We start from the raw sequence: 134,279 nt of genomic DNA, 5'->3' as shown, positions 1-134,279 counted from the left end.
CTCATTACACATACATATAGGATCTTGGGGGTGGGCACGCTACACGGATTCCAATCACCATCAGGGTGTACACCTCACCCCTGGCGTCGCTGCCCACCTCTCAATTTTAAATACACGTAGACATTGAGGGCTAGCAGGAGGGGCTATACGCTTACCTGCTGCTCTGGCAGGTAGCTCCATGCCCTCCTGGGTTTTAAATGCACCTTAGAACACACATACATCAACACTACATATGAGCGGGTGGAGGGAGGTTTGGAGTCTTCCTACACCCCCGTTCTCTCTGGCCTGCTGGGGCGGGGGCTTGGAGGAGGAGTTGGCCGTCCGACTGGGGTCTGGAATGTGGGGCCTCCCTGCTGCTGCGGAGTCGGGCGGTCTGCTTCTCCCCACCGCAGGGAAAAGGGTAACACCACCTGGGTCTGGGCGCAGTTTCCCCTCCAGGGCAAGGGTACCTAGACCCGGGGCTTAGAGTACGCTTGGGAGTGTGATTGTGTGTACAGTATCTATTTATGTCTGTCTCCACGTTGGGTGAGTGTTGAGTAATTGTATATGAGAGCATGAGGGTGGGAATGGATGTTTGTATCTGTGTGTGCCTGTTTGTCTGTGTCTATATGTCAGGTTGGGTATCAGACCCCACCTCTCTGGGGACATCTCAGGCCCTCCAAGGTTTGAGGCCCATCTCCCCACCACTCCCCTGCCGGTGGCAGACGCCCTCAGACATCGGTGCATTGGTGGCTCTTTGTGTCCGGGGTGGGCGCCGGGTACCCACCGGCTCACTCCTTGGCGGCTGCTTATCGGGGCCTGGAGCCTGGGGCTCGCTCAGGCCACCGGGATGGGGTGCCCTCGGCCTCTCGGCCCGGGGCTCGGTCACTCAGGCACAGCTGGCTGCCGGCGGAGCTCACGGGCACGTCACTGCAACCCCCTGGCTTCTGCTCGCGGCTGCTGAGTGACCCCTCATCTGGGACTCTCCTCAGCTCTTTCTGGGATAGTGGCGCGGCTGCCCCTCTGTTGGTCTTCCTTGGTCTCTTGTGTTCTGGGGACCTCTGGATGTCTGGAGTTTCGATCTCCTCCATACCTGCTTCACGCCCTGGAGGACGGGGCAGTGGCCCCCACACCCTCTAGCAGATCATTACATGAAGGAACCTTTTTAAAACAACAAGCGTTCATGCTCACAGGTGTACACACGGGTGATCACACACACAAACTACACCCTTTTGGCTCCTACCTCAAAGTACACTGTGTGCTGTCGATCTCACGTGCTGCACCATAATGTTTAATATTTAGTATTTACTGTCATATTCCCATATATCATTGTGATCTTGTTTATTACTCTCGTTTTCTTCTGCTTGCTCTCTTTTTCTTTCTCAACAGGTGATCCAGGTGATCGATATATGTATTTTTTGTCTGCTTATTCTGTTGGTTTTGTTTTTTGCCTTTTTCCCCGTCCCTCTTCTCAGGTTTTTTTCTTTCCCCTTTCTTTCTGCCCTTTCTTTCCACCAGTCAAGTCTGTCCCGTATTCAGCAAGTGAAAATAAAATAAATATATATAAGTGTATTCTGCTATGTTATAATATTTGTGCTAAACCAGAGTATTTGTGCTGAAACATAGTATTTCTGCCAAATGATAGTATTTCTGCCAAATTATAGTATTTGTGCTAAAACATAGTTTTAATTTAAAATTACAATATTCATAGTTCATCACAGTGTCTCTGGTAAATCACAGTATTTCTGCTATGTTGTATTATTTTTCTAAATCATAGTGTTTCTGTAATGTTTAAGTATTTTTGGCTAAATATATTCTTTCTGTTATCTTATACTATTTCTCCTAAATTCTTGTATTTTTGAGAAGTTATCATGTTTCTGGTAAGTTACAATATTTCTGCTAAGTTCTGCTATGCTATTGTATTTCTGCCAAGTATTATGTTTCCTCTGAGATATTGCAGTTCTGCTAAGTTATTACATTTTAGCAAAGTTCCTTTGCTTCTGCAAACTTTTTTACAATTTCTGCAACTTTTCAGCTTTTTCAGCTATTTTTGCAGACAGCTTCAGCATTACAGCATCCACACTGCTGCATTTTCGCAGGAAATCCACACTAAAGTTCCTTTTCTAGTTATTCTAGTTGCCACTTTTTATACTGTTTTTTTTGGCACTTAACTACTTTAACAATTTTCAGCCGATTTTCACCGTTCAAATTTTAAACTATTCTGCTATTTCTGCTAATGATGGCTATGACTTTTGGTATTTTATGCTATTATACTTTTTAAAATATTAAGCTTTTTCCTTTAATTTGTCCCATTGAAATGAATGGGAAACTTCCACAATTCTGCTAAAACTTGCTTATTTTTGAAACTTAACTACATTCTCATACTTTCGCCTAGAACAACCATTCAAATTTTAAAATGTTCACAAATTATTGGGCTATTCATGAATGATTCAGCTTTTTTCATATCTGTTACCGTTTTCATCTTATCCCTCTTTAAGTTTTGAGTTTCATTTTGTGATTTTTCACAAAATACATGCGTTGTTATGGTTGCTATGCACTTGGCTTCCAGTGTGCCACTGTAGGTTTCGCAGTCTTCTCTTCATGTCCGAACAACTTCTTGCTACTTGCTCAATTTTCACTCAACTTCCACAAATTATACATCAAAACGTAGGTATTTTTGCTGGCTTTCAGAAAATGTCACCATCATTGTTGTGAGATTTATAGAATTTTGGCAAATCTCCTCAGACCAACACAAAGTCGGAAAACTCTCCATAGAAAGTCAATGGAGAGTTTGTTCAAAATCATCGCTTGATTTCTGTAATGACAGGCATATTCGAATCGTCATATCTCCTTAACGAAGCGAAGTTAAAACATGAGGCTTGTCCCCGTATATCTTCAGACACTCCTGACGCTCACAATTCAAGAATTTTTTTCTCACCTATTACCGTTCTGAAATGAGTTAGACTTGTTTGAGGGTAGGAAATTCGTCCTTCGCTCAGATTTCTTCAGATTTCAAACTCTGAAATGAACAACTTTTTTCTCTCGTCATATCTTTTTTTTGGATTTCCACAGAGACCTGAAAATTTCCATGACTGTTCACCAAAGCCTGCTGTCTCTTACGGTGAAAGAATGATATCGATACTCCAAATAGATTTAGAGTTAGAAAGCGTTGTTTGAGGGCAAGTCAAGGCAGTTTTCGCTTGCCTCTACTCAGTTATGGTGCATTACAAGTCAAATATCTTCAATAATTCATATTTTAATGATAAATTGTCAACACTTGAAGATTCCCCCATCTCTTCTGAACAAAACGGTGTAAGAATGACCGTTCTAGCCCCTACGGTTAGGAAATTATGGCCATTTGTTTGAGAGGAATCCTCACTATGAGAAATAGACTGCAAAAATCCTGCCTCTCTCTGTTCTGAGTGTGTAAAAACGGCTGCACCTGTTTTGGCGGGAAAAAGTACACAGCCTCTCTGATTGGTGGATTCAAATTTAGCAGCTCCCAGGCTGCTTGAATGACCTAGAAACTTGCTCCTCTCTCCCTGTGTGTGTGTGTGTGTGTGTGTGTGTGTGTGTGTGTGTGTGTGTGTGTGACAGAGAGAGAGAAAGAGAGGGCGAGACAGAGTTTTTATGGGAGCATCTTATTGTATGATTTAAATTCAATATATTTAGACTGGTTGACTGAATTTGATCCTGTGTGTGTCTCTCTGTGCATGTGTGTTTCCATATGTGTCCATATTTGTGATTGTGTGACTGTTACACTTTTTTTCTGAGTTTTTTTTTCATTTAACAAGTACATTTGAAGGACCCTTAGCATGTTCAGCATTTTTTCAGCTGTCCATTTTGCTTTTCCAATTTTTCTGTTTAAGTTATTACTATTGTGCTGAATCATACTATTTCTGCTATTTTATAAGATTTGTGCTAAATATAGTATTTCTGCCCAATATAGTATTTCTGATTAATTATAGTTTTTCTACCAAATCATATTACAGTATTTTTGCTTTTTATAGGATTTTTATAGGATATTTATATTGCTTAATATAGTATTTCTGCTTTTTATAGGATTTGTGCTTAATATAGTATTTCTGCTTTTATAGGATTTGTGCTTAATATAGTATTTCTGCTAAATGTAGTATTTATGCTTAATCACACTATTACTATATATTTCTGCCAGCTCCCCAGCCAATCATATCTGAGGTCTGCCGTTTCTTCTCTCGTCATATCTCAGCGACGGATGTACAAAGAGCAATGAAAATCGCAGTCAAAGTACACCAAAGTCCGCTGATTCACCCAGTACAAGAATTATGCTTCTAGTCCACCTAGTTTTTGAGTTACACGACGTTTTGTAACTCCAAAAAAACGGCGCTCTTTGCCTCTCACTGCGATCTAATTCTGACTGCTCATCACCCTGTTTCCCAAGAGCCCACTGTCTTTCCCAGTGGCGCAGCTGGTAATGACACAGGTCTGCAACACAAAGGTCGGGGTTCAACTCCACCTTGGACAATATGTTTTTGCCCTACAAATTAATACACTATCACAGACCACTAATTCATATTCATCATTTATTACAATTCTGCAAACTTTTACCAGCTTTTCTAATATGGACCTCAGATTCTTCTTAACACTCCATGGCACAAATACTCTTCCCTTTAGGCTCTGTGTGAATGTGTGTGTATCAATATTTCTCCCATTTTAAAGTATTACTCCTCCATAATTGGATTTCTCTTAAATCAAAGTACTTTTACTACATCTTAGTACTTCTGCTCAATCATAGTATTTCTGCTCAATCATAGTATTTTTGCCAAATCATGGTTTTTGTGCCAAATCATCAGAATCGTGTTTATTGGCCAAGTATATGTGCAGACAAATACAAGGAATTTCGTTCGGTAGATGGTGGCTCTCGAGCACAGCAATGTAAATCTCACACACACACACACACACACACGCACCACACACACACGTATCTATATATACATTACACATGCATACACATACATACACAAAGCTGTGTAAACCAACTATAAATAACTAATCTAAACGTATATACATAAAATACAGAAATGAAATGAGGTGGAATGAATACTACAGAATGTACATAAGGTGCAGTTGCAGTCTGGCAGTGGGGAGCAGTGTGACAGTTCAACTGTTTAGAAGGAGATGGCGAGGGAAAGAAACTGTTCCTGTGTCGGGTGGTCCTGGTCTGCAGGCTTCTGTACCGTCTGCCAGAGGGCAGCAGATCAAAAAGTCTGTGTCCAGGGTGTGAGGGGTCTGTGATGATTTTCCTGCCCGTTTCCTGGTTCTTGAGAGGTACAGATCCTGGATGGAGGGCAGGGGCCGCCGATGATCCTTTCTGCTGCCCGTACAGTCCGCTGCAGTCTGCACCTGTCCTGTTTAGTGGCTGCACCATACCAGACTGTGATGGAGGAGCACAGGACAGACTCAATGACTGCAGTGTAGAACTGGATCAGCAGCTCCTGTGGAAGACTGTACTTCCCCAGTTGTCTCAGGAAGTACATCCTCTGCTGGGTCTTTTTGAGGATGGAGGTGATGTTGGTCTCCCACTTCAGGTCCTGGGAGATGGTGGTACCCAGCAACTTGAAGATCTCCACAGTCGACACAGGGCTGTCTGATATGATGAGGGTGGCAGAGTTGAGGATGTCTCCTGAAGTCCACTGTCATCTCTACAGTTTTAAGAGTGTTCAGCTCCAGATTGTGCTGACTGCACCAGAGTACCAGCCGCTCAACTCATCATAACATTTGTGTTATGTTATAGTATTACTACTAAGTGGAGGAATTTCTAAAATGTTACAGTATATGTGCTGATTACAGTATTTCTATATAATAGAATTTTGGCAAATCTCCTCACACCAACACAAAGTCTGAAAACTGCATAGAAAGTCAATGGAGAGCTTGTTCAAAATCACCGCTGATTTCTCTAATGAGAGGCATTTTCAAATCGTCATATCTCCTTAACGCAGCAAAGTTAAGACATGAGGCTTGTGCCAATATATCTTCAGACACTCCTGACGCTCACAATTCAAGAATTTCTTTCTCACCTATTACCATTTGGCCATGAATTGGGTTTGTTTGAGGGTAGGAAATTCATCCCTCGCTCAGATTTCTTCAGATTTCAAACTCTGGAAATGAGGCACTTTTTCTCTCGTCATATCTTTTGATGGATTTCCACACAGACCTGAAAATTTCCATGATTGTTCACCAAAGCCTGCTGTCTCTTACGGTGAAAGAATGATATCGATACTCCAAATAGATTTAGAGTTAGAAAGCATTGTTTGAGGGCATGTCAAGGCAGTTTTCGCTTTGCCTCTACTCAGTTATGGTACATTAGAAGTCAAATATCTTCAATAATTCATATTGTAATGATAAATTGTCAATACGTTAAGATCCCCCATCTCTTCTGAACAAAACGGTGTAAGAATGACTGTTCTAGCCCCTACGGTTAGGAAATTATAGCCATTTGTTTGAGGGGAATCCTCACTATGAAAAATAGACAGCACAAATCCTGTCTCTGTGCTGCATGTGTAAAAAAACAGCTGCACCTGTTTTGGCGGGAAAAAGTATACAGCCTCTCTGATTGGTGGATTCAAATTCAGCAGCTCCCAGGCTATTTGGCTGCTGCTGCTGCTGTGTGTGTGTGTGTGTGTGTGTGTGTGTGTGTGTGTGTGTGTGTGACAGAGAGAGAGAAAGAGAGGGAGAGAGCGTTTTTATGGGAGCATCTTATTGTATGATTTAAATTCAATATATTTAGACTGGTTGACTGAATTTGATCCTGTGTCTCTCTGTGCATGTGTGTTTCCATATGTGTCCATATTTTTGATTGTGTGACTGTTATACTTTTTTTTTTGCTGATTTTTTTTTCATTCAACAATTACATTTGAGGGAGCCTTAGAATGTTCAGCATTTTTCAGCTGTTCATTTTGCTTTTCCAATTTTTCTATTTCAGTTATTACTATTGTGCTAAGTCATAGCATTTCTGCTGCTTTTCAGTATTTGTGCTAAATACAGCATTTGTGCTAAATCATACTATTTCAGCCATTTTATAGTATTTGTGCTAAAACATAATATTTCTACTAAACGCAGTATTTCTGGGTAATCATAGTATTTCTATGTATTCCTGCCAGCTCCTCAGGGAGCCAATCCTCTGTGAGTACTGTAATTTTCAAATTGACATATCAAGTCATGCATGACTTCCCAACCAGCCCATCACATCTGACGGCTGAGACATTCAAATTTCCATATTGGGGCTTTCATGGGTTGTAAGTCAACCACTCATCCATGTCATGTATCTCTACAAATTCATATTTTTACTTTAAACACACAACACTTGACAATCCCCCATCTCTTCTGAACAAAACAGTGTAAGAATGACCGTTCTAGACCCTACGGTTAGGAAATTATAGCCATTTGTTTGAGAGGAGTCCTCACTATGAAAAATAGACTGAACAAATCCTGTCTCTGTGCTGCGTGTGTAAAAACAGGTGCACCTGTTTTGGCGGGAAAAAGTACATAGCCTTTCTGATTGGTGGATTAAAATTAAGCAGCTCCAGGCTTTTTGACCTACCTAGAAACATACAGGAAACACTGTATGTACAGCCCCTATTTGTTCACTTGCTTCTGCTGCTGCTGCTGTGTGTGTGTGTGTGTGTGTGTGTGTGTGTGTGTGTGTGTGTGTGTGTGTGTGTGTGAGTGAGAGAGAGAGAGAGAGAGAGAGCGTTTTATGGGTGTATCTTATTGTGTGCCTACTGGTGGTGGTCAGAGGGCCGGTGGCGCCAGTGTCCAGCAGCCTCACCTCTGTCAGTGCGCCCCAGGGTGGCTGTGGCTACAACGTAGTTTGCCATCACCAGTGTGTGAATGGGTGAATGACTGGATATGTAAAGCACTTTGGGGTCCTTAGGGACCATAAAAGCGCTATATAAATACAGGCCATTTACCATGTCCATATTTGTAATTGTGCAAGTTATTACTATTATGCTAAATTATAGTATTTCTGCTACTTTTCGGTATTTGTGCTAAATACAGTATTTCTGCTAAATCTTAGTATTATTGCTTAATTATATTATTTGAGCAAAATCATAGTATTTGAGCATATTCTTTCTATTTGTGCCATAGCATAGTATATTTGCTGAATTACAGCATTTCTGCTATGTTGTAGTATTTGTCCTAAATCACAGTATTTGTGCAATGTTTAGGTATTTTTGTTTAAATAAAGTATCTATGTAATCTGGTACCATGGTTGCTAAAATCCTATATTTCTGAAAAGTTATCTTGTTTCTGCTAAGTTACAATATTTATTCTAATTTCTGCTGCTAAGTTCTGCTATGTTATTGTATTTCTGCCAAGTATTATGTTTTCTTTACATTATTGCAGTTCTGCTAAGTAATTACATTTTTGCTAAGTTCTTATGCTTCTGCAAAGTTATTACAATTTTTGCAAAGGTTTTACAATTTCTGCAACTTTTCAGCTTTTTCAGCTAGTTTCAGCTGACAGCTTCAGCTTTATAGCATCCACACTGCATTTTCGCAGGAAATGCAAATTTTTCTAGTTCTTTATACTTTATTATTGTGTGGATGCTTTAAGCATCCACACTATTGAGTTCCTGTTTCTCTTTATTCTTTATACTTTATTATTCTAGTTGCCACTTTTTTTGCACGTTTTTGGCACTTAACTACTTTAACAATTTTCAGCCGATTTTCACCGTTCAAATTTTAAACTATTCTGCTATTTCTGCTAATGATGGCTATGACTTTTGGTATTTTATGCTATTATACTTTTTAAAATATTAAGCTTTTTTCCTTTAATTTGTCCCATTGAAATGAATGGGAAACTTCCACAATTCTGCTAAAACTTGCTTATTTTTGAAACTTAACTACATTCTCATACTTTCGCCTAGAACAACCATTCAAATTTTAAAATGTTCACAAATTATTGGGCTATTCATGAATGATTCAGCTTTTTCATATCTGTTACCGTTTTCATCTTATCCTCTTTAAGTTTTGAGTTTCATTTTGTGATTTTTCACAAAATATACATGCGTTGTTATGGTTGCTATGCACTTGGCTTCCAGTGTGCCACTGTAGGTTTCGCAGTCTTCTCTTCATGTCCGAACAACTTCTTGCTACTTGCTCAATTTTCACTCAACTTCCACAAATTATACATCAAAACGTAGGTATTTTTGCTGGCTTTCAGAAAATGTCACCATCATTGTTGTGAGATTTATAGAATTTTGGCAAATCTCCTCAGACCAACACAAAGTCGGAAAACTCTCCATAGAAAGTCAATGGAGAGTTTGTTCAAAATCATCGCTTGATTTCTGTAATGACAGGCATATTCGAATCGTCATATCTCCTTAACGAAGCGAAGTTAAAACATGAGGCTTGTCCCGTATATCTTCAGACACTCCTGACGCTCACAATTCAAGAATTTTTTCTCACCTATTACCGTTCTGAAATGAGTTAGACTTGTTTGAGGGTAGGAAATTCGTCCTTCGCTCAGATTTCTTCAGATTTCAAACTCTGAAATGAACACTTTTTTTTCTCTCGTCATATCTTTTTTTGGATTTCCACAGAGACCTGAAAATTTCCATGACTGTTCACCAAAGCCTGCTGTCTCTTACGGTGAAAGAATGATATCGATACTCCAAATAGATTTAGAGTTAGAAAGCGTTGTTTGAGGGCAAGTCAAGGCAGTTTTCGCTTGCCTCTACTCAGTTATGGTGCATTACAAGTCAAATATCTTCAATAATTCATATTTTAATGATAAATTGTCAACACTTGAAGATTCCCCATCTCTTCTGAACAAAACGGTGTAAGAATGACCGTTCTAGCCCCTACGGTTAGGAAATTATGGCCATTTGTTTGAGAGGAATCCTCACTATGAGAAATAGACTGCAAAAATCCTGCCTCTCTCTGTTCTGAGTGTGTGTAAAAACGGCTGCACCTGTTTTGGCGGGAAAAAGTACACAGCCTCTCTGATTGGTGGATTCAAATTTAGCAGCTCCCAGGCTGCTTGAATGACCTAGAAACTTGCTCTCTCTCTGTGTGTGTGTGTGTGTGTGTGTGTGTGTGTGTGTGTGTGTGTGTGTGTGTGTGTGTGAGAGAGAGAGAGAAAGAGAGGGCGAGACAGAGTTTTTATGGGAGCATCTTATTGTATGATTTAAATTCAATATATTTAGACTGGTTGACTGAATTTGATCCTGTGTGTGTCTCTCTGTGCATGTGTGTTTCCATATGTGTCCATATTTGTGATTGTGTGACTGTTACACTTTTTCTGAGTTTTTTTTCATTTAACAAGTACATTTGAAGGACCCTTAGCATGTTCAGCATTTTTCAGCTGTCCATTTTGCTTTTCCAATTTTTCTGTTTAAGTTATTACTATTGTGCTGAATCATACTATTTCTGCTATTTTATAAGATTTGTGCTAAATATAGTATTTCTGCCCAATATAGTATTTCTGATTAATTATAGTTTTCTACCAAATCATATTACAGTATTTTTGCTTTTTATAGATTTTTATAGGATATTTATATTGCTTAATATAGTATTTCTGCTTTTATAGGATTTGTGCTTAATATAGTATTTCTGCTTTTTATAGGATTTGTGCTTAATATAGTATTTCTGCTAAATGTAGTATTTATGCTTAATCACACTATTACTATATATTTCTGCCAGCTCCCAGCCAATCATATCTGAGGTCTGCCGTTTCTTCTCTCGTCATATCTCAGCGACGGATGTACAAAGAGCAATGAAAATCGCAGTCAAAGTACACCAAAGTCCGCTGATTCACCCAGTACAAGAATTATGCTTCTAGTCCACCTAGTTTTTGAGTTACACGACGTTTTGTAACTCCAAAAAACGGCGCTCTTTGCCTCTCACTGCGATCTAATTCTGACTGCTCATCACCCTGTTTCCCAAGAGCCCACTGTCTTTCCCAGTGGCGCAGCTGGAAATGACACAGGTCTGCAACACAAAGGTCGGGGTTCAACTCCACCTTGGACAATATGTTTTTGCCCTACAAATTAATACACTATCACAGACCACTAATTCATATTCATCATTTATTACAATTCTGCAAACTTTTACCAGCTTTTCTAATATGGACCTCAGATTCTTCTTAACACTCCATGGCACAAATACTCTTCCCTTTAGGCTCTGTGAATATGTGTGTGTATCAATATTTCTCCCATTTTAAAGTATTACTCCTCCATAATTGATTTCTCTTAAATCAAAGTACTTTTACTACATCTTAGTACTTCTGCTCAATCATAGTATTTCTGCTCAATCATAGTATTTTTGCCAAATCATGGTTTTTGTGCCAAATCATCAGAATCGTGTTTATTGGCCAAGTATATGTGCAGACAAATACAAGGAATTTCGTTCCGGTAGATGGTGGCTCTCGAGCACAGCAATGTAACACACACAATCACACACACACACACACACACACACACACACCACACACACACGTATCTATATATACATTACACATGCATACACATACATACACAAAGCTGTGTAAACCAACTATAAATAACTAATCTAAACGTATATACATAAAATACAGAAATGAAATGAGGTGGAATGAATACTACAGAATGTACATAAGGTGCAGTTGCAGTCTGGCAGTGGGGAGCAGTGTGACAGTTCAACTGTTTAGAAGGGAGATGGCGAGGGAAAGAAACTGTTCCTGTGTCGGGTGGTCCTGGTCTGCAGGCTTCTGTACCGTCTGCCAGAGGGCAGCAGATCAAAAAGTCTGTGTCCAGGGTGTGAGGGGTCTGTGATGATTTTCCTGCCCGTTTCCTGGTTCTTGAGAGGTACAGATCCTGGATGGAGGGCAGGGGGGCGACGATGATCCTTTCTGCTGCCCAGTACAGTCCGCTGCAGTCTGCACCTGTCCTGTTTAGTGGCTGCACCATACCAGACTGTGATGGAGGAGCACAGGACAGACTCAATGACTGCAGTGTAGAACTGGATCAGCAGCTCCTGTGGAAGACTGTACTTCCCCAGTTGTCTCAGGAAGTACATCCTCTGCTGGGTCTTTTGAGGATGGAGGTGATGTTGGTCTCCCACTTCAGGTCCTGGGAGATGGTGGTACCCAGCAACTTGAAGATCTCCACAGTCGACACAGGGCTGTCTGATATGATGAGGGGTGGCAGAGTTGAGGATGTCTCCTGAAGTCCACTGTCATCTCTACAGTTTTAAGAGTGTTCAGCTCCAGATTGTGCTGACTGCACCAGAGTACCAGCCGCTCAACTCATCATAACATTTGTGTTATGTTATAGTATTACTACTAAGTGGAGGAATTTCTAAAATGTTACAGTATATGTGCTGATTACAGTATTTCTATATAATAGAATTTTGGCAAATCTCCTCACACCAACACAAAGTCTGAAAACTGCATAGAAAGTCAATGGAGAGCTTGTTCAAAATCACCGCTGGATTTCTCTAATGAGAGGCATTTTCAAATCGTCATATCTCAACGCAGCAAAGTTAAGACATGAGGCTTGTGCCAATATATCTTCAGACACTCCTGACGCTCACAATTCAAAATTTCTTTCTCACCTATTACCATTTGGCCATGAATTGGGTTTGTTTGAGGGTAGGAAATTCATCCCTCGCTCAGATTTCTTCAGATTTCAAACTCTGGAAATGAGGCACTTTTTTCTCTCGTCATATCTTTTGATGGATTTCCACACAGACCTGAAAATTTCCATGATTGTTCACCAAAGCCTGCTGTCTCTTACGGTGAAAGAATGATATCGATACTCCAAATAGATTTAGAGTTAGAAAGCATTGTTTGAGGGCATGTCAAGGCAGTTTTCGCTTTGCCTCTACTCAGTTATGGTACATTAGAAGTCAAATATCTTCAATAATTCATATTGTAATGATAAATTGTCAATACGTTAAGATCCCCCATCTCTTCTGAACAAAACGGTGTAAGAATGACTGTTCTAGCCCCTACGGTTAGGAAATTATAGCCATTTGTTTGAGGGGAATCCTCACTATGAAAAATAGACAGCACAAATCCTGTCTCTGTGCTGCATGTGTGTAAAAACAGCTGCACCTGTTTTAGGGGAAAAAGTACACAGCCTCTCTGATTGGTGGATTCAAATTCAGCAGCTCCCAGGCTATTTGGCTGCTGCTGCTGCTGTGTGTGTGTGTGTGTGTGTGTGTGTGTGTGTGTGTGTGTGTGTGTGAGAGAGAGAGAAAGAGAGAGGCGAGAGAGCGTTTTATGGGAGCATCTTATTGTATGATTTAAATTCAATATATTTAGACTGGTTGACTGAATTTGATCCTGTGTCTCTCTGTGCATGTGTGTTTCCATATGTGTCCATATTTTTGATTGTGTGACTGTTATACTTTTTTTTTTTGCTGATTTTTTTTTCATTCAACAATTACATTTGAGGGAGCCTTAGAATGTTCAGCATTTTTCAGCTGTTCATTTTGCTTTTTCCAATTTTTCTATTTCAGTTATTACTATTGTGCTAAGTCATAGCATTTCTGCTGCTTTTCAGTATTTGTGCTAAATACAGCATTTGTGCTAAATCATACTATTTCAGCCATTTTATAGTATTTGTGCTAAAACATAATATTTCTACTAAACGCAGTATTTCTGGGTAATCATAGTATTTCTATGTATTCCTGCCAGCTCCTCAGGGAGCCAATCCTCTGTGAGTACTGTAATTTTCAAATTGACATATCAAGTCATGCATGACTTCCCAACCAGCCCATCACATCTGACGGCTGAGACATTCAAATTTCCATATTGGGGCTTTCATGGGTTGTAAGTCAACCACTCATCCATGTCATGTATCTCTACAAATTCATATTTTTACTTTAAACACACAACACTTGACAATCCCCCATCTCTTCTGAACAAAACAGTGTAAGAATGACCGTTCTAGACCCTACGGTTAGGAAATTATAGCCATTTGTTTGAGAGGAGTCCTCACTATGAAAAATAGACTGAACAAATCCTGTCTCTGTGTGCGTGTGTAAAAACAGGTGCACCTGTTTTGGCGGGAAAAAAGTACATAGCCTTTCTGATTGGTGGATTAAAATTAAGCAGCTCCAGGCTTTTTGACCTACCTAGAAACATACAGGAAACACTGTATGTACAGCCCCTATTTGTTCACTTGCTTCTGCTGCTGCTGCTGTGTGTGTGTGTGTGTGTGTGTGTGTGTGTGTGTGTGTGTGTGTGTGTGTGTGTGAGAGAGAGAGAGAGAGAGAGAGAGAGAGAGAGCGTTTTATGGGTGTATCTTATTGTGTGCCTACTGGTGGTGGTCAGAGGGCCGGTGGCGCCAGTGTCCAGCAGCCTCACCTCTGTCAGTGCGCGCCCAGGGTGGCTGTGGCTACAACGTAGTTTGCCATCACCAGTGTGTGAATGGGTGAATGACTGGATATGTAAAGCACTTTGGGGTCCTTAGGGACCATAAAAGCGCTATATATAAATACAGGCCATTTACCATGTCCATATTTGTAATTGTGCAAGTTATTACTATTATGCTAAATTATAGTATTTCTGCTACTTTTCGGTATTTGTGCTAAATACAGTATTTCTGCTAAATCTTAGTATTATTGCTTAATTATATTATTTGAGCAAAATCATAGTATTTGAGCATATTCTTTCTATTTGTGCCATAGCATAGTATATTTGCTGAATTACAGCATTTCTGCTATGTTGTAGTATTTGTCCTAAATCACAGTATTTGTGCAATGTTTAGGTATTTTGTTTAAATAAAGTATCTATGTAATCTGGTACCATGGTTGCTAAAATCCTATATTTCTGAAAAGTTATCTTGTTTCTGCTAAGTTACAATATTTATTCTAATTTCTGCTGCTAAGTTCTGCTATGTTATTGTATTTCTGCCAAGTATTATGTTTTCTTTACATTATTGCAGTTCTGCTAAGTAATTACATTTTGCTAAGTTCTTATGCTTCTGCAAAGTTATTACAATTTTTTGCAAAGGTTTTACAATTTCTGCAACTTTTCAGCTTTTTCAGCTAGTTTCAGCTGACAGCTTCAGCTTTATAGCATCCACACTGCATTTTCGCAGGAAATGCAAATTTTTCTAGTTCTAGTTGCCACTTTTTGCACTTTTGCACTTTTTGGCACTTTTCTACTTCCACAATTTTCAGCCGATTTTCACCGTTCAAATTTTAAACTATTCTGCTATTTCTGCTAATGATGGCTATGACTTTTGGTATTTTTAACTGTTATACTTTTTAAAATATTCTACTTTTTTCCTTTAATTTGTCCCATTGAAATGAATGGGAAACTTCTGCAATTCTGCTAAATTTTGCTTGTTTTTGAAACTTAACTACTTTTTCCTACTTTCACGTAGAACAACCATTCAAACTTTAAAATGTTCTCAAATTATTGGGCTATTCAGGAATAAATCAGATTTTTCAAATCTTTTACCGTTTTATTTTTATGCCTCTTAAAGTTTTGAGTTGGAAAATTGTGATTTTTCACAAAATACATGCGTTGTTATGGTTGCTATGCACTTGGCTTCCAGTGTGCCACTGTAGGTTTCGCAGTCTTCTCTTCATGACCGAACAACTTCTTGCTACTTGCTCAATTTTCACTCAACTTCCACAAATTATACATCAAAACGTAGGTATTTTTGCTGGCTTTCGAAAATGTCACCATCATTGTTGTGAGACTTATAGAATTTTGGCAAATCTCCTCAGAGCAACACAAAGTCTGAAAACTCTCCATAGAAAGTCAATGGAGAGTTTGTTCAAAATCACCGCTTGATTTCTGTAATGAGAGGCATATTCGAATCGTCATATCTCCTTAACGAAGCGAAGTTAAAACATGAGGCTTGTCCCAGTATATCTTCAGACACTCCTGACGCTCACAATTCAAGAATTTTTTTTCTCACCTATTACCGTTCTGAGATGAGTTACACTTGTTTGAGCGTAGGAAATTGGTCCTTCGCTCAGATTTCTTCAGATTTCAAACTCTGGAAATGAACCACTTTTTTCTCTCGTCATAACTTTTTGTTGGATTTCCACAGAGACCTGAAAATTTCCATGATTGTTCACCAAAGCCTGCTGTCTCTTACGGTGAAAGAATGATATCAATACTCCAAATAGATTTAGAGTTAGAAAGCGTTGTTTGAGGGCAAGTCAAGGCAGTTTTTGCTTTGCTCTACTCAGTTATGGTGCATTAGAAGTCAAATATCTTTAATAATTCATATTTTAATGATACATTGTCAACACTTTAAGATTCCCCATCTCTTCTGAACAAAACGGTGTAAGAATGACCGTTCTAGCCCCTATAGTTAGGAAATTATGGTCATTTGTTTGAGGGGAGTCGTCATTATGAGAAATAGACTGCAAAATCCTGTGTCTCTCTGTGCTGCATGCACCTGTTTTGGCGGGAAAAAGTGCACAGCCTCTCTGATTGGTGGATTTAAATTCAGCAGCTCCCAGGCTGCTTGACTGAGCTAGAAACTTACTTCTCTCTCCTGTGTGTGTGTGTGTGTGTGTGTGTGTGTGTGTGTGTGTGTGTGTGTGTGTGACAGAGAGAGAGAGAGAGAGAGGCGAGACAGAGTTTTTATGGGAGCATCTTATTGTATGATTTAAATTCAATATATTTAGACTGGTTGACTGAATTTGATCCTGTGTGTGTCTCTCTGTGCATGTGTGTTTCCATATGTTTCCATATTTCTGATTGTGTGACTGTTACACTTTTTTGCTCAGTTTTTTTTTTCATTTAACAAGTACATTTGAAGGACCCTTAGCATGTTCAGCATTTTTCAGCTGTCCATTTTGCTTTTCCAGTTTTTCTGTTTAAGTTATTACTATTGTGCTGAATCATACTATTTCTGCTATTTTATAAGATTTGTGCTAAATATAGTATTTCTACCCAGTATAGTATTTCTGATTAATTATAGTTTTTCTACCAAATCATATTACAGTATTTTTGCTTTTTATACCATTTTTATAGGATTTTTATATTGCTTAATATAGTATTTCTGCTTTTTATAGGATTTGTGCTTAATATAGTATTTCTGCTTTTATAGGATTTGTGCTTAATACAGTATTTCTGCTAAATGTAGTATTTATGCTTAATCACACTATTACTATATATTTCTGCCAGCTTCCCAGCCAGCCAATCATATCTGAGGTCTGCAGTTTCTTCTCTCGTCATATCTCAGCGACGGATGTACAAAGAGTAATGAAAATCGCAGTCAAAGTACACCAAAGTCCGCTGATTCACCCAGTACAAGAATTATGCTCCTAGTCCACCTAGTTTTGGAGTTACACGATGTTTTGTAACTCCAAAAAATGGCGCTCTTTGCCTCACACCGCGATCTAATTCTGACTGCTCATCACCCTGTTTCCCAAGGGCTCACTGTCTTTCCCAGTGGCGCAGCTGGTAATGACACAGGTCTGCAACCCAAAAGTCGTGGGTTCAACTCCACCTTGGTTAACATGTTTTTTGCCCTACAAATTAATACACTATCACAGACCACTAATTCATATTCATCATTTATTACAATTCTCAAAACTTTTTACCAGCTTTTCTAATATGGACCTCACATTCTTCTTAACACTCCATGGCACAAATACTCTTCCCTTTAGGCTCTGTGAATGTGTGTGTATCAATATTTCTCCCATTTTAAAGTATTACTCCTCCATAATTGATTTCTCTTAAATCAAAGTACTTTTACTACATCTTAGTACTTCTGCTCAATCATAGTATTTCTGCTAAATCATGGTTTTTGTGCCCAGTCATCAGAATCATGTTTATTGGCCAAGTATATGTGCATACAAATACAAGGAATTTGGTTCCGTAGATGGTGGCTCTCGAGCACAGCAATGTAAATCTCACACACACACACACACACACACACACACACACACACACACACACACACACACACACACACACCCACACACACACGTATCTATATATACATTGCACATGCATACACATACATACACAAAGCTGTGTAAACCAACTATAAATAACTAATCTAAACGTATATACATAAAATACAGAAATGAAATGAGGTGGAATGAATACTACAGAATGTACATAAGGTGCAGTTGCAGTCTGGCAGTGGGAGGAGTGTGACAGTTCAACTGTTTAGAAGGGAGATGGCGAGGGAAAGAAACTGTTCCTGTGTCGGGTGGTCCTGGTCTGCAGGCTTCTGTACCGTCTGCCAGAGGGCAGCAGATCAAAAGTCTGTGTCCAGGGTGTGAGGGGTCTGTGATGATTTTCCTGCCCGTTTCCTGGTTCTTGAGAGGTACAGATCCTGGATGGAGGGCAGGGGGCGCCGATGATCCTTTCTGCTGCCCGTACAGTCCGCTGCAGTCTGCACCTGTCCTGTTTAGTGGCTGCACCATACCAGACTGTGATGGAGGAGCACAGGACAGACTCAATGACTGCAGTGTAGAGCTGGATCAGCAGCTCCTGTGGAAGACTGTACTTCCCCAGTTGTCTCAGGAAGTACATCCTCTGCTGGGTCTTTTGAGGATGGAGTTGATGTTGGTCTCCCACTTCAGGTCCTGGGAGATGGTGGTACCCAGCAACTTGAAGATCTCCACAGTCGACACAGGGCTGTCTGATATGATGAGGGGGGCAGAGTTGAGGGATGTCTCCTGAAGTCCACTGTCATCTCTACAGTTTTAAGAGTGTTCAGCTCCAGATTGTGCTGACTGCACCAGAGTACCAGCCGCTCAACTCATCATAACATTTGTGTTATGTTATAGTATTACTACTAAGTGGAGAAATTTCTAAAATGTTACAGTATATGTGCTGATTACAGTTTCTGTATAATAGAATTTTGGCAAATCTCCTCACACCAACACAAAGTCTGAAAACTGCATAGAAAGTCAATGGAGAGCTTGTTCAAAATCTCCACTGGATTTCTCTAATGAGAGGCATTTTCAAATCGTCATATCTCAACGCAGCAAATTTAAGACATGAGGCTTGTGCCAATATATCTTCAGACACTCCTGATGCTCACAATTCAAGAATTTCTTTCTCACCTATTACCATTTGGCCATGAATTGGGTTTGTTTGAGGGTAGGAAATTCATCTCTCGCTCAGATTTCTTCAGATTTCAAACTCTGAAATGAACCACTTTTTCTCTCGTCATATCTTTTGATGGATTTCCACAGAGACCTGAAAATTTCCATGACTGTTCACCAAATCCTGCTGTCTCTTACGGTGAAAGAATGATATCGATACTCCAAATAGATTTAGAGTTAGAAAGCATTGTTTGAGGGCAAGTCAAGGCAGTTTTCGCTTTGCCTCTACTCAGTTATGGTGCATTAGAAGTCAAATATCTTCAATAATTCAGATTTTAATGATAAAATGTCAACACTTTAAGATCCCCCATCTCTTCTGAACAAAACGGTGTAAGAATGACTGTTCTAGCCCCTACGGTTAGGAAATTATAGCCATTTGTTTGAGGGGAATCCTCACTATGAAAAATAGACAGCACAAATCCTGTCTCTGTGCTGCGTGTGTGTGTAAAAACAGGTGCACCTGTTTTGGCGGGAAAAAGTATACAGCCTCTCTGATTGGTGGATTCAAATTCAGCAGCTCCCAGGCTATTTGGCTGCTGCTGCTGCTAGTGTGTGTGTTTGTGTGTGTGTGTGTGTGTGTGAGAGAGAGAGAGAAAGAGAAAGAGAGGAGAGAGGCGTTTTTATGGGAGCATCTTATTGTATGATTTAAATTCAATATATTTAGACTGGTTGACTGAATTTGATGCTGTGTCTCTCTGTGCTTGTGTGTTTCCATATGTGTCCATATTTTTGATTGTGTGACTGTTATACTTTTTTTTGCTGATTTTTTTTTTCATTCAAAAATTACATTTGAGGGAGCCTTAGAATGTTCAGCATTTTTCAGCTGTTCATTTTGCTTTTCCAATTTTTCTATTTCAGTTATTACTATTGTGCTAAGTCATAGCATTTCTGCTGTGTGTGTGTGTGTGTGACAGAGAGAGAGAAAGAGAGGCGAGACAGAGTTTTTATGGGAGCATCTTATTGTATGATTTAAATTCAATATATTTAGACTGGGTTGACTGAATTTGATCCTGTGTGTGTCTCTCTGTGCATGTGTGTTTCCATATGTTTCCATATTTGTGATTGTGTGACTGTTATACTTTTTTTGCTGAGTTTTTTTTTCATTTAACAAGTACATTTGAAGGACCCTTAGCATGTTCAGCATTTTTTCAGCTGTCCATTTTGCTTTTCCAATTTTTCTGTTTAAGTTATTACTATTGTGCTGAATCATACTATTTCTGCTATTTTATAAGATTTGTGCTAAATATAGTATTTCTGCCCAATATAGTATTTCTGATTAATTATAGTTTTTCTACCAAATCATATTGCAGTATTTTTGCTTTTTATAGGATTTTTATAGGATATTTATATTGCTTAATATAGTATTTCTGCTTTTTATAGGATTTGTGCTTAATATAGTATTTCTGCTTTTATAGGATTTGTGCTTAATATAGTATTTCTGCTAAATGTAGTATTTATGCTTAATCACACTATTACTATATATTTCTGCCCTCCCCAGCCAATCATATCTGAGGTCTGCCGTTTCTTCTCTCGTCATATCTCAGCAACGGATGTACAAAGAGCAATGAAAATCGCAGTCAAAGTACACCAAAGTCCGCTGATTCACCCAGTACAAGAATTATGCTTCTAGTCCACCTAGTTTTTGAGTTACACGACGTTTTGTAACTCCAAAAAACGGCGCTCTTTGCCTCTCACTGCGATCTAATTCTGACTGCTCATCACCCTGTTTCCCAAGAGCCCCCTGTCTTTCCCAGTGGCGCAGCTGGTAATGACACAGGTCTGCAACCCAAAGGTTGTGGGTTCAACTCCACCTTGGACAATATTTTTTTTGCCCTACAAATTAATACACTATCACAGACCACTAATTCATATTCATCATTTATTACAATTCTGAAAACTTTTTACCAGCTTTTCTAATATGGACCTCAGATTCTTCTTAACACTCCATGGCACAAATACTCTTCCCTTTAGGCTCTGTGAATGTGTGTGTGATCAATATTTCTCCCATTTTAAAGTATTACTCCTCCATAATTGGATTTCTCTTAAATCAAAGTACTTTTACTACATCTTAGTACTTCTGCTCAATCATAGTATTTCTGCTAAATCATAGTATTTTTGCCAAATCATGGTTTTTGTGCCAAATCATCAGAATCGTGTTTATTGGCCAAGTATATGTGCAGACAAATACAAGGAATTTGGTTCCGGTAGATGGTGGCTCTCGAGCACAGCAATGTAAATCTCACACACACACACACACACACACACACACACACACACACACACACACACGTATCTATATATACATTACACATGCATACACATACATACACAAAGCTGTGTAAACCAACTATAAATAACTAATCTAAACGTATATACATAAAATACAATGTTCAGCATTTTTTCAGCTGTTCATTTTGCTTTTCCAATTTTTCTATTTCAGTTATTACTATTGTGCTAAGTCATAGCATTTCTGCTGCTTTTCAGTATTTGTGCTAAATACAGCGTTTGTGCTAAATCATACTATTTCAGCCATTTTATAGTATTTGTGTTAAAACATAATATTTCTACTAAACGCAGTATTTCTGGGTAATCATAGTATTTCTATGTATTCCTGCCAGCTCCTCAGGGAGCCAATCCTCTGTGAGTACTGTAATTTTCAAATTGACATATCAAGTCATGCATGACTTCCCAACCAGCCCATCACATCTGACGGCTGAGACATTCAAATTTCCATATTGGGGCTTTCATGGGTTGTAAGTCAACCACTCATCCATGTCATGTATCTCTACAAATTCATATTTTTACTTTAAACACACAACACTTGACAATCCCCCCATCTCTTCTGAACAAAACAGTGTAAGAATGACCGTTCTAGACCCTACGGTTAGGAAATTATAGCCATTTGTTTGAGAGGAGTCCTCACTATGAAAAATAGACTGCACAAATCCTGTCTCTGTGCTGCGTGTGTAAAAACAGGTGCACCTGTTTTGGCGGGAAAAGTACATAGCCTTTCTGATTGGTGGATTAAAATTAAGCAGCTCCAGGCTTTTTGACCTACCTAGAAACATACAGGAAACACTGTATGTACAGCCCCTATTTGTTCACTTGCTGCTGCTGCTGCTGCTGTGTGTGTGTGTGTGTGTGTGTGTGTGTGTGTGTGTGTGTGTGTGTGTGTGAGAGAGAGAGAGAGAGAGAGAGAGCCTTTTTATGGGTGTATCTTATTGTTTGACTACTGGTGGTGGTCAGAGGGCCCGGTGGCGCCAGTGTCCAGCAGCCTCACCTCTGTCAGTGCGCCCCAGGGTGGCTGTGGCTACAACGTAGTTTGCCATCACCAGTGTGTGAATGGGTGAATGACTGGATATGTAAAGCGCTTTGGGGTCCTTAGGGACCATAAAAGCGCTATATAAATACAGGCCATTTACCATGTCCATATTTGTAATTGTGCAAGTTATTACTATTATGCTAAATTATAGTATTTCTGCTACTTTTCGGTATTTGTGCTAAATACAGTATTTCTGCTAAATCTTAGTGTTATTGCTTAATTATATTATTTGAGCAAAATCATAGTATTTGAGCATATTCTTTCTATTTGTGCCATAGCATAGTATATTTGCTGAATTACAGCATTTCTGCTATGTTGTAGTATTTGTCCTAAATCACAGTATTTGTGCAATGTTTAGGTATTTTTGTTTAAATAAAGTATCTATGTAATCTTGTACCATGGTTGCTAAAATCCTGTATTTCTGAAAAGTTATCTTGTTTCTGCTAAGTTACAATATTTATTTTAATTTCTGCTGCTAAGTTCTGCTATGTTATTGTATTTCTGCCAAGTATTATGTTTTCTTTACGTTATTGCAGTTCTGCTAAGTAATTACATTTTTGCTAAGTTCTTATGCTTCTGCAAAGTTATTACAATTTTTTGCAAAGGTTTTACAATTTCTGCAACTTTTCAGCTTTTTCAGCTAGTTTCAGCTGACAGCTTCAGCTTTATAGCATCCACACTGCATTTTCGCAGGAAATGCAAATTTTTCTAGTTACAAGAAGTGTTTGTGAACTAAAAATCAAGAATGTGGGATGCTGTTTGTCCGTGATTTGGAGAGCCCAGCGCTGCTCCCGACGCAGGGAAACTAATTTTGCAGGGGAGACCTACCTTGGCACTTGTGCAGGTGAAGCCAAAGGGAAGATATGCTTCACCATATTTTCCTGTCTTTGGTTTGGAAACATATTTGGCGATGCTTCATCTCCTGCTTTGCGTTTGTGTGGGAGCCCCGTCAAAAACCTGTCCACAGTGTCCAAGCGCTCTTTTTTTTTTTAATTTTCATACCGCGCCCCCCCTAGGGGGCGGGCCCCACACTTTGGGAACCTCTGGGTTAATGTGCTATTAGGTGCTCATGTTTGCTCTAATTAACCCAACCACCGCTTCACTGCAAGTCAAATAATCTAGTATGATGTGCAAAATGTATTTGATACCACTATAATTATTACACATTATAAAGAATTATCAGGTATATTACAAAGGTTATTCTGCTTTCTTTTCAAAGTCACTGTTTTCTTTTTTTCTTTTGGTAAAAATAAAAAAAAGAACATGTTCAAACTCTGAGGGCCTTTTACAAAGCCAGATCTGCATGCAGTGCCCGAACTAGGATGTTTTGAGAAGCATCATTGCTTTTCCACATACATTTTTACTTTAAACCAGCACAGACATCAGCTTTATTGGAGAACAATAATAAATAAAAAAAAGGCAGCCAACATGCCAAGAAGAGCTTTGAATATCCTTCACTAAGCCTGGAGAAGTATTCGTAAAGACTGCTTACAGAAAGCTGCCTCAGCGAGTTCAGGCTGTCGGAGAATGAATGTCGTCACACCAGATATCGACTTTCAAGCTCGTGAGAACAGTTTTTGCCTCATATACTGTGTCTCTATGCATGACTGCATCCGTGCCCCATTTTCCTAGCAAAACATTGAACAAATTGATGGTGGCTCAAGAATTTTGCACAGTCCTGTACATACATCTTTTATTTACAGTCTATGATTGGTGCATATAAGCAGTTAAATCCATAATGAAAACAGGAGCACAGGCAGTGTAGTTCTTGGTCCAACTGAAGTTTATTCTGAACACTGAAAGACAACAACGTACATCATCTTCTACAGTGATAATTAACAGCAGGCTGCCTTTATCGCTCATATATTAACTCTCAGATAACAGCAGTATTATACACAACCTGGAAGGTAGACAGTAAGGTTCGAACTGGATTGGGTTAGTTTCAGTACAGTGAGGAGAGGAGGCGGCTTGGGGGGTACTGAGCAGTACAGTACAGAGGGGTGTAAGACAGCTTTATCATCATTCATCATCATCATCATCAGCTTCATTCTGGGGAAACAAACATTCGTTCACACCTTCCTCCATAGTCAAGCTGCTGAAGCTGGCCGAGCCTCGCCAACTTCTGATTGGACAGTGGCTGGTCACTAAGGTAACTGTTGTCTTAGTGGTAATTTAGAACATTACTGTAACTTGGCACTAAATTAAAACACCTAACTAGATTTACTAACCGGCCGAGTGGCTCGCTAACTAACTTATCTACAATCTTACTAAGCAACCTAGCTAGGCGATGTTTCCCGCCTTGTCGGCGAACGCAGCCGCCGTTTTGAATAATCAGCTTGAGGAAACTTTAGGAGGAAGATCAGAGAAGTATTCATTTTCAAAGTGTGCTTGAAATTGAAACATTGGGACACTTTTTGAAAGAAGAAATAGTTTTTGGAAATAATAAGTTCATTTCCCCTCAGAGAGTCCACAAATTACAGCTTCACAGTTATTGCCATTACTTTAAATATAACGTTCTTATGCTGAACAAAAATGGTAGCAGTCAGTGCAGACCAATCCTCTCTTTTTACATTCTCTTTATTTAGGAAGAAAATCCAACGACTGCATCTGAAAAACACTCGTAACTTTCTTTAATTTGCTGGGATGCAAGTGGATCCATCTTTGGGCTTAAGTACAGTTTGCTTATCTTCATTAAATTGTCTTTAAAATGATAAGACTTTAATAAAAACACATCATTTGAGTGCCTCTTTTTATTAGACTTCCTGCTCTGATTACCCAAAACAGCTGCTGGGTGAAATTCAGTAGATTCGTGTCCTGTTCTGCTCCAAAATCTGCTTTTCAAAGTGCTGGGAGTGCCGACGCACAGTACCGTTGTTTCTACTCTGAGCTTTTCATAGGGTTAAACTGTGAAAATGGTCAAAATGCTATTCCTATAAAATACATCTGTGCCCTACAGAGCCTGCTTGAGGGCCCCAGTCCAGCGGCGGGCCCTCGAAATCCCTCAGGGTTTACCCTCCCTGCATAGTGACGGCCACTGTGACAGCTCAACACAGCAGCAACGTAACATCAGAGTTCAGATGTGTGACAGAAATCGTCTAAATCTGCGACCCCCCCACATATACATAAAAAAAACAAACAACCTGAACAGTTAAGACATTCTTCTTTACAGTACCTCAGTTTAAATCAGCTTTCACTCCTGTTCCCTGTCTTATTATCAGCATTATTACCACAGACACATGTGAAGGGGACATCTTGTCTGTAATGTATTTACACCAGTCATATATCAGGGTCTCTATATCTTCAGCTTATTTAGCATCGTTAGGATTTCTCATTAAACCTGTACATATTTAGCACTTTCTGAGATAACGTGGCGAGCGTTCAGTGAGCGTCCAAACTGAGCGAAATTATAAAAAATGTCCCTTCACATGAGCTGAAAGCCCAAAGAGTTGATCATAAGACTCTGAGAGACTCTGTGTAAAAAATGCATGGAGACTGAACCGTGCTTTAGTTAGCCTGTCTATCTTAAAACTTGTACCGTCATTCGCATCGGCCGTCTGCCTCACACACACACACACACACACACACACACACACACACACACTCTCACAGACACACAAACACACTCTCTCACATAAAGGTCTGGGTTTAGTTGGACAAAGAAGGAGGGCTGGGATTGTCGCTGGAGTGTTTGTGAGACTGTCTGGATGAAGCAGAGGGAGAGGAGACAGTAAAGACCTGACTGATCTTCTCCAAGACTCGACTAAATACTGACGTGAACTGGTCCTGAAGGAGGGAGGGAGCACAAGCAGACTGGACTGGACTGGACCAGGTCTCGGATTTTCACTTCTCAGTGGTACCAACACGACAGAGAATTATTTGCAGACTAGAAAATCCGTTGAGCTGCTTCTTTAAATGTCAGATCACAGGATAGACCTGCTGAACTGGTCCAATCTCTAACCACGGAAGCACCAGCCAAATTTAAGACGTGAACGTGTATGTGACATTTAAAAAATCCACACAAATTTAGATTTAGATGAATGAAATCTATAAATCTCAGAAAAACAATATGTATTCTGATGTTAAGCTCTTTTTTAACCCTCTCCACTGAAATTAATAAACCAGAAATGATAAGAATCTCATACCAACTTTTTATAATCCTACTCCACTTCATCTCTATTTTTATATCAGTGTGTCCATCATACTGTATATTATTATTGGCTAAAAAATGCATTAATATTTGTATTATTCACATATATTAATGCAATCTCAGTCAGATGAATGGGCATAATGTTCATCTCGACTGAGGGGGGAAATTCTTCTAAAAACCCTCTCTGTAATCTACCACCAAGCCCACTAGAGCTGATCCAGACTATGAGCAGAACATGGGATCATGTGTCTGCTCTCTCTGTTTATTATGGAGGCCTCAGACTCACAGATGTTCTGACCGACACAGAAACGCTGTGGAGAATCTCCTTGCCACACTCACGGTGTGTAAGCAGGTCGATAGGAGGCACAGACTGGAGGTGGTGATGTGTTTTTCAAGAGGTGTGCTCAGTCAAATTTCAAAGAAATGTGAAATTTGATGGATTTAAATAGAGAAAACCACACAGGATCGCCATGGTGACCCTAACTGCTGCTTATCTGACAGCTGCTTTTAATGTTTAAGAGCTGAAATGGAGTTACACACATTTTCAGCCACTTTGGCTTTTGTGAGTATGTGAAGGTCCTTCCTCCAGCTGGTAATTCATTAAGTTATTCCTTTCTGTTTTAAACTTGATGAAGTTTAGTAATGGCATCATTTTACCCTTAGCTAACTCATCCTTTCTCTCTGGGTATAAAAGCCCAGATGTACACGCTGAGAAATAAAGATTTGAGACCAGTCCAGTTCTCCAGTCCAGTCCAAACCATCATCTCCTACAGGTCCTTTTTGGGCCAGTCCAGTCCGCCGTGGCCCCGTCCAGGTTTCACGGTTCTTCAAACAGCTGAAGGTCGAGCCTAACGACGATCTCTCCCGTGGGAACCTCGTGGAGCAGCAGCCTCTTTGTGATTGGTCCTTTAGAGCCCTGGTCCTTCTTTATTTCTGCTAACCGGATTTCTGTCCTGCCCAAGAAGTCTGGAGGCAAAGAGGATGATAAACAGACAGAAAACAAAACCACTTATACTTCCTGAAAAGGACAGGGAACGTGAAATGAAGGGATTTAAATGAGCGTGCGACTGTCACTGACCATCAGGCGAGAACTGGTCTCGTTCAAACACAGTGATACAGAGGACGTCCTGTTCCAGGTCCTTAATAAAAAACTGACAGTTGGAATTCCACTTTGGATTCAAAGTATCCTGAAAAAGAGAGAAAACAGCAAAATGATGGTGTAAAATATAAACTGTAGTAGATATATTTGTGTCCCTGCAGCTGCAAGCGTGAACCAGCACTGCAGTGGTGTACTGTAGCTGTGACTGAGCTGTCAATCATTATGAATTAATAGGTTTTATTGTGAAAAACCTAAATTGGCAGAAAATACTGGGGCGACCATGGCTCAGGGGACTGGGAAGCTCATCTGTAACCGGAAGGTTGCCGGTTCGATCCCCCTGCTCTCTCTGTCCTGGTTGTTGTGTCCTTGGGTAAGACACTTTACCCTACCGCCTACTGGTGTTGGCCAGAGGGGCCGATGGTGCGATATGGCAGCCTCGCTTCTGTCAGTCTGCCCCAGGGCAGCTGTGGCTACAACTGTAGCTGCCTCCACCAGTGTGTGAATATGAGAATGAATGAATAGTGGAATTGTAAAGCGCTTTGGGTGCCTAGAAAAGCGCTGTATAAATGCAGTCCGTTATTATTATTATTGACATTACAGTCAATGAATCTGAAATATGACATAATAATGAACGCCTGTCTGTAGACCTGTAATGTTTTACCTGTAATGTTTTTGTGATATGGCACTGGGAGCCCATGGTCACCTCGCAGTACGGGTTACTTTTTCCTGGAAGAACAGAAATTATGTATAACCAATAACTGAAAATCAACATTTTTCCTTTTCCAAATTTAGTTAAAAGGAGTTCATACGTACCGTGGGAGCGACAGGGTTTGAGCTCAATTCCCTCCACAATGTTGACCATCAGTCTCCCGATACCTGTAGCCCTCTGAGAACGTACTGAGGCACAGAGACACCGAGGAGTAAGAGGACATTTCTGATCATCATCAATCTGAGGATGTTTATTTCAGTGGGACAGGTACCTAGATACGCTTTCTCCCGCTTCTTCTTCTCCGTCTCTATGAAGAGCTCTGAAGCTGCCTTGATTTTCTGAACCCACGCCGTCCTGAATAAACACACACACACACGCGTTTGGAGACCAGCAATGATACACACAGCTGAAGACACTGCTAATTTGTGAGAAAGTCATGTTATTTCTCACAGACCTAAAACTTAAAGTGAATCCACTGATCCTAAATTAAGAGTGACTTTCAGGTTTGAGAGTATGACTGCAGGCATTTCCTTTTCGCTCAGTCTGGACCGTGAAGCGTCTCACCTTTCGTTGATGCTCTCGGCTCGGAGCGTGTAAACTCGGTCTATGTGGGAGATGTGGAACAGAGGCTCGTCTCCCGACGGGTCTGTCGGCAGCTTCACCAAAACCTCATTTAGGAAGATTGGCTGAGAGTGAACACAAACCTTAGTTAGGACATGTTTATCCAGTTCACACTACATAATCCAGGGCAGGTTTAACAGCGAGTCTCTCTGGAGAAAGAGAGTGTGTCGTCTTACCGTCTTGTACATGCGGTACTGCAGGTGTGTCTTTGCAGAGAAGACTTTGTCAGAGCCTGACGAGCCCAGAGGTTTGGTCACCTGTGAGGGTCATTTTTAAATTGAGTAGAAAGATGCTATGTCAGTACCAGCCCAGCCACATTCAGACGTGTACAACATAAAAGATGGATTTAAAGCAAGAAACTAAACATGTAAAATGTAGAGAGGTGCAGGACTCACCTGTGTGAGCAGCAGGAAGTCGTTGAACAGGAAGCCGTAGAGTTCTTTGCTGCTTTTGGCTTTGAACAGCTTCCCGCTGTGGAGGAACTTCCTGGGACCCAGACAGTTGGTGACTGAGTTAAACACCAGTTGCTGAGGGATACACAGGCAGATATTACTGCTATTATTTCCTAATTAACCCACTTTCAAGTAAAGATGCAACACTTAAACTGTGGGCCTTCTGACGGGCTTGGAAAGATGCAGGATGTTTATCATCCTTCAGAGGACTGAGCTGTGATTTTAGCGTTAATAGAAAACATTTTATGAATATAAAAGTTAAACAGGAGTTTATCAAACTGTCGTCTGCTAATCTAATACAAATAAATTTACGTTGCCTTTTTTTCAGAGGGCATCAGGAGGATAAGATGTACCTCTGACAGGCCCTCACACTGAACGTGAGCCTGAATCCACTCCAAGCGATCTGAGTTCTCCTTCTCCCTGACGCCCTCGTTCACCTGAAAAACCCAACAAAAACACATCGAGTGAAGTTCCATCCAGCTCTAAGATCAGAGCCAACGTTTACCTGAGCCGGAGAAAGACAGTCTGAGTCTGAGCTGTCCTAAACTGGTGAGAATAAACCTCACAGGAGTATTAATGGCTTTCCTCTCACACCATACTTAATGAAAATTCAGGAATAAACAACATTTGAAACCAGGGTAAGAAGTTATTTTTGGCCTTGTTGGGAAAACCTCTGGACCTCTCTAGGCTCTGTTTCTTTTTCTGTCCAGCCTTTGGCTTCAGCAAAGCTAAAAAAAAATGGTTTCAAACCCGGAGAGACGGGTTTAAGCCCTGCATGAAGCCAAACATGAAGCCAAACATATAAAGGCTGAAAAAAACAAACAAACAAACAAACAATATGAATGAAAAAAAACACACAATTTCAACTTGCCCCCATGCACTTTGAGAGCCTCAAACTCTGATAGTAGTTAAAGTATCAATATAAGATTTTGCATGCTTCATGCATGAGACTAATTATTACACCAAAAAAAAGAGATTATAAATTATTCTAATCTGTGGGATGTCACCAATACTCGTGCATGCAGGCATCTGCTTTTATGTTACCTACTGAACTATAACACAGGTGTGAAGCCTTATTTTTAGACTAACACATTTGAGGCTTTCACTGCAGTGCGGACGTCTTCACCTGCGAGCACAGCTCCTCTGCTTTCTCCAGAGCTGCTTTCAGGTGGCTGTGATCTGGATGAGACTCTGGAGTATTTTCTAAAATCTAAAAACAAAAAACAGATCATCTAGAAAGCAAAACACTGAGAAAACACATTGAATATGAGGGAGTGTGTGGGTGTGTGTGGATACTGTGCGTACGTTTTTGATAATGAGAGGGTAGCGCGTGACTCTCTGCATAGGCTTGAGCAGGAAGCTGGACAGAGGCATTCCCTTACACCGGGGATCCATGGCTAACCTCTGACACACAGAGAGTGAGGGAGTTTATTCTGCAATTATTCATCCACATTTTCACTTCCCCACATTTATAGTGTCCATTAAAATTACCCGCACAACAATCGGACAAAAAAAGAAAACAGGAAGCCCAAAGGTATGTTTGAGCCGCCAGTTTCCAGACTGAGGGAAGCGTGTGTGTGGACCATGACAGGACCGTGCATGAGTAAATAAAACCCCACGATAAAAACCATCCAGGTGATTTCCTCTGGGACGAGGGGCTAAAACCTTGCCCACAGTTCACTCTACAACGCTGTACCTTGAGGAAGTCTTTGATCTCGGGGTTGTCGTCGGTTTTCTGTTGGATGAGCGTGGCTCCGTTCAGCTGACACGAACAAAACCTGAACACGAGAGCACATAAAGAGTCATAAAAGGCACGAAACCAAGGGAATGATGCCCCTGCAGGCCGATTCAGGACAGAGGGATGGCAGACAGCACCTGATGTACGGCTGCATGTGAGGAAGCTGGTTGGTCAGGATGTCACCAATCATCTTCACAGGCATCCGATCGCCCGACATCTTCTTCCTCACTCTCAGAGCCCTGCAGAGAAAAAGTTTCACTGTCACAGATAACGTTTATGTAAACTACAAAACACACTGCAGCGACTGTCTGACAGGAGGAAATAGAACCAGGCGAGCTTTGCAAGTCAAACATGCACCAGATGCAAATGTCCCTGTGTCGAGTAAAAGTGCATGCGCAGTGTGTGTGTGTGCGCAGTGTGTGTGTGTGTTTCTCGGTGTGTTTACTTCAGCAATTTGATGTTGCACATGATGAGCTCCTTCCAGTTCACGAAGATCATGGCCACCTCCTTCTCTGTCAGCAGCTCGCACTCCAGCAGAGGTTTGTGGAAAATCTGCACACACACACACACACACACACACACACACACACACACACACACACACGCACACACAAAAGTGATTTTACCGAAGGAATCGATCATTCCTGCTCATACTCGAATGTTCACATCAAATAAAATATTAAAGACAAAAAATCTCAGATATAAAATTTTCAGTGATGAAACTCTGAGGAAACAGAGAAGCTGTAATGCGCACAGAATAACTCAGATAAACTCTCAAACTTTTTATGATCTGTTTTATAAATGATCTTTCTCATTAAATGAGGAAAAAATTGTGTTAAACCTCAAAGGAGTTTTTTTTAAACCCATGCCTTTAATTTGGGTTTATGTCTTCAGCTTTGGCTCGGACGATCAAGGGTTTTTTTTATTTCTTTTTTTTTTATTACTGGTCCTGTCTACTTCCTATTAAACGAGTTTGTATTTGGCTCATGGGCAAAAAATGAGTGATCGATGAAAGATAAAAAGTCAAAACGATAAAATAAAACTAGGCTTTCTGGAGAAATCACAGCGAGATTGTTGTTACTGCTGGATGTTAAGCTAAAAACCTTTTTAGTATTTTTATCTCTCTTTAAACCCACAGTCTGAGTGTTCTGTGTTTGCCTTTCTGTCACTTTAACTTTGTTTTTAGAGGTGTTCAAATAAAGCTTTTGATTAGATATGTAACAAACCTACAGCTTCAATCTGTTCTCCTCCATTTAATTCAGTATTTAGTTGTTGTTAATTTACTTTTGTTGACTTTTTTGTTGTTGTTTGTCAAAAATTGCAGATATCCCTTAAATAAAAGTCATTGTTATTACTGAGAAAAGCCAGAGAATTATATCCTGAGCACATGCTGTATCACATAAAATCACTCCTTTGTGCAGGCCTCCTAATGCTGGGTTTTCTATGTTCCAGCTGTGTGCCACGTCTCTCTGATATGTGCATCCTTCCGCCCATGCTCCTCTCATGTCCAGATACATTTTACAAACTGAGACATGCTTGGAAATTGATACCCAGATAAAGTCGGAGGATGGAGGATGGAGGAGACCCCGTGTGTTTACCTCTGTGACGAGCTGCAGGTCGTTGACGTAGTTCTCCTCGGTGACGATCAGCTCGTGGATGTACCCCTGCCTCTTCCTCTCCATGGGGCTCAGCATGTCCAGCAGATGCAGGTCAGCGCACCCTGAAAAACGCAGCGTCACACACACACAAACACACACACACCAGCAGTCAGTCAAACATCCTCAAATGTGGAAAGAGCAAACATAGAAAGCCTGTCGAGCTGCAACAGCACATACATACCTGAGATCAACTCAAAGGCATTTGCAGTAACAGACCTGGGGGAGTATTTCTTTTGAATGTCAGTGTGTGTAACCATGGGCTGCTTTTTGAGACCATTTATGTTACTGATGGTAATTTGACAGCACTCATTTCTAATCTTAGAGTTTTGAGATAGTTTTCACTAAGCAACGTTAAACGACAGTGTTGTTGTTTTTTTTAAACTATGTAGTCCAAATTTGTGCTTTTTCCACTGTTGGCCACTAGAGGGCAAACAAACTACACAAGAAGCCAGGAGACAGCCTTATAAATCTGATTAGCTGCAGAGTTGGTGATGATTGGTGATGAGCACCCACATGCTGTTTAAATCTTTTGTTTGCACGAGGCAGCCAATCAAAAACAAAGCTCAAACTGTTGGTTTTAAGACAGAGAATGAAGGGACAGCAGAGAGGATAACATAACTAATCACATAAGGGCTTTTATTTTGAAAATCTCAAACTTTGAGGGTTAAAATTTACACTTTTTAATGATTTGTTTTTTGGCTGAATGTTTAAAATTGAAGGTGGGTGTAGCTCGGGAGGCAGAACAGTTCATCTGCTAATCTGATCGGTCCCTAGCTGCTCCAGTCAGCATGCCAAAGTGTCCTTGGGGCAAGATACTGAACCCCATGTTACTCTCCGATGGACCCATCAGAGTATGAATATGTGTGAATGCTAGACAGAAAGCTTGTATGGATGGGTGAGCGAGGCACTTTTGAGTGCTTGAGTAGAAAAGCGCTCAATAACAATGAGTCCGTTACATTTAAATATGTTCAGCTTTAAAGGATCAGGTCTGATAATGTAAGCCAGGGGTGTCCAACTCCAGGCCTCAAGGTCCTGCAGGTTTTAGATATCACCCTGGGTTAACACACCTGAATCAAATGATTAGTTCATTACCAGGCCTCTGGAGAACTTCAAGACATGTTGGGGAGGTAATGTAGCCATTTAAATCAGATGTATGAAGGACACATCTAAAACCTGCAGGACACCGGCCCTTGAGGCCTGGAGTTGGACACCCCTTGATCTAAGCTCAACTCTTGAATGTGTGTGATGTCATAAAGAGGGGATACCCTATTATGGTCATCTTGGGGACATGGCTGGAGTTTGAGCACAGAAGCCCCGCCCATCTGCTTTTCAAACCATATTTTCGAGGGGCAGCCAATCAGAAGAAATGGAGTTAAAATTCAGCTTTTGTTGTTTTGGTTAATGCACGGTGAAAATTGTGGATTTTTGAGGTTCTGGAGTGAGCAATAGCAGAAAATGCTTAAAGTGAAATGGATGAATTATGGGCTCCACCAAAGCCCAGTGGAAGATAAATTAGCATTATTCTGGAGTGTAAATCATGCATCATGGGGTTGGAAACAAAGCCAAGGGAATGAAATGAAATATTTGTATTATTAAAAGACAGGTCTTACTCGCTGTGTGTGTGTTTGTGTGTGTGAGAGAGAATGAGTAACAAGGCCAGTCGCTGCAGTCTGTCTCAGAGCGTTTAATCATCAGGAGCAGTCAGATTCACCACCAAAATAAAATCCTGGGTATTTCTCTTTATCAGCTCTGTGCTAGCATTCTGTACATTTCATTCACCAGCACCACCTTCTTCTGCTTCTCCTTTTTTAATACTTTATGAATTTGTTTGTTCATTCGTGCTTTATTTTCACTCACGCATTCACTCATTAACACCGACACAGAGTGCAGTCTGGTTACATTTGGCTTGGCTGTTAATTCACTCATTCATTTATTCACTCATTCATCAGATTACTATTTATATTTATACGAAGCATCACCATTACCATTCATCAGATTATGTAAAGAGCATACACAGATTTATCTCTTTGAACACGGACCAGATCAGAGCCACGCTTCAGTGTCTTTGAGCTTCAGCGCAAACTAACCCGCAGCGCTGCAAAGTCGCCAAACGATTTAAACTTAATGCTGACAAGGACAGAGTGACAACGGGCAGACGTGGAGCGCGGTTCTGGTCCGGACGGGTTTTTGATCTCATGTAAAACTGAGTGAGAGAAGTCTCGACCATCGGTTACCAAACTTCCCCTCGGACACCTTAACCAAGCAGCTGTTATTAAAAAAAAAAAAAAGCTCCCAAAAAGAAACCCGATTTGTAAAAACACCAATGGTCTGGACTCATGAACCAATCAGAGAGCTTTAGCTCCAATACTGACACACTGAGGAGCCAATGGGATCCAAGCAGGGTAATTATAACAATAACAATAATTATAATGACTGTATTGCTTATTGTATAAAAAGTTGCGTAGTTCAATGATCATTTCTTTCATTATTTGTTTCTGAGGGTAAACATTAAAATCCCAATACTGTCATCAACAAACAGAAATAAAAATCTAATATGGCAACCCCTATTATCTTAATACTAGTCTGTTGCTATGCCAACAAACAGAGGGGGGAAGGCAGGGTGAGGCCGGAGGTCTCTGCGTTCGTTTCTGTAATGTCCTCTGACGATGCCAACTTGGTAAAATGACACGAAGAGAACGATGCTTTCAGGAGGTAATTATTGAGATAACGACGTTTAGCGGAACAACCGTGGCTCGTGTGTGATGCCCAGGAAAAAACACGGCGGGCTGTGGAAAATAAAGCCACAGGAAGGCAGCTTCGTCTGCTCCGATGCACAGGAGCAGACGATTTTCTTTTTAATGCTCGGTGAAAATGTCGCAAGTCTGCGGAGCCCCTGAAGCCACTGAGGAGACAAAATCTTGTCCGCACAAGTTTTTACGCTGCGTGATTTCAATGTGATCAAACCAAAACCTGATTATCAGAGAGGTGTGAGTGAAGCTGCACACTCGAGACACACAAGTGAATTTATAGCAAATGATCCACACGCGATAAATAACACATAACGAAAAGATTTCACACAACATTTGAATAACGCGTTCACACGGGATGAGGATAAAACGTGTGCACAAAAATGCACAACAATTAAATGAGTTGTGTGGAGAAAGTTTAAATAACTTGCGCGCACAAGATTCTCCCATAGCGATGATGTTTACTGTTGTTGGTATATTTCAATAAAAACCGAGTTTGCTGAGGTTACTCCTTGTAGGCTTTCAAAGAGTTAAGAGCTGAAGTGCAAAGTAATTCATTGTGCAAGATAAATATTGTGTTCACAAAAGATTCCCATAAGCACGAGGTAAAGTATTTAAACGCTGTGAGGCTCCAGGAGCTCCGTACACTTCACTTTCTCTTCCTTAACTGTTATTTATTTTTGTAATGATGGTGCAAAACTTTAAAATCAGCTCTTTTTCACATAAAGTATGGTTGACATTAAGCTAACAGACTTTGGTGCAATGCAGTGGGAAAAATATGCTTCCATAAATTTAAAATAATGCTAATTTGTGACATTAAACATCAGCTAAACGACTGTTAGAGGAATATTTGTAGTTTTCTGACTGAGAAAATGAGATGATATCTGTAAATATGAGGCCACTCGAAACGATCACACCAGATTTTGGCGGTTTAATCTGGAGTTTCACACACAAGGTTACGAGATTATTTCTGCGCGGAGCTGAATTTCAAACTGCTCTTTTAACTGGAATGACTGAAAGATGCGAGCCTTTTTTTTTTAAGCTAAAAGCCCCGCCCCTCTGTGTGTCATATCAGTTTTCCTCATTTTCCTCATATATATGACATCCCATCATCATCATCGTAGCAACAGACAAAACAGTAAACATGTAAACAAAAATAACGGAACAAACATTTAAAGTTAATACATATTCATATGTTAAACTACGACGGATAAAAACGTGTGTGTGTCTGTGTGTGTGTCTGTGTGTGTTAGATAAGCAGCACGGCTTTTTTTTTTTATTTCCAGCTGCTCGCTTCCTTTTATGCCTCCTTCCCTACACAGGGTGAAAGGAGGGAAAACTAGTAGAAGGAAGCAGCAGCGAGGATTGAAACTTGGCCTGTAACTGCTGCTGGGACGCATCTCAATACTGCCTCGCTTCCTCTCCTCTCCTGTCTCCTTTAGAGCAGGGGAAGGGAAGGAAGGAGGCAAGGAGACGAGGAAACAGGAAGCTGGAAGGCGTCTTTGGCTTTGAGGAGAGAAGAGTTAAAGACTCTGACATTGAGACTTGTCCTCCAGCAGATAGTGGGTCTTTCTGTGAAGCTGTGGGAGGGGGAGGGGTTAGTGAGGGAGGTGGAGACAGCGTTTCTGACTAACAGGCTTTGGAACCAATGGGAGCGAGGTTAAAAAATAATTTAGAAAGAGGAATGAGGAGGGAGGATGAGCTGAGCGACTGATTCTAATGAGAGTCTCCCATAAAGCCACAAAACGACCCACTATCCACTTTACCACGCTAGCACGGGGCCGAGAATGTGTGTGTGTGTGTGTGTGTGTGTGTGTGTGTGCACGTGTGTGTGTGTGTTTACAGTCACTGTGATCCAGTCAAAAACATGTTCATCAGTCCAATCTTGGATAAAAGGAGATCAATAGTCTCCTCCTTTCTCCCTTCCCTCCTTATCTAAGCATCTCGGATAAAACAGGAAGAGAAGAAGAAGAAGGAGCAGAGGAAGAAGAGTTTAAGAGGAGGAGAGGAGTCCTGACTACTGATCTCCCTCCTGCTGAACAGTGCTGTGTGCAGCCAGAGCCTCAGATAAACAGAGTTTGGCCAAGTCCAGTCAGAGATCTCGCCAGCAGAGGGCGCTTTAACGTTACAGTCTGTTTGTCTGTCTGTCTGTCTCTCTCTCTCTCTGGCTTCTACTGGTGGAGAGTCGCCATTTCCGGGTCATGTGACCTCTTGCTGCTGTCCCATTGGTTGAGTGGCCTAGTGGGCGTGGCCTAGTGGGTCTCTTTGAGGGCTTTGAGGAGAGGGGGGTTCTGGGTAATGATATGATCCTAGAGAGAGGACGACAACAACAAACATCAACAAAAACAACTAAACAAAACAACAACAACAACAACAGCAACAACAACCAGTCGGGCCGCTAGGTGGGTGGAGCGTGCAGCAAGGCGGAGAGTGTGGAGGCGTGGTCTAACCCAGCATAGAAACAGAGGAGCTACAGCGGGCAGCGAGGCGAGTCGGCAGGAGATCGTTTGGTTTGTGTAACGTTTTAAAAATCAGCCATAATCACCGCTACTGCAATCATTTAGAAATACTGTCATCACTGTATTTATTATTATTATTGTTATTATTTATTTTCAAATAGAAGAAACAACCAGAAAATTCACAGATTTCTATTAAAATCTGGACACAGACTCTTTGTTTGTGTTATATGTGGACCTGTCACACTTACATGTGTAGTAATCAGTAACCAGAAGCTTAACTGATGAACCTTTTCTCTCTATAAAATTCACATTTATAGAGATCAGATTTTAAAAAATTAAATTATTTTATTTTTGCTCTTCAACACCGACCACAGGAATCAGTAACGGTTTTTACTGTTTTCATTTGAAGCCACAATAAATTAAAACTTTGGATTTCTAAACATGAAATTCTGAATTTTGAGTACTGAGGTTGTGTTACGGTTCGAAGCTGTAACTGATCCAAATACTCACTCAGGAAAAGGAAACATGATTTTATAAACTTGTTCTTATTAACTTCTAGTTAATATATAGATATATGCAGCTCATCCAAAAAGTCCAATCGTTCTGTTGCCCCCATGTGGCTTCACTGTAGTTGGCAGAGCAGCCTCTCACCCTCTGTAATATATAAGGTGTGGCTCAAACACACAGACGAGTTTTTCCCTAACAGAAACACCCGGGGTGGGTGGGTGGGGGGGGGGACTTGAGAAGATGAGACAAAAAAAGATTTACATTAAACTCAGATTTTAAAAATCAATCCAACAGTAAGAAATATTCTTCTCCTACTCTTGTTGTCATTTGATATGTGCAACACACACGTGCACAGGTACATGATACAGGTGTTGGTTGTTTATAGATGATGGAAGTGAAACGACTGTGAAACGGACTTTGTTATGAATCTCATAATAATAAGAACTTAATGGATCAACAAGGAAAACAGATAAAAATCACTTTAATTGTTGACGTATCGCGGTTCACTTTGACCATCATCGATCCCTGCCACTATTATGAATACTGGGATAGAGCTGGGCTAAAATTTGATGAGTATTTGATGGTTTTCATATATATTTTTTACCATTAGCAAAGTGACTTTTCATTGCTTTACATCAGCTCTGCTCTACTCAAGTTCAACAGGTTCAGTCTGCTCAGTTGGCTTGATCCAAGGATCAAAATTAAGGAGAAATGCTGCCTTGGTTTTTTTTTAATCTATGTGGCTTAACCTAAACTTCTGTCCACCACTAGTCCACGGGCCTCACTTTGAGAACCCTGCCTGTCCACTGACACAGCCTGTTCCCGTTTACTGCTAATGTCTTTCTGCTCCGCTCTAGAAACTCTAAGTCTATGGTGGATCATGCTGAAGGGACACATGCAGGGAAGAAGGGACACTTGCACACTAATGCATGCAAACACACACACACACACACACACACACACACACGCATGCACATACGAACACACGCACACACACGCACACACACACACACACACACACACCACCCAGAGGTGGTGTATGACTGGGAGGTTATCAAAGAGGCCCAAAGGAGTGTCAAGGTGAAAGGTGAGAGGTCAAATCAGCCCGGGGAGATCAATCAAAGACTGAGAGAGGGACAGCATCTCCACACCTGGCTCTGGGCTGTGTGTGTGTGTAGAGAGTGTGTGTGTGGGAAAGTTCGTTTCAGTGTGTTACACTACTTTGTATTCACATTGGGAGTCAGTTAGTACGTCTGTATATGTTCCACGCAGGAAGTGTGTGTGTGTGTGTTTGTGGTACTCACACTGCGTGCTCGGGTCAGTATCTGTGGTGAGTTTGACGTAGTTGCTAGGAAACAGACCCTCCCTCCCATTGAGCTCTCCTTTCCACCAATCACAGTCGTCTTTGTTGAGCACTGTGATCACCTGACCCTTCTGGAAGGCCAGCTCGTCGTCGTTCTGCGCCACGTAGTCGTACATGCCGATCACCTGACACAGAGCTTCAGGACCAGAGACGGGGAACAGGGACAGATTATTAGTGTCCGGGTCTCTCTGGATTCTTCACGTTCTGACACTCAGTAATTATTAATGGCATCAAATCTGCTTAACCGTGTCTCTTTAAGTCCATTTGGTTGCACACAAAAGCAGCTCAATGTGCCAATCACAAGATTGGCTGCATCCAAAATACAAACTACCCGACAATATCAATTATTTTACTCTACATGGGGTCAAAAACAAAAACCCTGGTGTATTAGACTTCAAACTAGGCACTAGTACCATGAACCCTTCAGGAAACTGAGGTCTGGGGTCCCATAGACTTGTATACCAGCTGAATCCTTTTACAGCCACAGGAGTTGCCCCCCTGGACTGAAGGGCCTCTGTAGATGTTGTAGTAAAGTGTGTGGATTTTTCTGTGTGTTTTTTGTGTGTGGATGTACCTGTGCTGGCAGGGGCCAGTTTAGGAGGGGTGGGCTCTGTGGGCGTCGTCTTGCTGGTGCTGGGACTCAGCAACTTCACATAATTGGCTGGAAACCAACCAATCTGGCGCTTTTTCCCTCGAGCCTGGACCAATAAAATCAAAGGATGCCATCAGTCACAAACCAATATGTAAAACAAATTATGTACATAATGACAAAACACAGCATTTAGCTTTGTTCTGTAAATAAAATGATACCGATTAAAAAAAAAATATTCCTCAGAGTTATCTGATGAATATGTGTGTCTCTTTTAATCCCTGTCAGAGTTTTCCATCGTATCTATCCTTCTCTACCTCATTACACTGTGTCAGGCAGAGATTAAGTGACGGTTGTGTCTTGTGTACCTGGAGCTCGCCCTCCCACCAGCCCCCCGGGTTCTTCTTCCTGATGAGGATGAGCTGTCCTGGGGCTAAAGTCAGCTGCTCTGCTCCTGTAGCATTGTAGGGGGCGATCACCTGAGCGATCTCTGAACGGGAACAGGAAGAAGATGATGAGTGTTTTTATTTTTTTCTTCTTTTAGTCTCTGACACCTGGTCTATGTGAGTTTTATTTTGAAGGTTTAAATCAGACAAGTTTTCTTCCACATGGCTTTAACTTTAACTGGCACAACAAGGACAAAGATGAGTGAATTAAGATATTAACTGGTCAGTTTGACACTTTTATTAAGCAAAATCAGGTCGGTATTCTGAGGAAAACAGGAAAAGTGCAGTTTGGTAACACTATAGGCCTACCTGGTTTCTTCCCAAGGCTGCCCGTCTTCCCTGCTGTTCCCAGTGACTGTGGGCAAAGATTCAGAGTCACAGTGATTAGAAATATTTACCTGAAGATCTTCTATTCTTCCCCTAATTTGTTCAAAATGAGCTCTCACCTCTGATGTGGAGTCCCGTGGTTTGACGTAGTTGGATGGAAAGACTCCAGTCTTTCCTCCAACCATCCCCGTCCACCAATCGCCTTCTTTCCTCGTCACCACGACGATGTCACCTTGCTGGAAACTCAGGTCCCCCTGTTCGTTGCTCTCGTAGGTGTACATGGCCACGTATTCTGTATGAAAGCAGACAGAGTGAGTGACGAGAAGCTCGCTGACGTTTCAGCAAACCCCTCCACATTTGCATTTGTTACCTTCACCCGACTCTGAAGGCTTTGTTGGGGACGGGGAGGGGCGTTTTCCATTGGGTGGGCTTTCTGATGCTCCTGTTTCACTGGAAGAGACAAAGGGATAAGAAAAAAAATCATTAAATACATGAAATACTTCTTATTTTTTTTATGTGAGCAAAGTCAGTGGGTCCCCCTTGTACTTTGGGTATCGTGTCCACTTTAAGCGCCCAGTGTCACAACATAACAGCTTGTTTAAAGCTGTGCTTTGTGTCAGGAAAATCTGAGAATCCCACTGCAAATTGTGGAAAACTCAAAGCTTTTTGACATACTTAGTGTTTTTGCTGCGTGCTGCTGCTGCTGCTGCTGGAGCACCAGGGGGGGCTGTCGTGGTGGCGGAGATGAGCTTCACGTAACTTTTGGGGAACCAGCCTCTTTGTCCGGTCTGCAGTTCACCCAACCACCACATGTCCTGCTGCTCCAACACTGTTATTATCTGCATCAAATAAAAACTTCAGTTATTAAATTAAAACGCAACACAAAGAGAAAGAAATTAGTAATCAGGAGATCTCTACCTCGTTTTTGTTGAAGTTTAGGTGGTTCTCCTTCTTTGCTCTCCAGGGATACAAGGCCTGAGCCTGAAGACCCTCGACCTTCTCTCCCTGAGAGACACAGGGAATCACCGCCGTTACTCGCAGCACAAAGAGATGCAAAACCAGAGAAATATTGTTTCTCTTGTTACCTGTCCTAGTACGGGAGAAGGAGAGGAACCCGTCGTCATGGTGGCGGGAGTGAAGGCAGAGCGTTGCCGCAGCTGTGCCGAGGGAACGCTCAGAGATGGATTCTGACTGGCCGAAGAGGTCGGCCACGCGTCCCAGCCCTCGCTGTCTGATTGGCTGGTTGTGTTTGAGGGCCAGCTGGAAATATTGCAGGCATGTATATTAATATGATGTGACTGACGTGTCTGTGTGTCAGTAACGGACAAACAAATCGTCAAATTTCAGCGAATCGGACTTTAATAGCACTTACGTTGTGCTGAAGTCCGCCCAGTTGCTGTTAGAAGAGGACGTGGTGGAGGAGGCGGTGTGTCCAGGGGCGGGAGGGGGCGTAGTCATCGGCTGCTGGGTTGAGGAGGTTGTGGCTGAGGCTGTGGAGCGCAGCGTGATTGGCGCTTCGCTGTCAGGTATACGCTCTGCATAATTGGCAGGAAACCAACCGGTCCGCCCTCTGAGCTCACCCCCCAGCCAACCGGGCTCACCTGTTTGCGACTCATCGACCTATCAGAGCACAGGGACAGGATTAGAATAGCTCTCATGGCATGCAAGGGATAGAGATGCATGTGTCATGTTCATGGTGGGAGTGGCGCAAACAATAACAACGGTGGAAACAGCAGCAGCTGATCAGATCCTGATTAGTGGACAAATGATGCAAAAAACAACACAATGCACAAAAAGTCCCACGACTCTGCCCGAAAATAACACCCGATTTAAATTTGGCCTCTAAGCACGCTGCATCCTTGTGCAGCTCTGACATTAGGAATATCCTCAAACAGAGCAGTGCACCATGGGCAGGCATGTATTTCAACATACAGACGGACAGAACAGGTTTACTGCTACGGTGGCCTTGAGGTGGATTTTTAACACCTCAGAGGCATCAGGTAAACCATAACTGAAAACCACAATTAACTACATGTGTAAATTTTAGGATATTTGCCATAAATATAAGAAACAAAAACCACAGAGCCGTTAAAAAAGTATTAGATAGAGATGAAAAATTGAATCCATCCAGGTTTAAACAGCTAAACTAAATCTTTTTTTAACTAAACGAGGACTTCTGGGCCACACCAGCACAGTCTTTGCTCACTCACAGTCTTACATCTCAGATTCGGCTCCTTCTACCAGAATATATTAAATTTGCTGCTGTACTGAAACACGTGAGGATGCAGTTGGTAGAAACAAGCTTCTAGTGACCAATCTAAAGGTAGGAGGAGTGCTAGAAGCTTTACAGAGATGCACAAGGAAACAAAGTCAAATGGCAGATTGGGCAAAAATAAAACAGGTATGAGGTTTTTTAAATGCACTTTATAAATCTGAAACCTCCATTTTAAACAGTAACCCCCCTGTTCCTCATGATCCCAACCCCAATCTGTCGGAAACGACACTGCAATAAGTAACATCTCACTAAAATATGGCTACAAGCTAAAAAGTATATTTCCTCTATTTTCCTTTCTTAAAATGGTGACAGGGAAGTGGGACGGAATAATGTGATATGTTTACATGAAAAATGGAAAACTGCAAGCTGGGATATTTTATTTGTTTAGTTTATTTATGTGGGAATTAAAATAGCCTCTGTGCTGTAGTCACCAGTCTTTGGCTGATAGTTAAGCACACTCACAGGTTTCCACACTAACTAAAAAGAGCACATTACAGATCTGACTGCAATAACTTAAACAAACAAAAACTAAACAAACAAAAACCACAAACATTCATCCACTGAAAATGAATGAACATGGAGGCGACATGAGATGAAAGCGCTTCTGGCTTGTGATTGGTGGAGGCACATCACTGGGCGGGTGGAGGGGGCAAGAACTTACCCATTCCCCCTTCACCTTCAGTTTGCACAGCAGAGGAGAGAGGAAAACGTTAATACACACACCGCACAGCCACACACACACCCTTCAGAAAGAATAAAACACAAACAAATACAACACAGGCAATAAGACATGTGTATGGACGTCCTGTACATGACCATCACTGACTGTAGTGAGCTTAGCTGAATTCAGCTGAGAGAGCAGATTTTTCTGCAAACTACATACCATAATAACATCTCCAGGAGTGATACTGATCTCATCGTGGCTACGAGCATCAAACGGATACAGAGCCCTGTAGTACACCACCTTCACCGGCTGCTGCTGCTGGTCGAAGGCGCTGGCTGAAGCCTTCTGGTCAAATAAACTGGGACCTGGAGCTTTTTCCACTGTAACTAAGCAGAAAAATAAAACTATTAGTAAGAGAGAATAGATCACTGCTGAGCAAAGGAAGAGAATGCAGGCTTTATAGTGAAGCACTTCCTGCTAGACAAGAATTAGGTCTTTAGCACTAAATTCAGAGTTCATGTGTGTTTATGTGCACTCGTTTCGCTCCTGCAAATATAGACGAAGCTTTTCTGCTTTTTAAAAACACCAACCAGAGCGCACAGGTTTTCCAATGACTAATTCGGTTGGTTTTTTTTAATGTTACGGTGTCAATGGGCTAAAAAGAAATTAGCCGTCACGGAGCCAAGTTGCCAGAAGTGGCAAAAGCCGCAGTTCCTCTAGCTGCCACTTGAGGCTGACTCCAAAATTGAGTCTCTTCTCATACAGTGTATGAGAAGACATACAGGTGGATACCGACACAGGTGGCTACCTGCTGGGTGTCATCTCAGTTAACTCAAGTAGAGGAACTGAACCTCCACACTGTGAGTTTGGTGTTTGTGTCATTTTGGAACATTTGACAGTTATGGGACCTGCTGAGGTCTGAGCTCCAGTTTGAAGTCAGTGAAATAGTGACATTTTATTTGCATGTTTCTCAGCATTATTTAGCAGACATCTGTCATCCTCCTACATGAACACAAAAAAGGATTTCACAAAAGCAACACGCCGGTGACCAAAACACTAAATGCACGTGTTAACACACCTGCTGACGCCCAGGGGTCGGCCGGCTGGCTGAAAAGCTTGTTTAGCTTGTCCTGCATTTCCTTCTTGCCTCTTCCCTCGTCCTCCTTCTCTTCTGTCGATCCTGCTCCCTTCCTGACCTCTTGCTCCTCCTCCATCCCTCTCCTTTTCCTCTCCTCCTCTTCCTGCGTCACTCTGTTTAGCCATGCATGGGATGCCGGAACGGAGGCGGGGCTTGGAGCTTGTGGAGCAGAGCTTCCTGCTTCCTCCTTCCAGGCGACACCTTCCTCTGATGACAACCTGTGAAATAAGATCATTAAAACAAGTGTTAAACTCTGATTTTGGAGCAAGCTCAGCGAAACTTTCCAGCAGTTTTTAAACTGGATTTGAGAAGCAATTCCATAAATACAATTTTAACCACTCAAATTAAAGATAACTTGCATAATGCTTCAAAATAACCACAGAAAAAAATGGCACAGATGGCTGCTGAGTGACTGACTTTAGCATTTTCTGGTACTGCATCACCTCCACTTGACTCTTACCTGCCCTCCTGCAGCTCAGCGGACTTCCTCTCGCTCGGGGTGTGTATGTGAGACTGTGTGTGTGTCTGTGTGTGTGTGTCTCCCTCCAGTTCCTTCTGTTTCTGTCTCTGCTGCCGGCTGTGGATCTCCCTCAGCTCCTGCAAAGCATCACGGGATACAGGAAGGAACAAGCGATGAGGAGGAAGTGGGGTCACAGGGCTGGTTGCTAAGGGCGTCCAACGACAACAAACAAGAACACCAACACCGGCAGTAGCAGCACGTTTGTATTAGTCAGGTGAGCGAGGCAAGCTCCGCCCCTTTACTTTGGTAGTCTTATTAGTTTATTCTAAAACTGACGAGGCAGGACGCTAAACTGAAGCCTTCTGTTTGGGAAGTCTCGTTACTTTTAACCAGTCACTGCACTCGAACTAGAACATCACATGTCACAGAGAACCTGAAGACACTGACGTCAGCGCTTACGGCTTGCTTTCTGAGCTGACGTGCAGTGGAAGGCACAGATCATCCAACTCTTCATGAAAGGCTTTTTGTGGAGCGATGGCGGCTGCTGCTTTTGATCATGACCTTAAACAGATTTCATCCAAAGTTTAGGATGTGATGGATTATCTTTATATCTACACCTGGCAGCATCTCTCCTCAAGACTCAGTGTAAGTCACTCAGAACAGCCAAGTGACAGAAAGGTTAACGAGGAAATGGTTACCATGACGTCACCTATCGATTAGTGACACATCGATCACCAATCGTCACACTTTGGATAATCCTCATTCCACTGAAAAAGTAATAAATGGAATTAATGTTTTATTCAGTAAGCCTGCAGGTGAGTGCCTGAGTCTAGAAACTCCCAAGAAAGTGTTTACAGAGGAAAGTCAGGGCAGAGCAGATTTTTCCCTGACCTCTATAAGAGAGAATTATTTCTGTTTACACAGCAACCACCCCCCGCAAATTCAATTAGAATCTGAAAGGCTCAGCTGATTGGAAACAAAAGGCTCCCTCTGTATGATCTGTATATATAGAGATAGAGTGAGACATCATAAAAGTGTCCTCAGTTTGTGTTCATGAGGGTTCTTCTTTCTCGTGGAGTTTCCTTTTACTCAGTTCAAGCTATTTTTGAACTTCCTCTGTGAATTTATCAGGATGTTCTGACGCTGCAGACTTAACGCAAATAAGTGATTGTGTGAAATAGGCTCAATGTATTTCATCGCAACTAAAAATGCACTCACTTTATACCACTGTGTAACAGTTATTACACAACAAGGAAGTGAGGCAAGGAACATTTTTCTTATAAAATCCTGTTTTATTGATACTGCTCAAGTGACATGATTTTATCTCTGCTGCTTCTCTGATTTTCCTGGAACAAGCCTTTGAATGCACGTAGTGTTTATCACCTATGAGTGTGATGCTGATGTTGTGAAGAGAGTGTGGAGTGTGAAAGAGAAGCTGTCGATTTAATGATCACAGCTGAAATGATAAGACTGCCAATACAAGTGGTAGAAATTACTTGAATGCTTTCTGGATGCTTCTTAAGTTCAGGTGTTTCACGTCCCCACCTCTCTTCTTAAAGGACCACGAAGTATCCAAGAATAGTGTCTCCACTCTGCCCCAGAATCAGATAGGCCGTAGAAAGTAAATGGTGGTGGTGTAGGGGACCAGCTGCCTGCACTCAAGTCCCTGCAACTTGTGTTTCTGTCTGAGTATGATTAAAAAACAAACTTTTCTATATGTTATCAGTAAGTGGGAAGGGATGTGACTTGGAAAGGTTTCTTTTTGGCACAGACCCGGCCCGTAATAGAGGGCTTCGGTCATGGCGGTGGGGCGGAGCTTGCACGGCGCACAGTATGTTCATGGGATGGGTTAGAGGTTAAAAAAAAAAAATGTATGGGAGGGAGGGGGATTGAAGGGAAGTGAAGGGATGCAACTGTGGAAGGGGGAGGGGCAGTTCTGTGTAGTCATGACAACCAGCTGTGCCATTAGAACACACTCTGTTACTATAACAACAACACAAGGCAGCTGTCGTGTTTCAGCCAAACAACCGATGTGAGGAAACCTCCAGAAATGAGCAATCGAGAGACACAACGAGTTGAACAACAGACCTCCACATCACCTCAAACAGGAAGTGGAGGATACATGAGACAACAGAGACCACACACACACACACATACACACACAAAAACACACACGTTTGTCCAGATCAGGTCTAGTTTATTGCCACATTAGACTGGTTAACTTCTAGTACCTTCTACGTGTCTGGCTGAAACATAATTTGGTAGCACGCAGGCTTTAGGATTACAGTATAGCATCTGTAATCTAGTAAATCCCAGCATAGCAACAGCATAAAGTCACCTAACGTAATATACCTGCTGTAGTGTTAAGGGACATTTCACCATAACTTATCATCATGGATACACACATTTCACCCGGTGTGTAGCACTCTCTAGTTGTCTATATTGTCTTGGTGTGAATTGCATAGTTACAGTCATTATCTACGCATTAATCTACTGCTGTTTATTTTCTGTTTTGTTTTTTATATTATTATAATTAGGAAGTTATATCAAAAAAACTACTTAGTGAGAGCAAGGACATCCAGATTCAAAGACCCACGACAGGCATGACACAGCGATGTGTGCCTGTGTGAGGACTGTCCCTCCTGTAGGTTAGCTAATTGAGGCAATCTAAATAGTTTACTGCTGACTGCATCCATCAAGCAGGTGTATATAAGAAATTCTGGGAACCCTGTATGTCAGGGCTGGGGGGCCTCCAGGCCTCGAGGGCCGGCGTCCTGTATCAAGATGTGTCCTTGATCCAACACAGCTGATTTAAATGGCTAAATTACTTGAAGTTCTCCAGAGGCCTGGTAATGAACTAATCCTTTGATTCAGGTGTGCTGACCCAGGGTGATATCTAAACCTGCCCTTGAGGCCTGGAGTTCCCCATCCCTGCTGTATGTAAATAGTGGCCATGGTGATGTCTGGCTTATCTTAAAGCTAGCTTAGTACAGAGGAGGGCAGTGGCATTCATGTTTACGTCATGTTCCTAAATGAGGAGCTCACAATAAAGTTGGTAAACTTCGTTTTTGCTTAACTAATTGTGATCTGTAGACGAGTGATGCACTGCTTCTGAGAGGGTTGTTTCTTTCTTTGCCTTTCAAAAGCTGATTTTCATTTAGTTTCATTTTATTAAAGAGTCATCAATCATCTCTAAAAACGGCGCAACTCAGACCAACTTTGATTCTGGACTGAACTGTTCCTTTAACTACAGCAGCATAGCTAGCCAGCTGGATCAGTAGTGAGCCAACACCAGCCTAACAGAACAGAGATCAGGGGCAAAGATAGAGAGGATGACAAATTTAGGGTGAAGAGAAGAAGAGACAGAAAGGAAGAACAGTCATGAGGAAAAGAAGGAAGAAGAAGAAGAGCAAAGAATGGCGACAGGAGGAGGGGCGTGATGGGAGGCTGGTTTGTTTCATGGACCTTTATAACGTGGTCTAGCCGAGTCAGACACACTCTGACAGCTGACACACACTCCTGCAGCTGCCCCTGCTCCTGGTGCTGAAACACACACGCATATATGTATACACACGCACACAGTTCAAAACACAGACACACACAATATTTGTCAGTAGATTTCTTTGTTGGTTTTTTTCTGTACACACCAAATCATTTTTGTTGGGGTTAGTTAGTCCATGTAACCTCATGCTCTTGTCACATGACCAGTTATATTTCAATATTAGGTGGATCGGTCTGATTCTTCTTAGACACTAAATGAAAAGCAGGCTTGCACAATATGGCCTTGACTCATGAAGGGAGGCTCTCATGAGTCACTGCAATGACTAATGTGCTGTTAGTTTCATCAGAGGTAAAACGCTGGCTGCCTCTAATTGTCACCTTGCTTTGGATCATAAGTAAGAGTCTGGAACCTAAAAATGCTTTGTAAGTTTTACTAAGTAAGCTTGCTTAAACCGGCTTTACCCATTTTTTTTCCTGCTTCGCCTTTAAAACAAACGTATGTTCGATAAATATGTTTTTTACTGCAGGCCTGATCATTTAATCAGAAACAGATGAACAAAAAAATGAACATTATTCTCATGTATATCCAGATTACTCATCATGTGAATAATCTTTAGAGATGTCAAAAAATCCTGCATTTAAAAAAGTCTTAAAATGAATTAAAGCTATCAGTAGGATGTTAATGTCACCTTCGAGTCGGCATTAACAGCAGCATCAGCAAACATTCGTGTTGAAGTTTCCATCTCCGAGTCAGAATTGTTACAACTTTATTAAAGCCTTTGTCAGTCATGTCCTGCATCTACAGAGCCAGGATCAGTAGTGAGTGGTGCACTCCTCCTTGTTAGAGGCGCTGCTGACTTTGACGTGTGAGATTAGCAATAAACAGCACACAGACTACATCGGTGCGTCACAGCTTGACAATTACAAGACCTCGACTGGCCGCGGTACATCTCTCTGGCTGGCAGGGACAGCACAGTGCAGTACAAGCGATGCACTGAAATGTTACCACAAATCAGACCAGAAGTCTGGTTTGTTGGTGTTAAGGACAGCAAAGCCTTCTAAAGTGACTAAAACACTTCAAGCCGACAGGTTAGTATTCTCACAAGAGGGTGTACAGTGTTTTAGTTCAAATCATTCCTCTGATAATCTGCCAAATCAGGTCCAATCAAAATGCAGAACCCACTCCTTCCAGATTTTGCCATTAAAGGCTTAATGTTAATTGCAGAATTTGATATTGTTTTATATTAGAGTATGTGCCAGCTGCAGTACCACCCCAGTCCAGCAGTGGCAGTGTGCTCTACCTGTCTCCCTCTCTGTTCCTCCTGAAGCTGGCGTCGCAGGGCATCTATCCTGGCACAGTGGTTGGCATAGAACTCACACAGAGACTGGCATGGGAAAGGGAGCAAAAGGCCAGTATAGGAAATAAAATAAAAGAGTAGAAAATATAGAAGGAAGGGTTTATTATGTGGAATAAACAAAGAGTGAAACAGGGAGAAAATGAATGCAAGAAATACAGGTGGAAGAAACGGGAACAAAATATAGACGAGGACAGCCAATAGAAGCAGAAAAGGCAGAAGGTGCATTGTCCCGGATGAGGCACAGCAGAGTGACAAGAGAAGATTTCAGGGAGAGGAAGTGGCGTAGAAAGGAAGGTGGAGGGAAGGATAGTCAAATATCGATTATGTCTCAGTGGTCTCTGCCTCTGTTTGCAAAGAATAACACCACTCAGAGACGGCTGCGTGTTCCTCTGCAGAGAAAGGGTTACATACGCCGCTTATACGTTTGCTCCTATGCTGCTAGGCTTTACCCAAACACTGCATCGTGGCTTTTACACTGAATCCAACTGAGAGTCAACTTTATTAGATTAGCTGCAAGAAAATCAGTTTACTGTGGTCTGTTTTGTCTCTGCTTTCCTCCCTTTCTTCTCATTCTCCTCCTTGTTTAAGCAGACTGTTTCTCCCCTCTCTGACCTGTCACGCTGTCCGGGGTAAATCCAGAGGAAATAAATGCGAAATGGGGACAAAAGGTGCTCTGGGACACGTAAACAGACTGCTGTGATCCAATTCCGGAGGAATAAAATCTTCGTCTCTCTGTAGTAAACTGTGTGAAAGCTACGCGAAGCAGCTGGACTCAGTGTTCCTGTGTACACTCTCCAAAAACACGCCAAACAGCGTTAACACTGAAAACAACAGCAACATGAACACAAACAGAGCAGCAGTCAGGTATAAATATAACATCAGTAAACATGGAAACTGTGACAAACCATTAAAGGTGTGAGACTGTGGTTATGGATGAACAGGACGTGATTCAGGGATTCAGTTAGAAAAACAGCTACTGTGTTAGAAATTACTTTGTTTGCGTTTATCTGGACAGAAAACATGCAACTACTTCATTTCTATGTTACGTGGAAATAAAATATGCTTCTCAGCACCAAAATTAGATGTTTTATTTACTCTTATTACTTTTATTTTTATAATCAACAGATTTAATAATGTTAGGTCTATTTAAATAGACTGTTTTAACATAGATATATATATAAGGTGAACTGGAAAAAGCAAGTTAATATCCTCACACTCGTGTGAAAACACCGATGGAGCGCAGCTTCCAGACAAAAATGAATAAGAACAACAAGACAAATATCACAGCGTGCATCAAACGTCTCATTGTAACATAGTATTAGATTCATATCTGTTATTTTTATGCTTCTTTTTATGTTAAAGTCTTTAATTTATTAGGCAAACCACATAATACTGTGACCTGGCATTTCCTGGCTGGGTTTTTCCTGTGGGGTAATGACACGTGTGAGCACAACTGGTCTGCAAACGCATTTCCTTTTAGTATATTTTATGCTAGAATAAGTGAATCATGATATTAAAAAATGGTTAAAATATGTTTTACGCCGTCTCTTTTGGTGATGCCAACACATACACAGGAAAAACCCTGCCCAGTGTGTTCATGGCTTTCCTGTCCTGCATCATGTTGTTGGTCATTTGTCTCTTTACCTTCAGCTGAGTGTTGAAAGCATCTATTTCTAGCAGTTTGGCCCTCGTCTCTTTCTCCACAGCATCAAGCTGCTCTCTGAGCTGCTGTCTGCTCATCTCTTTCTGCTCGACAGCCTTCTGCAGGGACGACAGACTATCACCTAAGTACACACACAGACAGCATGAGACAGCAGCAAGTTAATAAATCAAAGAAGTTTCCAAGCTAGGCATTAATTGGCAGAACAGACAGTTAACAAGGTAAAATGCATGCATTCCTAATCCCTTTTTTTTAAATTGTAATATCTGAAGCAAAATATTTACTTTGAACGTTTTTATCAGTTTGTGCGAAAACAGGAGAAACAAAATATGGCATGAAATTCAACCCTCACGTGATGATGACAAGCACAGGCAGTCAGCCACAGATGCATCACAACCAAGGTTAAAACAGTTTCTTAAAACTAAACTAAAAACTAATTGCTAAAAAACAGTTTAGTTAACTAAACTTAAGATAAAAGCGCCACCCCTCAGCCTCCAAGTAGACCCACCAATGGTATCAGTTTCAAAATCCTACGTCGCGTCGTTATCGCATTGACAAACTACAATATTCCATAAGCCTTTTACGGCTGAGGGATAAAAACGCAACTGAAGCAAGAAAATTCCCTCTGGAAACTGAAACTAAACTGAATTCAAAAGTGGAAAAAAAATGAAATTAAAAATCGCAGCAACGACATTTAAGCTGAATGATAATGTTTGCATGTGAGCGAGAGCTGAGTGTCTGTGGTACTCACGGTGCAGACTGTTCTGCTGAACCTGTTTCAGCTGCTCGTTCAGACTCTGCTTATCAGGAATGAGCCTGCCCAACCACTGCTGGGAGTCCTGCACGCAGCCAGAAAGAACAGCAGAAACGGTTAACACGTACACAGTAATGAGTCGTCAGTCGGGTCACAACTGTATTCATTTATACATTAGCTGCTGGTTTTTCTTTGCTTGGCACACCTGCAGCTGCTGTTGTAAAAGCGTGATTTCAGCGATGCGCGTCTCTCGGGTCTGGTTGGTCTGCTCCACCTCTTTCCTCTGATTCGACAGACGAAACCGAACATCCTTCAGTTTACCCTCCAACTGGCTCTTCTTGTCATTCTGGAGGAATCACGCAGACAGAATAGATCACATTTAACACCTAAAAACTGTGAAATACAAACTCGAGTCATGACGTCACGTTGATGGGAGATAAAAATCTTTAATTTAGTTTTTTCTCTTGTAGAAAAAGAAAAAAAGTCTGGATTAGCTGCTCTATCGTGGACTAATCTATGTGGATTCATGTTTGACCCCACGTTTCAGCCACTTTTCACAGAGTCATTTTTGTCTTCTATTCATTTTACTTGCTGAGTTTGATTCTTTATCAGAAGAGACCCTTTAGCCTCGTGAAAAACACCCCTCCACTTCCCCAAATATCTTCTCAGGGCAGAGGAATGAGGACTGACACTTAACCTAAATGCTATAGCTCTATTAGCAGTGATCAGTTTGATTTAATGAAAACATCAGTTCATAAATGCTGAACAGTTTCCATCTTTTTCTTCCAAATTAGAACACTGAAAGGAAAAAAGTAGAATCACAACTTTCTATTGTCACATTATCATTTCATATTATCCAACAGCTGTCTGACCTACTGACACTAACAGTCTGACAAAGAGGCAGGAAAGTGATCAACAAGCAGCAGTCTGATGGTTTTGTGCAATGACGATTCTGAGAGTCAGTTACTTTAAGGGAAAAAAAGCCAACACTTGAATACAACATCTGTTTCACATCACACGTGAAAGTGGCCTGCAGCTGTGACCTTTTATAGCTTGTAGCTGTTCTGTTCCTCCGATCACGCACAGCTGAAACCCGATGAACAGAGGTCAGCAAACTCTGCACCCACTTTTAACTTATTCTTTAGTTTTTTTAAAAAAATAATTATTCAGATTTTTCTTTTCTTTTCTTACTTATTCTGGGTTAGCACTGTCACTCACAGGAAGACAGTTCCTGGTTTGACCAGCTGTGGTTTTTCTACGAGGAACTTCCATTTTCTTATTAGATGCTTATCAGGGTCATCAGTGATTCTTAATTAGTGTGAATGTGAGTGTGAATGGTTGTCTGACTCTCTCTCTCAGCTCTGTGATGGACTGACCAACCCCTCCTCTCTACCAGGATAGGCTCCACCCCCCTTGAGCTGGAAAAATAGACGTACGGATGTTTTTATTCCTCCTCTACCATTTTTCATAGATGCATTTACCTATTGTTGGTTTTGTGAATTAAAGAATTTTGTAACTATGCTTTGAAAAGAACAATATAAATAAAGTTTATTGGTAGCAGTATTAGTATTAGTAGCACAGTTACAGAAAGCTGGCTGCTTGAAGCCTGCTTTGATTGGATTCTTTTGTGATCCCGATCCTTCAAATCTCACAAGACTCCAGCTGCTTATCAAAGAAAAGTCCACAGTGTATGTTACCAATCTCACGTCTTTTGTGTGTATAAAACTAGGTTATTGTATTTTTGATTACCAGAGCCTCCAGCTCAAACTCCAGCGTCTTCTTCCTGGCTTTGAGCAGAACTATACTCTCCTGCTCTCGGTTTCTCTGAGTCAGAAGCTCCTGTCGCCGCTGACGCTCCCACTCCAGCTGACGCTGGCGCTCTAACTCTCTCTTAGCAGCCTGCCACACAGACACAGAAAGTTCTGTTTACGCTCAGGACGCAGTTTTATAAAGAAACTGCACAAGAACACAAAAGACTGGAGATTAAATATTATATGCATATAGTACATCATTCACTTGATTACACATGACTAGTTATCCTGTGCAGAGGTGTGGATCAGGCTCTTTACTGTAAGTGATTTAAAGGGGGTGGTGTGCGCTTGTCTGCAGCACTAATTACAAGTTTGCAGCAGTTACGCTTCAGCCCAGCTTTGGCTCTTTAATTAAAATGCAGATGTTCCCTCTGTCTCTCTATCATACCTCTCTCCTCTCTATCTCTTTGCGCCTCTCTTCTTCTCTCTGCCTCTCCAGCTCTCTCTGCTTCTCCAACTGTTTTTCTAGTTCCTGTTGCCGTCTCCTCTCTTGCTCCAGACGCTCACGCTCCTGAAGCACAAACGTAGAGAAATGAGCTGGCAGAACAAACAAACCGGTATGTCATGTGTCACACCGATGCGTTTCCATATCCTCCGAGTTTCAAGAGTTGAATTAAATAATTAACTGACGCAGGAGATTGTAGCCAGCATTGTGAAAGCGCTGTTTATTTTACGGCCTCATAAAGAAGCCATAAACCATGAGCAAATCAAATGTGGAGTGCACAGTGAAAAGAGCAAACCTTTCTCTCCTGCTCCTCCCTCTCCAGGGCAGCCAGCCTCTCCTGCTCTTTCCTCTGCTGCTCCTGCAGGGCCTGACGTCTTTTCTCCAACTCCAGATTCCCTCGCTCAAAGTTTTCCCTCTTCTTATCCTCAAATGTCACTGCAGGGAGACAAAGAGGACATTTATAAAGTGGGCTATGATAGATGGTTTGTAAATTATTTAATTGAAACTGCGAGAACCATTTTAGATGTGAGGAAGAAGCTTGAAAACAGAGCCGACTATACAAGCATGGTTAGAGCCCTGCTATGGAAGCGGCTGATTGCCACAAAAGGTCAAAAAGAAAAACAAAGGGACGTTTATGTAAATGCTTTTGAATTTAAACACAGATGCTGCATAATATTAGTTTATTACAAAATTACTGAAGGTTGCAGAAGCCAAAATAAGTCAATGATGTCCAAACTTCAGTAGCAGCTCGGGGTGAATCTAATTCCACTTTGATCAGTAATAAAACAGCGTGTACGCGCTGGTTAGGACGAATCACCTGGTAATTTCTTCTCTTGGCTGCTCTCCGTTTCCTCCTCCGTCTCCTCCTGGACGCTTTTCTGGTCCGACTGAACGCTGTCGCTGCGCACACGCCTGTCACACACAGGGACGAACAACGACCAATCAGATCTTTAAACCTTTATCATTTAAAATAAGCAATGCCGCACAAAACAATAATCAAGTATTGCATCTTTGCATTTAGCATGTAACAAGTGGTCAGCTGTAGGGGCACTGAAGGAAAAGAACAATTAAAGATCGAGGGGTAAATGTCAGAAACAAAGAAAAAATGTTTTAATTAAAGTCATAAATTTCAGAGTAATAAAAACCAAACCTGCAAGACATTTTTTTCCAGTGCAGGGTTTGCAACACTTCACTTTTTAAGGCTAAATCAGAATAAAACTCACATATTTGATCACCTGAGATCATTAACTCCAAAGAAACCTTTTTGAAAATGAGAGCAGAGTTAATACTGACTGTCTATTTTTACTATTATGTGGTTATTATATCATTGTAAGGTCCCTGCACACAGACTCCGCTGCACACAGAAACCAGTGTTGTTAGTTCAGGTCAAAGGAAAACTCATCGTCTGCCTTAATGACATGACCGGAGAGAGGTGGTGCTGGTGTTCTAATGTTTCTTATGAGCTCATATGTGTGTAACAGTCTCATCAAGAAGTAATTCTTAAATACCAGTGCAGATTAGTATGACCATATTTAACCTCTGTGCTCAGTTTTAGCTTCTTTTTTCTTTTTTAAATGTTTGGAGGTTGTTTTTTTGTTCTTGTTTAAGTGACCAGCACATTGTCAGTAACATCCTCGTGTTTAGTTCAGCATTTACCTGAATGATGGTGGGAGGTAATCTGGAGGTAACACAGGGGGCAGCGGTAACCCTGACATAGCCATATCTATGAGGTGCATAGCCAAGATAAACTCCTCAGCTGTCAGCTTTCCATCCTGGTCAATATCTGAAAGACTCCTGAGGGGAAACAACATGAAAGGAGAAAGTCAGATTTAAAGGAATGCTGTTTTCTGTTTTGATATGGAGGGTTAAATTCCAGTGTACGCACCATATCGTGGCAAGCTGGGTCTGAGGAAGACTGGACTGCATCAGGATTGTGCGAGCCTGGGGACCTGAAACACAGACGCACATCAAATGTAGAGAAAGACACACACATTTACATGCAAACATGACAGAAACATGACGAGAATCTACAGCATGGCAGTGTGTGCGAGTACCAGTGAGGTGTCCACTCATCATCTTGTCATGGGAGTTAAAAAGCTGTCTGTACTTCAGCCTGGAGGACTGAGGAACTGCCCAGTCAGCAGGGGGCTGAGCACTGGGAGGAGGACACCGGAATAAAAAGCAAGAATGAGAAACCAATGAGATTTGATAATGAAAGAAAAAACTACATGCTAGGATGGACTATAGGATCAAGTGCACAGTAGACTTTTACATGAATGTAACAGCTAAATTCACCAAGTTTAGAATGGTGCAAACATTTGGATTGCTTGACCTACCCGGCAGCATCAAAGGACGAGCCCTTCTGCAGCTTGGTACTGGCCCGATTAAACGAAGACGACTTGTTGACAGAGGCAGCTGAGAGAGACAGAGAGGAGAGCATTTTAGTACTTGGTGAACTGCATGTGTTGTTGTCTAATTTTTAGTGCTGTCAGTGTTAATCTCGTTAAAATGACATTAACGCCATAACCGCATTAATGCAGCAAATCTATGTTAGCGAGTTACCGCGGATTGCCCTGTGCGTGGGGCTGGACAGCGTCAACACGTTAACGAGCTAACCGTGCTAATGGGTGGACACCATGCAGCCCCACACACGGATGATCTGCGCTAACTCGCTAATGGAGATTTGCCGCGTTAATGTGGTTATCACGTTAACGTCATTTTAACGAGATTAACGCTGACAGCACTAGTAATTTTACTAGGAAGCCTGTAACTTAAAAAGAAAATAGTGACCTGTGTCTTAGAAAAGCATTCATGCAGAGATAAGAGAGCGTGTGAATGTCTGAAATGTAAATGCATTAAGCTTGTTATGTGTAAATACAAGCTTAGCGATGGAACGCATTACAAAGATGTGACGACAATGCTCTCCACTGTTACCTGGGTGGGAGAAGCCTGAGATAGGCTGTATCATGCCTGTGGGAGGAGCTCCGTTGGCAATGGGCTGCGGGAGGGGAGGCGGCGCAGACGAGACGAGTGGGGGCGAAACCCCAACGGGAAGAGGAGGCAAGGGGAGCGGGGGCACACCGGGCAGAGGAGTAGCGATGGGTGCCATGGGAGGCATGCCTGAGTTAAAAACAGAGCGAGAAGACAAGATGATCAGGCCATTCCTTTATCACAAACAGCATCAGGAGCTGGTGTGCACATAACATATGCTGTCTGTGCACACAGTGAAGGAGACAGGACCATTAACACTATATATGAGTTAATTTATAAGACAATTATTTATTATGAATTATCTGCATTATTTTTAAGATATGAAGATGCCCCATGAACTGTCCTGACTCCAATGATCTGATTCAACTGATTTTTCTTTGACACTTCTGAGCCCTCGTAATATCAAAGGTCCAGGAGATAAATCTGTGGCTGATCAAAACAGGTTTATATCAAATGAAAGGTCTCATTTTCAATCGGCTCATCTTGTAGAAGAGATTCATTTAGTTTCTCTAGAAATTGAATAAATACAATAACAGGTATCGCTGAATCTCAGAAAAACGGGAAGGCACTCACTTATTTTTCATGGAATTAGTTCAAGTGTCAGTCTTACCAAAACCAGTCTGTGGGGGTAAAGGTAGCGGGGGTTGTTTCATACTGGGAGGAAGCGATGGGGGCAGAGGGTGACCCTGTAGTTTCAGCTTGATGAGCTTCATTGCGATTGAGAACTCGTGGATATCCATTCGGCCATCGCTGTTCATGTCAGCCAGAGCCCTGCAGATTCACACAGAGCATGAGCATTTAAAAAACATTAACGAGGGGTAAAATCTGACATGGATTAAAAACCACTGGTGCAAAAAAAAAAAAAAAAAACTGTTACACAATAGTCTGCAACTTCTTTGAAATGCTACTTTTAAAGGAGAGTAATAAATGATCTGACTAATTCCTGGCTATGTGACTCACCATATTTGGGCGAGGACGGGCGGGGGAAGCCCTGATTGGAGAAAAAAGTTCCTGGCCTGGTCACCTGACAGACAGACAGACAGGGTGTGAGATCAGCACAGAGCCCAGAGAATCTAAATGTAAACCACCTTTATTACAATGTCAACTAAATCATAAAATGCAGATAGTCAAACCTTATTGAAGTTTCTCTGAATCAGTAAAACATAATCTACGATATGAAATGTGTTCCAACTTTTTATTCTTGAACTAAAGCAGCTTTACATGATTCACAGTCATAACAATGTTGGTTTTTTTGGTTTTCCTTTTCTCTTAAACTGGGACTTTCACTCAAAGTCCTGTTTTCCAACCATGGGGTAGGGGGTCTGGGAGATAAGCCAATCATTGGTGAGCTATGGTGTTTATGCAGGTACACAAGCAGAAGCAGGGCAGTGATCAGCGGGGTGTGATCGACATGTAGATGCTAAACAATGCCAAAAGGTCAGATCAAGGGTCCTGCAGACAACAATGGTCCAACTCCAGGAGAAACTGCCTCCTGACGTTACTCGATTACAAAAACAAATAGATTAGAAGCTCTAGATAAACAGTAATAGGTTTTGTAGGCAGTGTTTCCTTAGCATGTTAATTAACATGTTAATTAAGAAGCAACACAATGTGTAATAGTCAAACAACATTGAGTCTGCCCCTTGATTCTTCATCTCCTCAGCTCATCCTCTGTCTGAAACAAGCTCTTTTCCTACTCCCTTTAATGTTTCGGGGAAGCGTGGCACTTTGATCACTGTTCCCGAAAACTGTGACAGCAACTCAGCCATGTGACCATTTTTTCTCATGCCTGACTCAGGAAAAAGAAATCACCGCATCAGCACTGGAATAGAAGCAGAAGTCATTGAAACAGGAAACAGTTTTGTTTTTTTGGTTGCAACAATCTCCGTCTGCCTCATCACGGGAGTCTCTGTGCGCCGGCACTCTTACATCATTAAAGTGCACACAGAGACCGACCCGCTTGAAAAACTTGTGCGTCCAGTCTGACCAAAGCAACACTTGTGAAGTTGCTTTTGGCACATGCTACCTGTTCTTAAGTACAACATCAACTGCCTGTGAGTCAACTGTCTTCTGATTGGCTGCCCCTCACACACAGCGTGGGAAGAGTGCGTGGGGTGGAGCTCTTGCGGTAGCAGATATCCACTCTCACTGACATCACACAGAGAAAGGAGAAACAGCTGCCTGATAGTGACCGTTTAAAACAGTTTGAAGCCTGAATGAAGCTTTGCCTCATTATGGGTTACATTACAGTTAACGTTTGTCTTTATTCTTCGAATAACAGCGTTTAAGCAAATATCTGAACAGCTGTATTTGTGAGACACATTGAGATTTTGAACTGAATGAATTTACTATTAAATTGCAGTCATGGCTCTAGTGGCTGTGATGATTTTCTCCTAATGAAGTCCAGTTTTCTTTGATCCAACCACATTTCCCACAACGCACATCGAGCACTTAGGACATTTGACACCTGGACAGCAAGCTCCCCACAGAGCCAATAATAAAACACGTGACACTGGCATTGTGCATGCCCCTATCTCCCCTTACCCATGTACTGTATGTTTGTGTGAGAGCAAGAGAGTGTTACCTGTGATGAAACCCCCAGCAGTCGGAGAGAGGCTGTGAAACTGCTGGTCATGTTTGGCTCTCTCATCCACAGAGATCAGAAACACATCTGGACCTAACGCATCCATAAGGAACAACAAACACACACAGCCAGTTACAACCCCGAAGGCCGAGCCCAAGTCAGATACAGACAGGAAGAAAAGGGAGGCATGAGAGGAATGCATTAGTCATGAGTCTCACTTCCTGTTATATAGCTCCTATAAGGGTTGGACAGAGTGCCAGCTCAGAGATGAATGGATGACGAACTGAGTGTGTAATTAACATGCGAATGCAACCAGTTCATCAGCAGTTGACAGAAATAATGTGAGCTTCACTGTCACATCACTGGGTTTACTACTTAAAAAGCCATTTCTGCTTCACCAGCCCTCATGCTCTATCCTCAGCTATAAAGAGATGTTGTGATACAATGTGCTGATGTTAACTGTGATACAGAAAATTATATAACAACGATAAGATAATCCAGTTCCAGCACGGTTACGGTGACAGGCAGTAACTTTGCAGTTTTGGTGGCTCTCTTCTCTTTACAGCCTTTCTGTTTCTGCCATTGTGCAGCCACAGTTTATCTGCACACTTCACAGCTGACTAAAGTAAAGTGACCGCTGCTGATGGCATTCAAGAAAGTTACACACTGCAGCAAACCCACAAAAATCACACAGAGAGCCCCACAAGTGACAAAGTAGTATTCAAGGAAATTAAGAAAGAAGAAAAAGAAGGAACAGGGTACAAAAGTGTTGGTATAACTATAAAGACACCACACGATGAAAAAAAGGAATATCTCATGTATTTGCATACTACATATATATGGTGTGTATGCCCTTTTTTTAATACTATAAATTTAAAATGCAAGAACAGGAATTTAAACTACGCAATATCCATCTTTTCTCGCATAAATCCATATTTTCTGCAAGTTGCACTACCTTTCTACCATTTTTCTTACTTCCATTTACTTGGAAGGGAAGGGACTTGCATGCTTAGTGAGTCATTCTAGTTCATTTGAAAATGCAAGATAAAAATTATACTTGTCGGCTATCTTTTGTGCTGGAAGCTTCTGCCACAACATTTCAACAGAAATACAAAAATTATCCTGCTGGCAATGTGTTTTTAATTTTTTTCTATTTTCATAAAAGAAAAAACTGTACAAACATTCATTCAGCCTTTAAATGCTTCTAGCTGCAGAGAGATTTATTTCCAGCATGTCCCGTGATGACAAAAAGCAAGTTTGAGTGGCTGGTCCTCATTCAGCAGAGGCAAGAGTGCAATACGTTTTGGGTGACAGCTCACAGTCTATGGTTTGACAAATCTCAGTCTGTGCGCTTTTTAACCATTCGACTTAGTCTGCCTTTGCCTCCATCTGTTAGTTGTTGTGATGGGAGATCTGTCTCATTGGCTACAATTTTAGAACAATTTGGTCATTGTTTTCTTTGACGGGAGCTACATCCACTGATAGCCACTCAGCTCCAGTGCTCCCCAAAACTATATTAACAGAAAAGTAAAATTAATTGTTTTACTACTTAGCCTCATGGGCATAAAACAACTATATCTGAAAATATAAGAACAATGTAAGTATCTAAAGTAGCAACAATATCAGCTTCACTGTACCGCTAAGTAGGGATGGGTACCGGCACCGGTTCTGACATAAACGGTAGTAACCAGACTTAAAAGCAGCGCACATTTCAGTGCTTTATTTCGGTGCTTTTTTTTTCTTGAGATGTCATACACTTTGGATTCTAGCCAATCATTTTACCTTTCCGAGGATAGTAGGCGGGCCCAGGTACGTACGTTCTTTTAGAGCAGAGCTACAGATTAAAAATGCCCAAGGCGAAGCGGTCAAAAGTCTGGCTGTACTTCACAGCAAAAGATGCAAACTCAGCAGCCTGCAACAAGTGCTTTAAGGTGATACTGTGATACTGTCAAAGGAGGTAACACCTCGAATCTGATAAAACACCTGGCGATGCATAGCGTTTTTTTAAAAGCCGAGAAATGCACCGTACTTGATAGTTTGCTGCAAGACCTCACACCGAGCAACGCATCTACTGCGGGTGTGGTGCCTGTTATCGGACCCAGAGTTAGCAACATACCCCAAAAACCCGAATAGTAGAGTCCTGGCCCCTAGCCCTGCCAGCGTAGCAGACTTGATGACGGATGATGATGGCAGCAGCAGCCGTTCTTCTCTGCGTGAGTAGCTTCATGTTGTTCGTGTGTAATTAACGTTGAGTACGCTAACCACATTATTACATTAATGCACGTAAGGTGAACTAGCAAACACCGTTGTAGTTACATGCGGCTGTCTTCTTGTTTGATAGAGTGATACCATATATGCCCTATAGCTGCAGAAAAGGCTAACATTGTTATCTTTTTACAAAAAACACAGCTAAACATGAGAGGTTTTAGGACAAAGTTTGTGTTTTCCATTGTTTAAGCACCGGTTCCAACCAAAGGAGGTGTGTTGTATCAACAGAAAAGCCTAACTTGGTTATCATTTTGCAGAAAAAAAGAGACTGCTAAAAATACAAACATAAGAGGTTTTTGGACAAAGTTTGTGTTCTCCATTCTTTAAGCACCGGCACCGTTTCAAAAGTACCGGTTTGGCACCAGTATCGGATAAAACCTAAACGATACCCATCCCAACCCTAACACACTATAGAGGGCATGTTGTGAAAGACTTTATTCTACTTCAAAGATGTGGTTTGTCTGATGAACTCTTGATGTTGCCATTTAGCTCGACTGAGAGAAAATGTTCACCATACGTCTCTGTTAAGTCAGCCACATAAATACTGACCTGTGAACGTGGTTGGGAACTGTGCCATGGTTCACTCAGTCTTCTGCAGCTACACAACACCTGAAACAACACATTAAGAAAAACAGATGAAAGTTTTATCTGATCGAACCAACAAAACCTGTTCACCTCAACACTATTTCTCTAGTGAACCATAAAAACGCTTTTATTGTGAAGGAGCCAGCCTCTGTGTGCGAGGTCAGCAACCCAGCAAGATGTTTAAAGGACAAAACAATGTCTGGTCAACAGCCAAAGGTGCTGACACAGTGGACAAACTCAGTGAGGGGGAAGCAATTTTCCAGTCCAGTCTGGAGCTCATTTTCCTCTCTGCTGTCTTTCTTTTGGGTTTCCATCCCAATGATCCTTACACGCTTACACTTACTGGATGTTTTCAAATGTTATGTTTAAAAAGAAATCTCCAGTTGTCATCTGTTCAGACTGCATCCAGTCAGAGCACATTAGCTATGCTTGTGCATGTCAACAGGGCAGCAAACTTCTCTTCATGCAGAGCAGGCTGCCTGAGCGCAGTCACTTGTTTTCAGGACCACTTTGCTTCACCAGAGCTTCCGCACATTTTAACAAGAACAGTTTTTAGAACATAATGAATGCAATTAAAACCTAGTTCACCTTCAAAAAACATAGAAGGGATTCATTGGTTTTATAAGACTAATCTACAGCTATCCTCCAGAGCTCCTCTGCTTCTAATGTCTTAAATGTAAAAGGTGTCTGGAGGTTGTTTAGTGGAGTTGCTGGAGTTAATGTTAGAGCAGAGTGGGGCGCCAGACTTTGGTGATAGTCCAGATCTGACTACACAATAACACTGAGCAATGCCAACACATTTTTCTCTGAAGCAGACAACTTCTGAAAAATTGCTCACTGGTGTTAATGTTGTTATTTTCAACAGGCGCTTATTGTCCTCAAGCCAGATTTCATTGTATTTACATTACGTTGCACCCGCATTGGGGTAACTCGTTATTTTTGGAAGTAGTAGATGTTTTGATAAGTGAACATAGCACAAGAGCCCACACATAAAAATACCATCCATAATCGTGTGTCGGTAAGTACGTTGCAGACTCACACCCACATGTTACAGCTGTGTATCGTCACAAGGAGTTAGTATCAAAAATGTGTGAAAAAAACAGTAACGTTGGCCACTTGTGTTCACAGTGTTGATCCTTTATTCTGCCTCTGATAAACAAGAAGACAGAAGTCATAACAGACAAAGAACGTCTTTGTAGTGAAGCGAAACAAGTTAATAAGAATGAAAACTCTCCGCTGAAGCCACTGTCTGTGCTTCTCATCAACGCTTTCTGAATATTTATTATGTTTTTCTTGTTTTTTCCTGGACTTTATCCTCTTGTGTTCAAGCTGACCTTCCTACCATAGCAGAGTACGGACTTTTGGCTTTTAGAGGACTTCACCCAAGCATGTTTCCCACAGATAAGACTTGACTCATACAGTGACAGGTATATTCTGTGATTTCAGTTAATTTCTCCATCCATCTAATATGACATGATTGATTTACTAATGGAAAATCCCCTCACTCTCATTATGCACTGTAAAAACAACACGAATAAATTTTATGGATTCGAACTTGCGCGTAACCTTTATAGACACACCAAAAGTGTTGCGGTTTTTGCGGAAAATTCGTCTTCCAACACAGACTGAGAAAAAAAGAGAGAGAAAAGAAGAATCTGATATGAAACAATAACGCGCTGGTTCTGATGTTCCTAAACGAGAAATAGAGAATCTGGGTTCTTACTCCATTGGTTTGATCTAGGATCTGAAGCTGCATCACGACTGCTTTCGTACGTATGTCAAGATGTCAGTGGAGCAGTTTGAGCTCTTGTTAACAGATTTGTGTTTATTAGGATCCAAAAAAATCGAAAAAATCGAGCTTGGTTCAAATGCCGAAAATCTGTCCAGTGAAATTACGCAGTCAGTGTAAACGGCTGCATTAAAAATGCAGAAATATTTGCACAGATTTTACACGCCTGGTGTGAAAAGGCCTTTATTTTGAAAGTTCAGTCGCTGTAACTAGCTAGTTCTAGTCCATCTTGTGTTCCCCTACAGCAGAGGTGGGCAATTCCAGGCCCCTCGGTGCCCACCCCTGCCCTACAGCACATGTGTCGAACTCCAGGCCTCGAGGGCTGGTGTCCTGCAGGTTTTAGATGTGTCCTTGATCCAACACAGCTGATTTAAATGGCTAAATGACCTCCTCAACATGTCTTGAAGTTCTACAGAGGCCTGGTAATGAACTAATCATTTTATTCAGCTGTGTTGACCCAGGGTGAGATCTAAAACCTGCAGGACACCGGCCCTCGAGGCCTGGAGTCCGACACCCCTGCCCTACAGGTAAGCAGACGGAGCTGTTTTTGTGGTAATCAGACAACTTACACATTCTGGTTTCAGTCCCATAATCGCTCTCTCTGCATATTCAGAAACCAATGCGAAAACATACCCACATACTATAAATTGGGCATTAGCTGAAGGTGCTGGAATTATTTCTGAATAGTCTACACAGCTCGCATTAGTAGCTAATGGTTCCTTGTTGGTTTTATTATAGAACCAAGACACTTGAGAGCCAGTGAGCTACAACCGTAACTTCATAAAAGCAATGTTAGCGTCAAATCTAAATAAATATTTTAAAGTCAGTATTTCTTACAGACAATACAGACAGAAAAGTTGGAAAAATAAATGTAACTTATATTTCTTCCAGCACTCTCATCTCTTACAACAACAGCTTATGTGTCTGCATTAGCAAAGGCATGATAATCAGATCCAGACCTGCCTCCCACCCCCGTATCACAGCTAGCAGACAGCCCACAATAACAATGTGACATACATTGCAACAGACAAGGACTTGGGACGGGTGGATGAGTATATGTATGTGTGGGTTGTTGACCCTTTTACTGTGCCCAAGCTTAACGCACACAAAAAAATTACCAAACAGTGAGGCCAAATTCTGTTTGAGAGTCCAAATCAAAAATGCAATTTTTCCATTTAGTCCCAGAGGGATCCGGCCACGCATGATAGCTCGAGTTTATTACATTAAGTTCTCAGATGGCGACTCATCGGATTTCAAAACAACATAAGGACAGATGGAATTTAGTCTACAGTGCTCAAACAAATCAGAAAACTCAATACAAAGATGGTTTTCCAAAATCGCTCTGATATTGCTGTATCAATAAGACTGCTAAACCCTTCAGTATGAATCTGTCCTTGGCCTATTGAAGGGTTTGCTGTGGAGTGTGTGCCCCATTATCATCAGAGTGGGAGGACAAAGTAACCAACTTAAGTAGGTCAGAGGAACAAAGCCCACCCCACACACACGCATGCACGCACACACACACGAACGCACACACGGCTGGATATTACACCAAAGAATATTGAAGCAGCTGAGCACCTGCAAACATTTTTTGCCTAGTTTAAACAACACACAGGGAGAAGTGATTAAACTTCTAGTCATCTACAGAAAAATGATAGCAAAACACAACAGTTTAGAGTTGATGCTCAACAGATGATGCCATTTATAAAGAATGGAAACAGTAGCTGAAAGTGTAGGGCTTAAAAACTGCTGAATTATTTTTACTTTCCAGCATTTCAAAATCTAGTAAGTGAAAATTCAAGTTGCATAAAGTCCTCACCACAGATTAAGCTGCTTGTGAAACAAACTGACGTTTGTTTACAAGAACCAGTTATACACAAAACCCCAAGTAAGAACAAGAGGATCACACCCATCGTGACACTGGAGGCAAAAATAATAATAGCGCTGTCCAAACATTCGTACTCATCATGAACTTAGAAGAAGCTTGAATAGTTGTGACAGATTAAGGACAGCCATCAATCGACTCACTAGGCATCTTAGAGGTGTGCCTTATTTTTTATTCTTATTTATTTTTTTATTCTTATTTATCTTTATTGCATTTTTAATTTAGTAAACTGATAACGGCATAGTGAATGAAGAAAAGCACTCATTGGGCACACCTGAAAGATCAGAACAGTCACACACCAACGTCGCTCTAAAATATTAGAGATTCTCAACAAAAACAAGAAATTAAAAATAGGTCAATTATTACTTGTTGGTGAACTGCTCTGACGTACTGTAAGACAGTTCAATCAGCTGATTGTCAGAAAGCGTTCCCTCTATGTAGATGTAGATGTTTGCACATGCACAGAACAAATCTGGTTTTGGTATTTATGATTCAAACAACTTGTCCAGATGTAGAAATATTTTTAAGACGCCACACGCAGCATGTTTTTATTAAAGGTCGGAGTGATTAATTATTTCATTGCAATTTTAAACACATTTTTTAAAACAATTTTGGGCATTTTCCTGCCAAACCTCGACTCTGTCATGTCGTGGGTAAGATGCTAAAAGAGAAATATCGAATGCCACAGATAACTATAGATCACAGAAGTGAAAAGCCAACAGCTTTTTTGCTTGAAAAGTCCATCACCAGTCTGACCTTTCAGAATAAAATAAAAGATCATATCAGGATAAAGATATTTGTGCCTTCAGTCCTGAGCTAAAGCTGTAGGATGTGCATTAAGGCAAACATATGGAGATCACATCAAATTCAAATAAATGTGTCAGGAGACACATATGTAACGGCAAAGGCTCCTGATATGATCTTTAGGCCAGATCCCCCAGCTTACTTTATTCATCAGCACGCACAGCCTGAGTGTGACCTTGCCTTTGCAGAACTGTACGACAAAAACAGGCACAAATCTTTCTGAAACAATAGCATGTTTCAAGTACTGAACAGAAATTAATTTGAAGCCCTTTGTTGCATTGAATCTTTTGTCATATTTATCATGTGCAGTTAAGGGTTTAATGCTCTGTTTACCCCGTATATATACACTGTAATTGTGGGATTAGTCTCCATAATTAGAGCACTGGGATGTAACTAGAGTCTGTTATCATGGCTTGTGGCAGATGACAGTTTAAGCCCCTCTGCCCCCCCCCCACACACACACACACTCTAACGGCTTCGGGTTGTCCCTCCCCCTCATTTTCCTGCTGAAGCTCCTGCATTACTGATGCTTCATCCACTCCAATATTCTTATCGCTGTGGACATCCTCTGAACTGTACTGTGCCTCCCAGAAAGAAATGCTGCAATCCATGCTTATAGTTTCCAATTCCCCTCAAGCGCCTTTTCTACTTCTGTCTTAAAGTGACCATGTTGCTCTTGATCAGAGAAGTGAAAAAGCACCTTATGAACACACCAGTTAAAAGAACTCCTGACACTGCATTCAGCACAGAGAAAATGAAATGAATCACCTCTGAGAGAGAAATGACCCTCTCAGACAGGAAGAGTAAATGTGATGTTCACTCACAGTATAAACATGGAGATAACACATGATGAATGTCAGTTTTTTTAACATTTATTCTATGATCACTTCACATCATGCTGGATCAAAACTCAGTCAAATCAGACAACAGATTGATCCACTGTGATTGCAAACACTGCAATCACAATCTTCTGAAGCAGCTCTCCTGTTTTACTTGTTCATCTAACATGTGTACACTTATGTCAACTAATCAGGGTAACGCAGATCATTCGTTACCATTTTATATCGGTGCATTTGATACACCGTTTTTAAACTTTTAGTGGAAATGGCACCTGTTATTGGCAAGGCCCTGTTATTCACCCGATACTGTTGTGTCACTAATCAGCAGATTATTATTATAATAATAATCACAATTATAATCATAATTATTACTATTATCATCAAGTAGAATGTGAAGTTGTCCTTGTTTTCTCCTGTTAATATCACAGTAGAATGTGATGCATTAGAAAACAGACTTCTCGTAGTTGAAAATCGAGGTTTGGAGCACGACTACCCATGTAACAGCGCCGTTATACTCGACGCTTTGTTTGTGTCCTGGGCTGATTTTGACGTCATTGTGCCACAATCTTTGTGTCCTCAGCCGCTCGCGGTAATAATTAATATTTTCCTATAATTTAAAAAAATAAATAAAAAGTCAGCAAATTACTAAACTGTAAACAAAAGCACAAGCACATAAGAAGGAGAAGCAGAAGATCATTAAATGACAGAAGTAAACCCTGATCTTAAGAACATTCATTTGTTATTTTGTTGTTGCATTCTGTCACATGGCTTAACAGTGATAGTGTTGATATTAATAACTGCAGGCTTCTTGCATGAGCGCTCACACTCGACATACTCCCCCACATATAAATAACATGTCCATTTTATCAAACACACACACACACACACACACACACACACACACACACACACACACACACACACCAAGTCCAACCCCCTCCTTCCTCCTCTTCTCACTCACACGTGAAAGACACACCCGCTCTGAGCACACCCTGTGCCACTGACCCCAAGCTCTGCATCCGTCTCCAACACGCTCTACCACATTTTTTATCACGTTGCTGTCAAGTGCTGAGGCTTGATAGGTGGCAGTACCCACACCCACCCAGCACAAACACAAGATTACCAGAGCAGTGCCTCCATCAGCTCCTCGTGCATCTCTCCCATCCAATCATCCCCCCCAGGCTTCACATCCCACTGAACGTTAGTACCAGGGACACAGCACATGTGAGCCCTATACATAAACTGTCTCTGTGGGCAACCCCGCCTTCTACATCTACATCTCTTCAGCATCTCTGGACATTTTTCCCCATTCTACATTTTAAAAAAAAATCTAGGATACATCATAGGTTTGCACATTTATAAATTCACCTTTCAACCAGTGTTTCCCAACATGACATAGTCTACAACTACTACTCTACAGTTGCACGAGCTTTGCTTTGACAAGCAACCGTAAATGTATTTTTTTATTTAAGTGTTTATTATTTATTTATATTTATGCAGCCTTACTTCTGTAACACTTGTAAAACACACTCTGTCCTTTATTCACCATTTCTATCACCCTCAGGACAACACTCGTTTTCCTCTTTCACATCATCTTCTCACCATCTGCTACACAGACAGTCCTCTACAAGAATGAAGCACACACACGATTGACATTAGCCTCCTAACCTGCTTACAGCCTCGTATTGTAGTCAACCTGTTTGGTGCCAAGGACCATCTGAGGTTAAACTAGATCATCAAGTCTTGACGTAAGATTATTTAATAATGTAATTATCCTGATAATTGTGTAACTCTGTAAATCCAGTGTGCTGGTTGAACATGCCTAAAAGCACCATGTTAAAACGCATTAGATTCTATAATGCGTTTCATTGGTTAGAACTAGGAAAAGTTAAATAAATGCATCCACAGACATTTAAGCAACTACCTACAAACCATTTTTTTAAATCAAGAACCAGCATCACTGAAATATTTTGCAATATTTTATCAGCCTGAAACACAATGGCCCTGCTTAGCTCATCGCACACTTGTGGTTAGGAACCGCTGATACAATAAAGAATAATGCTGGTTGATTTTAGTGCTGCCCAGCTTCAGTTGAAACTGTTATCAATATGCTGACTGCTTTGAATAATTTTAGTTGCCACTATATGAGCTCAGCTTGTGCCACATTATCTGGAGGGGGACCTGCTGCTGCTTCACTCTGGCTGTTGTGCTGGGTAAATTTAATAGGTACAGGGTCACATCTGACATCTCTCAGTCTCCTGCAACTGCTCTTAGCTAAACCATTCTTGACCTGTTAGTTCTACTCTGTGTCTGTTTCTGTGGGTGTATTTCTTAAGAGTGGACTTCCCTCTTTTTCCTCTTTTCTTTTTTAAAAACCTGAGTTTTACTGTCTTGAGGAAACAGAAATCAGAATACATCAGCTGTGCAGTGAAGCCAGACTCACTCCATTATTTTTAAGTTGTGAAAGTGGAATCAGAGGGCCACCCTTCCTCATTTTTTGGAATGAAAGTTTATTCACCTGCTGGATTTATTTAGGCAATTTAATCATGGTACTAACAAGAAAAAAATATTCAAACCAAAAACATTTCATTTCTTGAAAGGCCCCTCCTGCTACCGGGGTCCTGGATAACATGTCTTGCCTTCTCCCTGATTAGCAATGCTGCAAAAACTTTAAAATCTGAAGGCAACACCAACTTCATCAGTGGGACAGCAAGTAAAAAGGAAATAAAACACTATTCTCACCATGTAGCTTCTTAAATTCTGAGTAGATTTGGAGCAGTAATTTTGCCTACTTCTCACTCAAGCTGCTCAAACACTTTTTATCCTGAGATTATTGTTAGTGCTGCTGCTGATTACCTGTTATTCTTGAAATGTGAAATAAAATCTCGTTAAACAATGATTACAAAGCAAGTGATGAACAACTGCGTCATTTGTCCTGTATGTTCATACTGTACATCCTGTATTGTTGTGAATAAACATGTAATAAGGCAATATCAGTGGCAACACCCATTACGATGGCTGTGCAGGAGCTTTGAGCTCAAGCTGGAATTCTGACCCTGATACCAAGGTTGGAAACCTTATTTAGCACAAAACTGAGAAATTCCCATGTTACAGCAGCCAAAGCAGTAAACAAAGCAACGAAGGTAGTGAAATGAGAGAATAGAGATGTGTTGAGTTGCAGTTGCAGTATATACTTCCTATATCTGTCCTTCTTACACTGTTAACCTTCTTATCAGGTTAGCCAATGGTATTCTTTGTCATACGGTATGGCAGTATGACTATACGGTGTTTCATCACCGTTACATGCATGTACACAGATAAGAGAAAGCTTCCAGGCCTCTGGTAGAAGATCAAGTTTACCAAGATAAGCAGATTTGTTAAAAGGTTGAGTTGGGCTCCAGGTTATGGTTTTCATATAATAGAATGTAGATTAACCGCCTGATCCATCTTAAAACTTTGTCCTTGTTTGTGCAATATACTGATTTTTCTTACCCTCTAAAAGTCCTGCAATTAAAAAGAGTAAATAAAATAAAACAACCGACCCTGTTGAATGGAGTTCTGGGATACGCTGGAACAAACTGTTATGCAATGCTGAGATTGGTGTTTGGTTCATTATTGTGGGACAGACTCCCCGTGTTCTACAGTATTTTTGATGCATTGATGTCTCCTCCTCAACACCTTTTGAACTCTCGCAGCCCCGTAAAAATCCCACTTCCACTTTCACACCTCACTGTTGGGATGTTGTCTTCGGTGTAGTCTTCACCAGGTTAACGCCGAACATGCTAGATGACATCTAATGCTATCCATTGTTCGTCACACTTTCAGAAGTCACACAAACTCTCCTCTGCCATATCACTCATTTGTCTGTCTGTTTGTCACAGCCAGATTGTGCACTCACAATAACTTTTTTCAGCACATCTGGCAATACTTTGCCATTTAGAGTCACGATGAAGACACAGAGATAACTAAGAAAAGTCTGTTGTGTCACTTTTATAACCCTTCATGCAGTTAGGTTTATAGGAAACCACAGGTGTGGTATTTTAGTGACCACAGACATATTCACCTTTGTTGCACTGAGCTTCTACTTTTTCGCTTTATTAGACAACCGTACTGGTTCACCAATTACCGCAATAGTTCACGTTCTTTCCATACAATAAATACACTGTTGTGAGCATTGTTTGTGACTGTTTCAAGCCCTGCCTTCTATCTACAGGAGAAGTCAGGGCTGTATGATATCATATATATACATAAAGCACATTGTACAAAGAAATATAAAAAAGGCCCTCCTCTTCAGTAGTTGGGAGATATCTTGGCCAATCTGGTGCAGACGAAATAACCACTGGCAACACAAAGTGAATGGATGATTTCTTAAAACAAAAGATTGAAGCCAGTACCAATCAGCGAAAATATATTGACAATGATTGGCTTATGATAAGGATAGGGACTCTAAATACATTTAGAAACAATCAGAGCCTTCAATGTCTACTAGCAGTCCACCTTAGACTGTTAATACCAATAAAGGAGCCCTCTGTATATCCCACTTTTAAGGCGCATCTCAAACAATGGTTTATCACAAACCAAGCATGTGATCATTTTAAACTCTTTTATTGTGTGATGTGTTGTTTGTTTTGATACATATCTTGATGTTTTTCTTTATCACATAGTTTTATGTGACCTGACCAGTCACTACTGAGGCAAGTTAGCAGTTTTGCTAAACTCTGGCTTGTTAGATCTTCTTGCACTGATGTTCATTAACATCCACTGTCCCTGTTAAATAAACACAGACCTGCCTAAAGCCAAAGTCCAGTACAGACACAGAGAGAGCAGTTTTAAAAAGATGCAAAACAGCTCCTCTCTAGGTATAAGGTTACTCTGGTGCATCGCTGTTCCTTTCTACATCTACCATCAGTCTCTGTCGTGAACTGATGGATTCTCACGTAACTGCTGAAAGACTGTTAGCTAGCATTACACAGCATGCTATTCAGTGAGTGCATTTTTGTAAATGTATAGTAATTAGTGCATGTCATTATGTTTTGTTCTGCTGAGGAGAGTTAGCTGTGGATCACATTTTTTGTCTCATGTTAATTTTGTGTGTCAGGTTAACACAGGTCCCCTACCTATAATGACCATTATTAAAATGCATTAGACAGACTTGAAACGCCACATCTGGCATTTTGTCTTTTTACAAGTATCACCTGAACATTATCACCGATTAGAACACGCAGAAATTACAATCCCAAACAAGTGTCGCAGTGGATGCAGACCCAACAAGCACCAGCCATGAACTGAGTGAGGGTGCAAAGCAGAAATACACCAACACTTCCAAGCAATGTCCAGTTAGGTTACCAAAAAATAACGTGCTCAGATTTCTTCCTTTCATTCTTAGCCCACTTTCTTCCAGTTTTCATAACAACATCAAAGCAGTACTGGCTAGATTTTCTTTTTTCTTTTCGTTTTTTTTTAATCAACTCGGGAATGAAACAAGCTCCAGTCCTCCCACCTTCATGACGGCCACTCAGCATCCACGTTACCATGGAAACCAGACCGAGCCGATGGAGCCTTGTAAGCCCTGTCAATCAAAACGCTCATGTTACACCTTCTCTAATGCAGAGGGAGTGTGCTAAATTCTCTGGAAAAGGAGCGCTTACAGTAACAGGAAAGATTCGTTTGGCAATCCCTCCTCACTTCCTGCATCATCTCAGCTGGACTCGCCAAATGATGAAGTGTGTCGCTCAACACACACGGGCGTTTTAATCCCTTTCAGATAGATTATAAGGCACTCGGAGGGTTGTTTTGACTGGACAAGCAGCTGTGGCTAAAATCCGGACTTATATCAGCAAAGGCTAGGCTTACTGAGCAAACCTCCACCCTGAGAGCAGCTCTCTGACCTCGCACTGTCAGCACTGTCGTCTCATCATCTTACTCTCAGCAGATCCGGGTACTAACGAGACTCCAGATAAACACAAGGAACACGTTGGTGAAATTAAACGTTAGGTCACAGGCAGGCAGCCAATGCAGATGCAGTGATTTAACATTAGCATGCAGGCTAACTGTTAACAGTGGGTGGGTAGCATCGTCTTAACAGTTTCTTACGCTCCGATCTTGTTTCAATAACTAATATCACGCATTTCCTTAAATTCTTGAACATCTCATCACATCACTTATGGAGGTTGGTAGGAGTACATCCCACGCCGGTAAAAATATCCATTTAATGCCTCTAAAGCTGTCAGTGCAGTTAGCGAGCAGGCTAAGCAGTGATGAGCTAACGCCAGCCCGCTCAGGGACATTCTTTCACATCACCCATACTGCACTCGGCTCTTACCTCATAGTTCACTTTCCATCGTTGAATGCTGAATAAATTAGGCAGATGGATGCTTATGTGACCACACAATGTGGTCTCTTCTCCCAAAATTTGCTGCTTTATCACTAAAACCCTTTCCGGTGAATCTCCCGTGGCTCTGGAATCCTGACCGACTGAGGGACAGCTGGAAAATGGGGTAACGCCACTGAGATATCGCGAGATGTTCTCTCACGTTAAATTACATCGACGAAATCTCGCGAGAACGGTTTTCTTGTCCGGATCACAGGGATTCTCTGCGAAATAAACGGATTAGTAGCGCTCCTGTCGGCAGCTGTTAATTAGAAAATACATGCATTTATACATTTTAAGAATAAATTAATAATAATTTTAAAAACTCTTAGCATAACATAAAATACGTAATGAATCAAATAGATAAATAAATAAGATATGGCTAATATTTCATCCTTGCTGGCAACACATACATAAAACCAACACCAAAATAAAATAATAGCCTAGTAGTAGAAGAATAAAACAGAGCTACATAACAAATACTACTATTGTAATATCACTCAACTGGAAATTACTAAAAACATAATATATTGACCCTTTAACAAAAAATAGCTCATTAATGTAAAATAAAATATAGCAAAACTAGAACATAACTGGTTTAATGTAGCAGAAAAATAAAATTTGCTAAATAATTGCAGAAATTCATTCATTAAACTGAGTTTTTGCTAGTAATTCACTGGCTTTTGTTAAGGCATAAGGTTTTCTTAAAACAGTTTTAATTAACGTATTGTTTTCCTTCTTCTTGTATTATTATTATTATTATTATTATTATTATTATTATTATTATTATATACGAAATCGAACACCAATAATTTATTTCATATTACATGTCCAGTAGTGGGCGGTATTGTAGTCATAGGAAGAAAAAAAACAACGAAGAAGAGGAGGTCAGCTGATTAAGTTTATCCATACCGATCCCGGCGGTTTGATTTTTCCTATATTAGACTCAGCTGTTATATGAAGAGCATTAGTCCATACGGTCACGTGATAATATTTTGATATTTTGTGTGTGTGGATTTGATGAAAATCTGCAGCGTTATGAAAGGTCTGTACTGCCGAGCTGTCAGTGATGCTGAACCCAAGTTCGTTATCCAGGAAATGGTGAGTTTGAGGTTCCTGCTGAATAACTACAGCACGTCAGTATTAAAGGCACTTATTAGAAAAGCAAATTCGCTGTGCAGGCTTAATCTGCATATTTAACTCGCTGCTGCTGATTAGTCTCAGTCTACTGAACAATCCCTGCTTCTCTGAATGTGTATAACAACTAACTGTCTGTAAAGATTATTATTTAGCAGGTGTTTTTGGTCTTTCATAGTAAGCTGCATTAAAATGTTTTAGAAGATCATGTCAGATATATGCATGATTTATTTCTTAGTTAGTGTAAACATTTTTTACGTTTCTGCTGTTTTTTTGTGTTTATGACTTTTACCTTTGTCTTCATTGTTACACTGAGCGGCTTTGTGTGTTTCTCTCCAGACTCTCCCAGATGTCCTGACCAGCCATCAGGTCAGAGTTCAGGTGAAGGCGTGTGGACTCAGCCCACTGGACTTTAAGGTACTAACAGTGTGAGATCTGTGACTGAACACTGAACATGTTTCCCGGTGGGTTAGTGTAGCTTAGTTATAGTTCAGGCTAGTTTGGCCAAAACTGATATTAATCCACACACATTCTCCCATTTGTCCAAATCAGGGTTGCAGGGGGCCTCGGGTCTATCCCAGCTCTCATAGGTCAAGAGGGCTAGACAGGTCACTAGTCTGTAACGGGGCTAACACAGAGCGACAGATAACCATTACACTCACAGTCAAACCAGTTAACCTACCCCACACATGTGTTTGGAGAAAGTCCGGAGTACACGGAGAGAGTCCACTCAGACACGGGGAGAGCATGGAAGCTCTGCACAGAAAATCCCCAGACTAGATTCAAACCCAGGATGTTCTTGCTGCAAAGCAGGGTCACTGCACCACAGTAAAAGAATAAAACTGGAAAAAGTAAGAAACATAATTGTTTCATAAGTGAACCATCCAAAAATAAATATAATAACTCGGGGCTTTACCTCATTTCACTCAGGCTCCAGGCTTTCCCATATAGGTAGTAGCTCATCGTAACTCCCATTAATGAGCTACAGTAGCCTACAGCAGCGCTTAATCTATTATTAACTGTAATATTGTAACTGTGGAAGAGATTTCTAATCATATTAAGAGAATGGACCTGATCTCAAAATGCTTTAAAATATTAATTAAAAAAAAAAACTATCTACCTGATGTCCCCCTCCTTCGTACCACACTTGGCACATTCCCGCAGAAACGTCAAACCAGACCAAAGGATTTGGTCTAGTTTGATGGTTCCTGGGTCCAAATCAGAGGGGGATGATTAATTTCACCTGACTTGGCAGCAATTTACGAACACGGCTGGGCTAGAAAAGCTGTTTGTTTAAATCAGGTCATCGAGGCACACTCACAATGTGTTTAAAAACATCCAAAAAAGACATATTTGTGGTTTAATTTTTCTTAACTTTCTTGCTGCTTTTGTTGCCTCTGAACTGAAATAATTTGATAAATGCATCACTGATAATAACTCACTACTCTGCTGATGTCTGTCACAGCTGCTCAGAGATGTCGGGATGCAGAGGGATTTAATCCCTGTCGGCAGAGAGGTGGCCGGGGTCGTCCTTCAAGGTCGCAAACAGACACAAATTTTGACTCTGAAATTAGCTTTATTGTTCAGAACAAATTAACATGTTTGTGTTTTCGTGCCGAGTGAGTAAGAGACCTTGTGATGCATCATTCACGAGTCTTAATTTTTGTGTCTGTTTCCTTGTTTTTTCCTGACAGTTGGTCCCAAGGTCACCTTCTTTCAGCCGGAGGATGAGGTTGTAGGTAGGGATGATTTTTGAGATGGAGAATGTGAGGTTTTCTGTAGGATTGCATCTTCAGAATTTCTATAAGTTTAAATCTTTTTAGGAATAATTACTTGAGTTTACACATGTCTTTGATTGTTCATTGTTTCTGAACTGTGACTCAGTTTTCTAAGTTGGATATGTTTTAATATCACATCTGACTAAAATCTTGAATATTGTTAGATCATATTCAAGAAGATGTTATAACAAAAATAACTTTAACACAATTGGACTGGTTTGTAGGGTTAAACAAGTCCAAACTTGCACAAAATAGACACTAACAGTAATTTAAAACCGAAAGAATTTGATAACCTTGATAACCGCGGGCTAACTCAGTGATGAGGGAAAGTTTGTGGGTTTTTTTGTTGTCTCCTTAATGCACAGTAGGATTAACACTTTTTTTCCCCCCTCAAAATTTTCAAAGTAAAATTTTCTTTTAACTATTGAATAGTTATAAAAGACATATTTTTCTGCTAGAGTAAATAGACATGCAGTCACTTGGTTCTTAGAAGCAAGTCTTAATTCACCCATAATTCATTGTACTCTAGTACAAAGAATTTAGAGATTTCTCTGAAAACTGTTTGATTTCTCTAAACTGCATCTAAACTTTATCTTTGTGAAAGCGGCTCCACGTTTCCCATTTTCATCTTCCCTCTTCAGGTATCCTTCCCCTGGACTCCAGCTTCTCAGGACTCTGTGAGGTCATTGACACCGATGAATATTATTTAGGTGAGATGCACGCTCTCTCACATCTTTATTATGTGAATTTTATTTTTCCTACTTTCATCTATCAGATTTTATGACATAGTAAACTTAATTCTAAATTCTTTTAGGTCTGTATTGTGTTTTTTATTCTGACCCCTTGACTATACTAAATCTCACAGCACTGCCTCACCAATCATTTCAGAAAAAAGGTCACTCTGATCTAAAAGGTGAACCCGTTCTCGGCTCTGCTTCAAAGTCGACGGGCAGAATGTTTTTCTTTCATGTGATTGTGTGTCCACCTTACCTCTGCACGGCATGAACTTTCAACTTTTTTAAATCAGAACTTTCAGATTGAAAGAAATGTAAAAGCACCTGAAGTGCACACACTGCCCTGATCCACCCCCATAGTCTCTGACTACATTTATAATCCTTGGAAAAGAACAGAGTGACAATCACTTTCTAGGTAGATGGATTTTAGATCAACGTAAAGTTCTTAAAACTTGAAATCTTGTAAATAAAATCCTATAATAACCTGTTCAGTTAGCATTTTTGTGTTTCTGTGATCTCCAGTTCAGAAGCCAGAGAAGCTCAGCTCGGTGTGTGTGGCAGGAGCGCTGCGTGACGGCCTTTGCGCTTACAGTGCTCTGCACACACATGCTCGCATGGCGGCCGGACACACACTCCTGGTCACGGACGGAGCCAGCGTACGTAAAAACACTCAAAATATAAACTGTGTGCGACCTTGTAAAGCAAAGCTCTAGTTTGATTGCACACACGAGTAATGATCTCATCCCCTCTTGCTGCGAAGTCTTTTGGCCTCATGTGTATCCAGCTGGCTTGTTACCACGGGGCGAAGGTGCTGACGACGTCACACTCGCCACAGAATCACACTTTCCTGGAGCAGCTTCGGCCCAGCGTAGGTGCGTACCGACCCACGCTGACATTTCTGTAGCTCGCATTGAAAAACTTGCGTCTTTGAAATGTTCTCCAAAATCACATTTTTAGATACCGAAACTGCCCTTTTCTTGTCATTCCTTTCATATCACGTACTCTGCTTCCAACCTGTTTTTATCTCTGCATCCTGTCCTCTCCTCACCTTCATATTCTCCTCAGGTGTTCAGGATCCCTTAGTAGGTGAGCTCTTTTCCTCTCTTCCCCACTGACCTGCCTTGCTTCCTAGCTTGATTAGTAACATAACTGTCATTGGTGTTTAAGCTGTAATTCTATTTATGGGAAGATAAAGATATTATTTCTTCATCTAAAATCTGCTGCCATCATGTGGTCATTAGTGAAAACTGCAGTTTGCAAATTAAATGTGATCCGAGTAGAATTACACACAACTCGGTGAGTTTCTCTGTTTTAAATGTTTTCTGAGCTGCAGTGACTCATTTTCTCATATATGTGTGTTTATGTGTGAAGCCAGAGTTATTCCAGTGTATAACAGCTCATCAGACCTGCTGTCGGTGGTCATGGAGGAGACGGGAGGACTGGGAGTGGATATCGTTGTTGACTCTGGAGGTAAAAAATAAAATTGCTTTTCCTCACATCCTCTCCTTCTAGTTTAGATACTTGAAGTTTCTACAGTATTTGGATGTCCAATCACGTATTGCAGAAAACAGTTTTTGCAGAAAACGGGTGTTTACATCCACTCAACAAGGCACATTTGATGAGTTGTGATGGAACGACTAAAATATCTGTAATATAAAGACTTCCTGCCACAGCTCGTATATTCAGACTGTGTCGTGCACCTGTTTTATACGTCGTGGACACACCTGTGCTCCTCTCATGACTCTCCTCCATCCTTCATTGATGCATCCTTCAAAGTGCTGCAGTCAGACGTCTGGTCACAGGCAGGATGAAGAGGCACAAATCAGACACATTAGAAAAGAGCTTTGTGTTTGTTTGCGTGTGTGTGTGTGTGTGTGTGTGTGTGTGTAGTTCATCTGCATGAAGAGGAGGAGGAAGTGGAGTCAGAGGAGAAGAAATTACTTCCACACAAACATGACATCATCAGTGTGCTGGGAGTGGGCGGCCACTGGGTTACATCCCACCAAGACCTGCAGGTGAGCTGGGGTCAGACTCAACAGCGGCATCATAAAGTGATAACTTCGTAGTTTATTATTATTATTATTTGAATAGAAACAATCTCTCTGGCTTTAAAGCATCTGAATGCAGCTCAGTCTGGTCCATCTTCAGTAACCCTTTCCTCACCTCTCTGTGTATTTGCAGTTGGATCCTCCAGATTGCAGATTACTTTATTTAAAATCAGCCTCTGTGTCTTTCCTCAACCCTGAAGTCTGGACAGCATCATCATCGCAGCAAGGAAGATACCTCCGTATCCTGTACTCGCAGCATATAATCTAAAAACTTAACCCTGTAATGTGCATTTCTGAAGCCTTAACAGACTTTTGCAGATATTCTGAAAGATATCGTGGAGAAAATGTCAAGTGGATTACTCAGGTAACCTCAAAATCTAGTTTGAGTGCTGGATGACATTTCTCAGTGGGATCATACGATTTTAGATAAAGTACACAAATCCACATTTCAACATGAGGTCAACTTTTCAGCTTCCAGGATGCTCACATGTGGTTCCCACAAACATGCAAAGTCCCAAGTCCAGCAGCTTAGACAATTACTACATATGTTTGGAACATTACCAGAGGTGTGATGAAGTTTCACACGGGGACATATATCTCCTCATTAGCCACTTATATTGAATTGGCTTTAATCGTGTATTTATTGTTTGGAATGAAGCCTGTTTAAATGCACAAAAACAGTTTGTTTCACCTGTGTCTTTTATGCTTTTTTTTCCTCCAGGCATTTAATTTGTTTATTGCTAAACCTTTACAATCAGACATTAAATAAATTATAACATATAGAAAGTAGGGCAGCACGGTGGCACGGTGGTTAGCACTGTTGCCGCACAGCAAGAAGGTCCTGAGTTCAATTCCACCATCAGGCCGGGGTCTTTCTGTGTGGAGTTTGCATGTTCTCCCCGTGTTTGCGTGGGTTCCCTCCGGGTACTCCGGCTTCCTCCCACCGTCCAAAGACATGCAGCTTGTGGGGATAGGTTAATTGGATAATAGGTGTGAATGTGCGAGTGAATGTGAGTGTGAATGGTTGTCTGTCCACGGGGAGGCTCCAGTGCCCCCCGCGACCCTGAAAAGGATAAGCGGAAGCGAATGGATGGATGGATGGATATAGAAAGTAGACCTTTCCCTTTCACATGTCCAAGACAGATTTCTTCTATTTTTGACAGCTCTGGAATTTGCCTAATCTGTCTGGATCTGGATGAAATACCTCATTACAATACGTTTTTAACATTAGACTTCTGCTGGAACAGCACTTGCAGAAGTTTAGTTTCCAGTTTAGTGCAGGGCTGTCAAACCTGCTTTGGTTGAAGAAGGCTGGAACGATTGCGAATAGCCTACCATTCTTTTAATGTAAAGAAGTAAATGTTTAATTTAATAAGCCTTTAGTTTAAAAGACAAATAACGGTGCAGGCATGTTAGTACAGACCGTAGTTATTTCCTGGATTTTGGGATTCAGATTGTTTTAAAATGAGACTATAATGAGATTCTGATCAAATTCACCTTGTGTGTCTCTCCAGGCCTCAGCCCGAGGAAGCAGTCCCCCTCTATGAAGCCACAGTTGCCATGGAGACTGTCCAGCGTCACCCAAAGAAGAAGGCTGTTGTTCAGCTCTGACCTAACTAATCACATTACGCAGAGATAAAAGAAAACAGCTCACCGTTCAGCAGGATCACTTCTCTCTGCAGTGACACTGTTCCAATCAGTCACTGTTTACGTGTTAACACAGAACTATGATCTGTTTCGGGCCCAAAAATATGATAACAACAGGAAAAATGCATCATTAACTGCTTGAGTTTCAGAGTCACCTGGACAGTTTTACTTTACTCTGCAGAAGAAACTCTTTCCAGTGAGCCAGTGATAACCATTAAAGTCTGAACACTTTTCCTCACCTAATGTTTGTTTAGAAATGCACAAGGTGTCGTCTGACTCAATAAAATCACATTTCATTAAAAACAAGGCCGCATTTTGTTTATTATGCAACAGATCTTTTGTTTGTTTCAGATCCATCTGTTTGTGAAGGGCAGCCAATCAGAAGAAAGTTGGCTTAAAGGGAGGTGAAAAAACTTAGAGCATCAAAATTGGGCACCAAGTCCTAGTATGACATAAACAGGGATTATATTGATCCATGAATCATTCAAAGCTCCTCTAGTAAATTCCAACACTAAAAAGATGAGAGTTGAAAGTTGAAATATGTCCCTTGTAAATTACAACATAAACAGGAGCTGGGATATATGGTGGCTTCATAAAATGTGTAATACAAAATCTAACTACTAATTAAAACAAAAATAAATATATAAACTAGCGTATTTAAAGCTGAAGATGCATCCTTTCTGTTTAAAGGACTGAGCTCTGAGTTTCTGCTCGAGTCTGTAGTAGTATTTTAGCTTAGAGCAGTTAAGCTGGTGGTGATGAGAGAAAGTAACAGATCATCCTTTTGCTTTTCTCAGTCAACACACAGCACAGGAAATGCTTCAGCCAATCACTTGGCTTCTTGCAGCAGCTGCCAGAAGAGAGGGCCAATCAGATGTCAGCTCACAGCACCAAGTGGACTGTCAGTATGTCTGTGTGATTCCTCCAGTGCCTTGAGGCAGCTTCCCAGGATGCACCTCTCTTCCTGCCGCAGTGACTTGACCACATTTAGCTGCTCCCTAATTGGCTGCTCACATTGTTGGAGGAGGTGTGAGACCTACACACACACACACACACACAGTGCAGGAGAAAAAGGAATCAGGTGATGTGCTGCAAAACAGGGACAGAGTTAAATTCACGCACATGTGCACACACCTTATCTAGAGCGCTACATGTGTCTTGCAGTAGTCGCTGACAGAGACTCTTAGCCATCCGGACACTCCACTGCTCGCTCTCCTCACACACCAGCTGGCCGAGCAACACTGCCTTCCACTGGTGGCTGTGAAAACACACACACATGTACAGGCCCACTCCACTGATCAAGATTGTGAATGGACATCCAGATTTTGGTGCAAAACACATTGATGTACATGTATAAATGTGTGTTTAGGCTTACTACAGTGTTTGTGGCAACGACAGCAGCCTGAGAGCCGTCATCAGCCTCCAACTGGGACCGTCACTGGACACAGTAAGATTACTGGCAGGAAGGCAGGAAACATATGAAGGCATTTTTGCATAGAGTTGTATCCAAGTTAAGTATTAGTCCTGTTTACAGCTGAATCATTAAGTATGTAAACCACGTCTTACTGTAGGAAATTGTTCTCTCTAAGAAACTTGATCTTCTGAGTCAAACTTCTGTCACCTCTTAAAACATCACAGAGCAGATCTGAGGGATCACAGTGAAACACACAAACATCAAGTTTTAAGCCAAACAGTTTTCCACGTTTTCTCTCATATATCTAATGTTACACTGGCAGATGCAAATAATAAACATGTTTCCAAAGTTTTAAATAATGAGGTTGGTGTATGTGCAAATAATCCCTTTAAGCAAAGGCTTAGGCTTCATAATACTGCTCTAAACACTCGTTTTAAATTACGTTTTTCCCCTCTGTTTGCTTTGTAGCACAGCAGTGAGAGGGGATGATGGCTGTTTGTGAGAGGTAGCCAATCAGAATGAACTTAAAGGAAGAATGAAGGTAGGAAAACAGCTTGTTTCAGATTACCAACATGTAAAGTAATGACCTATATTAAATCCAGGGGGTCATATGTTCATAAAAGTTCATTAGCACATTCATAAATATATCATGATCAATATATGTAAATATAAATTTGATTCGACGATAGGGCAAAAACTTCCCCCTGACAAAACCTACTGCAGAGGTTTACCTGTGTCCACATAGACCACACTGTGGGGATTGGCGGTGGTGACAAATCCGTACTCTAACAACAGCCGCTGGTTATCGTGGGAACCGTAGTTAATGAAGGCCTGCTGGTAGCGCAGAGTCCCGGACACACTCCTGATTTCATAACAACTTGTCACATCATTAAAACCTGCTTTTACCTGACAAAAGAAATACAGTCATACGCTCTCCATCAGTACAACCAGCTCCGACTCAACATCTACAGTCTTCATTCAGCATGACATTTACCTGCACGTCAGGGCGATGGTTGAGCAGATCCAGGAAGGGAGCTAAAGCATAATTATCAGGTCCTGAGAGGAAGCTGCTTGAAGGATGGCTCATGAAGACAGTGCGAGTGTTGACACTACACCACGCCCACCTGGGAAAAGAAGGAGGAGCCTAGTTACAGATAGTATTCTCATTCACTAATACTGTGATGTAAACGGTTCATATGGTCAAAGATAAGGAACGTGTACCTCAGCGCCTCATAGGTCAAAACATCCGCTGTGGGCTGGCTCAGAACCGGCTGCAGGGACCTGAACCAGTGAACCAATCACAGCGTGATCATTCACTTTTCACACAAGAACATCATTTGAACAATTACTTTTATTCTGATGCATTTTAAGCCCCATACAACCAATTTTTATAAAACGAGCTGATCCACAAGCAAGTACAAATCCCGGCCTTAACCGCACTCACCTGAAAAACTCCTGATTGGAGGAGTGCATTTCCTTCACTGCCTCCCTCTGCTCCAAGGCCCGCCTTCGCACACTGGCAGGTAAAAGAGCCATGACATCATCACTGAAATAGGCGGGGCAGGTGTAAACTGTGGGCAACACATCGATGTAAGGGAACCAATCAGAGGCCTCTCCTCTGTGCCGCTCACACACCAAGAAGATGCAGAGGGCCAGGAGGGGAGACAGACGAGGTTTCCAGCTGCAGAGAGAAAAAAAACACCCAGCAACAGATTGGTTTCATCTCATTCTGGCTAAAATACTTGGAGTCCATCAGCTGAATCCTTCTGTGTGCTGAGTTAGTGTGAAGTACAGGTGCACAATTAACCTGGCACTGAGTCTGAGCTTGTGTAAACTTATGACACTCTAACCCATACATAGATTAAATCCTGCATGCCGTAGAGAGGATGGAAATATTGGAATATGTTTACATTCTGTGTTTACCTCTTGATGTACCGTCCCAGGTAGCTGTCCAGAACGGTGGAGGTTGTGAGGAGGCACGACTCCGGCAGAGAAATAATCAGCTGACCGGGCTGCCACACAAACACCAACAGATAAAGGGAGAAGCTTTAACATTCAAACGTCACTACAGGATCTACACTTGATCCTGTAACTAATTCCAAACAGTAACCAATTCAAATGTTTAAAAAAATGGTGACTACACAAATTACCTCAGTAATCATGTTTGTATTTTTTATGAAGCAGCAGTTTAACTTAATTCTTTCTTATAAATAAAAAGGCAAAACACACATAAATAAATCCTTAACTGCCTAACAGATCGAGCACAAAACCTATAAGAAAGCTATATAAACAATATACAATTATTTCTTTATGAATAATATAAAGCTTAATATTAAAATAACATGTTGTGCATATGTCAGTGTGTGCTTTGTGATGGTTTTAAATGTATGCTCATGTTTCAGTTAGAATTCAGAATTACTGCTAATATCAGGCACGTGGTCACAAAGAAGGTGAACAAGTGGATGCTGAGTTTAACAAAATATGATAAAAGTTATTAAAAGTAATTTTAATAAACCAGTAAATCATTTATTTCTAACATTATGACACTTTCATAACAACTTCAGCCTGTCAGCGACTTGCTATGTTTATTCCCTGAAGTTTCCACATTGTGATTTTCAAAATAAAATACACTTTTTGTTTGTTTTTTTTTCCTGAAGATGCAAAAAGTTCATAATATGTGTTGATAAAAATGTGGCGTTTAGGGAATCTGGATTACCTTTATGGTTCTGAGAGTCTGCAGTCCTCTGCCTGTGTCTGTATGAACCAAATGTACATGTGAATATCATGATTTAATACACAAACTGTCTGTGTAGGTAATGTCTCTGATTGGCCCAAGAAGATACCAACAGAAAATCTCCTCACAGTCATGCTCTACAAAACCAACCAGGTCTGAAAAAGGTTCCCAACTCAATCCTTCTGAATCAGCTGAGGGTCAAGAGGTCATATCAGCATGTGGGACAGGTGTCTAGGGTCTGTTTGTTTGATACCAGGCTCAGCCCAGATGTCTTCTATGTAAAAACAATGACCTAGTATAGTAATATTTAAATACTCATAAATGTAGCTCAGGGCTGTGAAATGCAGAGACAACACTGTATAGTAGTTTGGAAATATCCCACTGATCACAATCACGTGAGGTTTTAAATAAATGTTTCAAAACTCAAAAGGCTCAGGCCTGGCCCACAGGGGTCTCACATTCATGACAACCATGCTGATGATTCTGGCTTTAGGTGTCATACTTGGGGTGAGTGTAAAACTGATTAGGATGCTCCCGTACTTGGGAAATTGTGAAAATTTAAAAACTCTGGAATATTATAATGTGAAGTAGTTTTGAGGTCAGTTCATAAAGAGTGTGTACTTCATGCCTACGTTCTGTGAGATGCTGTAACTCAGAAAACATTCATAGCATGATGGTAAAATTTGGCATGGCTTCAGTAAATATATTTACTGTACAAAAAATCCTGATGAAGTCAGTTGGGAAGTTCTGAATGAACCTAAAATCATCCAACAAACAATGGGCAGCTCTCCTTTTCAGGTCATATGATACTCCTGAGGATGTGGAAAACAATATAGGATGTGGTACCAGTGAAGAGAGCTGGCTGAAGCAGTGTGGAGGAAAATCCTCTGTGGTGAAGAAACTTCATGAGCTTCACATACTGCGGCTGGTGACACAGAGACACTGGAGAGACAGGGAGAGGGATAGAGAGTCTGAGCTGACTCAGCACGCAGCACTGAAACACTTTAACTTAAAGCAGTCGGTGTGTTTCTACCTGACCGGGCGCTGCTTTCGTGTTTCTGCCTCCTCTTCCGGGCAGTTCGTCCAGCTCTGTGACTGTGACCTCTCATGGTCTCTTTTTGTAGGTAAACACACGCTCATCTGGACAGTTCTCTCTATCGAAACACACAACATACTTAAGACTTTGTAAGTCTTAAGAGCACAAATAAACTGTAATCACTGTAACAATTTTAAAAATCACAAAAAACTACAAATGGATGATGAATTAAGAGGTTTTTTGTAAGGTGCTGGAGGACTACATGCCACATAAAAACCCTTCAGTGAGCCACAGCACTGATCCCTAATCTGTTCTGCTGTCGTTTATTTTTATCAGATGGTCCCACAAACCTTCCTAAAATCCTTTCGTTGATCCAAAACGGAGAGAAATGCCTAAATATTGTCCACATTAACGTTATACATAACCCCATCCCACGTGTTCCGCTTGTTTTTCCGGGGATGCGCACCGATCCTGCGCAGAACGCCGCCCTGCTTTTCTTCTTTTTCTGTTTTCTTTACAGTCGTACATTTTCGTGTGCAGTGCTTTTTGTCCTCTCTGCAGCCTCATTCAGCACCAAACCCCAGCTTCAGTAAGTGTGAGGCCTCCGCCATATCTTACAGTTTTCGTTTGTCAGCACCTTGTTTGAATTTTAGCGGATTTAAGGAGGCGTCGGTCCGACCTGCAAACTGAAAGTCAGCGTTATGTAACAGAGAACGAGCCACTGGTGAAAGGTCTTCTGATTATCTTAGATCAAAGGCTTTTAAACAGGAAGTTTGGATAAATTATTAATTTCATGGTGTAATTTACAATCACGTGCTGTTTGCACATGCCTCGTAAAACCAGCGTGTTTGTATCGTTTGTATCTGGACTGACCCGGGGCTGATCGCACTGTCTACACAGCTCCTTTAACTGCAAATACAACTAAACTTATTTAATACACACTCTGCAGTGTATTTCAAAGCTGCAGTATGTCATTTCCTCCCTAAAATTATTGGAATAATATATGTGGATTTGTTTTCCCACTATTTTTCTCTCTGGAGCGGTCATCATGACTCAGCAGGCTTCCGTTTCCCCCTTTGACCTCTAAGCACTAATAGAGCTGACTCACTTTATCTAAACGTAAGTCTGTTTGCCTTCTGTTGGTATCTTTAACGCAGCGGTTCTCAAACTCTCTTTCACAAACAGAGAAAAAAAGGCATGAAAAAGTTTTGTTTGACTGCAGCCCCCTAAATGTACAATATCCAAGTGAGAAATACAGGAGATGAGTGATCTGGTTTGCAATAAGACAGTTTCAGTTCTGCTTTAAAAGTATGCAGAACATTCCTTTATTCTAATTAGTAAGCTATTCCAGTATTTACTTCCTTAAACTGACAGTGCACTTTTTCCCCTCCCGGATGGTTTCCCTTGGACTTCCACCAGGTCTGGAGCTCCACTTAGATGTAACACACACATTCACGGTCAGGCCAGTTATCCAACAGCTACAGATGAGAAACTGGGGAGAGAATTTAAAAACTATAGCAGAAAAACACTAAATTGAGAGGGAAATAGTGCCAGCTACAGTATCTGACACATAAAGGAGACACTTGGAACAAAGGGACAGAAAACTGGCCAAGGCCAGCTGTAAGGTGGCTGCCCTCCCAACCAACCACCGTGTCAGGGCAGGCACCCCAGCCTCAGTAAGCTAACTGTGAACCTAGGAAAACAGGAAGTTACTCCATAGCCCAGAGAACCAAAGAAAAGTCTAAATTAGTGGGACTGTATGTCTGCACAGGGACAAAGGAAAAAGTGAGAGCACTGTGTAGCACAGAGTGGAGAAGAAGTCAAAAACACCTGCCAGAAAATTGTTTATGTGCAGGAAAAAAATAAACATATATTTTTAATATTTCCCACACAAATTTAAAAAAACAAACAAAAAACCAGCCGAATGTGTGCTTAGCTGTGTCGCACTGGGTCGTGATGCCGACATCTCAGTATGTTCATGTCAGGCTGCACTTAAATATTAATATTTTAGGGAATTCTTAAATCTTATCTCTTTGTAAGGTTTTTTTATATAATAAAAAAAAAAAAAATTCAGCATGATAACGTCACTAAACTTTTATTTTTCTTAGATAGCCGATGCTCCAAGAGCAGGGCCCACGTCCGAGTTTAACCACCACTTGTGTGGAGTTCAGACACTGATCCCTCTCTCTTTTTCTGCAGACATGTCAACCCGAGTTGCTGTGGTAACTGGAAGTAACAAGGGCATCGGTCTGGCCATTGTCCGAGCGCTCTGCAAACAGTTTGAAGGAGATGTTTATCTCACTGCCAGAAATGTGTAAGTGACTCACCTGGTGACACCTGGACCAGGGTGATAAATGTTCACGTATCTGCAGTTTAATCATCTTGACACTTGTGCATACCAGGAGCTTAAACAAAACTAAACCTCGGTCAGAGCTAACAGGAACTGCAACTGTGGTTTGTTTGTTCATCCAAGCTTCTTGCTTCAGGCTCTGAGCATGCACACGCGGGGAAAAATAGGGCATTTGATGCATCATTTGACTCTCCTTCTGCACACAGTTGACCAACTGAGTGCCCACTGAGGTGGCAAACATGCATAAAGAATATACATACACACATATGTATGTATATATATTTAGAAATAACTGGAGAAGGTGACACAGGTGTTGCTGAAAAGTCAAGTGATATATTTATGTTGGTACTTGGTATGCTCATGCTGCTGTTTATCTCTAACGTGATGGGATGCACATTAGAGTAATGGGCTGTTCAGTGCATTCCTGTCCTGTCCTGTCTCATACTCTCATGATGGAAATCACTGAAGTTTGAGGTCAGATGAAAGTGAATCTGTTTTTCAGCCATTTATGTGATCAAGCCTATAAATTGGTTTGAATAATTGAATATATTCCTGCAGCAGCTATGTTACATCTTTAATGTAATTAAAAGAATGGGTGAAATGTGGCGCTTACACACGATTTCAACCTGAAATTGTGAACATGTCTTGCTGCACATTTGTTCCATTATGTGTACAGCAAATGACCGTGGTGATGATGCCAGGTAAAAAGAGAGTCACCGCTCAGTGATGGAACTTCATCCTGTTTCAGGGCCTTTAAGGACAAAATGACGAGAGAAAGACTGAGAATCTCAGCTGGTATAAGGTGTAAACGATGAGATCGAAGCCAAAGTGAATATATATGAGGACGTTTTGCTCCTCTTGCAGAGGCCGTGGTGAGGCAGCGGTGAAGGCTCTGAACTCAGAGGGACTGAAGCCCATGTTTCACCAGCTGGACATCGACGATCTGAACAGCATCAAAACCGCCGCCGAGTTTTTCAAACAGAAATACGCAGGAGTGGACGTCCTCATCAATAACGCTGCGATAGCATTCAAAGGTAATTAACTTGATGTGCTGATGTATATTGTAGTGCTGTGGAGCTGCACACACTGATGTTGTAATGTTGACGGAGATCACGCTGTCTCCTCAGTGGCAGACACGACTCCGTTTGGCACCCAGGCGGAGGTGACCCTCAAGACAAACTTCTTCTCCACCAGAAACATGTGGACTGTCTTCAATGAGATCATCAAACCTGGAGGTACAGCTGGACCCAATCTGCATCATATTTTACTTGAAAGTTTGCATTTTAAATGAAGTGAGCGTACATGTCAGTAACTGATAATGAGAAACTTTTAGTTTTCAAATTTATTAGACATCAATCAGGAAGAGTTGTTTAGAGTCTTCCTCTTGCCATGATGTCTGTATCCTAGCTGTATGCCAGACCTTCAAGGTGAGTTTGCTCCTTCAGATGATAAAACTATGCATCTTCGATTATGCAGCCTCCCTTGCTGTTTGTCCTTCAAATTAATTTTAGGACCTCCTTCAGCATGGCTTACTGAGATTTATTTCTGCCTGACAGGCAGGAGAGCAGAGGATAGACGAGAAGAATAGGCATCGGTTAAAGAAAGCAGGAAAGCTCTTTCACAGCAGCCATTCTGATACATCATAGCTACATAAACACGGGTCTAAAAAACAAGAACGCACATTTAACTGAACATCAGAAGTCCTCCTGGAGAATCTGCTCAAAGCACATCCATCAGTCTCTGAAACAAACCTCAGATGGAAGCTGTTTGGAGTTTATCAAGTTTAAAGGACTCTAAGAGCACAAAGGAGCTTTAGTACCCTCTGCATGTGTACGTCTGTGTGTTTTAGGTCGTGTGGTGAACGTCTCCAGCATGGTTAGCATCAGTGCTTTGAACAAGTGCAACCTGGACCTCCAGCAGCGCTTCCGCAACGAGAACATCACAGAGGAGGAGCTGGTGGAACTGATGCAACGATTTGTCGATGAGGCCAAGAAAGGCGAACATAAAGAGCGCGGCTGGCCTGACACGGCCTATGGAGTGTCTAAAATTGGAGTGACGGTACGTTTGATTAGTGTGTTTCCACGTTTTACGTGTTGGGATCGTAAACTGTGTAAATTTGGAAACTCGCTGTTATAAACCAGAGCCATGAAGATTTGACCTGAAACCATATTATGAGACACTGATTATATTTGTGTGTGTCGATGTTTTTAAAGGTGCTGTCCATGATTCATGCTCGTCGTCTGACCAAGGAGAGACCGAATGACGGGGTAACTGAAATATATAACTAACAATGTAGACATTCTATATTCAGTGTTTGTTTTTTCATGGTTTTGGGTCCATTAAATCATCGTTACTAACAGATTTTGTTTTTAAATGTGATTTTTTAAAAGATCCTGTTGAACGCCTGCTGCCCAGGATGGGTGCGCACCGACATGGCTGGACCAAAAGCTCCCAAGTCGCCAGACGAGGGCGCTGTCACGCCGGTCTACCTGGCTTTGCTGCCACCTGGAGCCAAAGAGCCTCACGGACAGTTTGTCTCTGAAAAGACCGTTCAGAAGTGGTGATGAGCGTGTGAGATCGAAGCGTTTCCACATCAACGATAACAAAACTGTGAAACATTTAAAAGATGAAAGTCACGCAACATAACAAGAAAACAGTAACATAAACTGACATTGCTAAAGCTCGGGGATGGATTTTTTAGGACAGAGTTTAACTCTTATCCAAATAGTTTGGTAATGAAACCAAAATTGTTTATTCTCAGTAACACTACAGTACTGTATGTGTGTGTCTGCTAGCTTGAACACATCAAAATGAAAGTGAATCAGTGAAATGTTGGATTGATGACATTTTCATATCTTTGACGTCATAAACTTGCCTTAACTGGATGAAGCTAATTGTTCAGAATGAATATAAAATGCATTTGTTTTATACAACATGCTGCTTTTTTTGTTTTGTTTTTTTAATAAAACTCATGGTTCTTATTTCAAAATAACAAATAAAACAACTTCAAAACATAAGGTTGAGTGGTTTGAATGTTACAGTGTCACCGTATTACACACACACAGTGCATCAGCCACTCCTCCACCCTCACTTTTTCTTTGGTAACCCAAACGCCTCAAACGTATTGGTTTGTCCAGTTTCCTCTTCAAATGTCTGTATGGAAATCTGCCTCCAGGATCTCGGAGCTCTGCTTCAATGGGCCAGTTAAGTCCCTGTGAGAGCAGCTGGGTTTTTGTTTTTTCATTTTCTGGGATATTTTCTCTATAATAAGATGCTTTAGAACCTTTTTGGATACTTTGTGATTAAGCAAACCTTTTAAAGCTGATGCTCTGCACTTAACCAGCTTATAAACTATTCCCTGTTGAATCAGGACAGCAGCAGTTTTCAGCTGTATTAACAGAATACACTGTTTCTTTTGTTTGATTATTACATTTTATTGTTTTATGTGTACTTCAGCAGCCTATTAATATTCAACTAGTTTATCATTGCTTTGTTTGCTGATAATGTTCAAACTCCACCCAGCTTCCCTCCCATTATTTGCAGTATATAATTCATTGTCATCTGCATCCCTCTCAGTCCTGCTACAGCTCCATTCAGCATCACAACAGCAGCATAAGTAAGTAAGAAGACATTAACTTTTAACTTTTGTTCCACATTTGTTAGCTGACTGTTTCTTTAAATCTTTTCATAAATCTGAGGGATTTCTGAGATCAATATTAACATGTTTTCCTTTTTAGAATCTAATTTATGATCAAACTGATTTAATGTGATGCTATAATTCCACAGCCACATTTAAAACGGTTTCAAAAGTATGAGTTTACATTAAAAATTAGTTTTATGATAAATTCTGCAAATTTTAATTTAATCCATCTTTAATTTCTTGTGTTTTTCATTGTATATATATTTGGATTTGTCACTGTTTTAACGTGTCATCATGACTCTGCAAGTCTTACAATCAGCCCTCTTACACTGCTGATAAGAGAACTGACCTAGAACTAAGGAGCTATTCCATAAATACTCTTCATACAGGTTTTTTCTGATGTGGGAATACATGTGAATGCCTGAGCCTGATTCTCCTGATATAGTCGCTCAGCTTTATGTCCTCCAATCTGATAATCAGTGGCTCAACGTGCGGCTTCACACACTCATATCTCTCTGTCTGTGTACAGACATGTCGACCAAGGTTGCAGTGGTTACTGGCAGTAACAAAGGCATCGGTCTGGCCATCGTCCGAGCGCTCTGCAAGCAGTTCGATGGAGACGTTTACATCACTGCCAGAGATGTGTAAGTGACTCACCTGGTGACAGCTGGACCTGATTGATGTGAAGGCCTTCACATGTAACTGTGGTTTTTATATCTAGAAATTCACTTAACTCCGAAGTTTCACAGTGAGGTCCACAAATATTCCATTAACTGAGGAATCACAGACATTTCATTCACTATAACCTATTGCATAACCCATTTGTTAATCTATAAATCTGCCTTCTAATTTATAATATTTAACTTGGTGATGTGTACGGGTTTCTTCTACTACTACTGCTCACTGACATCACTGAGACCGATTCAGCCAGTGCAAAATATTCTTACTATTCTTATTAATATTTCTTTACTCACGAATGTCTTGTTCTTATTACATTTATTATTATTGCGTTTATTGCGACTGTTTTGGTCCTTTTGCAGCGGTCGGGGTGAGGAAGCAGTGAAGACTCTGAACTCAGAGGGACTGAAACCCAAGTTCCACCAGCTGGACATCAATGACCTGAACAGCATTAAAACTGCTGCTGCCTTCTTTAAAGGGAAGTATGATGGAGTGGACATTCTCATCAATAATGCTGGAACAGCATTCAAAGGTAGAATTAGACCTTTATAATAATGCATATCATACTGGATCAATGTATATAGTAATCTAATACTGCAGCTGTGAATTGAATTGGATGGCGTTCACAGCATGTTAACTTTTTCCTTTCAGCGTCAGACCCAACTCCCTTTGGTGTCCAGGCAGAGGTGATCCTGACGACAAACTTTTTTGGAACTAGAGACATGTCGACACATTTCCTGCCAATGATCAGAGCTGGAGGTACAGATCACATTATACATATATATAATTGTTTCTATAACTCTTAGTGTTTCTAGAGTTCACTGACCTAGCTGTAAAATGGAAGATGTATGGTTCTGCATAAGCTGAGTAACCCAAAAGCCACTTTAACAGAAGTCCTCTGCAGAGCTGAATAATTGAATAAAACACCAGAAATACCACCCTTAGTGTAAAACATGGTGGAGGTAGCATCATGGTAGGTGTTGCTTTGGAGCAGCAGTGATAGGCAGTTCTTTGTATGTGTTTTAGGTCGTGTGGTGAATATCTCCAGCATGCTTAGTGTCACTGGTTTGAAGCAATGCAGCCCAGAACTCCAGCAGCGTTTCCGCAGCGAGGACATCACAGAGGACGAGCTGGTGGGACTGATGAGAAGATTCCTCGATGATGCCAAGAAAGGCGAACACAAGCAACATGGTTGGCCTGATATGGCATATTCAGTGTCTAAGATTGGAGTGACGGTACATTTACCCAGTTTCTCTTCAGGATTTTAGATGAGGAGGTTAACTAATGAACTGATTAACTGAATTAATTCAAGCCTTTTTTTCTTGGAGACTCTGATAATAAATATGGGTGTTTGTTTGTGTTTTAAGGTGCTGTCCATGATTCATGCTCGCCGTCTGTCTAAGGAGAGACCAAATGATGGGGTAACTAAAATATAACAACGTGTAATGAACTTACAAACAAAGCCATTTCCAAGCATGTAGAGGGGTTTTTTTTGGAGTCCACTGAAACCTCTTTTCCTATTCATGAACTTGGATTTGTTATTCGTTTTTCCAGATCCTGGTGAATGCCTGCTGTCCAGGATGGGTGCGCACTGACCTCGCTGCACCAGGTGCTCCCAAGTCACCAGACGAGGGCGCCATCACTCCTGTCTACCTGGCCCTGCTGCCTCCAGGAGCCAAAGAGCCTCAGGGAAAATATCTCTCAGACAAGGAAGTCCAGCCGTGGTGAAAGAGAGTTTAGTGTGTGATTCCATAAAGAATTGTTTGAGAAAAGTGGTGTTCCAGGCATCAAATACACAAACCATGGATTGTGTCATGCCAATTTTGCATTTTAAAACTGCATCAAACAGACTGATTTTGTTCCGGTGATGTGGTATATGCTTGTTTGTGTATTTTGGGATAAAATAATCAGTGTTAAAGTGACAGTGTTCATGATGACTACTCAATTTGTGGCCTGTTTCTAAAATTGTATGCCTTCTTTTTGATGTACAACGCAAACTTGCTTTAACTGAAATTTAAAAAAAAATAAAGTGCTTTTAATTAAGACTCATTTCCTGTCAAAACAATCAATCAACTTCAAAGTAAGGTTTTTAAAAGTGCACAATAGCAATACATCTACATTGTGAATGTATTTTTCTAATATAAAATCATCCGTACTATAATAGATCATTATTAAAAAAATGATGAGGCTGGGGTTTCAGAAGTAATACGGCAGCTGCATTTGGCACCATGAGACAGTTTTTAGAGCATCTTGTCAAGTCACACTTGCTTTTGCCTGTTCGGGATTTGTACCACAGGGTTCAAGGTGTCTCTAAATTAAACCGCTACTTAAAAACATACAGCTGTCCAACCTTCCTCTCATTTGTACAATTCTTGAAAGAGTAGTTATCAAACACCTAACTGATCATTTGTAGGGGAATGGTCTATTTGAAGAGTTTCATCATAGCACAGAAACAGCACCAGTGAAGGTTGAGAATGACCCCGTGACCTCTGACAGTTGTCCTGTTAGATCTCAATGCAGCATTTGATACTTTTGACCTTTATGTTGTACTTCAGAGATTAAAACACACCACTGGTATTAAAGAAACTGCGGTGCACTGATTCGAATCATATACATTAATGAGAGTACAGTTTGTGCATATGAATGGGCAGTCTTCTGCACACATGAAAATTAATAATGGAGTCCCACAGCACAGTTCTGTGATGGGACCATTACCATTTTCATTGCTATGTAGATGACATCCAGCTTTATCCATGAAGCCAGATGATACAAAGTAACTAGTTAAACTAGAGGCATGACTTAAAAACAAAAGGCTTTGTGACCTCTAATTTCCACCTTCTAAATTAAGATAACACTGACGTTATTGCCCTTAAAATTTAACCAGATACTTACTTGGCCTTGAGTAACACTTTAATGAATTCTGGACTAGTTTTTGCACATTAACCTCTTCAGCCCCAAGGGGGTTTCTGAGCTTCCTGCTCGAAAATGCAATGCCTAAATTAAATTGATTATTTCTCTGCAATTACAAACTCTGTCCTTACAATCTTGGTATCAAAATGAAGCTAACACTTGGGACATTTCATCAGAGGTGTAAATATTAAAGCAGATATTACTGTGTCAAAGTTACTGAGACTGGAACACAGAAAAAGTAAGTAGATTTTATTCTCGCCTAATTTTTTTTTGTAATTTTTAGCATATAACCCTTTTAAAAATATGCCTCAGCTCATATTTGGTTCCAGAAATCCAGTAACCAACATATAAGCATAATCTGTGCAAAGATTTGTGTTTCTAAAGTAAAACAGTGAAAAACTACAGCCCTGTCAATACATGAATATCCAGACGTTGTACAAAAATGTCCAATTTTGGCACACAATTGGACACCATGCCAGTTTATTTTTTAGGTATTAAAGAGCAGAAATTAATAAATTTTATTAACAGGCCTAAAAATGCTTTGTTTAAAAATATATTTTTGAAGAATTAACCACACATTTACATGGCAATGGCACTTTTCTGCCGTGCGTATGGAGCGCTGCATTGGCCTCTGGCCCTTTAAACTTTGAGGGGCTGTAACTTTGGGGTCTTTTGGTCAATTTGCATGATTGACACCTCTTTTTAATCGTTTTAGCCAATAGATTCAAAGTAACGATGCCACGTTCACGTCACTTCAACCAATCAGACGCTGTAATGCCAAAACCCACGTGTGTCCAAATTTATTGCATGTGGCGTCTGTCCAGTCACGTGTCTGTAGGTGGGTCTAAAATGGAGGCTGTTGACGGAAACCGCTCTGATGCGGCTAGGTTGGCATGGTAATTACCGGCTATCACATGGCTACCGGCTACCGGCGAAAATAACGGAGGAAATCGGGACGGTAAGGCAATTTCTGTGTTAGCGCATTTGCGCCGCTGTGTGTTTTCGTGGTCTTCTTTTGCGGCTAATTCGGTGAATTTTGGTCCGATCGTGGTCAAACTTTGTGTGTTTACTTAGTGATAGCCCTGGAAGCTAACCAGCCTATTTATAACCGGTTACGTGAAGGCTGAAGAGTTTGTGGTTCTCGTTTGCGTGTTTAGCAGACTTCTGCGCATTTACGTAACTGCTCGTTTAATCGCGGCTTGTTTTCGGTGTGTTTGGTGGTTGTAGAAATGGTTTATATGACATTTTAGCTGAGATTCTGAGGTTTCTGTGGATACCACACATGTCTGGAGTTATATTTCTCAACCGGCGTTATAACCGATTAAACGTGATCTCCTCCCTTTTGCCCCCGGTACCGGGGGCGTGGGGCTTAAGAGGTTAAACAAACATGTAGGACTGCCTTTAGTCATGGACAGTTCCCACAACGGATCAGTAGAGTTGGCTGGTTCCTCTCCAGATGGTTTGAAGCTTAGCTATTGCTCTTCATTGTCTAACCAATCAGGACAGCAGCAGGTTTCAGGGGTACTAACAAAAATTTAAAATGTATATTTTTTCATATTGTTCCAGTATTTAAATGTATTGCTTTATGTGTACTTCAGCAGCCTATTAATATTCAACTACCTGCTAGTTCTTTTATGGCTTTGCACACTGTTCAAAACTCCACCCAGCTTCTTTATCATTGTTTGTAGTATCTAATTCTTTGTCCTCTGCAGCACTCTCAGTCCTGCTACTGCTTCGTTCCACATTACAATCGCAGGATAAGTAAGTAAGAAACATCCTTTTACTTTTGTTCCACATTTGATAGTTTACTGGCTCTTTAATTTGTAATTAAATCTCGTGACGTCCTCCTTTATAGCTGGAATGTACTGAAACAGGAAGGTAAACCCTCAAAACAAACATTGTTGACCTTAAATGTAAGTTTTATGATGAATTCACAATTTTTCAATATTACGTGTTATATATATTTTGAGTTCTTACTGTTTTAATGTGTCATTGTGACTGTGCAAATCTCACCGGTTTACAGCCCTCCTACACTGATAAGAGAACTGGCAATACAACTATTTCATATACATGCTTCATACTCTCTGCAATTAGAATAATTAATTGCAGAGAAATGTATGCTCTGCAATTAATTATTCTGACCATTACACACTGTTCAGGTCAAAGGTGACCTGGCATTTAACAGCAGGAATAGTATGATGTGAATGTGAAACTATACACGCCAACGCTGTGTGTATTTCTTATGGCACAATGGTGACAGAGTTCAGAGAAAGACTTAAGACTGTCAGATAAACTTTCTGTGTTCCCACCATATTTGCTCAGGTTCTGAGGCGCCTTTATCCAGCAGGTACATACCGGTCTTTGAAGTCAAGTCAAGTCAAGTTTATTTATAAAGCACATTTAAAAACAACCAAGGCTGACCAAAGTGCTGTACAATAAAATACAAATATAAAATACTATAAAACACAGGTACATAAAATGCCTCACAAATAAAACAATAAATTAAAAACAATAGGTTAAACCTTGCTAAAAGCCAGTGAAAATAGGTGAGTTTTAAGAGCAGTTTTAAAAGTTCCTAGGCTTGTGGAGAATCTGATGTGAGGGGGTAAACTGTTCCACAGTCTGGGTGCAGCCACAGCAAAAGCCCTCTCTCCCCTAGTCTTTAATCTGTACCTGGGAACATCTAAAAGCATCAAGTCTGCTGACCTCAAAGATCTCCTGGGGCAGTAAATGCTAAGAAGCTCTGCCAGATAAGGAGGTGCAGTGCCGTTAAGAACCTTAAAAACCAGCAGTAAAATTTTAAAATCAATCCTAAAAGCAACTGGGAGCCAGTGGAGAGAGCAGAGGACCGGAGTGATGTGGTCTCTCTTGAAGGCAATGCAGGAATCTCAGAACAGTGAGATAGCAAAACAACATAGGAATCAAAGACCTACAGAGGTCAGAGGCTGCCTGTTTTAAATCATAGGGCCTTTCTGTGTGCCGTTTGCATGTTCTCCCTTCAGGTATACTATCTTCTTTCCACAGTCCAAAGGCATGCATGGCCCATTAATTATTCTAAACTGGCCATTCACAATGGCAGAAAACAAACTAACAATATCAAATTAGCATCTATTTATTCCTTGGTTTAATTAACCCAGAGGTAACTGAGATTTAAGGAGTGTTCATAAAAGGCGTTGAGGGGTGGATGTGGTTTCCTACTACTGCTTTAAATATAAAGACTACTTAGCTGTAAGATGGCTAAGTAGTAGTTATAGCTTAGCTTTAACAAACGCTGCTTTTAACAGTTGAAGTGGTTATGCATGCTTAAATAACAAATCCGAGCAATTTCAGAATGTTCCTACCATTTTCACTTTTAATAAATCCTGTTATATTATGTTTTCTTGTCTTAGGTAAAACAGCACATGATATAGTGTGATAACAGATGTCCAAAAACAAGTGTATAAAAACCTCAAAAACACACTCCCTTCTCTCTTTTGTCTGAAATGTTCATCACGGCTGATTCATCCATTTCTTCATGTCAGATTGCCTGTCGATATATTCTAAATTGATCGGTAGTTCAAAATTTGGCATAAACATTTATTACAAGGGAAATGACTTGATCCAAGGCATTAAATATGAAACATATGTAAGGCTTAAAATACATTTTATGTATTCATTACTTTTGTAGTTTGCCTTCATGCTTTCTCTTAGTTCTTGTTACTTTTGTGTTCTGGGTTTTGTTGGTGTTTAGAGTTATTTATATCTGTTTCTTTGTGCTCAGATGTATTCTAGCCTCCCCAATATCCCTTTGTATCTTCTCAAGTCTTTGTTTCTGTTATATGTTATATGTTGTTGACTGCATGTGAAAATTAACATTTTCTAATTAATGGATCTTTAACCTGCCAGTCACCAAATACAGAGTTTGCTTGATTTCCAGCTGTGCGTATGTAAGAAAAATGCATACAATCACGATATGAAATTCAAAGTGGTTGACCGATAGAGACAGTGCAAAGTGGAGTGAGCTGTGACCTAAAGCTGGCTGTTTTTTAGGCTAATGTAATAATGTGATTACTCTGCGTGTTTAATAGTCACTTGTTTTCTTACCTCCAACTGGTCGCAGTAGATGGCTGCCCCTCTCTGAGTCTGTTTCTACCAAAGGTGTCTTTCTGTTAAAAGGGAGTTTTTCTTTCTCACTATTGACAAAGCGATCGCTCATAGGACACAATCTGATTGTTGGGTTTGGGTTTCTTTTTACTCTGTATTATTGTAGGGTCTCTACGTCACAATATAAAGCACCTTGAGGCAACTGTTGTGATTAGGCACTATATAAATAAAACTGAAATGAATTGTATTTGATTTTTGTAAGGAAAATGTAGCTCAGACTGGATGCTCACGTAAAGCAGTCAAAGTAAATATATAATTATCTTTTGTTCTGTCGACATGCCTGCACACGCAGGCATGTCGACCAAGGTTGCAGTGGTTACTGGCAGTAACAAAGGCATCGGTCTGGCCATCGTCCGAGCGCTCTGCAAGCAGTTCAGTGGAGACGTTTACGTCACCTCCAGAGACGTGTAGGTATCTTTACCTGGTACCACCTGGACTGAGCCTGGGTCGAGCCTGGGTCAACTGGGACAAAATATAACTGTAGTCACATCCTTAACTGCAACTGATTATGCTTTGACCCACAGTTGTGTCTCTATCCAACTCTATGTGGATTTAATAGCACTTGTGGAGATTATTACAATATCCTTGAACACTGGGTTTTAATTTTTAAAGTTTTGGGGAAAATGTAATATTCATGAATATTCACCAACTGCCAGAGTTAACATCATCTTCACTTTCAATGTCAATTTTATTTCTATAGCACATTTAAAACAACATAGTTGACCAAAGTGCTTTACAGCTTAGTTAATGAACAGAAAATGCAATACATTATGACAACATAAACAAAAAACTTGATGGTACACAAACTGAATGCGAATTAAAGGCCAAGGTGAAAAACTGAGTTTTAAGACAGGATTTAAAAGACTGTATCGACTCTGAAGTGCGAATATCAAGTGGCGAGTTATTCCAGAGTCTGGGGGCTGCAACTGCAAAGGCCAGATCCCCTCTATGGTTTAATCGAGACTTCGGTTGTACTAAGAGCATCTGGCTCGATGATCTCAGTGCTCCTTTGGGGTTATATATGTTGAGGTATTTGCTTAATAGCTGGGTCCCATACCATATAAAACTTTGACAGTAAGTAAATAAATCTGAAAATCAAATGCACAGGGAGCCAGTGCAAATTTGCTAAAACTGGAGTGATGTGAGCACACCAAATAAAGAGAACTGCAGTAGTCCAGTCTAGAGGTGATGTAGGCATGAACACGTTTTTCAAGGTCTTTTGAAGGAAGCTAAGTTTCACTTTGGCAATTTCATGGAACTGATAAACATTTGTCTACACAACTGTGGACGCTTGCTGCTGTAATTTAAAAGTGCTATCTAAAAACACTCCAAGATTTCTTACAGTCTGGGAATGATGACAAGCAAGAGGACCGAGGGTATCTGTTAACTTATCCAATGGGGTATGACTTCATAAATCAATAACTCCAGTCTTATTTTCATTTAAGGTAAAAAAAGTTCTGCGTTAACCAGTCTTTAACATAATGTACAGTTAAACAGTGGGACAGACACATCCAATCCAATGGATGGCATCAGCATAACAGTGAAAAGGAATGTGTGGCATTTCCGATCTGGGATTTCAGATCGGCGGGCAGAACACAAAAAATTATATGGAAAACTTTCACTTGGAATAAATATTAAAATGTGCTTTAAATATTAATATTAGCACCTTACTTTGGTCAGTGCAGGGTGTTAGAAATAACAATTCTAAAGAACTGTTATTTCTAGTTCTTTATGAGTAAAGTTGGCTTGGCTTTACGTAAATGTAAGTGTTTGGTCCAACGTTTAGATCACCCTGTGACATTCCATGGTCTGGTTTTTAAGCCATAATTTGTATTTACTGCAGGTCCTGATGGCTAATTGTAGGCCTGTTGCATGTTTAGCTATTTCCCTTTTTAAATTTGTTCTTAACTTTGTCTTTAGGTTTTTACCTGACGAGGTTGCAAAATGGAGGAATATTCAGATAGGGCAGGCTAAAGTCAACCTGCAAAGTGATCATTCAAAACTCAAAAGATTTGCAAAACTTCAAATACAAACTTCAATTAAAATGCTTTTGCTTTAGTTTTAAATTCTTGGAGACTTTCATTTATTACGCTTGTTTGTGTTTTAAGGTGCTATCCATGATTCATGCTCGTCGTGTGTCTAAGGAGAGACCAAAAGATGGGGTAACGGAAATTTATGATCTTAAAATCAAATTATAAACAACTGTCTTGATTCTTCTATGCTGCTCAGCATACCAGTTTGTTTTATTGATACAGTGCCAAATCACAACACCAGTTGTCTCAAGGCACTTTATATTGTAACGTAATAACAGTGTGGAAATAAATTAAACAGGACTTAATATGATATTATGTATTCTCAAAGGTTTTGTCCTGTCTTTGAAGCCTCCCTTCTTATACTTGTTATTCTTTTTTACAGATCTTGATTAATGCCTGCTGTCCAGGGTGGGTACGCACGGAGATCGCTGCGCCAGGTGCCCCAAAGTCACCAGACGAGGGCGCCATAACACCGGTCTACCTGGCCCTGCTTGCCCCCGGAGCCACCGAGCCTCATGGAAAGTATGTCTCTGATAAGGAAGTTCAGCCATGGTGATAGAAAGTTGTTCTAAATAACTGACAGTTTTCATCAGCTGATGTTTTAACAAGTGAAAAGTAAACTTGCTGTTTCTGGATGAAGCTATTTAAAATAAAATAAAATAAAATGCTTGTTATTAAAACTTTACTGTGATTTTTTTAAAACAACAAATTAACTTTAGGTTGAAAATGATTTTTAAAGAACACAATCGGTTTATACCTGCAATGTAATTTTTATATATATATATATATATATATATATATATATATATATATATATATATATATATATATATATATATATATATATATATATATATATATATATATATATATATATATAAAATTAAACCATGGCGGATAATTGTCGAAAAGCTTGAGGTCTGAATCAGTTTTTAGAGCATCTTGATTTGTTAATTGGGGCAGTGGTAGAGCAGAACCACAAAGGAAGTGAAAACATAAACATCCTGTCCTGACAAAATGCTGTTTGCTGGACAAAAGCACATACTCTGTTCTAAGCCTCATACTTTTATATGTCAGTAGTGCTACAGATGCAGTTATACGCTCCACGTTGGCCTTTGACCCTCTTGCTGAATGTGTAGCTGCAGCAGAGGATTGTGGCTCTAAATGTGCAGAAAGGCTTGCTGGTTTGCAAATTGCACAGTGTGATCGGATCAATAGAACAAACTCAGGCCACTTGTTTAGACGCGCAGAGGACTTTTTGATTTGTGTGATTTGACAGTTGACTCGAGTACAGCTGCAGAAATCACTCTGCCAAGTTCACATGAGAGTAACTGGGTGTGTCTGTTTCTTTAGTTTGTATAATTCAATAGTTGGTGTTTAATCAGCAGGCTCTTGCTCACATATTTAACTAAAGAATATATATTACAGAATGGCAGCTTCAGAGGCCTCAGAGATAAAGCAGACACTGTTTTGCCTTCATCTTTATAAATGCATCAGATTAACAGAAAGATACGTTAGTTTAAAGTTCCACACCCTTCCACATAACCTGTACAACTTGCTTTTGTGCTGCATGGGACTCACCTGAAAGTATGTTTAAAAGTGAAATGATTAGAGAAATAGGTGAGGCAGCAGCAACAGGCCTAAGCATTGTGCAGCATATCAGTGATGTATGTTTTTAAGGACAATGTAGTCATTAATATGGGCTGGCTGAAAGCAGTGGAATGAAAATTTGCCGTTGTGCTGTGCCCTGACTCTTTGCACGTTAAACTCTGTGCGACCTTTTGATATGTGCAGCTGATAATGGGAACTAGACACTGAGGTGCAGATGCGTGCACGCAGGTGAGGTGGAGCAGATGCTTCTTTGAAGTCATTTTCACTGAATAGAGTTTCCATTGTATGATCTGTGTGAGCTGATACCCTATAAACTTTATTTTAAATTTACACACACACACACACACACACACACACACACCCTCTGACAGCATGTCTGAACAGTTGGTGACTTATCAGATTGTAGCAGCACAAAACAAAATTCGACATGACAGAGAAACAGCAGGTTTCACTGCATGTATAATGTCCTGCAATGAAAAAGTTTCGATTTATTCCCATTTTTTTTCTATCAGTGGTTCCCTTAAAACTCTGTCCTGGTTCGTACTGGTTGAAGATCACAAAACACAAACTGCTGAATCTTAAGAGAACATCATTCTGTTAATATCTGCATGAAACAGCTTTCATTCTGATTCCCATTCAGTGAAGCAGGAAGCATTCAAAACATTTAATAAACTTGCTAAATTACTGTTAATCAAAAATAATCAGAAAACACCCCCTGGCCCACCAACTGCCTCAAAGCCACATTTCTACCCCATCTAAAGCGTTTTGTTCAAAGGATTTAAAAGCAATGTCAGTTAGTTGAGTTTACACTGCTAACACGTGTCAGTGAAAGCAGAAATAACTGGAATCAGTAAAAGAACTGGTTTTGTTTACTTAACTGTCCACGCAAACAGTAGCGGTTTTAGATACGGGCGACACGGGCGGTTGCCCGGGGCGGCATCGTGGTGGGGGCGGCATCACGGGCATTGGCAAAAAAAAAAAAATGCTCGTACTCATGCTGCCCGACATCATGCCAGCGCATATTGGGAATGTCGTGAGGCACCGATCAGTTTTCTATTGCCCGTTTGCTGGGAGTAAGGCGCCCTCCGTTTGCGAGGTGCACCTGCTGCTTGCGGCACAGGGAGGAGGGGCGGGCGGCGGGGATTCTCTGGCTGGCTGGAGCAGCAAAATTACCAACTCGCAAAATAAAACAAAATAAAAACAAACCAACAAACACGAAAACACCAGACATTATGATACAAACTTACAATTTGCACCGATGTTTTTTCAAAATTTATACGCGAAAAGTGAGCGCGAGAGCCCTCGGTGCGCCTGCTCTCTGCTGAAGTCAAAGTAAACTTTATTGTCATCTCCGCTACATACAGTCCAGTATATAGAGAGACGAGACGACGAGGCTCCAGTTACAGCAGTGCAAGTAAACAAACAATAAATATTTAAGAGTAAAAAATAAATATACACTTTAGGACTCGGGGTAAAGGGATCAATAACAATTTAAAATCTATATTTTATATTTTGTTGATTTAAAGTCTCACACACAACCCGTTTTAAAGTTTAAAAAGAGAAAAGAAGAGGAGGAGTGTAGCGACTTCCACAGTCGCTAGAGGCCGGGACTGAGCCTGCCTATTTGCCTAACGCGCTGTCAACTTTACGCAATAATGCGAGAGGTGGAATTGCTTCCTTGTTTATTAAAGTGCTTGAAAAGTTTACAGAGCAATGTGATCGGCTCGCGATTCAAACTCTTAAAACATCACAGGCTCTAATGCAACAAGGGGAAACTCGTTGTGCTGCGGTCAACAAAAACTACGGCTACCCAGCCCTGCTCTGTCAAAATCAAACCAGTGAATGACAGACTGACAACGCCCTCTTAATGTCACCGCTACCACCCACGTGACTCCCGTTACACATCACCATAGCAACCAAACAAATGAAACCCAGTGATCATTAAAATTCAATACATTTAGTTATGGCTCCTACAAGGAGAAACGAGCAAAAGATACAGGTAAGCAGATGTGTCATTGGATAATGGCACGTCATGTATCCTAAAACATTAAGAATCAGAATACTTTCTTAATCCCTAAGGAAATTATGTGGGTTACAGCTGCTCCAAGAAGAAATGGTAAAAATAGTAACAGTAACAGACTAAACTCCAAACAATATATACAATAATATAATATTAATTAGTGTCAATTGTTGATTTGTCCTGTTCTCATTGTATGACGAATTATGATGTCTGTTTAGTAGCAGTTTGCATACAATGCATACTCTCTCTCTCTTCGTGTGTGTGTGTGTGTGTGTGGGGGGGGGGGCGCCAGAGGGGGTGTTCGCCCAGGGCGCCAAACAGGCTAGAACCGCCACTGCACAAAACATTTCAGAATTTTTCAAATTTATTTCCAAATCAAAGAAATTAAACTAACTTTTGTTTTCTTCATAAGACCTTCACCTTTGGTGGATTGACTCAAACTCTGATTTCTTAAAATGTTTTTGTTTTTTTTGTTTTTTTGAACTGATTAAACACGATCTTGCATTAACAATGTACCTGGCTCTGGGACCTGGGTCTTCCGGGTAGGCGGGGTACTGCTGCGCAGAGCTCCCTCCTCCTTTCTCCCTCTCCCAGCGCTTCACTCCTGTGGTAATCTTCAGTCAGGACGACAGCTTCAGCCTCAGGTAAGAAACGTCTGCAGCCTGATTAATCTAACCGTGTTTTTTCCGTCAGGGCGAAGAACCTGCAGTCCCCATTTAAAGGTTTGCCATTTTGACAATTAGGTAACAAACTTTTCCTGTTTTAATATCACTTCACGTTAGTTTATCACGTTACAAAAGTCGTTATTTTACAGAACGTGCCCGGTTAAAATCCGTTGTTATAGCAGAGTGGCTCTAATATCAGACCATCGGGTGGTAGAATGACAAAGGTAAGGCGGCCTGGAGCAATGAATTAAAATACATGAGAGGTCTTTTAGGTTTTAATGGCTATTTGCTTCCACTTTGTTGAAACTATCATTGTGCGTGTGTGTGTGTGTGTGTGTGTGTGTGTGTGTGGTCCATGGTCCATGTAGAAGCCCTCTCATGTTGTACCAAGTGTATTTACATAGTGACAAAATGCAGAAAGAAAACTTTTATTTTTTGTAACGACTAAACGTTAAATCCCCAGAATGGGTTAGATAAGTCATGGATGCATGAATGTGTGTGTCCGCGTGTGTGTGCGTGTGCGTGGTAGTAGTCTATCATTGACAATAAATGCACCAGCTGGTAGTGTAATGGCATTTGTACTGCATTATGATTATGTGTTAGACTGGGGGAAGTGGGGCCTAGAACATCTGGTGTTATGCATTTCAGTCCGGGATACTCTGTCTCTCCGGATTTGAGAAAGTACTAATAACAAGATGAATAATGTAAATGTTTTTAGTAACGAAAAAAAGAAAAATGGAAACTATGTCCTAAAACAGGAAAAAGTCATAACAACATGGAAAAACCCTAAAAAGAAATGCAAATGTTTTATCTACGTTTGCAGGCTTAGACAGGCTGGACTTTATCATCTAATCACATTTTATTCTTCTAAACTTTAGAACTTTAAAGAAAACATGTATAAATGTATATATGTGTGTGTGATGGAGCTGACAGTCTGACTGTCACCATCAGAGGAGGTAAAGTCCAGTTAACTCCTTCACTAATCGTCTATTGTTTCTTTGATGGTGATGAGGATGTTAATTTGCCAGCCGCTGGGATGGATGCTTTGCCTGAGTTTTGATGTGTGTGAGCCCCTGAACACTATTTGCACATTAATTATTGTTTCAGCACTCGCCTGGGAGTGGGACTGTGAACCAGTGATACAGATAGTGGGGCAGAAGTGTTACTACCTGTCAGGCAGACAGAGAGAGACAGGAACAGGAAGGTGTGTCTATGAGGACAGGTACATTAAACAAAAGTATGAAGAATATGGATATTATATGACAAATCTCTGGCTGGTCCATTTTCCTCTGAATATCACATAGTTCAAAGGTTTTATTGGAGCTGTATTGATTTGTACTTTTCATTTCCCATCCAGAACTGTTCAGTGTACACATGTACACAATCCTTTGTGTTATGTTTTAGTACTGAAGAAATAAAAGTCAAGTCAAGTCAAGTTGGCTTTATTGTCACTTCAACCATATACAGTTTGTACACAGTGAAGCGAAACAACGTTCTTCCAGGACCAAGGTGCTACATGCAACATAAATTTACAACATAAATTAACAGAAAAACACTAAACTAGCTAACTAGAGACAGGACAGACTGACCTAACATAAATTACAACATAAATTAACAAAAACTAACTATCTAATGTTACGGGTTCGAAATTGAGGATGAGAGTAAAACAATGATGGTCCAGAAGAGGTCAATCAAACAATTGATTTTAATGAATGCACGCAGCGTGGAGAGGTGCAAACTGCAAAACAGTTGTACATCTCTGCCCAAAATACACTCTAGATTGCTTTTATAACATCAGGGTATTGTAACGCCCCTTCTTGCGTTTACAAGCACATAATTTGCATGTACAGAACATTCATGTATTTTAAGAATTAAGTGCAACATAGAGGTTCCTCCTTGTGGCATACTCTTAAGAATATGGTGATGATCTAAGGCCTTTGAGGTCACCATGGACTGGACCTCCTTCCGTCACCTGTAACTAAGCAAACTCAAATACCACAAGAAGCTGAATACATTCAGGCCTTTGCTCAGCTACTATTTTACTGTAACAATATACTCAGCATATGAGTTATGATATATATATATATTTAACTCAATCATTTTAAAGTAGTTATAACTGCACCTGTAATAAACATGTTAATATTTGATTAGGATAACCCCTATAATATAAATTATAACATAATGCCAGCAACTTCAATAAATGCTTGGATGAAATGATAATTAATGCAATGACAAAGATGATGGTTATATAAAATAATCCCTATAATTCTACACTAACTAGGTAGGTAGTGCAAAGGAAACAGTAAACATACTTGGTATGTAGGTAGTGCAGGAACAGTAAACATAAAAATATTGTGCAAAAAGAGCATTTACAGGTTGATGTGTAAGTCCAGTCTCAATGCTTTGAGGTAGTTGAGTTGAGCTGAGTGATTGTGTGTGTGTGTGTGTGTGTGTGTGTGTGTGTGTGTGTGTGTGTGTGTGTGTGTGTGTGTGAGTGAGAGAGAGAATCCTTGAATCCTTGACCCACCAAACACTTGTGTCCAGGCCTCTGTGTGGCTGTGAGGGTCTGAAGTGGCCCAGATGTGTTTGGAGCTTTCATACTACAATTATGTCCATAGTTTGGCCTTCTAGTGATGTTTTTATGAGTTAGCCAGTTTTATATAACTAAATCCTGCAGGTCATTTCTGAAAGCTAAAGTCAAACACTTTAAGTACTAACAGCCTGAGTGTGGTTGCTTAAAAAGCTGTCAGAATGATATTTATGCAGGGTTATTGCAATTTATTTAGCTAGAAGTTTGTGTCACACCTGAAGGTCTTAACAGTCGTTCCAGTGCTGAGCGTGTGACTCTTTAAATCATTGCTTTAGTTTGAAACTGTTGCTGTCGGGCTGGTTCTACAGCTATAAACCACACGTATATGTATTATTAAACTGGAATAAAAATGTGTTTCTATAAGCAGCCCAGCAAATCCTTTAAGAGTACTTTTATTGCATTAGCTCTACCTAGTGTTAGCGGAGGTGACTCAGCAGTTATTTGGAAGGAGTGGACGTCCCTGGCCTTTCATAGAGTTTATTTGTCTGCTATTGATGAGTTTAATACTTTGTGTGTTTAAGCTGCTACTTCACGAGTTGCTCTCTTTGTGAACAGACATGTCGACCAGGGTTGCTGTGGTAACAGGTAGCAACAAGGGCATCGGTCTGGCCATCGTCCGAGCGCTCTGCAAGCAGTTTGAAGGAGACGTTTACCTCACTGCCAGAGATGTGTAAGCATCACAGCTGGTAACACCTGAACCAGACTCATGTTTGCACCTGATTTTACTTCAAAATCATTTCTCTGTTTTACTTTATTGTTTTAAGAATGCTATTTTTGGTTTATTTCCATGCATTTGATGTTTGCATTTAACCTTTTCAAGCACTTAAAAATCCTAAAAAAAGGCAATGAAAAAACCTCCACCCCTTGAAAACATAAAGTTACATCAGTATTAATTTAAATCTGCAGAAAACAAGGTTGCTTTTGAATTAAAAAAGATCAAAACTTTTTTTCTGTAACAAAATATTTATCTCTAAATTACAAAACAATTGTAGGTATTAAGATGAAAAGATTAAAAGTGCTGAATCACAGTGACTCCTTCTGTTTAACAGGTTTTAATTCAGTGCAGATTGGCGACATCTGCTGGTCACGTTGTGGTATTTATTTTGATGTATATGAGTTTAGATTTTTTTTAAGCTAGTTTGTAAATTAATTGCATCTAGCAACAGATTTGATTACATATTGCAGTTATTTTAAGCCAGTAAGAAGAGCGATGAGCACACACAGATGTTGTTGTCCACACTAGGAAGCTGAGTGAGAAACAATAAACCAAGTTGTCACCAGCATCGTTTTCCGAGGCAGACGGTAACGCTTTGTGTGTGTTGCAGTGGACGTGGTGAGGACGCAGTGAAGGCTCTGTCCTCTGAGGGGCTGAAGGCCATGTTTCACCAGCTGGACATCAACGACTTGAACAGCATTAAAACTGCTGCTGCTTATTTTAAAGGGAAGTACGGCGGAGTGGACATTCTCATCAATAATGCTGGGATAGCATTCAAAGGTAGAATTAGATATATACATTGATCTTAACTGTATTGTGCACTACAGCCTTATGCACAGAAAGTTAAATTACAACTTCTAGTACTACTGACACCACCACTATTTCTTTTTATCCCAAATGAAACATAAAGCTGCAACTTGCTGCGACCGATCTAGAATAAGAAAATAGGTTGTTTATGTGAGGAGGTTGTTGGCCTCTTGCACAACCATTAGTTTAGCTCCTTGCCTTTGACTAAACTGGCATGTTATGTAGAGCCGAGGCCCTGGGGGTCTCCAAGCATGCAACCCTGCCCACCGTCGAAGCCGGGATGTTAATACTGCTGTGGCTTCTGTTTAGACACACTGGAAAAATACTGCTAAGATTGATGCTGCTGGAGCATCAATCTTTATCTAGAATTTAAAACATGAGCTGTTTTTTTTACACTTGAGCAGGTCATGATTATCCAAAGTTGTCCTTTTGTCCGTTTTTGCATGGATCGTAATCAAAGCGGGCAGAGGAGGCAGCACGGTCGCTCGGCGGCTGTGAAGTCAAATGGACACACACAAACTTTTTACTGGAGACCTGAAAAGTTCAAACGATTTAATGTTCAATTGATTCTTTGTCAATATTTGAAAAATGTTAAACTATCCATAAATAAGAACCATTTGTCCTCTTGTGGTACATTTCCTTTCCCCCACGTTTAGACCTTTTCGTTGCATAAATGATTATAAAGCCCTCTGGCTGTGATTGTAGCTCACCACACTCACCGTGTTTGGAGCAAAGGGTGGCGTTTTAAGTTAGCAGCTAAAGTTAGCAAGCTTAGTTAGCAGGCTGCAACAGTAGACTGTATGAGTCCGAACGAAAAGGCACCAACACCACAAACACATTCAAGAGGCCCACTTCAGGGACTCCAGTTAGCTGAGGTGAAGCCAAGCCGAAGCTGAAGCTCTGTCAATGAAAGTAGCCACGCCACATATTCCCCCAGCTGGGATGAAGGGAAAGTAGGTTGGGCATTTTAACGTGGGAGTCTGTGGGGACTGACTTGCTTTTAGAAGCAGCCACCAGCGGCCATCAGAGGAGATGCAGGTTTTTACACCTCCGCACAAGCTTCAGTTTTTAGCCCTCGGGGCTGCAGCTTCATTGTCACATGCACTTCCATCATGCATGTCCTTAAAAGTTCAGGGTTGCTGTGTATGTGTGAATGCAGCTATACAATAATATAAGAAATGCTATGGTACATATGTAAATGAATTAATGTGTTGTAGTCATCCTGAAACCCATCAGATATTCACCCGTAGCAGAAGAAGAAGAACTAAACATTCTGAAAATTGTCCTGTAGCTCTGAATAAAAAGAGGATTTTTAATCAAATAAATTATTAAGGATGTTGTGAATAAGGAGGTGACAACATGTGAACTTTCTTTTCTTCAGTGGCAGACACAGCTCCATTTGCTGTCCAGGCCGAGGTGACCCTCAAGACAAACTTCTTTGCCACCAGAGACATGTTGACTCACTTCCTGCCGATCGTTAAAGCTGGAGGTACGAACACGAGGCAGGATCCAATCTGCCGGTTGTGCATGTCGCTGCTGTTTGAATAAACAGCCTTTATTGTTGGGATTTACAAGTGCTTGTTCTGGTCAGCGTTTCAATTTGAAGAGAAGTTTGGCCTTGATTCAGACTATTAATGACTGTGGATGTTCTAAAATGTTCTCTGTAAAAAGTGTGATCTTATCACAGCTGTTGGCACATCTTAAACATTTTATCTGTAATTGGAAAGCGATATCAAATTACTATTTATCTTTTTTGCCCTCAGGATGTGTGATCACAGTTTGCTGAAAACAAAGCATGACAACAATTAGACATAAAGGCACACTACAGCCAACTCACATGTAATTTTTCCTGGAAGATGATGAGTTTGCTTGACGTGCTGTGAGATGCACATGAAGAGGTTTGGCACCCTGTGTGTGTGTTTCAGGTCGTGTGGTGAACGTTTCCAGCTTTGTCAGTGCACTTGCGTTGAAGAAGTGCAGCTCGGAGCTCCAGCAGCGTTTCCGCAGCGAGGACCTCACAGAGGAGGAGCTGGTGGCACTGATGGAGCGATTTGTCAGCGAAGCCAAGAAAGGCGAACACAAAGAAGGCGGCTGGCCCGATTCGGCGTATGGAACATCTAAAGTCGGGGTGACGGTACGACTGACGTGAAAATGAAGTTTATATCAACATGTAAAGAACCTGCTCTAAATCTTAACTGACGTACTTCTTTGATTATGATTATGAATGTGTGTGTTTTCAGGCCCTGTCCATGGTTCTTGCTCGTCAAGTGTCCAAGCAGAGACCAAATGATGGGGTAACTATTTTAAAAGCTTTAACATTGCCAACAATATTATCTCCTAGTTTCTGCTTTGTTTCCTTTTCATTTTGTGTGTTTTTTATTCTTTTAACAGATCTTGTTGAACGCCTGCTGTCCAGGATGGGTGCGCACCGACATGGCTGGTGATAAAGCCCCGAAGTCACCAGAGGAGGGTGCTATCACTCCAGTGTACCTGGCCCTGCTGCCGCCCGGAGCCACAGAGCCTCACGGAAAATTTGTGTCTGACAAGCAAGTTCAGCCGTGGTGATGGGTGTGTGATTGTCAGCGATTCCACCCAAACGACATGTCAAAGATCCATATTTAGAATAGATGAACCTGAATAACCCAGACACATTAGTACAGCAACCTGAAGGTGCCTGTTTTTCAAAACAATGCGTTTTTAACATTTTGTGTGCACGTGTGTATCTGCTGGATTATAGCATATACAGTAATTAAACTTGTGTTTGTGTAAGTCCTGGCCAATGTTTTTGATACATCACTTTGCCTGTGGCACTATGAATGTTTGATCATTTTTTACATGGAGGAAAGTAAATGTGCTTTATGTGTTTGAAATATGAATCTCCTGAAGAACAAATAAACAGTTTTCTGCAGCACAGGGCTTGTGCTTGTGCATTAACCGTTAAGAGCAGAATAGAAACATTAAATTTGTTACAATGATATAGAAGAAATGCACATAAAACCAAAGACTTGTCTTCAGTTAAAAATAATGACATTTATTGTTGGCTGAGGATGAAAATAATTTTGTTATTCAGGTACGTTTGTGCCATTAAAAAGACTAAAACCTTAAGCAAACTTGCTGCTGGAGAGAAAAGGAAGTGATGAAGCCAGTTTTTTCCTGCTCTTCCATCAACTCTTGAACCAGAAAGCCAACCATACAAGCAGCATGCAGATACAGATTATGATGTAAATATCATGTTTCTGTTCGTCAGACTGGCAGCCCGTCCTGGATGTACCCTGCCGCTCACACGATGACAGCTGGGATAGGCTCCAGCCTCCCAGCGACCCTGAATTGAATAAGCGGAAGAAAATGGATGGATATAATATTGGAGATTATATAATGAACTTGGAACAGAGCGCTCTAGCTCTTGCTGCAGTGGCATTCTGGGATATGACAATCAGATAATCAGCGAAAAGTAAACACAAAGCAATTTCCACAACCTCATCTCCAGCTAAAGTTATCAGCCTCTGATAAGGATAATGACTTTTATTTTTGGTCACTGGAAATGACAACTAAAAACAACAACTGCCAATAAAAGCAAATAATTCACAGCAAAATGTCATAAGTTGGCTGCGTGAGCTGATTATTATGGACCAAAATGCTGATTAGTGGTAAACACTGGAACAAACAGGTGTTATGGATTTAAAGGGAAACTCGAATCAGGAAGTTACAGAGCTCGGGGTTCACATAGTTATGAGGACGATCCAACAATCAACAGGGGTAAACAGAGACAATATATGCACTCACAGGTGGGCCCACAGCTGGAGAGAGCAGACAAAATGAGACAGGGTGAGTAAATTTAACAATAAACTAAAAACAAAAAATATTTTTCATCTTTTCCCAGGATCTGCAGCTATGGGAAATAAATTTCTCATAAATAATACATTTAAGTCATGGCCCTTTTATACTCTTTGTTTTCAGCTCTGCAAGTTATTTCCCCCATTTCTGATATTCCATTTGAAGGGTTCTTTCCACTTTCCAGTTCCTGATTATTAGCTTCAGTTCTGGAGTTTAAGCATTTGAAAGGCACTGGTCTGTTTCATGCTTTAAGTCACCAAATTGCTTGTTGCCTCCTGTAACTCAGACACTAAAAATGTAGTTTGTCTTTGTGTCACCGTACCTCTATATTCATTTCTGCGTCAACATTTAGAAAACATAAAATTTTAAGTGTAAAATCATTGTCTTAAAATTTTAACAACATGGTCATTTGAACAGTTTTGTGCAAAAGTCTTGATCCAGCATCTATTTCTTTATATTTTGTTTCAAAACAGCAGCACTGTCTTGTAATTAAAAAAAAACAACCAAACTGATCTAAAACAAAAAAAAGCATCTAACTGGTGATGACCTGGTGTTGTGTCTACACAGAAAAGACCACTTTGTAAAGAAGCAATTTTGCTTTTGCAGTTTGCCACAAAACACATCACATGTTCCTATTTTTTAGCTACATTTACAAACAATGGCAACCATAACACAGTTTCACAGACACAGAAATAAAATTGTATTTTTTTTCTGCACCAGCAAGGTGATTCCCAACATGGTATTAACTGAAAACTGAAAAAATCTCAGCACAGTGTGCGTCCTTGTCCACCATTGCAGGACTAAAGAAGAAGAACAATATCTAAAAGTCATGTCCTTAAGAAATAAGAAAACATCCAGCAAAGACCTGACACGGGACCTGAGAGATGCAGCTGCCCCATCAGTTGATCCACCCACTCTTTACTGAATAATCATCAGAAAAGAATTCAGTGGGATGGCTGGCCATTCTTAAGGAATGGAAACAGAAAAGAAACTCTGGAGGTGCCAAATTACACAAGAACAGGACGGCAAACAAGGGAAAATGGATCTTATGTGGAGTAATAAATCCAATTGTAGAATTTTGGGTTTAAATAATCATCAATATGCATCATCCAACAGTATTTCCATCTCTTTTTGCACATTGTGTAGGGGCGTGGTCTGCGGTGCCGCTGCAGGGGAGGCGGACGCACCTGAGCGGCATGCACATTCACGCCTCGCCGGTCGGGTTAAGGTCTGTACTGGGTCCTGCTGTAGTTGTTGTGTGTGTGTGTGTGTGTGTGTGTGTGTGTGTGGGTGGGTGGGGGGGCAAAGCTGCAGCCAGTGTGTGAAAACGGCAACCGTAATAATAAAGAATGCTGGAAAGCATGAATGTGTGGACGTGTCCTGTCGTGGGTCTGTTACACGCATTTCAGTAAGTCACTGCGCCCATTTTCCATTTTCCTTGAAATGTGGGTTGGCTCAAGAGTTTGGCGCCTTAGTCTAATGTGTGGTTTAACGACTTCTGGTAGGAAAAAGGGGGTGTGGTCTGAATTTGCTGCCAAAAGTCTGAGAGCAAAATAAAAGTGCAGCTTCATGGAGATGTCACGACACCTGCTGGCGATACTGCACATTTATTATTACCAACACTTTTATATTCAAAACGATGAGTATTAACTGTGATGCTAAATGTGAACAAGAGCAAATCAGATGGGCTCAGTTTCCAAAGCAACAACACAGATATACTGCGCAGTAAAGGTCAAGTCAAATGTAGCCTTGTAATTCTAATTCATGAGTACATTTATGTTAGGAGACATAACAACATGCACACAAAGGCAACAATAAATGACTCCCTGAAGCAACATTCACAGAGCTGACATGTTTATTGGGGCTGATGTAGCTGCGCAGCTGGAAAAGCAAAGCACACAGAAAGCCGAGCCTGAGGTCTTCTTCTCCCTTCACGTTATATTCCGTCTGTGAAACAAGCTTCACAGTAATGCTGATGTTCTCTTTTAGCATGTCTTACTGCATGTAAAGTAACCGCCTCACCGCAGATATTATTAAATATAACGCCACTTTTCAAAGGACTGCAAAGTGATGCCAAGTGTATCATTTTTAATGCATGACGTTTTAGTTTTTAAGACCTCTAAATCATCACCATGTCCCCCCCAATAAATAAATACATAAATAAATAAATTGCATAATACATTCTTAACCAGTAAATTACACAAATATATATATCTATATGTTGCAAAAATCAATCAATATCTTTTTTAACCAGAAATTACCCAAATGCACAAGTTATTTTATTTTAATTTATTTTATTGTTTTTTAATAGTTTTCATTGCTGGATACAGTAGGTGTTTCAAAATGCTGTTTATCTTACATAAAAATATACATTACATTTCATGTTTCCATGCACTATATCCTCCATAAGTGGCCAAAGTTTAAGATTTCTTTAGCCTGAAAACATTTCATCCTGTCTTAAAATAACAGATAGATGTAATATCTACTGTGTATTGTGTATGCAAACCGCCCCCCGCCCCACTAATTCCCTTAAGTAATGCAAAAAAGGACCTTGGTGTCCTTTACAGCTATGATCTTGCTTCCATTAATAATTTATGTGCCAGCTCAAAATTTCAGGAGGAAGAAAAACAAAAGATCACTCAGTACCAGCCCTGGTTCGTTGTCTGAGCTGTATTTTGTCACTACAATAGCTCTCTACAATAGGTGTTGAATATATACAATATTTACCTTTGTATTTTGGTATCTTTCACCACTCCTGGAATGAAATCTGACTGCTCAGAGTGTTTGTTTATACCAAATGCAAAGAACGTCAGAGAAGGAAATCTCATTCAGGTGGTTTCATATTGTTTGTGTGGAGATAAGAAGAGATTTCATACAAAATAATTCCTGTGGAAATCCAGATTTTTCTGCTTTATCGCATCCTTTTCTGCCTGGTTTAAGTCTCCGAGTCAATATCGCAGTAGACTGTGTAGTGTTGATGTAATCTCTGTGTGTATCTGTGTGTGTGTGTCTGTGTGTGTAAAACTGTGGGAGTTGTAGTCCTGTCAGACAAGAGAAAAGCCCCGATTACTTTGTAGATAAAACCTAATCCAGGGAGCGAGAACGATAGAGAGATGGCCAAAGACAGGGGAGAGAAATAATCCTCTAATCCCTGCTGCCTGCCAGTGGAAGCCCCATCACACGCTCACTTTGATAATCATAATGATCGTCATTGGTCGTAAGTGCTACACAAGCGTTATAATTTCTTTATTGATCCTGCTGCCGGGAATTCCCTCAAAGCCGAAACACAATTCGTAGACTCGAGAGCTTGAAGAGAAGGCAACCGGGTTTCTTTTTGGTTTGTGAAGATGTTTCCTCTCATCCAGAAAGCTTCTTCAGTTCGAAAACAACCCACAGAGTCCCGGGTTTTTAACCCCTCGAGGTGGTATTCCTGATTGTCATTGACCCAGTATTGATCACGTGAGTGTCAAACCAGTGTAAGATACTGCCATCATCGTGTGAACTACTGAGGAAGGGTGTGAGTGGGCGTTTAAATGCCCGGGAAGGGAACTCAAGACTGCATTGTAGATGGCTAATAACTGATGTCGTAAACCTCAATCTCTTTTCAACGTTGGTCATTCGGGATTCCCAGCTGTTGAGGTGGCTCTCCTGTGTTGCGGGCTGATTGGTTTTTCCTGGGTAAAAGCTCCAAGCACTCATCACTGCACGTAACATACATGTTGGCCTTTAGCTTGTGTTTGGGTGTTTTGTCCTTGGGATGAAGCAGTTTTTGCCCGAGGTGCACTGGGACGTTAGGTTTCTGAGTCTGGCACGTAGGAGATTTTGTTTCCCCCGGCTGCTGTCTAAGGTTCTTTCCTGTACATCTTCACCAATTTAATGAAAGCCCAGTTAGGATAACCACATGTTTAAGGTGCTTTCTTAATTTCTGTCTCATTCTTGTCAGATAGAGGATTCTAGCTGCCCAACAGTCCTGGTTCTTTTTTGTTGTATTTTTCTTTTCATGATGTGTCAAATATTTTTCAGTGGTCAAAGGTCTGGAGTACAGGCAGGCCGGTTTAGAGCCATGCTGTTATAATAGCTGCTGCCTGCAGTTTAGCATTGTCCTGCTGAAATATTCAAGGTCTTCCCTGAAAAAGATCCGAATAGGAGCATATTTTGCTCTAAGACCCAACTATACCTTTCAGTGTTGATGGCACTGATGATGCCTTTCCAGATGTGCAAGCTGTCAATGCCACTGGCATTAATGCACCTCTGTCCCATCAGAAATGCAGACTTTTGAACAGAAGGAGGACACAGACTCATGTTTTCCCAAAAGAATTTCAACGTTTGATTCGTTTTACCTCAGAACTATTTTCTACTTTGTCTCGGGCCATTTTCAGCCTTTTCCCTCGCACACGGAGAGTCCCTTACATTCTCTGAACCTTTTGATGATGTTAGGTACTATACATGATAAGATATTCAAGTCTTTGCAATTTTACATGGAGAAACAAAATTCTGATATTGTTCCACAATTTGTAGACATAGTTTTTGCAGATAAATGAATCTGTGAGATGTTTTTTGATTTTATAACCAATCACAGTACTGATCTGTTGCCAGTTAACCAAATTAATTGTAAAATGCTCCTCCGGCTGTTTCTTTTTAGTACTGCTTACTTTTCCAGCCTTTCGTTGCCCCTGTTCAAACGTTTTTGAGACATGTTGCTGACTTCAAATTCAGAATGAGCTAATACTTTTCATGAAATAGTAAAATGTCTCAGTTTAAACATTTTACATGTTTTTTGTGAATTAAACAAAACAGCTTTATGGGATTTGCTAATCATTTGATTATATTTTTGTTTACAAAGTTGGAGCACATAGTGCTCCAACTTTTTGGAAACTGGGGTTGTAAATCCAAAAAGATACGTGCACAGAAATGTGAATGAGGCACAGCTGAATATAATCAGGGTGATGACGGGGAAGAAATAAAAATCCAAGCAGGAACAAGAAACTTTCAAACTAAAACAGAGAAATGAAAACTTTGAATGTGAAGGCTGAAGACTCAGAAGTGATTATAAAAAGGTCATAATATTGCAAAACTAAAATGAGTCACAAAAATGATAATAAAACCAACACAGGCACCCAAAGTAAAAACACAAGAATCCAGAACTCAAAACTGAAGAATCAAAGAATGCAGAAACACAAACTGAAATATATTTATAGATGCAAACTAAAAAAAATGACCAATCCCAGGGGATCATGACGACCGTATTTAAAAACAAGCAAACAAAACCCCCAAACAACAACAACAACAACAACAACAACAACAACCATATTTAGCATTATTTTGTTTTTTACTTGACAGATTGGGGTAAATTCATTCAGATTGTATTGCACTCCCTCTCACAGCTTTGATTTGAACTCCCATATTCTTCCCATGTTTCATGTTTCTGTGCAGCAGTGCTCTCCAGGAGATCAGACAGAATGAGGAAGAAACTCACCTTTATAAATTGAGAAAAAGTCAAAAAGTTTCAGTTGTGTGCAAAAGCAAAAGAGAGGCAAACTTAAAAAATGGCACCATGGAGACCAAGATAACAGCAGCCCGACGTTCTCCTTGGAGCAACACATTACAGTGGGGTTCAAAGGTTTGACGCCAAATCAAAAATCTGTCATGAACCTGGAAATAAGCCATAAAATATGCACAATGAACAGGAACTATTTTAAGTTTCTGCACATATACCTCGATCAGGAATCAGATTTAAGCCAGTTTGGTTCCTTTGTGTGAGACATTTTTTTTGATCCTTCAACTGAAGCAGCATTCAGATGACAGCCAGGCTGACGCGATCACCTCATCAGGGTTGTACTTGTACAAATAAAGTTGCACACATTGTTTTAAATACGGCTGTGCCTCAAATTTCCAGCAGACCCTTACTAAGTACACCTGCGGATCAGAAAGTAGTAAAAGCATCAGAAGACAAACTCTGAGGAAACTTTTTTAGATCCAAATCATCGTTCGAGTGAAGCTGGATAAGAAGTGTTGACTCTCACGTTTAATTTATAGCATAGAGCACATTTAAACATCAGAAGATGACCAAAAGCATTTTAGAGAAGCAAATCTCCCCAAAACACGAAAAGCTGGTGTGTTTTGTTGAATATATATAAATATTTAGATTATGTAGTGGTTATTAAAATGTGTCTGGAATTCACAAATTTATGATGATTCATCTTATAAAGCATGACACACTGCTCTTGTAAGCTGCCAGTATTGTATTTTTATTGGTATTGGCATCAGCAATTTTAGCCCTGTATTTATGTGATATTGGATTGATACCAACATTTGCAGTATTGCACAGAATGAATAGAAAATCTAAATAAAGAAGATAAAAATAGCTGTAAACAAAACACAGTCAGGCAGAGTGAAGGAGACCACCATCCACAGCTGGAACCTTAACCAGTTATATGATTAATTTGTGAAATAGTTAATCTACTAAATATAAATCAATTAAGAAAACATGAAATAAATTAATTAAATAATTTGAAATGACCTTATCTTGATGATAGCTAGCTAAACTAATCTAACGTGGAGCTGCCAGCATGTCATCATGGTTTTTAATTCTGTCATCATTTATAAGTTAGTGCATTAGCATGTAGAAATCTACAAATCAGCATTGAAAATTAGTTTAGAGCACTGGACACTATTTTGCCCTGTGTCCCAAATGTGTAGAAAAGACGCACTGAAACAGATAAAAAGGACATAAATATGAGAGTAAAATTTATATGTGAATGGATGTCTGTCTCTCTGCAGGTATAAATAATATATAAAATAATAAATACATCAAATTTATGAAATATTAAATAATAATCTGACATTATGTCAGTGTAAATTACATATCTGTCGTGCTTCCTCCTGACAAAGTGAAATTAGCCATGTCACATGATGCCTAAGTCTCCTGGGCTGCACAAAAAATCCATTGCTCTACATTTACTGTACATTACGATGGTTTAATATTAAACAGCTGCAAAATTACACATATCAATCCAAACAAACACTAATTGTTTAATTCAATTATCATTTGTACACCGCAGGGACCTGCGCACAGGGACTACACATGACATAAAGCTTTTAGCCATATATCTGGTACAGTATATTTATATTATTTATAGGATTTTACCTGCAAAATGAAATTAAACAAAAATAAATAAATAATGCACAATTTTCTGTCCCTCATGTGGAGCCCTCAAATGTCAAAAGTCATCCTTCAATCATTTCCCAGTGATTTGTGTGTTATTCATAAGGCAATATTAAGATTATATTGTTGGAGTTCAATATAATACAAAAATCATCGCCCGACATCACACTCGTGTTGTTTTAAGTCTTTAATATATGAAACAGCTCATGGACTGTTTGATTGTTTGCCTTATGAAAAAAAAGGCTGCAGGGCATCTGAGCCAAAATCCATTTGTAGGCAAGTTATTAATATTTACAACAACAAAATGAATGGATTTCTAGGACAATTCTTTATGAATATTTTATTACCTTCAGCTGCATTTGACTTTCTGACTTTTGCTGATGGCGTGTAAGAAAATGAGACAATGATCTAACTGCTTAATAATATTTCACAGGTAGTAAAGTTATTAGTCTCTGAAATGAATGAGTGCCTGTAATCCTCTAATAAATCAGACGGCGGCTCCTCGTGAACACACAAACTTGTCACGAGTCTTGATCAGTGAATCAGTTGCACCGATCCTTTCGCATCCCGTTGTTGTTTTCTTGTGATTACTTCTTGTGAGGACTATTTTACACTTAAACTTCTCAGGACTTTCTAAATGTTTCTTCATTTAATTGACACTTCTGTTGCTTATAGTTTGGGAATATTTAGCACAGGGTACACCCTCCCACATCCTGCTTCTACTTATTCAGAGGTCAGTTCCACCGCTCTACCGGATGAGCTAAACGAATCCTTCGCTCACTTTGGTTGGGAAGCTCATCTTGTAACCGGAAGGTTGCCGGTTCGGTCTCCCCACTCTGTCTGTCTTGGTCGTTGTGTCCTTGGGCAAGACACTTCACCTACCGCCTACTGGTGATGGCGCGATATGGCAGCCTCGCTTCTGTCAGTCTGTCCCAGGGCAGCTGTGGCTACAACAGTAGCTTGCCTCCACCAGTGTGTGAATGTGAGAGTGAATGAATAGTGGAATTGTAAAAGCGCTTTGAGGGTCTCGAAAAGCGCTATATAAATGCAATCCATTATTATTATTATCAATACACGCAAAGCCCCAGGTCCTGATAACATCCCTGGAGGAGCACTGAGACACTGTACTGTGGAACCCACAGACATCTTAAATACATCAATGAGTCAGGCTGTTGTTCCCACATGCCTCAAAGCCTCCACCATCATTCCAGTACCAAAGAACTACTACCGACTAATGTCCTGGCACACTCACCTCCATCATTATAAAGTGTTTTTAACGGTTAGTCATGCATCAGATCAAGACATCTCTCTTTCCCCTATCATGGATCCATTTCACTTTGCATACCGATCAAACCGCTGGACTGATGATGAAATTATAACTGCCCTTCACTCTTCCTCACACATCTAGAAACTAGAGTCTCATATGTTAGAATGTTGTTCATAGACTTCAGCATTCAACACGATCGTTCCCCTGCAACTCATAGACAAACTGGATCTGCTGAGGGTCAGCACCTCGCTGTGTAACTGTGTGCTGGATTACCTGACAGGAAGACAGCAGACAGTACGGCTCGGCAGCAACACCTCCAGCACAGAAAACTGAATATGGGGGCTCCCCAAGGATGTGTGTTGAGCCCCCTTCTATTCACTCTGCTGACCCACGACTGCACACCATCACACAGCTCCAACCCTTTCATCAAGTTTGCAGACGACACAACTGTGGTCGGTCACACCAGCAACAATGATGAGATCTACTACATGAGTGAAGTTAACCATCTGGTCGAGCGGTGCAGCGACAGCAACCTGTCCCTGAATGTGGAAAAGACTAAGGAGATCATCCCAGACTTCAGGATAACTCACACCCTGCACACCCCACTAACCATCAATGGTGCTGCTGTGGAGAGGGTAAGCAGCACCAAGTTCCTGGGTGTGCACATCTCAGAAGATCTCTCCTGGTCAAAAACACTGCATCACTGGTCAGTAAAGCCCAACAGCGACTCTACTTCCTCTATAAACTGAGGAGAGCGACAGCCTCAACCCCCATTATGAGCAGCTTCTACAGAGGCACCGCTGAGAGTATCCTCACCAGCTGCATCACTGTGTGGTATGGCTCCTGCTGGAAAAAGCTACAACGAGTAGTGAGAGCAGCGGAGAGGATCGTGGGTGTTTCTTTCCCTCCCTCCAGGACATCTACTGCACCCGCCTCACCCTAAAAGCCCTCTGCAGTTCAGGTGACTCCACTCATCCGTCCAACAGCTTTTTCAGTTTGCTGCCATCGGGGAAGGAGACTGAAGAGCCTCGGGGCGAAAACCAGCAGACTGAGAGACAGCTCCGTCCATCAGGCTGTCAGGATGCTGAATTCTCTCCCTGCTCTGTCCTGACTCTCACACACACGAACTAGAGACCTTCATTCACCTCTTCCCTCTGCACCCCCGCAACACACACATACACACACAGACAAAAAAAACTCTGACCCTGCACCATCGCCCTTCCCTGATTCAGCCACCCTCCTTGCACATGAACTCTTGCCGATGCGGATGACTTATAATAAAGTGCCAGAAAAAAAACATGGCTCGTTATCATTGTTTTTTTCCCCGAGTTGCTGATGACCAAATAATTTTACTTTGGCCACTTACTTTTACCAGTTGATTATAGAGACCTGACTCCTGTTTAGCAGGTCTCGTATATAATTAGCTTTTTAAATGATATGCTCAAATCTGTAAAGGTTGCTGAAGTAATGACCTTTATCATCAATTAAAAGGAATGAGATGACTCCAATTTAAATGGGTGATTCAAATGTGTCTGTGTGGCTATAGAGATATGGTTACTCCCAGAAAAACACTGGATGCAGCTGCAGTTATATGAGTATGGGTATCTCCATAATGGTCTTCATTATGTGGAATGGCTAGAGTTGGCTCTGAAGAGGCCGCCTCTTGACTCTGACCCTGGTGTCAGGCTGATGAATATTATGTGAAGAGCTGAGGAGCTCTGAAAGCCAGCAAAGCTTCTGGGTGCATGTATTGTTTCAGTTAAATAAAAGCAATCAGTACTGTGCCACAAAGCAAGTAGGTCCTCGTCGGCTGGAGCGTCTATGTGCAGGGGTTCTCCCTGCACCGGTGTGGGTTTCCTGCAGATACTCCGGCTTCCTCCCACAAACTAAAGCATGTTTGTTCAGCTTAAAATCATTTATAACCTTTTGTAGTTTTGATATACTGAAAAACTTGAGTTGATTGCACACATATCTGAGCACCTTAAACTTGGAGTAATGAGCTGGGCTGACAAAGGCAAACCTTACAAAACTGTCACAGATCTGCTTTATATTAGAGGTCGGAGGTCAAAATTCTTTTCGCTGCCCTCTGTCTCTCCTCTCTCAGGTGGAGAGGTGGGCCGGCCTACCGGTGGGGTCTGCTGTTACACCTGTTTTCTATCTCCTCATCAGCCTGCAGTCTTTAATGACCAGCTTGTGCTCCCACTCTCACCCTTTCACCTTCCCTGCTGAAAGGGTGACTGAAAAGCTCTACTGCTGATCCTAGCGCTCCTTTGGGAAACTTATCTCAAGCTTGCTGCTTTACTCACCTACTTCCACAAGCTGGTCCCCTACCTGCAAAAGAAAATAGCTCACCTGTTACTCACTTGCCTCCCCTCTAACTATCTGCTGAAAGAAAAAACCAAAATCTTCAGTGAAAGTCACATAATCTAATTGCTCTTAATTACCAGAAAACTCTGATAACACTTAACTCTGACTGGGACAACTTGTCTCCTCTGCTCCCAGAGCTCCCTGCCTTGTTCCTGTAGAAAGTCTGCTGTTAAAGTTCTTTAAACTGCCTCTGGTTTCTGGGTTCTGCTTTTTGAGTAAATCATGACAGACTGCCATCTTTTTGTTATTAGTTATTCTAATTTAAACTCAAAATATTCTGACCAATGCTTCATTTGGCCCGTTTCTCTTAGCACAGCAGCAGTAAAGCCATATAGTCAGAAACTGTGACATTGTTTCATAGTCCATGGACTTTCACTCATGCGTCCCCTGGGACAGTCTATGTCAAGACATTAGCAGCTACTCTGAATTTGTGCACAGTTATGTGCTCTTGTGTTCTTTTATCTTTCACCAAACAGATTTTAGACTTGGATTTTTCAGCCACTGTACTGAGCTTCATTTGCTGCCCCGTGTTGGGAGAGACAGTGACAAACAAGGCAGCATTATAATACATGGATTTTACTCCAAAGAGCTGCATTTTGAGCATAGAATGAAGTGCTGTGTGAATCTCTGTGGAAAACAATAGGCCAGTTTTTTCCATGACTTTATCATAGCCGATTCCCTCGTTTTCAGTTTTTATAATGCTGCTGCAGGACTCACGTGATGGAACATGTGATGCTTTTATCCAATAATGATGAAGCTTTTTAACTTTGGTTTAAACTTTGGTCTCTGCCTTTTTTGGTCCTATTTTAAAATAATGAAACCTTTCGGTCTTTTGAACCAAAGCAAAAATAATTTCACAGTTTATAACAAGAATTGTTTGGACACCAGTTTGCAGATGCATTGATTTCACTTCCAAAAAAATAAATGAAAGACCGTCAGTTGAAACGTTTTGACTGCAGCGTGTCTGCTGGATGAGCTGATAAGGACTGATCGATACTGAAGTGTTGGGAGGAAATGGACTGCCACAGCAATCATCCATAAAACCACAATTTAGTTTTTGCACTTTGTATATGAGGGAAAAAAATATATCATTACCCAGATCTCCTAGGTAATGATATATTTTTTTCCCTCAGTCTTTGTAGTTAGGTTTTGCTAACTTGCCTGCATTATATTTTAAGATTTGGGCGTGAGAGTTGGCAATAATCTAGCCAGAGAGCCAGTTTAGGTATCCTCCTGTCTTTCTCAAAGCTTCACCAATGAGCCTTCAATGTCTAAAAAGATTCACCACCTCGCTTGTATCTCTCAGATGGTTAATTTGGGTGCTGAAGTTAGATCTTTTTCTTTATTCTCTCCACTTTTCTCTTTTTCAAAAGAAAGTGGAGGCTTTTGGGCCCAACCTTTGATTCCCCACTCCCTTTCAGACTGACACAACGCTTCCAGAACCCGTTAACACTGAACACAGCCTTACATCCACTGCTTCCCGCGTTTATACGCCCCATCTAATGCATCTTTCACATGAACCTGTAGCTCAGTGATAAAGATCTAGCAATAACAGTTAAACCGTAACAAATGAATTGGCCTGAGTCAGAAAGCATCTTTCAGATCGCAGCTGCACTCAGTGAACAAAGGAAGCTGGTTTTCTCCTCTAAAGATTAGCAGAAATAAAAAATATATAGGGAATATATTTTGGAAATATAGTTTATTCTGTCAGACAATTAACAAAAAGCCCTTTAAAAAAGAACAAAAGACCAATAAAAAAAGAGTCATATTTGTATAAAGACACTGGGGTGCTGACCCCAGTAGATGATAATCACACTGGATTGGTTTGCAGCTGAGTGTGAAGTGGCGTGGATGAGAATCAGCACCCCCATAGCTCTCAGCAGGAAAAGGGTGTAGTGCCCAGAACTTCTTCTCCAAGCCCGGGCTCTCACCCTTAGCCAAATACACACTCAGCCAAGAGGGTCTCAGAGTAGAACTGCTGCCTCTCCAAAAGGAGCCAGTTGAGGTGGTTCAGGCATCTGACCAGGATGCCTCCCAGGTGAAGTCTCTTGAGCTTACCCAACTGCGAGTAGACCACGGGGCAGATCCAGGACATGCTGGAGAGATCATGTCTCTCGCCTGGCTTGGGAATGCTTCCGTGTCCCAGCAGAGGAGTTAGGGGTGGTAGCTGGAGAGAGGGAGGTCTGAGCAGCTCCACTGAGACTGCTTCCCCTGCAAGCCCAGACCCAGATCATGGCATAAGATTGATGAATGAAAGAGGGTTAAAATCCCCCCTCTTAAATGCATGTAAGTGCTATTTAACAAAATTTTAAAGACTTTCATGCATCCAGGATATTGATAAAATAAATTATAACACTGGCAGATGTTCCAGTATTAGCCAATTGTGATTTTACAATAAAAAACACATCAATTGATGAGCATGGGAAGAACAAAAGACGCAAGGATCTACTTCTGTTTAAATATTATTTGTCTAGAAAAGCACTAACAAAGCAGTTGTTGAATGCATGACCTGCTTAAATAAACGCCTGATTAACTGGTATAGTTATGACTTTAAAAAAAATCCAGCATTCTCAGCTTTAGATAGAAAAATGCTGCATTTTGGTGGAACAGAGGCCCGTCATATTGTCAGGTCTTTTATTAATAATGCTTCTGTTTCCACTGTAGCCCCTGCACAGTTTAAAATACGAATTATAGATACCACTGTGACAGATTTATTGACATCACTATCGTTGGAGTTCACACTGCATACCATTAGATGTCAGTAAAGCAGCATATCACGCCTCTGCAGGATTCTGCTCATGAAAGATACCTGTGCTGCATTTTAATATCTCTCCCTGCTGCAGCTGGTGTCTCCACATGATCCTCCTGCTTACTCCAGTCTGTCTTGCTGTTAACTGGAGTCAAATTTTGCTAAATAAAAACCGACATTTCTCAGGCAGTAACCCTGCACACGAGTCTAAACCTCAGGTGTTTGTTCTTGAATGACCTTCAGGGGAATTTGGCATCCTCACAAAGATGGAAATGTAGGATTGGAGTCATTTTAGTTCAGTTGCCATTTGGAGGTATATTTTTTGCTGCATGGTTCATTTTTGAATTTAGCTCATGCTAGGTTAAAGCTAAGGGTTAGTGATTAAATGTCAGATTAAATGCCATGTTTAAATGTCAGGGAAGCAATTCGAGCCCTGAAATGCAAGACAACAAAGTTAAAAACCTTGTTTTTATGCCATTTTGTCCCCACTGCTCTAAAACAAATGCACATGGAAGCAGTTTTCTCCCTTTCTCTGCTCTCGTGCAGGAGCATAAACATAACATCAAAGTCAGTAGCTGCTGCATGGGGGGGGGGGGTTATGTTGAACCAAAATGATCTGTCAGCTCGACAAGAAGACTGTGTCCACTCCAGAGACCTGTCCTCACAGGACCTGCTTCTTATTCTCCTGCTTTGTAATGGAAAGGACAGCGTGCTGACATCAGATAGAGCCATGCATCTTTTGAGCCCTGAGATGTAGAGGCGAAAAAAAATTACAACATCAGCAGGGGATACACTTCTGTGTAAGACACACAGCAGGGAGCTGGCTTTCAGAACACAAGATGTTTGAACACGACTGAGGCTGCGGGGGAAATACCACAACCTAATGGACGAACAAAGAATTACATGTCTATTTGAATATTGCACAAAGCAGCTGTATTAGTAGATGATGTGTGTAAATAACAACACTTTTATAACAGCACTACAGCATCTTAATGGTGCTTTTCTACATCATGTGACTTTCACTGTTATATATAACAATAATTAATATAAAAGGCTGTGTCTGGTTTAGTTTGAATTGAAAGTGATGACACACAATGAGATTTTACTTATTTTGATACACTAGCAATGTAATTATAGTTCTGTAAGGCAAATTCTTACACTTATCGTGTTTTTATAACAATAAAATTTTATTATTCTTTTTTTTGTTCCATGTTTATTATCTGCCATTCATCTCGAAAGATGAAGGCAGTCTAAGTTTGCATGCAAAGCAGTACATCTGTGGAGTTCTTTTATTATTAGAATTGATAATTTCATGCACCCACAGCTTTATTAAAGGTGACATTTTGCCTCTGGCCATGTCGCTTCTTTGTCACTGCTGTGACAGAATCTGTCTAAGATTAAATTTGTCTTCTGAAAAAACAACAGCAAAACACTCGTGCTGACAATGTTTTTAAACCTGAACATCTTTTATTTATTGTTTAAAAGAAATGTGGGTCAAACTGCAAATGTCTCAAGATGCAGGTGTTGGTTTTATCAGTATCGTTTTTCTATAATAACAATAATAATGATAATATATAAAAAAAACACCCAGCGCGCCCCTGCGGGCGGTTTATCCTTCAAGCTCGGGTCCTCTACCAGAGGCCTGGGAGCTTGAGGGTCCCTCGCAGTATCTTAGCTGTTCCCAGGACTGCGCTCTTCTGGACAGAGATCTCCGATGTTGTTCCGGGATCTGCTGGAGCCACTCGCCTAGCTTGGGAGTCACCGCACCTAGTGCTCCGATTACCACGGGACCACCGTCACCTTCACCCTCCACATCCTCTCGAGCTCTTCTCTGAGCCCTTGGTATTTCTCCAGCTTCTCGTGTTCCTTCTTCCTGATATTGCTGTCATTGAACTGCTACATCGATCACTACAGCCGTCTTCTTCTGTTTGTCTACCACCACTATGTCCGGTTGGTTAGCCACCACCATTTTGTCCGTCTGCATCTGGAAGTCCCACAGGATCTTAGCTCGGTCATTCTCCACCACCCTTGGGGCATCTCCCATTTTGACCTCGGGACTTCCAGGTTATACTCGGCACAGATGTTCCTGTACACTATGCCGGCCACTTGGTTATGGCGCTCCATGTATGCCTTGCCTGCTAGCATTTTGCACCCTGCTGTTATGTGCTGGATTGTCTCTGGGGCATCTTTACACAGCCTGCACCTGGGGTCTTGCCTGGTGTGATAGACCCCAGCCTCTATGGATCTTGTACTCAGAGCTTGTTCTTGTGCTGCCATGATTAGTGCCTCTGTGCTGTCTTTCAGTCCAGCTTTGTCCAGCCACTGGTAGGATTTCTGTATATCAGCCACCTCCTCTATCTGCCGGTGGTACATACCGTGCAGGGGCCTGTCCTTCCATGATGGTTCCTCCCTTCCTCCTCTTTCTTGGGTTTCTGCTGCCTGAGGTATTCACTGAGCACGCTGTCAGTTGGGGCCATCTTCGTGATGTATTCGTGGATGTTTCTTGTCTCATCCTGGACTGTGGTGCTGACACTCACCAGTCCCCGGCCCCCTTCCTTCCGCTTAGCGTACAACCTCAGGGTGCTAGACTTGGGGTGAAACCCTCCATGCATGGTAAGGAGCTTTCTTGTCTTGATGTCAGTGGCTTCTATCTCCTCCTTTGGCCAGCCTATTACCCCAGCAGGGTACCTGATCACGGGCAGGGCGTAGGTGTTGATGGCCCGGATCTTGTTCTTACCGTTCAGCTGACTCCTCAGGACTTGCCTGACCCTCTGCAGGTACTTGGTGGTTGCAGCTTTCCTAGCGGCCTCTTCATCGTTCCCATTCGCCTGTGGGATCCCCAGGTACTTGTAACTGTCCTCTATGTCTGCAATGTTGCCTTCTGGTAGTTCAATCCCCTCAGTTCTGACTACCTTCCCTCTCTTTGTTACCATCCGACTACACTTCTCCAGCCCGAATGACATTCCAATGTCATTGCTGTATAGCCTGGTAGTGTGTATCAGTGAATCGATGTCTCGTTCACTCTTGGCATACAGCTTGATGTCATCCATGTACAGGAGGTGGCTGACAACCGCTCCGTTCCGTAGTCGGTATCCGTAGCCAGTCTTGTTGATGATCTCACTGAGGGGTTCAGGCCTATGCAGAACAGCAGTGGGGACAGAGCATCTCCTTGGTAGATCCCGCACTTGATGGTGACTTGTGCTATGGGCTTGGAGTTGGCCTCTAGTGTTGTGTGCCACATTCCCATTGAGTTCCTGATGAAGGCTCTTAGGGTCCTGTTGATCTTGTACAATTCTAGGCATTCCAGTATCCAGCTGTGGGGCATTGAGTCATAGGCCTTCTTGTAATCAATCCAGGCTGTGCACAGGTTGGTCAGTCTGGTCTTGCAGTCTCGGCTGACTGTTCTGTCTACCAGTAGCTGGTGTTTTGCGCCTCTGGTATTCTTGCCAATCCCTTTCTGTGCCCCGCTCATGTATTGACCCATGTGCCTGTTCATCTTAGCCGATATGATGCCTGACAGGAGCTTCCATGTAGTACTGAGGCAGGTTATTGGTCGGTAGTTGGATGGGACCGGTCCCTTCTTGGGGTCCTTGGGGATCAGGACCGTCCGACCTTCGGTTAGCCATTCCGGTGTCTCTCGTTAACTAGCAGCTGGTTCATTTGTGCTGCCAGACGCCGTGGAGTGCAGTCAGCTTCTTCAGCCAGTAGGCGTGAACCATGTCGGGCCCTGGTGCTGTCCAACTCTTCATACTGGAGACCCTTTCTTGGATGTCTGCCACTGTGATGGTTACTGGACCCTGTTCAGGGAGGTCGCTATGGTCTGCCCTCAGATCCACTAGCCACTGAGCATTGCCGTTATGGGTTGCGTCCTTCTCCCATATGCTCTTCCAGTATTGCTCCGTCTCCAGCCTTGGTGGTGCTGTTCTGTTATTGTTCCCTTGCCACTGAGAGTACACCTTTGCTGGTTCTGTGGAGAACAGCTGGTTTATTCTCCTGCCTTCTATCTCTCTGGTGTACCTCCTCAAGCGGCTGGCCAAGGCTGTGAGTCTTTGCTTGGCAGTTTCAAGGCCTCAGGTATGGACAGCTTGCTGTATTTCTTATGCACCTTCTTTGTCGCGCCTTTCTGCAACTCCGTTAGTTGGCTAACCTCCTTCGTGCTACTTTGATCTTGCCCTCTAGCCTCCTTCTCCATGGAGGGTACTGCCCCTGTGGCTGTTCAACTTGTAGCCAAGCATCTCACTGATCACTGCTGCCGTAGTGTAGATCAGCTTGTTAGTGTCGGTAATCGTGGTTGTAGGTATCATCCGTAGTGCTGCATTAACATCATCTAGCAGACCTTCTGAGGGTACTTCACGTAATCTTGGTAACCGGCTAGGGGGGTCCAGGTTTCAAGCTATATATATATATATATATATATATATATATATATATATATATATATATATATATATATATATATATACACATACTACTGCTACTAATAATAATAAATACATGTTTTGTGAAAGATGCCCTCTGCAGTCTTTTAGCTCTAGGAACACTTCCACATCAATGGGTATCTCCATTCTATATTTTCTCTATACATTCTATATTCTTGTAATCCTCATACTGACCATCTTTTTTCCCCCCACTTTTTTTTGTGCCCCTGGTAGCAGCAAAAGCACACTACACCACCCAGAGTAACAATATGTCATCAGTCTTGGTCAAAACCAAAGCAAAAGCTGTGTGGCTGAGCCGCAGCATAAAAGTGCAGTTCCTTGAATGACCACTTGAGGCTGGCCCCACCGACTCATGTGAAA

General features: G+C 41.0%; 6 protein-coding genes across 10 annotated transcripts; 4 read left to right on the top strand and 2 right to left on the bottom strand.

The window, feature by feature from the left end:
* Nucleotides 1-24,130: 24,130 nt before the first annotated feature.
* Nucleotides 24,131-75,535, bottom strand: itsn1 (intersectin 1 (SH3 domain protein)). 2 transcript variants are annotated; one of them, XM_031737419.2, is made up of 45 exons: nucleotides 75,361-75,535; nucleotides 63,686-63,745; nucleotides 60,869-60,961; nucleotides 59,245-59,308; nucleotides 58,895-59,055; nucleotides 58,228-58,413; nucleotides 57,630-57,708; nucleotides 57,348-57,448; nucleotides 57,179-57,242; nucleotides 56,950-57,087; nucleotides 56,111-56,205; nucleotides 55,589-55,728; nucleotides 55,237-55,359; nucleotides 54,787-54,936; nucleotides 53,243-53,383; nucleotides 53,035-53,122; nucleotides 52,268-52,407; nucleotides 45,765-45,901; nucleotides 45,245-45,522; nucleotides 44,386-44,552; nucleotides 42,600-42,847; nucleotides 42,313-42,487; nucleotides 42,146-42,232; nucleotides 41,903-42,066; nucleotides 41,598-41,677; nucleotides 41,347-41,519; nucleotides 41,210-41,255; nucleotides 40,823-40,944; nucleotides 40,440-40,563; nucleotides 39,807-40,001; nucleotides 32,730-32,851; nucleotides 31,577-31,683; nucleotides 31,269-31,370; nucleotides 31,090-31,171; nucleotides 30,699-30,797; nucleotides 30,520-30,603; nucleotides 29,747-29,830; nucleotides 29,337-29,468; nucleotides 29,118-29,198; nucleotides 28,885-29,006; nucleotides 28,592-28,674; nucleotides 28,425-28,508; nucleotides 28,273-28,337; nucleotides 27,591-27,699; nucleotides 24,131-27,478 (listed from the first exon to the last, which is right to left on the bottom strand). In XM_031737419.2, the coding sequence occupies exons 2-45, from the start codon at nucleotides 63,711-63,713 to the stop codon at nucleotides 27,330-27,332; spliced, it is 5,292 nt and encodes a 1,763-aa protein (XP_031593279.1). In that variant the 5' UTR covers nucleotides 63,714-63,745; nucleotides 75,361-75,535; the 3' UTR covers nucleotides 24,131-27,329. The 2 variants fall into 2 exon arrangements, with proteins under 2 accessions (XP_031593279.1, XP_039477271.1); XM_039621337.1 differs by lacking the exons at nucleotides 24,131-27,478; nucleotides 27,591-27,699; nucleotides 28,273-28,337; ... (10 more) ...; nucleotides 31,577-31,683; nucleotides 32,730-32,851 and adding an exon at nucleotides 34,454-37,845.
* A 745-nt stretch (nucleotides 75,536-76,280) lies between these two features.
* On the top strand, nucleotides 76,281-83,058 carry cryzl1 (crystallin, zeta (quinone reductase)-like 1). 2 transcript variants are annotated; one of them, XM_031737421.2, is made up of 13 exons: nucleotides 76,281-76,509; nucleotides 76,885-76,962; nucleotides 78,011-78,083; nucleotides 78,240-78,284; nucleotides 78,965-79,033; nucleotides 79,580-79,713; nucleotides 79,818-79,929; nucleotides 80,123-80,143; nucleotides 80,429-80,527; nucleotides 80,948-81,072; nucleotides 81,239-81,344; nucleotides 81,424-81,469; nucleotides 82,620-83,058. In XM_031737421.2, exons 1-13 carry the CDS (start codon nucleotides 76,429-76,431, stop codon nucleotides 82,714-82,716), a joined length of 1,086 nt encoding a protein of 361 aa, XP_031593281.1. In that variant the 5' UTR covers nucleotides 76,281-76,428; the 3' UTR covers nucleotides 82,717-83,058. The 2 variants fall into 2 exon arrangements, with proteins under 2 accessions (XP_031593281.1, XP_031593282.1); XM_031737422.2 differs by lacking the exon at nucleotides 80,123-80,143.
* A 153-nt stretch (nucleotides 83,059-83,211) lies between these two features.
* On the bottom strand, nucleotides 83,212-88,413 carry setd4 (SET domain containing 4). Of its 2 annotated transcripts, none has more exons than XM_039621756.1 (13): nucleotides 88,287-88,413; nucleotides 87,934-88,054; nucleotides 87,747-87,842; nucleotides 86,883-86,920; nucleotides 86,090-86,178; nucleotides 85,611-85,847; nucleotides 85,388-85,447; nucleotides 85,161-85,290; nucleotides 84,898-85,072; nucleotides 84,319-84,397; nucleotides 84,128-84,208; nucleotides 83,887-84,046; nucleotides 83,212-83,788 (listed from the first exon to the last, which is right to left on the bottom strand). In XM_039621756.1, exons 2-13 carry the CDS (start codon nucleotides 88,007-88,009, stop codon nucleotides 83,630-83,632), a joined length of 1,380 nt encoding a protein of 459 aa, XP_039477690.1. In that variant the 5' UTR covers nucleotides 88,010-88,054; nucleotides 88,287-88,413; the 3' UTR covers nucleotides 83,212-83,629. The 2 variants fall into 2 exon arrangements, with proteins under 2 accessions (XP_039477690.1, XP_031593272.1); XM_031737412.2 differs by having other exon boundaries at nucleotides 83,887-84,010.
* LOC116318414 (carbonyl reductase [NADPH] 1-like) lies at nucleotides 88,396-93,303 on the top strand. Its single transcript, XM_031737414.2, has 7 exons — nucleotides 88,396-88,525; nucleotides 90,136-90,250; nucleotides 91,151-91,320; nucleotides 91,414-91,521; nucleotides 92,136-92,344; nucleotides 92,500-92,553; nucleotides 92,677-93,303. Exons 2-7 carry the CDS (start codon nucleotides 90,138-90,140, stop codon nucleotides 92,848-92,850), a joined length of 828 nt encoding a protein of 275 aa, XP_031593274.1. The 5' UTR covers nucleotides 88,396-88,525; nucleotides 90,136-90,137; the 3' UTR covers nucleotides 92,851-93,303.
* A 511-nt stretch (nucleotides 93,304-93,814) lies between these two features.
* LOC116318416 (carbonyl reductase [NADPH] 1-like) lies at nucleotides 93,815-96,864 on the top strand. The gene is made up of 7 exons (XM_031737416.2): nucleotides 93,815-93,902; nucleotides 94,456-94,570; nucleotides 94,967-95,136; nucleotides 95,256-95,363; nucleotides 95,631-95,839; nucleotides 95,972-96,025; nucleotides 96,159-96,864. The coding sequence occupies exons 2-7, from the start codon at nucleotides 94,458-94,460 to the stop codon at nucleotides 96,330-96,332; spliced, it is 828 nt and encodes a 275-aa protein (XP_031593276.1). The 5' UTR covers nucleotides 93,815-93,902; nucleotides 94,456-94,457; the 3' UTR covers nucleotides 96,333-96,864.
* A 1,454-nt stretch (nucleotides 96,865-98,318) lies between these two features.
* On the top strand, nucleotides 98,319-115,006 carry LOC116318415 (carbonyl reductase [NADPH] 1-like). Of its 2 annotated transcripts, XM_039622163.1 has the most exons (12): nucleotides 98,319-98,472; nucleotides 99,227-99,279; nucleotides 99,370-99,427; nucleotides 103,766-103,819; nucleotides 104,073-104,212; nucleotides 108,015-108,043; nucleotides 111,132-111,246; nucleotides 111,902-112,071; nucleotides 113,480-113,587; nucleotides 114,024-114,232; nucleotides 114,339-114,392; nucleotides 114,490-115,006. In XM_039622163.1, the coding sequence occupies exons 1-12, from the start codon at nucleotides 98,392-98,394 to the stop codon at nucleotides 114,661-114,663; spliced, it is 1,245 nt and encodes a 414-aa protein (XP_039478097.1). In that variant the 5' UTR covers nucleotides 98,319-98,391; the 3' UTR covers nucleotides 114,664-115,006. The 2 variants fall into 2 exon arrangements, with proteins under 2 accessions (XP_039478097.1, XP_039478098.1); XM_039622164.1 differs by lacking the exons at nucleotides 99,370-99,427; nucleotides 103,766-103,819; nucleotides 108,015-108,043 and adding an exon at nucleotides 107,868-107,965 and having other exon boundaries at nucleotides 98,397-98,472; nucleotides 99,227-99,275.
* The last annotated feature ends 19,273 nt before the right edge of the window (nucleotides 115,007-134,279 follow it).

This window comes from Oreochromis aureus, linkage group 13, assembly GCF_013358895.1.
Source record: "Oreochromis aureus strain Israel breed Guangdong linkage group 13, ZZ_aureus, whole genome shotgun sequence".
NCBI lineage: Eukaryota > Metazoa > Chordata > Actinopteri > Cichliformes > Cichlidae > Oreochromis > Oreochromis aureus.
The sequence above is the reverse complement of the archived record's forward strand: the minus strand, read 5'-3'. Positions and strand labels throughout refer to the sequence as shown.

Coding starts and splice junctions, on each gene's coding strand:
- cryzl1 (XM_031737421.2), top strand. CDS start 76,429: ATGAAAATCTGCAGCGTTATGAAAGGTCTGTACTGCCGAGCTGTCAGT. Junction 78,084..78,239: donor GGCCGGGGTCGTCCTTCAAG/GTCGCAAACAGA, acceptor TTTTCCTGACAG/TTGGTCCCAAGGTCACCTTC. Junction 78,285..78,964: donor GCCGGAGGATGAGGTTGTAG/GTAGGGATGATT, acceptor TTCCCTCTTCAG/GTATCCTTCCCCTGGACTCC.
- setd4 (XM_039621756.1), bottom strand. CDS start 88,009: ATGAGAGGTCACAGTCACAGAGCTGGACGAACTGCCCGGAAGAGGAGG. Junction 85,448..85,610: donor TCCAATCAGGAGTTTTTCAG/GTGAGTGCGGTT, acceptor TCACTGGTTCAG/GTCCCTGCAGCCGGTTCTGA. Junction 84,047..84,127: donor TCGTTGCCACAAACACTGTA/GTAAGCCTAAAC, acceptor AATCTTGATCAG/TGGAGTGGGCCTGTACATGT.
- itsn1 (XM_031737419.2), bottom strand. CDS start 63,713: ATGGCACAGTTCCCAACCACGTTCACAG. Junction 55,729..56,110: donor CCAAGAGAAGAAATTACCAG/GTGATTCGTCCT, acceptor GTCTCCCTGCAG/TGACATTTGAGGATAAGAAG. Junction 29,007..29,117: donor AGTACCGCATGTACAAGACG/GTAAGACGACAC, acceptor GTTCACTCTCAG/CCAATCTTCCTAAATGAGGT.
- LOC116318414 (XM_031737414.2), top strand. CDS start 90,138: ATGTCAACCCGAGTTGCTGTGGTAACTGGAAGTAACAAGGGCATCGGT. Junction 91,522..92,135: donor TGAGATCATCAAACCTGGAG/GTACAGCTGGAC, acceptor TGTGTGTTTTAG/GTCGTGTGGTGAACGTCTCC. Junction 92,554..92,676: donor AGGAGAGACCGAATGACGGG/GTAACTGAAATA, acceptor ATTTTTTAAAAG/ATCCTGTTGAACGCCTGCTG.
- LOC116318415 (XM_039622163.1), top strand. CDS start 98,392: ATGCGGCTAGGTTGGCATGGTAATTACCGGCTATCACATGGCTACCGG. Junction 98,473..99,226: donor TAACGGAGGAAATCGGGACG/GTAAGGCAATTT, acceptor TGTCCTCTGCAG/CACTCTCAGTCCTGCTACTG. Junction 103,820..104,072: donor AGGAGAGACCAAAAGATGGG/GTAACGGAAATT, acceptor TCTTTTTTACAG/ATCTTGATTAATGCCTGCTG.
- LOC116318416 (XM_031737416.2), top strand. CDS start 94,458: ATGTCGACCAAGGTTGCAGTGGTTACTGGCAGTAACAAAGGCATCGGT. Junction 95,364..95,630: donor GCCAATGATCAGAGCTGGAG/GTACAGATCACA, acceptor TATGTGTTTTAG/GTCGTGTGGTGAATATCTCC. Junction 96,026..96,158: donor AGGAGAGACCAAATGATGGG/GTAACTAAAATA, acceptor TCGTTTTTCCAG/ATCCTGGTGAATGCCTGCTG.